We start from the raw sequence: 144179 nt of genomic DNA, 5'->3' as shown, positions 1-144179 counted from the left end.
GTCTGCCAAAGGGGAATCTATTCAATATTAGGTATGTGGACATAAAGTTAAGGCTGAAAGGGATATTTTATATTTAAATTACCAAACAACCCTGGCAACAATAAAGTGAAATACCAGTGATCCAGGCATACTGTTATGGTGCTAGATTTAATCTTTTGCATTGCATTTTTTTTAAATGGGCTCCACAATGGACTCAAATGAAATACATTTTACCACACATTGGGGGTTATTTACTAAAGGCAAATCCCCCTGCGCTACAAGTGCAAACTACAAGTGCAAAGTGCACTTGGAAGTGCAGTCGCTGTAAATATGAGGGATAGATCTGAAATGAGGGGAAGCTCTGCTGATTTATGATCCAATCATGTGCAAGCTAAAATGCTGTTTTTTATTTTCCTTGCATGTCCCCCTCAGATCTACAGCGACTGCACTTCTAAGTGCACTTTCATTGCAATTTCAAGTGCACTTTGCACTTGTAGTTTGCACTTGTAGTGCAAAGTGGATTTGCCTTTAGTAAATAACCCCCATTATCTCAATATAAAAATGTAAATCTGGTCTAAAACCGCTTGTAACTTAATTTGCTATTAGATGACCCAGGGGACTGTGCTGTAGGTTAGCATAAAATAACAGTAACGTTAACTATTATCTAATACTCAGAAGGGTTCATAAAGGGGTTCGTACCTGAACACAAACATAGAATGGTCAGAAATCTTTCCCAAAGGTTCCTATTTTTGCTCCTGTGCCTAATAACTGTTTCATTTAGACCCTAACACTCTTTGATGCTAAACTCCTGCAAAAGTATTAAAAAATGGGTAAACATCAGCTGTCGTGCTGTAAAAGAAAGAACAAATGGAAGAGACGGGTCTTGAATGCTGATAAATATTCCATTCAGGCTCTGGATGTTCAGGTGAATCAATGCTACAGCAGGATGTGACCCTTAACATTGAATTGACGGGTATGATGATCTGTTGCCGAGTCTATTAATGTGTGACAGTGTGTTGTCTCCCTGGTGCTTCGGTTGAACAGATTGGAAATGACTTACAGTAAAACAATGGGTGGGGCAGGGAAAGATAAGATATGCAACACGTCTGCTTCTTGGGCTCTGTTTACTACAGACACCGTCAATGTTAGTGGTAAAACAAATAGCTGGTTTGTGGAGAATAGAGATGGATGCACGGTTAATTAGTTTCAAATATTATTTTCACAGATCTAAACTAAAGCAGGCCACGGATGATAAGATTGTTGATGGCCTATGGAGCTATTGACAGGGGGTGTCCCTGCTGGGAGAACAGAATGATTATTGCTAGCGGCTCTAGTGGCTGGCAATAATAGCATGTAAAAATCTGACATGCTTGTTGTACCCAAGTATATTGATGGATTGACAATCAGCCTGCCCATAGGTAGTTCGAATCTCTGCTGAACCAGCCAAGATTCAAGCCATCTTGGCCGGCTTAACAGTTATCATAGAGACACATCTACATATATAGTACCTCTACCATTCAATTTTCTTTAATAAACTCACCTAACATCTTGTACAGCAGATATGTATCCTTTAATAACCTATATATAAGTCCTAATGTGAACTTTGAGCCAGTGGCGTCACTAGGGTTGGTGTCACCTGATGCGATAAAACATGGTGTTACCCCCCCATAATGTTTTTCTCCATATAAAACAACATATAATGGCAATAGTAGTGCCCAGTATAGACCCCTCAGTAGTATAAACCCCCTCCCCCAGTACAGACCCCTCAGTAGTAGAACCCTCCTTTCCCCAGTGCAGATCCATCAGTATTAGAGCCACCCCTTTCCCCCGGTACAGACCACGCAGTAATAGAACCCCTCTTTCCCTCTAGTACTGACCCCTCAGTAGTAGAATTCCCCCTTTACCCCAGTACAGACCCCTCAGTAGTATAAGCCCCCCTTTCCACCAGTACAGATGCAGTGCAAGTGAACTTGTGTGTGTCCCTCCAGCACTGTGGTGAGTAGGGTTTCCTAGACTCACTCATCTGTGATCCAATGTCATGCAGGTAGAAGACGGCGCAGAATGGAGGGGGAGGGGGGTAGAGGAGCAGTGAAACTCCCCCCTAGATTCTAACCAAGGGCATCCAAGCCCAGAAGCACCCAAGGCCCGGGCACAGTGTGCACCCAGCTATGAGAACCAGGTGGGCGTATACAGGGGCGCGGGATCTACTGTGGCCAGTATACTAGCGGATCTGAGAGAATTGACAGGAGGGGTGGACTCAGCAGCATGCATAATCTAGGCACAATCCGGGAAGAATGAGAAGAATATAAACCATGTACTGACAGAGTCAAGATGCGGGGACATATCGCAGGACACATGTCTGAAAATCGACCAATGGCAACTATGATAAAGGAACCAAGAGCCTCTCATGGGGCTCATTTGTTCACAGCGTCTCCCCGCAGGGATGTAGTCCCAAGGGAGGAGGCTAGCACGCTGACTAACCCCCAGCCAGAACGGCTCGGATGATGGGGGCAAGCTTACTGAGGAGGAACAGGAAGTGACAAAGAAAAAAAAACATTTAGAAGATAAATTGAAGGTAAGTGAACCAACAATGCACTAGCTTAAAGGAACCTATTTAGAAAATAAAAAAACAAACCTTTACAACCCCTTTAATATTACCTAAACCAAGATAGGACAAGTCTTAGTCATTTCTGCAGATCATGCCATGTTTTATAGTTTCTATAGAAACAAAGAAAAGTAGAGATTTTAAATGTGACATGCCTTTCCAAAAGATATTGAACATTGCCCTTTCTTTATGCACCTAAGATAACACAAAAGACAAAAGCTAAATGAGGGGCATTGATTTTTAAAGAATGTATAATCTCAGAAGACACTATCCCATATAATGATAAAAGCAAATCAATGCACTGTTACAGGAGGGCTATCACAAAACTAACTGTTCTTTTTTACTTATATGTATTCTTTCTGTGTTGTATTGAATTATATTAGGTTACTATTGTTCTTTAGTATGTAGTATGTTGACATCTAGTGGTCCCAATTTCTTCCATCTTCCCTCAGTAAGTGTTAAGCCTCGTACACACGCTCGGTTTACTCGGCAAGAACCAGCAAGAAAACTGCTGGCAGAGTATACCGTACGTGTGTACGAGGCTGAGGCCTCGTACACATGACCGAGTTTCTCGGCAAAAACCAGCAAGAAACTTGCTGTTTTTTTTTTGCCGAGGAAACCGGTCGTGTGTACATTTTTCGACGAGGAAACTGTCGAGGAACTCGTCGAGCCAAAAAGAGAGCATGTTCTCTTTTTCCTCGAAGGGAATGGAGAAAATTGGCACGTCGAGTTCCTCGACAGCCTAACAAGGAACTCAACAAGCAAAACGATGTGTTTCGCCCGTCGAGTTCCTCAGTCATGTGTACGAGGCCTTACAGGTTTCTCGTCAAGAAAACTGCTTAAAAACTCAACGAGAAAAATAGAGAACCTGCTCTCTATTTTCTCGTCGTGATTCTTGGAAGTGTTTTCCTGCCGAGAAACCAAAGAGTGTGTATACTTACCTGTCGCCGTGGAAACCCGTGCATGCTCGAAATGACTTTGATGCATGCGCGGTAGCTTCCTAGGCATAGGTAGGGTGCAGCAAGATGGCGTCGACGGCATCGCATGTGAAGAGCGCATGCTCGTTGTACGCGATGACGTCACCGCGTTCTTGCCTTCCAAAAGAACCACGGTTCTTTTGAAAGCAGTGTCTGTACACTCGGGCGGCAAGAGATTTTTGCCAAGAATCTCGTCAGAAAAAACAACGTTTTTTTCCTGACGAGATTCTGGCCTGTGTGTACAGGGCTTGAGTTCTTTGCAGAGACAAGGCTTAGGAAAGTAATTGTCTTCTTAAACTTCAAAGACTGGAAAAACATCTTCTGTACTGCAGTTAACTGAAGTAAAATTGCACTGTATTCAACTTCTGTGTCTCATTGAAGAATTAAGCTGATTGTGGATGGTGCCAAGTCAGCAGTCTGGACAGACTGGGTCTAAGGAGATATATTAATGCATAAAGTGGAATTTGAAAAAGAACACTACAACTGTATCATAATTAATTTGAAGTATATTCTCCTCAGACCCAGCAAATGCCAGTCCCAGGTATATAAAACTTCCCACAAGCTGAACCAGCATTGCTAGATCTTCCCCCTTTTTAAGCCTTTACTGAGGACAAAGTTAGGGGGATAAAATTCCAGGTCTTAGACATGAGGAGGTAAACAATCCTCATTACATGACTCTACTTGCTGCTGTACTGGAGATATTCATTTAGGGGCAAAAAATAAAGGCTGTACAGTAAGGTGACCAGATTTTTGAAAAAAAAATCTGGGGACTTTTTTTTTTTACTAGTAATGGCGACAATCAGTAACTCTATGCCCGTCGCCACCCGACTCACAGCCTGTCAAGTCTTACTCTCCATGCCCCCGGCTACTACTGGGTGGGGAGCAGAGGAAGATCACTTGCCAGGGAAGGCAAGGAGATAAGCAGGCGAGTGGCTGGTAGGAACTTGAGTCAAGGCAGAAGAACATGCGAGAGGAGCTGAATGGGCTTGCACCCGAAACTGAAGAAATATTCCCTCCGCTCTGACCAGCACATGATCATCAGAAAGGGGCACAGATAATGGAAAGAATACACCTCCCCTAAGCTAGGGGCTGGGGAAATTCTGCACTGTCTTTGAAATTGCCCCAGCCCTTGTTCAAATCCAATCTGGGGACAAAACCATGGACAGACTTGGTCCGGGGACAGTGTCCTCAATCCGGAGACTGTCCCCAGAAACTGCAGATGTCTGGTCACCCTATTGTGCAGTTGCACAAAATATTGGGAAGACAGGGGTTGCCTTGACTCCCTGCTCTCATCTCACACACGCATATAGACCTCAAGCACACAGAACTTAAAAAACATCACTTTTCCAGAATTTTTTTTCAGCCTGTAAAAGCACCTCTATGTAAGCCTACGTGCCCATGTACACATAGATGTTTACAGGAGTATTAGAAAAGGATTGTTTATAGACTGAAAAAAAAAATCCACCAAGGATGGGTTCTTGAGAGGAACGTTTCAACATAAAAAAACTCGGAACCCAACAGCATTGGTGAGTTCACAAGTTACTTCACCACCAGCCACACTGGGAGGATCTGAACAGTCACAAAGCAGTGCCCGAGGGCCCCATGCCACTAGGGGGCCCTATCAGGGTTGCCAGCCTCAGTAAAACCAGGGACAGTGTGTAAAAATTAGTTTTTTTTGAAATCCCAAGATTATAGCTGCCCCGCCTCTCCTGTACCTTTTCAGTGTATGTATGTGTATTCTGTGTGTATGTATACTGTGTGTGTATATTGTGTGTCTGTGTGTGTATACGGTGTATGTATACTGTATGTGTATACTGTTCTGTCTCTTAAGGGTGCTGCAGCAGAGGAGGACCATGTAACAACTGAGCATGGATGTGGACATGGTCAGCAGGAGAAGGAAACAGAGATGACCCCCAAGTAGAGGAAAGGATCCTTCAGCTGCTTGGTGAAGTGAATCCTTGAAAGGCTCAGACAACCTTCTACCCTAGCCTGTGGATAGTGCTGAAAGACCTGGGCTGGAAATGGGGGAAGCAGGCCATAGATAGCACTTTTGCATTTTTTAGTAGTACCCAATGTCTGTTTTGTAGGAGAAAGAACATTGGGTACCTTTTTATTGGCACTTGGTGGTGCTCATCAAGCTCCTTTTTAAACAAGGAACATGTAAAGTGGGGGGAAGAGAGAAAAGAAGAGAGAGGGGGGAACCCAAGCTCTGATCCGTGCCGCTTATCTCCAGTCAGATAACTGATCCATGATGTGCCCATTCTTATGGGGAATGGCAGGCTTACCTCGCACACATAAAAATTACAATTCTCTTTTTCATCTGTGTGGGGTAATGTGTTCATTTCCATATAGCATGACATTCTTACTCCACACAGGTGAAAAGTAAGCTTGTGCACACTGAAATATTTTGTTTTGGAATTTCGGTTTCACCCGAAAAATAAATGCATTTAGTTACTCCCTAAATTTGTTTTTATTTGTTTAGTTAAAAAATGCATTCATATGAAAATCCAAATTAATTAAGTTCGAATCTGTTGAAGGCTTATGGTGTCTGTCGGATGTTCTAAGAAGATTTGACGAAGCAATCATACATTTCTGGCCGAATGCTCCGCCCACAAACTATAGTAGAATGCTAATGTTGTTTGAATAGTAATAATTATAATTATTATTACTGGTCAAAAAACATTGGAGGGGGCGTGGTCTAGCCGTGATCGGGAATGGCTGCTTAACTGGAAAGCTCCCGCTGCTGCAGGCTGCAATTCTCGGCTAACGGAATCGGTAAGGGGTCCCACCGACTGGAATACGACTATTCTGATACCCGTTGTCACGGTGATCATCCCCATACTGCTTTCCATTCTGCCCGACGAATTTTCACCAACTTACGATCTTTTGGAAATTCCTGTCAGATCATATGATGGCCAAATTCCCGGGAGGCCAGTCAGATACATTGGCCACTTCTCAAGGGAACTTTGACACAAACCCCCTTACCGACAACCGGAATCCCCACCACGCTACGGACGCTCGACAGAGCCCTAGCCTAAATGATCTACACTCCGTGGCAGCTGATATTAAAGAGACACTGTCAGCTGCCATTGCGGATCTGAAATTGGACATACGCGCAGTTTCAGCGCGCGTCAGTGATGTGGAAAAAACTACTGCGCAACAGACAGCAGCTCTGCGCCATATTAACCACAAAACCAACGTACACATCACGCTTCTGAGAGACTTATACCGCCAAACAGAAGACCTCGAGAACAGAAGCAGGAGACATAATTTGAGGGTACGGGGACTGCCTGAGTCGATTGATTTTGATCGACTCTCCCCCGCAATTCTAACAATTTTTAACGATTTGCTGAGTCGCCCGCCCTTAACCAACATTAAAATGGAACGCCTGCACAGGGCCCTGCGACCCAAGGGCAGACCCTCTGATCCCCCTAGAGATGTCATATGCCATATAGATGACTTCTTACTGAAAGAGGATATCCTGAGGCAGGCAAGACTGCGCTCTTCTCTGAAATTTGAGGGCTCTACATTATCTATATTTCAAGATCTGTCGAAAATCACGCTCCAAAACAGACGTGATCTGAAACCTTTATTGGATGCACTGAGAAATAAAAGCATCATCTACAAATGGAAGTTTCCATTTGGCCTGCAAGCGACCAATCAGGGTCATACTGCCCTGCTGAGGGTACCCGAAGATCTACATGCCTTTTGCAAATCCATGAACATTCCATACATGGAACTACCAAATTGGTATGCAGACTTTCGTTTTAAAGACAACACCAGAGACTGCAGGAAGGATGACACTGTCGCTATGGAAACGGCCCCTTACAGAGCCAGGAGACGACGATCCCAATCACCTAGTAACCTAGATTCTCCAGGCATTCCAGATCCTGATCTTCAATCAACAAACGTGCCACATTCCAGGAAACCCAGAAGGGATAAATGAGTGTATTCTGTTATTTACACCTTTTTTCCAACATTGTCTAAAACACATATATTTTATTGATGTTTATTGATGTTTCTTCTATCTTACTCCTGATATATATAACCCTTGTGGTTTGACCTGAAACTTATTTGTTTTGATGATTTCAAAACACATACAAAATTGCTACCCTTCATGCTGCAACTTTTGTGGCATTCAATGTATTTTTTTTTTATTTTTCTTTGGAATTGTTTATGAAGGGTTGAGACAATGTTTCTTTCTACTATTATTAACACTATCATTTAACTATGCATTGATACTACTGTTTTCAGGTCTACCCACATGGGCAAGGGATCTGCAATTGTCTCTTTCTTACATTTTGTTACTGCAGTTCTCTTCCTATGATAATATTACTGATGGTTGAGACCTGTACCTAAGACCCGGACAGCGCTCCTGACACACTGACATGCTGTCCGGATGCTGAGCAATTTTACTACTTTCAATTGTTTATATCTTATATATTTGGAATGATATCAGATTCCGGTCTCTCATTACCCTTTATAATGGGAATTCCGTTAGCCTCATCGTTTCTACTATAGCATATTGCTTTCTTTCTTTAACAGTCTGTAGGCGGCGGGCAACCAGTCGCTCTGATTTATTGTTCTCTGACTCGGTTCACTCCAACCCCCACGGAGTAGCACTTGTTAGATCTCTTTATTTTTTCTAATAAGATACTACTTCACCTGGTACCGCATATTTTTCCCTGCGGGGAAATTTTACTCCTGTTAAATTTTATTTTTTATTTTTTTGATAGTCACCGGTACTATCTGTTTTGAGTATTTAATACTCTACACCTAAACCTTCCCTTAAACCCCTTCACCCTCGTCTTTCCTATTTTCTCAACTTGAGGATCCCCTCCTACCTTTGACTAATATGACTACCCCCAATAATCCTACAACAGACCCTCAAAAGAAAATCAAACTTTACTCTCTTAATGTAAAGGGCCTCAATATCCCAGAAAAACGGTCAAAGCTTTTATTATTGTTGAAGAAATCAAACGCAGACATAATATTCCTACAGGAGACCCACTTTAAGTCCAACAATTGCCCAACCTTTGCGGACAAGAGATTTACTCTGATACTCCACACTACAAACCCGAACTCCAAATCTAAGGGAGTTTCAATACTAATTTCTAAGTATTGCCCCTTTCAAGTTTTGGACACTAAAACTGATAATGAAGGCAGGTACCTGTTTGTTAAAGGGTCCTTGTATAATAAACCTGTGACTTTGGCCAACATATATGCCCCTAACAGGCTCCACGTTCAATTCTTTAAAAACACTATTGAAGTCCTTAAGTCATTCTCCGTCGGCTCATTGATACTCGGTGGAGACTTCAACATAGCCCTGAATCCCCTTCTAGACACCTCCACTGGCTCCTCTACAATATCATATAAAACACTGAGTAGTATTAAATCTTTGCTAAAAGACCTTTCCATTCACGACACCTGGCGAATACTAAATCCCTCTTCAAAAGACTTTACCTTTTACTCTCTCCCACATGACTCCTATTCTAGAATAGACTATTTTTTCTTGTCCCACAACGATCTAAACACTATTGAAAGCGCTACAGTAGAACCCATGCTCATATCGGACCACAACCCAATCACTCTGCATTTGACCTTCAAAAATAAACCAATCCTTCCTAGATATTGGAGACTAGATGATTCTCTCCTCACATATGCTGACAACATGCAAAAATTGGACGTTCAGATCTCCGAATTTTTCATTCATAACAACACTGGCGATGTACATCCTATAAATGTTTGGCTTGCGCACAAGTGTGTCATTAGAGGCGGTTTGATCTCGCTCGGTGCGAGAAGGAAGAAACTATATCAGGCTCATATAAACGATTTAACTAATAAAATCAATAGCCTGGAACTTATACATAAACATTCTTTGGCACTACAAACGCTTGAGGAGCTTTCGAGACTCAGGCTAGAACTGTCTGAAGTCCTAGACAAAAGGGTCAAACGCAGCTTTGATATGTCTCGAAAATTTTTCTATGAGCATGGAAATAAGACGGGGAAATTACTAGCTAACACCTTGCACTCAAAATCTAAAAAATTTGAGAACATATTTGCCATTACTGACCCTAAAGGTAAAAAATATTCCTCTCCTGAAGATATCGCAGACCAATTCCGAATCTTCTACTCCAAACTCTATAACTTTACTCCTGATTTAGGCCCTAAAAATACGCCTTCAAGAAAAGATCTAATTTCTGAGTTCTTGAAAAATTATTGCCCTACTACCTTATCCTCGGATGCAGCGAAAGGTATAGATAAGCCTCTGGAAGCAGGAGAAGCTTTAACTGCACTCGGTCAATTAAAGACTGGAAAAAGTCCTGGCCCAGACGGTTTTTCGGTTAACTACTACAGATCTTTCAAAGATGTCTTGATCCCACAATTTCTAAACGCGTTTAATTCTAGCCCTTTCCCGTCCCCACTTCCTAATGATCTCTTAGAAGCCCACATTGTCATGATTCCTAAGCCCAACAAGGATAAAACCATTGTTTCCAATTACAGACCCATTTCCCTCTTAAATAACGACATCAAATTATATGCCAAAATCATAGCTAATCGCTTACTTCCCTTATTACCTCGAATAATATCCCTCGACCAAACGGGCTTTACGCCGGGAAGAGAGGCTAAGGACAACACCATAAAGGCTATACATGTTCAACACTGGCTCATCAAATCAAAATCTCCGGGTTTTTTCTTATCCCTCGATGCGGAGAAGGCCTTCGACAGGATAGCCTGGGACTACATGTTGGATGCCCTTAAATCCCTGGGCATACAAGATCGAATGTTGGGTTTCATTAACCTCTTATATTCATACCCTACGGCTAGAATCAAAGTTAATGGTGTCCTGTCGGAGGCCTTCTCCCTGTCGAATGGCACTCGTCAGGGTTGCCCTCTGTCACCCATAATTTTTATACTTATCCTGGAGCCTTTCTTATGTAGACTACGAGAGAATGTGGATATTAGTGGAGTTAAGATTAATAACACGACTTATAAATTAGCGGCTTTCGCAGACGACATTCTACTATTTCTTACCAACCCAATAATTACAATTCCGAACCTACTTAAAGATTTCTCCATGTTTAGAACCATCTCAAATTTCAAAATAAACTTCTCCAAATCTAAGGCCTTGAATATTTCCCTTTCCTCTGACACGGTAAACCAATGCAAACTTAATTTTCCATTTACCTTGGAAAATGTATCTATACCTTATTTGGGAATCCACTTACCGTCCAACATGGATAATCTGTACACTATCAACTTTGTCCCCCTGCTGAACACCATAAAAAAAGATTTGCTTGAATGGAACAAAGGCATTTTCTCGTGGTTTGGGAGGGCTAACGTCATTAAAATGTGTATCTTGCCTAGAGTATTGTATCTCTTCCAGACCATTCCTATTACGATCCCTGCCACATTCTTCAAATCTCTAAAACGTGTCTGCTTGAAATTTATCTGGAATGATAGGCAACCCCGTATCAAATGGGACAAGCTTACTATCCCGAAATCTTTGGGTGGAATTGGTTTACCAGATTTTAAAAATTATTATCGGGCCTGTCATATGTCCAGGATTATTAATTGGCACCTACACAGTGGCTCCAAGGACTGGATCCAACTGGAGGAATCTTTAATCTCTACACCAATCCCTCTGAAAAACCTTCCATGGATTGATCCTAGGAAGGTTCCGCACCTTGCAAACACACATCCCATTACGGGAACTTCATTGAAAATTTTCAGGTCTCTCTGTAAAAAATTTAAAATCTCTTCAATGTATGGACCTATTACCCCAATATCCTTTAACCCTGAAATATCCCGGAAACACCATATCATTACCTCCCCCGACTTGGATTCAGACACGACTTGCAGGGCTGAAGCCTTCTTTGAAAAAGGGAATCTCATTTCTCTGGTTCATTTCTCCGCTAAATTCCCGAATCTTACTGTCTCTCCTCATAACTTTGAACTAATCACTCTTTTTTTGAAAAAATTCGGTTTCACTAACATTTGGCACAGGCCTAAGACAACCTTTGAATCCGTCTGCATGGGAAAAGCTCCCCAAGGCCATTTAATTTCCCTCATGTATTGTGTATTGAACTCAACATCAGACCCACAATCAGACAACACCAACAAGAAGTGGGAAAGGGATCTACGTATAACAATCTCTAATGACCAGTGGACTTCGGTCTTCCATCGCCTACACAAGGGCTCACTAAACGTCCTGATACAGGAAAACAGTTACAAAATATACTCAAGGTGGAATAAAACCCCTTACATTATTAATAAATTTAGTCCAAACGTCTCTCCCTTGTGCTGGCGATGCGGACTAGAGGCTGGCACTCTCCTCCATATATGGTGGGAATGTTCAGCTATTACGACTTTTTGGAAATCAGTCCATGATCTCATTGTGTCCATTACCACCTACACCCCAGACTTTACAGCTGGACAGTACCTATTACACCTCTCCTCTCTACCCAATTCAGTCTACAAGAAATCTATTATTGTGTTTCTTATCAACACGGCAAAGTTGTGTATTCCGGTTAAATGGTCGCAAGCAACCCCTCCAAAAATTTCAGAGTGGATACGCAAAGTGGATCACATTGCATATATGGAGGAATTGATATCCCATTCTAGAGATTCTTCTAGGGATTTCCGAGATAAATGGGCTTGCTGGCACCACTTTGCGGATTCTTCTGAATACCGTACTTTGTTGGATTCCTGATGAGTCCCGGAATCTGATTAATCTCCTCTGTTGTTCCTATTTTCAATAACTTTGTCAATTTGAATCACACTGCTTATAATAGGATGGTTTCCTCAACCCTCCCTCTACCTTGCCTTCCCCTACCCCTTCCTTTCCCCCCTAATTACTCTAATTTTATCTTGAATGCTTTGTTGTGACTATGATGGATCACTAACTTTAAATATTGATCCTTGTTTTATGTTCTTGAATGTAATGTCACTTATTCGACTTATTGCATACATTGTAACAAGATCGCTTTGTATACTCTTACATGTTTTAAAAACCCAATAAACATAGTTGAAAAAAAAAAAAAAAAAACATTGGAATTCTTCTATAGCCTATGGGCGGAGCATTTGACCATAAATGTCGGCTTGTGGCGATCGTATGTTTTTAGCTGCTTCTTTGAATCTTCGGCCTCGTACACACGACCGTTTTCCTCGACAGAATCCATCAAGAAACTTGGTGGCAGAGCTTTTTTGCCGAGGAAAACGGTTGTGTGTATGTTTTTTATCGAGAAAACTGTCGAGGAACTCGACGAGAAAAAAAGAGAACAAGTTCTCTTTTTCCTCGACGGGAGTCTCAATTTCCTCGTCGTGTTCCTCGTCGGGCTGGTTTTCGACGAGAAACACGTTCGTGTGTATGCTTAGAAACCCGCGCATGCTCAGAATAAAGTATGAGACGGGAGCGCACCTTCGGTAAAAGTAGGGTTTGTAATGGAGATAGCACATTCGTCACGCTGTAACAGACTGAAAAGTGCAAATCGTTTCTTACCAAACTTTTACTTAACACGCAGTAACATGAGATTAGTAAAAGCAGCCCCAAGGGTTGTGCCAGTGGAATCGAACTTCCCCTGCCGTCGTATGTGTTGTACGTCACCGCGTTTGAGAATGAGGAGATTTGGTCTTGACAGTGTGTCTACGCAAAGAAAGCTTGTCAAGTTTCTCCACAAGCCTGACAAGGAACTCGTTGAGGAAAACGATGTTTCATTTGCGACGAGTTCCTCGGTCGTGTGTACGAGGCCTTCATGTCGAACAGTATTACTGCAGGTTCGATAGACACTGATTGCTATTGTTACCGTCATGTTGAATCTTCTATCTATCTATATCGAACTGTTGTCGCAACGATACGAAAATAAAGCATTCATTTTTATTTTGGATCTTTCGGATTTCTGATTCTGCGCGTTTGTTTTGTTAAAACGAACATGAAAATCCCATAGATTTGGGGCGAAAATGCATGTCTAGTAAACTTCTCTTTTTTTAATCCATGTGGAGTAATGCAGCCAATCTCATGTAGAATTGCAGCCTTACCTCACATGGGTGAAAAGTACACTTCTCTTTTTCATCCATTTGGGACAATGCATCCATTCTCGTGGGGAATGGCAGCCTTAGCTCACACGGGTGAAAATTACGCTTCTTTTTTTCATCCATGTAGAGCAATGCATCCATTCTCATGGGGAATTGCAGCTTTACCTCACACTCATGAAAAGTACACTCATCTTCTTCATTTGTGTGGGGCAATGTGTCAGTTCCCATAGAGAATGGCAGCCTTACACCACACAGATGAAAAACATGCTTCTCTTTTTCATCTGTCTGGGGTAATGCAAACATTGTCATGTAGAATTGCAGCCTTACCTCACACGGGTGAAAAGTGCACTTTTCTTTTTCATCCATGAGGGGCTATCCACGAAAAAACAATCTCATATTTTAGTTTGTGTGGGGTAATGCATCCATTCTCATAGGGAATGGCAGTCTTACCTCACACACCTGAAAAGTACACTTTTCTTTTTCATCCATGTGGGGTAATGTGTGCTTTCCTATGGGGAATGGTGGCCTTACCTCACACAGAAGAAACACATCTCACATTTTCATCCATGTGGGGTAATGCATCCATTCTCATAGGGAAGGGCAGTCTTACCTCACACACCTGAAAAGTACACTTTTCTTTTTCATCCTTGTGGGGTAATGTGTGCTTTCCTATGGAAAATGGTGGCCTTACCTCACACAGAAGAAACACATCTCACATTTTCATCCATGTGGGGTAATGCATCCATTCTCATAGGGAATGGCAGTCTTACCTCACACACCTGAAAAGTACACTTTTCTTTTTCATCCTTGTGGGGTAATGTGTGCTTTCCTATGGAAAATGGTGGCCTTACCTCACACAGAAGAAACACATCTCACATTTTCATCCATGTGGGGTAATGCATCCATTCTAATAGGGAATGGCAGTCTTACCTCACATGCATGAAAAGTACCTTCTTTTTTTCATATGAGTAAATGGTTTTCACAAATTTTTTTACAAATAAATATCTGAAAAGTGTGGCGTGCATTTGTATCCAGCCCCTTTTACTCTGATACCCCTAACTAAAATCCAGTGGAACCAATTGCCTTCACGTATTTAGTAACTAGAGTAGACCCATGTGTAATTTAATCTCAGTATAAATACAGCTGTTCTGTGAAGCCCTCAGAGGATTGTTAGAGAACTTTCGTGACAAAACCGCATCATGAAGGCCAAGGAACACACCAGACAGGTCAGGGATAAAGTTGTGGAGAAGTTTAAAACAGGGTTAGGTTATAAAAAAATATCCCAAGCTTTGAACATCTCACGGAGCACTGTTCAATCCATTATCCGAAAATGGAAAGAGTATGGCACAACTGCAAACCTACTAAGACATGGCCATCCACCTAAAATGGCAGGCCGGGCAAGGAGAACGTTAATCAGAGAAGCAGCCAAGGGGCCCATGCAGGGGCGTAACTAGAAATCACAGGGCCCCATAGCAAAATGTTGTATGGGGCCCCCCCCTCCAAAAAAAAAATGAACTAATGCCATTGAACAACACATTACTACACTCATGTGGCACAGTACCCAAGCAACAGCTTATATTAATTTTGAACAGCAAAACAAAAATGTAAATAACCATATAATAAATAAAATGCAAAATTCAAAGTATTGTGTGCACTACTTTTACTCTTTTATACTCACGATTTGTAAAGGGCAAACAAGGCAAACAAGGCGGTTTAAGAGGAAGATTAACAAGATGACAACCTTGTAAGGGAAGGAATAAATTAGGTCTTACATTCTAATCTATGCACTTTAACTTGGCATTAAAATATTCATTCTTCCCACTGATCACCAATGTAAGGGACATTCTTCTCACTGATCACCTATGCAAGGAACATTCTTCTGACTGATCACCAATGTAAGGAGCATTCTTCTCACTGATCACCAATGTAAGGAACATTCTTCCCACTGATCACCAATGTAAGGGACATTCTTCTCACTGATCACCAATGTAAGGGACATTCTTCCCACTGATCACCAATGTAAGGGACATCCTTCCCACTGATCACCAATGTAAGGGACATCCTTCCCACTGATCACCAATGTAAGGGACATTCTTCCCACTGATCACCAATGTAAGGAACATTCTTCCCACTGATCACCAATGTAAGGAACATTCTTCCCACTGATCACCAATGTAAGGAACATTCTTCCCACTGATCACCAATGTAAGGGACATTCTTCTCACTGATCACCAATGTAAGGGACATTCTTCCCACTGATCACCAATGTAAGGAACATTCTTCTCACTGATCACCAATGTAAGGGACATTCTTCCCACTGATCACCAATGTAAGGAACATTCTTCTCACTGATCACCAATGTAAGGAGCATTCTTCCCACTGATCACCAATGTAAGGGACATTCTTCCCACTGATCACCAATGTAAGGAACATTCTTCCCACTGATCACCAATGTAAGGGACATTCTTCTCACTGATCACCAATGTAAGGGACATTCTTCTCACTGATCACCAATGTAAGGGACATTCTTCTCACTGATCACCAATGTAAGGGACATTCTTCCCACTGATCACCAATGTAAGGAACATTCTTCTCACTGATCACCAATGTAAGGAACATTCTTCTCACTGATCACCAATGTAAGGAACATTCTTCCCACTGATCACCAATGTAAGGGACATTATTCTCACTGATCACCAATGTAAGGGACATTCTTCTCACTGATCACCAATGTAAGGAACATTCTTCCCACTGATCACCAATGTAAGGGACATTATTCTCACTGATCACCAATGTAAGGGACATTCTTCTCACTGATCACCAATGTAAGGAACATTCTTCCCACTGATCACCAATGTAAGGGACATTCTTCTCACTGATCACCAATGTAAGGGACATTCTTCCCACTGATCACCAATGTAAGGGACATTCTTCTCACTGATCACCAATGTAAGGAACATTCTTCCCACTGATCACCAATGTAAGGGACATTCTTCTCACTGATCACCAATGTAAGGGACATTCTTCCCACTGATCACCAATGTAAGGGACATTCTTCTCACTGATCACCAATGTAAGGGACATTCTTCTCACTGATCACCAATGTAAGGGACATTCTTTCCACTGATCACCAATGTAAGGGACATTCTTCTCACTGATCACCAATGTAAGGGACATTCTTCTCACTGATCACCAATGTAAGGAACATTCTTCCCACTGATAACCAATGTAAGGGGCATTCTTCCCACTGATCACCAATGTAAGGAACATTCTTCCCACTGATAACCAATGTAAGGGGCATTCTTCCCACTGATCACCAATGTAAGGGACATTCTTCCCAATTTTGTTTATTAAAAGTCTTGCAAACAAAAAGCATAAAATCACTATAAGATATACATAAATATTCACATATTTACATAAAGGAAAATAAATATAGCAAATCTGCTCTCAAACAAAAGACTTTACAGCAAAGCAAAAATCATGTAATCACTGGGAAAATAAATCTTAATACAAACTCACACCACTACACCAGACAAACCTGCAAGGTCAAGAAACAAACCCGCACCCAATATGCATGCAGCCCTTCTAAGAAACGTCCAACACCATACATCTACCTATTTCTACCTCAATTACCCGCCGGCGCGTTACCATATCGGTTTCAAAAAGTACCGCAACTCCGCTGCAGGGCTCAGCCGCAAGAGACCAAAAGGAGGGACCGCATCTCCACTCCCTTTTTGCCAGATGGACATCGGCCAAAGTATGGAGCCAGGTCTCTTGCAAAAATAAAATCTCAGCATCAAACTCACTGAGCAAAAATAAGGCCATATCACGAGCTCTTGCAGATTTAATGCTGGCGACATTAATGGTCGCCACCTTTATCGGAGGGGGAACTGCCATCAGGATGATTGGGGTAGTCGTTTCTTGACCTTCACCACACTCTCATCACCAGAAACCGCTCTCTTCAAACTACGTGACTCCCCCTCATCCATAGATGATAAGGGAGAAGACAAAGACATCTCATCACCCGACAACACAGAAAAGGTGTTACCAAGGGGAACCCCTCTTGGATCCGACTCTGAGGAAGAGACGACCGGTTTTCTTGTCTTTCTCTTCATTTTTTTCCTCCTCCTAATCTTCTCCCACCCCTCCTCATCCGAATCCCCATCAACGGAATGTGAGACATGGGGTATGGACACCTTTCCATCAGCCCCACCCCCATCCAGCACCCCCACATTCCCCTGACCACGCTTGCGCTGCCGAGGGACAGGGACTGGAGGCTGAGTGGGAAGATCCGCTAAACCTGCCCCCCCAGCAGCCTCCGCCAGTCTGGAGGATCTACGAATAGATGGATTAGGGACAGGAGGGACAGATTTAGGGACCACATCACCAGGGGGAACAGAAACAGATGTCACAGACACAGAAGGGACAGACTCAGGGACCACATCACTAGGGGGGACAGAAACAGATGTCACAGACACAGAAGGAACAATCTCAGGGACCACATCACTAGGGGGAACAGAAACAGATGTCACAGACACAGGAGGGACAACAAGAGTTTCAGTGGCCTCATCCTCCTTATCCAGCCTCTGCAGCTCAGCCTCCAACCCTGGCAGGTTATGTAATGCCTCCGGGCATTGACTGTAGGGGTGACCAAGTTTTTGGCACAAATTGCACCGAATGTCAGTACAGTCTTTAGCCAAATGGCCAAGCTCCTGGCACAAAGAACATTTCTTGCGGGTGCAGGTGGAGGCAAAATGGCCCTTGTCACCACATTTATTGCACACCTTAGGCTGACCCTGGTAAAAAATGGTCAGCCTGTCCCTCCCCAGAAAGGCTGAACAGGGCAGATGTTGAACAACATTTCCCTGCACCCCCAATTTTAGTGACACTGTCCAGGCCCCTGTCCATATCCCATGCTGATCAAGGACCTTCCGCAGTGGAGCGAGGACCTCACCATATCGGCGTAACCATACTACCAAATCAGCCTCTGGGATGGATTCGTTACGCACAAGGATCGTCACTGATTTTATTAGAGGCTGCCTGGAAACCACCTTTGGCATCCAACCATTCCACTGCGGAAGGTCCCTGCGCCCCCTAAAACGTTCCCAAAATAAATCCAGACCCTCAGGTTTTACAAAGGATAAATCAAATTCCCAACTCCCAACGGGACAAATCAAAGCAAAAATGTCTGCGACTTTAAATCCCATTTCCAGGATCAACTCTGCCACCCTCCCCCTTACTGGTGGGGTCCCCTCCCCCTCCCACTTCAACTGGACCACATTTCTCCGCTTATACCCACCAACCATCCCCCCACTAAACCCCCCCAAATTGTGACCACCAACATTTGCACCATTCCCCCCACCCTCCTTGGTGCGACTCCCCAAAACTGACGCGTAGCTCCCAGCAGATAAAACATTGGTTTGTTTTGAACCAGATATCGATTGCACAGATTTGGTCTGAACAATCGGTGAGTCTTTCCTCTGCTGAGCAGGGGGAGGAATGTCATTTTTATTTTTCCCAGCAGTATTAACCCCTTCACCACCCACCACATCCATTGTATTATCATTACTGTCATTCTTAGTAATTGCTGGAATATTCACAGTTCCTGCAGTCTTCCCAGCAGTGTCAGTTCCCACTGCTGTGCTTGTAGAAGCTTCAGCTGGTCGGTTCTCTTCTGTCAGGACAGGGTTGTCGTCAGGGGATAGTGCAGGCTGGTCTGACACTGCAACAGGTGAAACCTCCATTGCTTCTTCCACTGCACATGGTGCAATATGCTGACCCCCTCCCCCACCACAGGGAGGCTCAGGTGAGGCAATCTCATTGCTGGTAACAGGCATACCTTGTACAGAGGAACTACAGGTCCCAGCAGAAACTCCAGGCAGCGCTTTGCACAAGGCCTTCCCTTTCTGCTCCTTAGTCAGGACACCGTCCACCACAGCAGGTTGGGCAGACATGTTGGAAGGCAGTGAGGTGTGCTGAGGTTTCTCCACCTGTACTGGCTTGGCTTCAGGGACTTCTGTAAAAGCAAGCTTGTTTGCTCTCAGGGGTGACTCCATCTCCTGGATACATTTCAGGGTGCCATGCTCACCCTCAACCCCCTGGCTGGTTGCCGTCGGCGATTCCAAGCCCTGACATGGAGGGAGAGGTGCAGAGGCAGATGGACCCGCGTCATCCATTATCTGAGGTGGCTGTTGACCCCTGGAATTTGCTTTCTGGCTGGCAAATCTCCTCTCATTATCAAACTTTTCTCCACTTTTATCTTTCAGCTTTTCCAATAATAAAGATTGTTCCTTTACCTTTTCCTCCAATTCCTGCAACTCAGGCTTCATGGCCAAACGATTTTGACTCCAGGCCTGGAAATATTTAAATTTGAAGGATTTGTGTTCAGCCTTCAAAATTTTAAGTTTTTCTTCAGCTCTTCCAATCGCCCTAAAACGATCAATGCTCTTCTGACTGAAGACATTTGCATCCACAGCAGGGCCTGGACCTACAGACAGATCCTCCACCTCCTCCTCACTAGGCCCCGTATCATCAGGGGGATCCGTCCCGGGGCCTCCCCCAGGATCAGGCATTATTCCTGGGCCAAGCTAGCAGGCAAGGCCCAGGCTTGAAAAAGGTTGGATCTCTCAGAGAGCTCCTTGGGTGTGTCCTCCTCCTTCTTCCCACTGATCACCAATGTAAGGGACATTCTTCTCACTGATCACCAATGTAAGGGACATTCTTCCCACTGATCACCAATGTAAGGGACATTCTTCTCACTGATCACCAATGTAAGGGACATTCTTCTCACTGATCGCCAATGTAAGGGACATTCTTCCCACTGATCACCAATGTAAGGCGCTTTACCGTAATTTTTGTGGAGGAATTCGGCCGATAGTGGGAAGCTTTTAACCCCCGCTAGTGTCCGAAAAAGTGATAAAACAACCCGCAAAGTGCCGCTACATTTCAATGGGCACCACTCCAAAGATGCTGCTTGCAGGAAATTTTTTAACGTCCTGCCAGCGCATCGCCTCAGTGTGAAAGTACTCGGGCTTTCACATTTAAACTACAGGGGAGACATTTTACAGGCGCTATTTTTATCCCAAAAGCGCATGAAAAACTTCCCAGTGTGAAAGGGGACTTGGGGAAAAGCACTCAGTGTATACATTTCCTATATATATATATATGTCAGTGCGAGTTTGGCGGGCGATTTCAGAGACATCTGTGGGGGTCGCTGCACACATGTCTATGGAAATTGCACCCAGAAGTCACTAAAAGTTGTACAGAAACTACTTTTGGGAATCGGTGCGGTGCCACAAATGGGGCATCGCACTGATTCAGGTAGTGCCATTGCCATGTGATTTGACATGTCAAATCGCATGGCAAATTGCTCCAATGTGAACCAGGGCTAAGTGCTATTCCCTATATAACACTGATATCTATACACTGTGTGCATTGAGTGGCATTCAGTGTACCAGATATCAGTGTGCACTAGTGAATAGCACCTGCCCTGACCTGCCACCTGGTAAATAGGCACACAGCACAGGGCACGAAGGAAGGAACCAGGCAGTAACACTCAGCATGGCCCTTATAACTAGGGTTGTCCCGATACCACTTTTTTGAGACCGAGTACAAGTACCGATACTTTTTTTCAAGTACTCGCCGATACCGAATACCGATACTTTTTTTTTAATGTCATGTGACAGTGGTAGTATTGATTTTTTTTTTATGGGGATTGTCAGTGTGTGTTTTTTTTTTATCATTACATATTTTTTTTTTTTTTATAATTATTGCAATTTTTTTTACATTTTTTTTTAATCAGCCCTGTTGGGGGTCTTTGGAGAGATATCAGGGGTCTTAACAGACCTCTGACATCTCCCCTTTAAGACAGAGAAAGGGACTAAGGTCACAGATCCCCAGTCCCTTTCTCATCTGCACTGGAAATGAATGGACAGGAGACAGAGGCTCCTATCCATTCATAAACTGAAGCATGGTAAACACAGGTTACGATGCTCAGTTATATGAATGGACAGAGTCAGTGATTCAGTGATCACTGACTCTGTTCATTCTGAAAAGGTAGGAGCCGGGTTTAGCGGCTCCTACCTCCGCTCTCCATCCTGACAGATTGAGGGGGGAAGAGAAGCCGGGCACGGAACACGGGGGAAGAGAAGCCGGGCACGGAACACGGGGGAAGAGAAGCCGGGCACGGAACACGGGGGAAGAGAAGCCGGGCACGGAGCGGGGGGAAGAGAAGCCGGGCACGGAACACGGGGGAAGAGAAGCCGGGCACGGAACACGGGGGAAGAGAAGCTGGGCACAGAGCGGGGGGAAGAGAAGCCGGGCACGGAACACGGGGGAAGAGAAGCCGGGCACGGAACACGGGGGAAGAGAAGCCGGGCACGGAACACGGGGGAAGAGAAGCCGGGCACGGAACACGGGGGAAGAGAAGCCGGGCACGGAACACGGGGGAAGAGAAGCCGGGCACGGAGCGGGGGGAAGAGAAGCCGGGCACGGAACACGGGGGAAGAGAAGCCGGGCACGGAACACGGGGGAAGAGAAGCTGGGCACAGAGCGGGGGGAAGAGAAGCCGGGCACGGAACACGGGGGAAGAGAAGCCGGTCACGGAACACGGGGGAAGAGAAGCCGCCGCATGGGTTAAACAGCGTACGGGGAATATCACAGCTTTCATTTGAATAGCTGTAGTATTCCCCGCTGTGCCGCGTATAGACACTCCTGGTCGCTTGGGACAAGTATTCTATTTAGGTAATGGGGGGTATTTGCGGGAGTACGAGTACTCCCACAAATACTCGGTATCGGTCCCGATACCGATACTGGTATCGGTATCGGGACAACCCTACTTATAACAGCACAGACACAGTAACTGCAGTGATTTCATTATCACACTGACCTGCTGCTGCACACAAGGCAGGTCAATGTGGATGCAGGGGTGGATCCAGAGTCTAGTCTCGGGAGGGGCACTGCCAGAAAATAAGGTGTACCTGTACGCCATATTGTGCAATAGCCAGCAAAGGCACACGTGCTGATTGGCCAGAGGGGGAGCCAATCAGCGGGTCCAGCAGACGTGATGTCCGCCGGCCACCTGCAATCTCTCCCCACAGAGATAGAACAGCGGTCTGCTGATGTAAACAAGCAGATCGCTGTTCTGTCAGAGATGAACAGAGTGATCTTGTGTTCCTGCTAACCAGGAACACGGATCACTCTGTTCATCTAGTGAGTCCATCCCCACCCAGTTAGCAAGCACACCCTAGGGACACAGTTAACTCTTTGATCACCCTTGATGTTAACTCTTCCCAGCCAGTTTCAGTGACAGTGCATATTTTTTAGCACTGATCACTGTATTAGTGTAACTGGACCCCAAAAAGTGTCAGTTAGGTGTCCGATCTGTCCGCCATCATGTTGTAGTCCCACTAAAAAATTACTGATGGCCGCCATTACTAGTAAAATATAAATAAAAATACCATAAATATATCCCCTATTTTGTAGATGCAATAAGTTTGGTGCAAACCAATCAATATGCATCATTTATTGGGATTTTTTTTTCCAAAAATATGTAGCAAAATATATATTGGCCTAAATTGAGGAAGACGTCTTTTTTTATAGCAAAAAGTAAAAAAAATTATCAGTTTGTTTATATTGCAAAAAATAAAATATCACGTAAAGTGCTATTAGTGGAAAAAAAGGACATACATTTTACTTGGGTACAGCGTTGCACGGCCATGCAATTGTCAGTCAGTTACAGTAACGCATCGCAGTATCGCAAAAAATGGCCTGTTCACGGGGGTAAAACTTCCCGGCGCTGAAGGGGTTTAGATTGAACAAAACTAAAAAGGCAGCATTTGTTTTTCATAAATAATGGCAGTATGGCACGCAATATTTCGCAATTTTACACAATCAATAATTCTTTTACTCACTTTTTTTTGGGGTGCTCTGGTGGGGGGGAGGGGGCTCCCATGCAGGAGTAATGGAGATCACTGTCTGCAGTGCAGCTGGCAGTATGATGACAGTGACACACAGTCACTGCTTCTTCCTGTCTTCAGGCCATGCTGTGGACAGTGGAGAAGATGGAGGCAGGAGGTGGGTGGAGTCAACATTCACACTCGGGGCGGAGAATGAAGAAGGCTCTGCAGCTGCTCTGCTGGGGCTCTCCTCCTCATCAGCAGTGGCTCCAGGCTCCAGCCTCCGACGTGATTGACGTCACTGGTTGCTACACGCCAAGCGGCACAGGCGTTAGCAACCAGCGGCGCAGCTCCACCCACCTCCTCCCTCCAGCGCGGCATAATGACAGAGTCTCTCTCTCACCACCGCTGATTATACCGTTGTGAGAGAGAGACTCTGTCGGGAGTCGGGACTGCAGTCAGAGCCGACCCGGGCCCCCCCTCGGGCAGTGACCGACGGACCGAATGGTCAGTCCGCCCCTGCGGCTTGTCGGGAATCCGGCCCTGCCGGGCCCCCCTCGGCTGCGGGCCCCATAGCGGCCGCGTGGGTCGCTATGGCGGTAGTTCCGCCACTGGGCCCATGGTAACTCTGGAGGAGCTGCAGAGATCCACAGCTCAGGTGGGAGAATTTGTCTACAGGACAACAATTGGTTGTGCACTCCACAAATCTGGCCTTTATGAAAGAGTGGCAAGAAAAAAGCCATTCACAGTTTGCGAGAAGCTATGTGGGGGACAAAGCAAAAATGTGGAAGAAGGTGCTCTGGTCAGATGAGACCAAAATTAAACTTTTCGGCTTAAAATAAAAATGCTACTGTATGTGTAGCGGAAAACTAACACTGCACATCACCCTGAACACATCATTGCGTTTTTTTTAGCAGGTACAGGGAAGCTGGTCAGAGTTAATGGGAAGATGTATACAGCCAAATACAGGGCAATCAGGGCAAAGAAAACATGTTAGAGTCTGCAAAAGACTTGAGACTGGAGCGGAGGTTTACCTTCCAGCGACAGCGACCCTAAACATACAGCCAGAGCTACAATGGAATGGTTTAGATCAAAGAATATTCATGTGTTAGAATGGCCTAGTCAAAGTACAGACTTAAATCCAATTGAGAATCTGTGGCAAGACTTGAAAATTGCTGTTCACAGACACTCTCCATTCAATCTGACAGAACTTGAGCTATTTAGCAAGGAAGAATGGGCAAAAATGTTACTCTCTAGATGTGCAAAGCTGGTAGAGACATCCCCAAAAAGACTTGCAGCTGTAATTGCAGCTAAAGGTGGTTCTAAAAAGTATTGCCTCAGGGGGGCTGAATACAAATGCACGCCACACTTTTCAGATATTTATTTGTAAAAAAAAAAAAAAAAATTAAAACCATTTATAATTTTCCTTCCACCTCACTTCTATGTGCCACCTTGTGGTGGTCTATCACATAAAATACATTTATGTTTTTGGTTGTAACAATACAAAATGTGTAAAATTTCAAGGGGTATGACTATGAATACCTTTTCAAGGCACTGTATGTTGTTGTTGTTTGGTTCAATAGACCGTTTTCAGCGGACATGTCCGCTCTGAGATTTCTGTCTGATGGTTGTACACACCATCAAACAGAAATCCGCGTGGACACGATACGCGGTGACGTGGCCGCGCCGTCGCCGCGACGTGCGCGGCCCTGGAAGTTCAATGCTTCCACGCATGCGTCGAATCACTTCGACGCATGCGAGGGCTTTCGGCCGATCGGACATGTCTGGTGAGTCTGTACAGACGACTGAACATGTCCGACGGACAGGCTTCCAGCGGACATGATTCTTAGCATGCTAAGAAACATTTGTCCGCTGGAAACCTGTCCGATCCGCCGGGAAATTGTCCGGTCAGACGTACAGACGACCGAACATGTCCGCTGAAACTGGTCTGCGGACCAGTTTCAGCGGACATGTTCGGTCGTGTGTATGGGGCCTAAGAGGGAATTAGAGTCAATATACTGTATTTCAGATGCACAGTCTGTACTGCCCTTAAAGGTGACTGTAAAAAACTGTACAAGTAAAATAGCCATAGTGCACGCTGTCCTGGGGGTATAACAGTGGGTAACCTTGGCTATGCCTGGTGTGACCATGCAGGTTTTTAGTGATAAACTACTATTCATACACTTTCTTCTTTGCTCAAACAGCAGGTATTTTTCATCTGCTGCTTTGCTGGTCACATTTGCATGTTGTCGAGGTAGAATATTGACATACACATTCCTTAGTGCTCAACAGATTTAGAGATATGTTCCCTAAGCATGCAAACTTGTGTACTTGGCAATTCTGTAGTACAAGCCTATCATATTAATTTGGTTTTGTTTTTTTCCCTTTAGTAAATAAGGTTAGATAAATGTCATTGCTGACCTCTACTTCTCAAAATATCAGATACCTGACTTTTATGCTGATCTAATGACTTTAATTTCTTCTGCATCACTGTCTTTACTGTCACCAAAACCCTAAACAAATAAGTATTGTCTCTATAGTAAATGTGCATTACATTGTGTGTTTATCTTCTTTTTTTTTTTTTAATACATTATGTTTTATTTTATTTTACATTGAATATATTTTTAAAATGTCTTGATTGTTGTGCATCCCCCTCCCCCAGCCTTACTGCAAGTCCCCCAGCCTTACTGCCAGTTGTAAACCTTCATGTTTTTTCACCTTAAGGCATCCTATGCCTTAAGGTGAAAAAACACCTTTGGTAAAAAACACCTTTGGTAAATCTAGAGGGAAGTTGTATAATGTATGGCCAGCCTTCCTCTAGCCCCAAAGCACTCAACATAAATTTGATCAAGGTTCAGCCTCACTCACAGGCCAAGGTTGTACCTTTAAGCTGGGACAAGCAGTGTACTTTAGCAATATGCATAGGCATATTTCTACTCTTAGGCCTCGTACACACGACCGTTTTCCTCAACAAAATCCATCAAGAAACTTGGTAGCAGAGCTTTTTTGCCGAGGAAAACGGTCGTGTGTATGTTTTTCGTCGAGAAAACTGTCGTGGATCTCGACGAGAAAAAAAGAGAACAAGTTCTCTTTTTTCTTGTCGGGAGTCTCAATTTCCTTGTCGTGTTTCTCGTCGGGCTGGTTTACGACGAGAAACACGTTCGTGTGTATGCTTAGAAAACCCGCGCATGCTCAGAATAAAGTATGAGACGGGAGCGCACCTTCGGTAAAAGTAGCGTTCGTAATGGAGATAGCACATTCGTCACGCTGTAACAGACTGACTTTTACATGCAGTAACGTGAGATTAGTAAAAGCAGCCCCAAGGGTGGCGCCAGTGGAATCAAACTTCCCCTTTATAGTGCCGACGTACGTGTTGTACATCACCGTGTTTGAGAACGACGAGATTTTGTCTTGACAGTGTGTACGCAAAGAAAGCTTGACAAGATTCTCGACAAGCCTGACAAGGAACTCATCGAGGAAATCGATGTTTCTTTTACGACGAGTTTCTCGGTCGTGTGTACGAGGCCTGAGGGACATAAAAACAAGGACCTACAAGTAAAGACCAATTTAGCAGCACATTGTCCTCAGAGCAAGCTTAGCTGTCCATGTATAGCTCAGTGTACATTTCCGCCATGCCTCTGTGTAGGGATGCATGAACTCCCCAGCACATGACTAAAGCACAATAGATGTCATCAGCAAGTAACCATATGAACTGCTATACCCCCAACACCCTTCTTGCCAACTTTATCTAAAATAATCAAACTGATGTCATTTTGGAATGGAATTTTGGCCATAGTGGCCATTTATTAACAAAACACTAAAAAATATAAACCATCCCTTAAAACAATAATGATAATAACAACGATAACAATAATGGTTGCCGGTTTTTGGAGGCACAAAAGAACTAACATTAGTTTTGTATCTGCCTAATCACTTAAAGGTCCCCAGCCACACCACACCAGCTCGGAGACAATCTCAACTCTCTGCAGATACCTCCTTATCCCAAATTCCCAGTTAACCCACCATTACCTGGGATTCAACAGAGGACGCCACACCATAGATGGGTCCCTAATATGAGATAACACTTAACATTTTGAATGCCTCAGAAAACACCAACCGCTTGGCCACTACATCCAGCAATGAGCACCAATCCAGAATGCAGGACGGGGGGGGGGGGGGGGGGACGGGGGTAGGAAGTTTTTTCTTCATCGGCTGCTTTCCAACTGCTTGAAGATTTCCAAATCAATCTTTAACACCCCCCCAGCCTTTCCTCTACCCTCAGTCTAGCCAGTAATGGAAAGTAACCTCATATATCCTGATGTATCTTGTTGTCCAAGTCATGCTGCTATTTCACACTTCATTGCATGGTGATTGTTTCCTGATAGGCTAGTGGCTGTTTTATACAGATTCTTTAATAATTGAATCATTTTTTTTTTTTAACTGTTTTGATATTGACAGTACATATGTTGCACATTTCAATGTATGTTAGACTTTACACAGGGCAAACTTTCTACTACCTCAGATTCTTTGTTGCTGTCTTTTTTAGATGTTAAAGTAGGAAGGCATTGGGGTGTGAAATGTAAACAGCTCAATGTTCAAGCTATACATTATCCAAGGCAGATTCCTCATATTGTATATATAGCTCCTTGGTTGATTAAAGGTCAAGGTATCCTTTTGTATTATTCTCAGTATGAGCAAAGAAAATATTGCTGCAGCAATTTAGCTAAACACTATGTATACAGATGATGTAACCAGGCCTTCAAAAGGAAGCTACAAATTTGCATTGTTTAAAAACATACATTGAAGTAATTTCTAATTCTGCAGGCTCAGTAAGAGCAGCCAAAAATCTGCTTGTTTGTGGCAAACATTACATTTGTCAATAATCCAGCCATACATGGATTGAAATTTGGCTGGTTCAGCAGGGACTGGCCAAATTTAGATTCATGTATGGTCAGGCTGGTTGTAGCAAAGTCGATCTATTGATTGACTTGTGTACATCCAGCCTGTCTGTTTTTTCCTCAATGATTAATGCTACTGGCTATAGTTAGCAACACTGATCAGTATATTCTGATGGTGGAGAAGGCTCCCTCCTGTCAGAATACAATAGCTCAGCGGGGAGAATTCCCTCATCCACCTTGAATGTGTGAATGGGGGAATCAGTTTTTTTTCAACCTGCTGTTTAACCACTTAAGGACCTTGCCTGTTTTTCAGATTTGGCGTTTACAAGATTAAACAGTTTTTTTTTGCTAAAAAATTACTTAAAACCCCCAAACATTATATATTTTTTCTAACACCCTAGAGAATAAAATTGCGGTCATTGCAATACTTTTTGTCACACCGTATTTGCGCAGCAATCTTACGAGCGCACTTTTTTTAATTAAAAAATAAGACAACAGTAAAGTTATCCCAATTTTTTTATATATTGTGAAAGATAATGTTATGCCGAGTAAAACGATACCCAACATGTCACGCTTCAAAATTGCGCCCGCTCGTGGAATGGCGTCAAACTTTTACCCTTTTACCCATAGGCAACGTTTAAAAAATTCTATAGGTTGCATCTTTTGAGTTACAGAGGAGGTCTAGGGCTAGAATTGTTTCTCTCGCTCTAACGATCGCGGTGATACCTCACTTGTGTGGTTTAAACACAGTTTTCATATGCGGGCACTACTCACGTATGCGTTCGCTTCTGCGCGCGAGCGCTTTAAAAAATATTTTTTTGTTTTCTTATTTATTTTTAAGAACGGGTGGGGGCCATCTTGCCCTCACTCGTATCCCTGTCGAGCAGGAGAGAGGACCCGATTGCCTCCGCCGGCGGCTGGGGTAAGCAGCAGAGGGCGCGGGAGAGCAGCGGGAGGGGGGGCCCTCTCCAGCCGCCGATAACGGTGATCTGGTGGCAAAACCGCCTGCGGAGACCACCGCTATCGTTTACAGGACCGCTCAAAGAAAAGATGGATATCTCGGTTGTGGCAGCAGCTGAGTGGTCCTTGAGTGGTTAAGCAAAAAAGAATGAATCATTTATAGCCAGCATTATAAACGTGAAGAGAAGCTTTCTTTGCATGTGTTACAACCTTAAAATATATCTAAAGCCACATTTTTATTTTTTATTTTGGATAGAGTTGGGGAAGGTTACAACCATAGTTAGATTTTTTGCTATCTGTGTCTCATTAGGAAGACTTCCCTTTACTTCCAACAGGAAGTGAGAGATTTTTAACATGAGGAAACCCCCCCTCTTAGTTTTCTGCACACTGCTGCACCTAAACTGTGAATTTAGGCATTTTTTGCTTAACGCGGAGGTTCACCCGCACATGACACTATTTCCCCCTAGATGGATGCTCGTTTTGTCTAGGGGAATCGGCTAGTTGTTTTAAAATATGATCCGTACTTACCGTTTACGAGATGCATCTTCTCCGCGGCTCCCGGGTATGGGCTGCGGGACTGGGCGTTCCTATTTTGATTGACAGTCTTCCGACGGTCGCATCCATCGCGTCACGATTTTCCGAAAGAAGCCGAACGTCGGTGCACAGGCGCAGTATAGAGCCGCACTGACGTTCGGCTTCTTTCGGCTACTAGTGACGCGATGGATGCGACCGTCGGAAGCCTCTCGGAAGACTGTCAATCAAGAAGGAACGCCCGCTCCCGAAGACCCATACCCGGAAGCGACGGAGAAGATGCATCTCGAAAACAGTAAGTACGGATCATATTTTAAAACAACTAGCCGATTCCCCTAGACAAAACGAGCATCCATCTAAGGGGAGAAGATACAAAAATATATAATTGGGTGAACTCCCGCTTTAAGACCCTGACCACACCACGATAAAAGCTTATGGGGTTGATTTACTAAAATTGGAGAGTGAAAAATCCGGTGCAGCTGTGCATGGTAGCCAATCATCTTCTAACTTCAGGTTTGTTCGATTAAGCTTTGACAAAAAAAATGGAAGCTGATTGGTTTGGATTTTGCACTCTTTGCGGCAAACCCCCGTAGCAGCGCGCATCTTCCCGCCGGGCGTGGCGTATCTAAGATACACTACGCCGCCGTAACTTCTTTTTTTCAAATCCTCAAAGAATGTGCGCCGTAAGTTACGGAGGCCTAGTGTATCTTTGGCGGCGTAAGGGCGCGCAATTCAAAACAATGTGATGGGGGCGTGTTTTATGTAAATACATCGTGACCCGACGTAAACAAAGTTTTTTTGGAACGGCCGTCCGTGGGGGCATGCGCCGTCCGTGGGGGTATCCCAGTGTGCATGCTCGAAATTAAACCGGAACAAGCCAATGCTTACGACGGTGACGTCATTCTACGCAAATCCCTATTCGCGAACGACTTACGCAAACGAAGTAAAAAATTCAAATTTGGACGCGGGAACGACGGCCATACTTAACATTGAGTACGCCACCATGTAGCAGCTTTAACTAAACGCTGGAAAAAGCTGAGCGCAAACAACGTAAAAAAATGCGCCGGACGTACGTTCGTGGATCGCCGTAACTAGCTAATTTGCATACTCAACGCGGAATTCAACGGAAACGCCACCTAGCGGCCGGCGGAAGATGCACCTAAGATCTGTTGCTGCTACCAAGTCCTGCATGGTGGACTAGGGCTAATCCAATGTGATGTGGATGTGTTGTGTGTGAGCTAGAGACCACAGTGGTGTGCATGCGTGCATTCTCCTTGTGCCATGATGAATGTGTTTGTTTAACGTGCAAACATGCCTACCACGAGGCATCTCCTGACTGCTGTTCCCTCAGCAGACTGGGTAGCCTCGGTTAGGGGGGGACTGTGTGGTTCGAGGGTCAGGTCCTCACGTATGTCAATCTCCAGGCCCTTTCTCATGGCGTAGTTGTGCAGCATGCAACACGCACCGATGATCTGGCACACAAAGTTTGGGGAATACAACAGGGTCCCCCCGGACTTATCCAGGCATCAGAAACGGGACTTCAGGAGGCCAAATGTGCGTACCAACACTGCACGGGTACGTATGTGTGCATCATTGTATTTTCTCTCTCCTCTGGTTTCTGGATCCCGGAATGGAGTCATGAGATGGGGCCCAAGTGCATATGCCGCGTCACTTGGAAGGGAAAAGACAGGAGGATGTTAGTCGTGCATGTGCCCCTCGTGATGTCTGCATCATGGGGTCGGACAGTCATGCTTGACACCCATGTCACTCACCAACCAGTCAGCTGTTCCCGTACACGTTCTGTTCGACTTCCATTGGGATGTTGCTTTGACGGTATATGTCGCTGTCGTTGCTGGCCCCTGGGTGTTTGGCACGGACGTGACATATGAGGCATTGGGCATCGGCTATCACCTGTATGTTGATGGAATGCCACTGCTTACGATTGCAGAATATGTGCTCTGTGTCACGGGGGGGCGGTAGTGCCACATGTGTGCAATCAATGGCCCCCACGGTGCGTGGGAATCCGGCAATTCTGAAAAAATCTGCCATTGCCTTCTGCCGCAGATGCTCATGGGTGGGTTTGATGATGTGGTGGGACATGCATGTGAGGATTGCGGGGACAACCTGGTGCACGCATCTGCTCATGGTGGATTGTGACATCCCAGACACTACTCCACTTGTACGCTGAAAAGATCCACTTGCAAGGAAATGGAGTGTTGCCAGTACCTTGACCAGTGGTTGCACTGCATATGAGCGATGTGTCTTGCTGGTGATGTCATCATGCAGGGTTGTGGCTAATTCCAGGATGGCATCAGGGCTGAAAGACGTTCATGCGCGTTCGGTATATCCTCTCCCGTGCCCTCCTACGTGGCGGTGGGCCCATTAGTAGTGCTAGGACCACGGCTGCCATGTGTTGTCCTGCAAGTGTGGTTGCTCAGCTCGTCCGTAACGGTGCTGCTGAAGCTACTCTCCAGCTGACTTGTGCAAGTCTGGTGCAAAGTTACCCCAGCTTTATGAGGGGTAAGTTTAGGCCGGGCGTACTACTTATGCGCACCGCGCGTAGCCTGCGCCAGACATGCGTATATTCGTGAATCAGCGTATCTCCCTCATTTGCATATTTGCATACAAAATCAATGGGTGCACCAGATACGTTTGGCGTAAATATGCGCCTACGTTACGCCGGCGGAGAAAAGTTACGTCGGTCGGGAGAAGCCTATTTTCAGGCGTATCGCATAGATACGACAGCGCACATTTACACTTACGCGGCGTATCTCGAGATACGTCGGCGTAGGTCCTACCTGAATCTGGCACATAGGGTTTAATGCCCTGTACAAACGATTGGAATTTCCGATGGGTTAAAATCCGATGGAATTTTCCGTCGGAATTCCATTCAAGCTGTCTTGCATACACACTGTCAGACCAAATTCCGACCGTCCAAAACGCGATGAGGTAAAACACTACGACGAGCTGAGAAAAATTAAGTTCAATGCTTCCGAGCATGCGTCGACTTGATTCTGAGCATGCATAGTTTTTTCTCCGCTGGAGTTCCACACAGACGATCAGAATTTCCGATAGGATTATTTCCATTGGAAAAAAATAAAACATGTTCTATTTCTAAACTCCGATAGAAAAAAAGTCAGATGGGACCCACACACGATCGGAATATCCGATTAAAAAATTCAGTCTGACTTTTTTCATCGGAAATTCCGATCGTGTGTACAAGGCATTCGAGGCATTTAGGAGCAGCAGTTTTTACAGGCAGTCAAAGGTCCTCTGCTGAAAGCAGAAGAATTGCATTCTGGAGAGAAGCTTTTTGACACAAAAAACACCAAACATGGCTAAACATGGCTAAACGTGTCTAAATGCGCCTAAGCTTGAGCATTTGAAATAACATGGCTTAGGTGAATTTTTAATGCTGATTTTCTCCAATCAGGAGAAACCGTTTTTACAATAAACCAATGTGTATGAGGCCTTGGACAGTTGTCTGTTCAGCTTTACTAGACTGTAAACTTTTTGAGGGCGGGCACTGATGTGAATGTATAATATATATTAGACATGTGCAATTCGTTTCATTCCGAATTAGTTTTTCATCACAATTCTGCATATTCGTTCATTTGGGAAGCACAGTGGTGTAGTGGTTAGAACTTTCACCTAGCAGCAAAAAGAGTCACTGGTTTGAATCCTGACCACGACACCATCTCTCTGGAGTTTGCATGTTTTCCCGGTGTCTTTGTGGGTTTCCTCCAAGTACTCCGCTTTCCTCCCACACTCCAAAGATGCTGGTAGGTTAATTGGATCTTGTCCAAATTGGCCCTAGTATTTGTATGAATGTGAGTTAGGGACCTTAGGTTGTAAGCTCCTTGAGTGTAGGGACTGATGTGAATGTACAATGTATATGTAAAGCGCTGTGTAAATTGACAGCGCTATATAATTACCTGGAATAAATAAATAAAATCAATTTGGAAGCATCTGAATGAATGAAAGACTATTTGACAAATTTTTTCGAAAACAAATTTTCGAAAGGAACCAAGGTTCGAAAGAAGGAAAATCTGAAAAATCTAAAATCTGAAAGAACGGAAATCAGAAAATACGAAAGAAGGAAAGCCATTTGGCTAATTTAGTTTTATTTTTAGTTTCTATTATAATTCAATTATTAACCATTATTATAGTTTTTTTAAATTATTATTTATTAACCACTTCAAAACCGGCCCATTGTAAAATGACGTCCACAAAGAACCTCTACCGTTCAGAGTGGACGTCATATGACGTCCTGGGCTTTGTGGGGGGGGATATCTGAATGATGCCTGCAGCTAGAGGCATCATTCAGATATCCTTCTCTTCTGCCGGCGATTCTGCACAACGTAAGAACAATCATAGCGGCGATTCCGCCGCTAGATCGTTCTTACAGGCGGCGGGAGGGGACACCCCCCCCTCCCGCCGCCATCCGGTGCTTCTCCGGGCTCTCCCGTGCCATCGGGGGCCCGGAGAACGAATCGTCCGGCGCTGGCAGGAAGCATAGAGATGACTGGTGACCAGATGGTCACCAGTCATCTCTATGACCATCGGAGGACCCGGGCGCGATGTGATGACGTCACGCCCGGGTCCCCGTAAGTAAACAAAGCCGCAATTGCGGCTGCTAAGCAACAGTACGCATGAGATCGGTGAATTTTTTTTCACCGATTTCATGCTTTCCAGCCTGGAGGAGAGATGTGGGGTCTTATTGACCCCGCATCTCTCCATAAAGAGTACCTGTCACACACATTCCTATTACAAGGGGTGTTTACATTCCTTGTAATAGGAATAAAAGTCATAATAAAAAAATAAAAATAAAAAAAAAGTGTAAAAAAATAAATAAATATGTAAAAAAAAAAAAAGAAATAAAAAAATGTTTTTTAACGCCCCTGTCCCCAGTAGCTTGCGCGCAGAAGTGAACGCACACGCAAGTCCTGCCGACATATGTAAACGCCGTTTAAACCACATATGTGAGGTATCGCCGCGTGCGTTAGAGTGCCAGCAACAATTCTAGCACTAGATCTCCTCTGTAAATCTAAACTGGTAACCTGTAAACATTTTCAAAGCATTGCCTATGGAGATTTTTAAGTACCGAAGTTTGGCGCCATTCCATGAGTGTGCGCAATTTTAAAGCGTGACATGTTGGGTATCTATTTACTCTGTGTAACATCATCTTTCATATTTTACAAAGAAATTGGGCTAACTTTACTGTTTTGTTATTTTTTTAATTCATGAAACAATTTTTTTCCCAAAAAAGGCGTTTGAAAAAGTATTGCGCAAATACAGTGCAAGATAAAACGTTTCAATGACCGTCGTTTTATTCCCTAGGGTGTCTGCTAAAAAAACATATATAATGTTGGGGGGTTCTGCGTAATTTTCTAGCAAAAAAATTATGATTTATACATGTAGGAGAGAAGTGCCAGAATAGGCCTGGTATGGAGGTGTGTATAACAGCCCTGTATGGAAGTGGTTAATAATAAATAATAATAATAAAAACTATAATAATAGTTATAAACTATTAAATTGTAGGTATTGGAATTTCCTTTCGAATTTGGCTAACTGTTGGTGAACTTAATGAATACGGAGTTATCCGAAGTTACGAATTATCCAAAATAACGAATGCGCATTTAATTGAATGAAACGTAACAAATATGAATGCATCCTGTAACAGAATGACCCGTGACAACCAGAGACTTTGGAAGGATGGGGGGTACTCCTGTGCCAGCGTCACTAATGACTCTTGGGTCTAGGGTCACCCTGTGCCCCTTTTGGGCATAGGGTGACTGAGAAATATTAATTATAAATTACATGAGATGGGACATTACTGTTAATTCATGTATTGCAGGAGATCTGGACATATTACAGTTTGATTTCATGCTGACCCACAACCGGTCAATAAGAGTCCATTCACACCTGAGCGACAGGCGCGTTCGGCGGTAGCGGTGTATTTTGCCGCGATTATGAAACTTTCATTTTTTTTTTCTTTCAGAAGTCTTCCCATTGCTGTCAATGGGAAAACGCCACTGTCGCCTGAAAAAAAGGGTCCGGGACTTTTTTTCAGGCGACAGGCGTTCGGCGTCTATGAGATGTGAACCATCTCCATAGACAGCAATGGGAATTCTCCCCTCTAGCGGCAGAAGCGTCCGGCGTCGGGCGTTTTGTCGCTCAGGTGTGAATGCAGCCTAAGAGTGTCTACTTCAATGCTTAACCTAGGCTGTTGAGATGCTAAGTCTGCTATTATGGGATGTTAAAGTATCTTGCTGTAATTACATTCTGTGTCCATTGTACTAATTAAGTCTGGAAGGTCAGATGTCTCCTTTCAGGGGTAGGGAATTAGCATGTCAATTATGTTTAGTAAAGGAATGTGTTTGTGTGAAAAGTCTATTGATGATACTATGTGATAGGAATAGCAGGTAAGAGTCTGACTTCTCAAGCTGTAGTAATTAGGTCATGTTAAATTGGTGCCAAAACGTCTGACATAGAAATGTGTATTATGCAGGTGAATCACTTAGTATCGGAGTCCGGACATCTGGGGAATAATTAACTCAACTGAATGTCATTGTCTAAGAGAAGGTGTATTGAAGCCCCCCATTGTGTGATGTGTGGGTGGAGAGTTTCATTGTCCCTGTAATTAACTGTAACTGCATAAAAAGCTGAGAGTGTACCATTAAAGTTCCTTCATACATTTGACTCAGAACACAGAGCGTATGTCTCGTCTCTCTGAGGGAATTCTTATGGAATGGATCGAGTCTGCTGGATGGTTGGACTGCCGGATAAGCTGTCGTGGTTGATGGAATGGGAATATCGTAAACGGTGGTGACCATTACAGATACCCAAGTAACAAATTATCGAAATGCTGATCATAACAAAAAAGGAAAAAAAAACAAAAAAACTAATAAATCAAAAACTAAAAAAAAATAAAATTATTTTCGTCAGTGAACATGTCTAATATATACAGGGGCAGATTCACAAAGATCTGCCCCGGCGCAGCGTATCTGAGATACGCTACGCCGTCGTAACTTACTTGTTTTGGTTTGAATCCTGGAAGAATTTGCGCCGTAAGTTACGGCGGCGTTCTGTATCTCTCGCGGTGTAACGGCGCCTAATTCAAATCGGCAAATAGGGGGGCGTGTTTCATTTAAATTAAGCGCATCCCCGCGCCGAACGAACTACGCATGCGCCGTCCCTAAATTTCCCCCGGTGCATTGCGCTAAATGACGTTGCAAGGACGTCATTGTTTTGACGTGGACGTAAATTACGTCCATCCCGATTCACGGACGACTTACGCAAACAAAATTTTTTTTTTCAAATTAAACGCGGGAACGACGGCCATACTTAACATAGCAGGTTTAACTATACGCTACAAAACAGCAGCTTTAACTATACGCCGGAAAATGCCGACTAGAGTCGACGTAAAAGAATGCGACGGCCGCTCGTAAGTTCGTGGATCGTCGGAAATAGCTAATTTGCATACTTGACACGGATTACGACGGGAACGCCACCCAGCGGACGCCGAAGAATTGCATCTTAGATCCGAAGGCATACGAAGACGTACGCCTGTCGGATCTAACCCAGATGCCGTCGTATCTTGTTTTGAGGATTCAAAACAAAGATACGACGTGGGAAATTTGAAAGTATGCCAGTGTATCAGTAGATACGCCGGCGTTCTCGCTTTGTGGATCTGCCCCACAGTATCTAAAGTGCTATGTAAATTGAAAGCATTATATTTTACCTGTAATAAATAAAATTAAAAAAAATTAAAAAAATAAATTATTAGTAACCAAGACCTTCTCTATCACTCCTACGCGGACACTCAGATAGACAACTGGATGACGGAGAATCCCCTCAAACTCAATGGAGCAAAAACAGAACTCCTTCAACTCCATGCAAACCGAAAGAGACTGACCAGGACTACCTGGACACCACCACCCATTCTGGGACAAACCATCACCCCAAGCACCAAAGTCAAAAGCTTTGGAGTCATTTTTGACTCTGACATGACAATGGATGCACAAATAAGATCAGTAGTTAGCGGTTCTCACCATCTTCTGCATCTCCTACGAAGAGTTATTCCTTTCATCCCGAAAGAAGACACAGCAGTAGTGGTAGGGACAATTATTAATTCCAGGTTAGATTATGCTGATTCCCTCCACCTCGGGCTCCCAAAATACCAGATTGCCCGTCTCCAAGTCGTTCAGAACACGGCGGCACGACTGGTAACAGGGAAAAAAACTTGGGAACCAATCACCCCGTCCCTGAGATCCCTCCATTGGCTGGCCGTAAAGGATCAAGTCACATTCAAGGCCCTTTCCCTGACGCACAAATGTGTACACAGAAGCGCCCCCCAATATTTAAGTGAGAAAATAAAATACCAAAACCCCAATCACGTTCTTCGATCAACTAGCCAAAAACTACTACAAATCCCCAAAGCCCACTACAAGACCAAAGGAGAACGACGATTTGCAGTCCAAGGACCTCGACTGTGGAACGCATTACCGACTAACATCCGAACGGAAATTGGTTACCTGGTCTTCAGAAAAAAACTCAAGACCCATCTATTCTGAAGGATAAACGGAAGGAAAATGGATGCCAAGCGCCTTGAGGCGATTCACTCACTCAGGCCTCGTACACACGACAAAAACCAGCAAGAAACTCGCTGGGAGATATTTTTTTGACGAGGAAACCGGTCGTGTGTACATTTTCGTCGAGGAAACTGTCAAGAAACTCGACGAGCCAAAAAGAGAGCAAGTTCTCTATTTCCTCGACGGGAGTCTCAAAGTGGCTCGTCGAGCTGGTTTCCGACGAGAAACTCGAGCGTGTGTATGCTAAGAAACCCGCGCTTGCTCAGAATAAAGTATGAGACGGGAGTAAAAGTAGCATTTGTAATGGAGATAACAAATTTTTCAAGCTGTAACAGACTAAAAAATGCAAATCGTCTCTTAACAAACTTTTACTTAACACGCAAACACATGAGATTAGCAAAACCAGCCCCAAGAGTTTAGCCAGTGGAATCGAACTTCCCCTGCCGTTGTAGGTGTTGTAGGTCACCGCGTTTGAGAACGAGGAAATTTTGTCTTGACAGTGTGTACGCAAAGCAAGCTTGTCGAGTTCCTTGACAAGCCTATAACAAGGAACTCGACAAGGAAAACTATGTGTTTCGCCCGTCGAGTTTCTCGGTCGTGTGTGCGAGGCCTCATAAACAAATGTCCCGAAATATCCACTCTATTTGTGTTCTGCTGGCAATTAAAAACTTTGGATTTGCCTTCACTTTTTTTCCCTTTTACATTAGTGATCGGGGCAATCAGAGAGAGTAAATCTTCCAAACAGAGATACAGACGGCAAAAAAAATCCTGACAGTGATTCTAACTTCTTACCATTTCTATCCGAATCTACAACAAAGTTTTGCCTTTAGTTATACTTCAGTCGCCATTCCAAAGTTGCAGAAAGTAGGGCCTGATGAATGAGGACCAAAAGGCTGCTTGAGGCCGATTAGTATCTAACACCACAGGTCAACAAGGGGAGAAGGGGAATTGGGACTTTCAAGGCACTGATAGGAGACTATATGATAAAAATAAAATGATATTTATTTGACAAAGTACAATATAAAAAACATTTGGGACAAACCCCACAAATCAGATAGGTAACAAGACCATCAATGTCTAATCGGTGGAGCCATTGACCTCGACCGGTTTCGTGGTATGTACCGCTTCTTCAGGAGGATTCTAGGAAATATGGGCAGAATATATAATAAAAAACAAGCAATATATACAATAATTTATACAAAGGAAAGAGATCAACAGTGCATTCTTAAAGGGAGTCAAGAAAACTTGCTCACCTATGCTGGTCAAGGCGATCAGGTCCAGGGTCTGGCAGTCCGTCAGACCAGCCAGGACGTTGGATGGAGGGCCGCGTCAGCGTCGCGATCATGTGACGTATGACGCGGCTCGGGATATCTCATTTAAACAGCTCTATGAGCTGTTAGTATGAGATGTACGGAGCTCTCCCTGGGGACACTTAGCGACATGATCGGATCCGGTAAGATGCCCGACCAGTGCACAACATGCACTGTGTTTCTTTAAACTTTATACAAATGTTTTGTGCGGCTGTGATTTTTAAATTAAGCCTATGGTTTGGTTTCCTCTCCAGCCCGGCATATTGCCTTGTTAGATCCATATTGGACACACTGTCTTAACCGGACCCTTTAAATCAACTCGCTTTCAATCTGCCCCAGTCTTTTTTATAAATTTATATAGTCCTTTTTCATAAGCATGTTTCAATTTTTATCCTGGGCACTGGTGTACTATTCCCTGTTCCTCATTACTGGTGAAACTTTTCATGCACACTCAGTATCTATTTGTCCCCTTCCTGTTCACACACCTTACAAGTGTACCACTATACCTACCTTTTTCCCTTCCTTTATCCCATTGACCAATTACCTTCCTTACCTGCTCATTCCAAATTGGGTCCCGCTTTCTTCCCAAAACTTTTCGTTTCCCCCTCCCCCCTCCTCTTCCCCCCCCTCCCTCTTTATTCCCTCCCTCAATCATTCCTGTCCTCTCCTTCTACCCCTCCCTATCTCCCCCTTTCTTCCTTTTTTATCCTTTTCTTCCCCCCTTTTCCTTCCCTTTCTTTTGCTCCCGGCCTGCCTTCCCGTTGCTTTTATTCATCCCTCTTCACATCCTTCCCCTCTTTTCCTTCTTTTCCTTCCCCTCTCTCATCCCTTTTCCTTCTTTTTCTCTCTTCTCTATCAAACCCCCCCCCTTTTCTGTCCTCCCCCCCCCTCTTTACCCGCTGTTCTTTTTCTTTATTCCACCTTCCTTCTCTTTTGTTCCCCCTTTTTTTTCCCCTTTCTCATTTCTCCCCTTATTTTATTTATTATTTTTTTCATCCCCTTCCTCCCCCTTTTTTACCCTTTCAATTCCTATCCCTTTTTCACCAACCTATCCGCACTTCCCCTCTTGTCCTTCCACTGCACGGTTTCTTTTCAGCACTGGGTGTCCCACCTTGATTTCAATCAAAATTAACTATCATTATTAAAAAATAACTTTTACTCTATTAGAGCCCATCTTTATTATCCCCCTTGTGCGCCACGGGGGGACTGCCAGACCCTGGACCAGCATAGGTGAGCAAGTTTTCTTGACTCCCTTTAAGAATGCACTGTTGATCTTTTTCCTTTGTATAAATTATTGTATATATTGCTTGTTTTTTATTATATATTCTGCCCATATTTCCTAGAATCCTCCTGAAGAAGCGGTACATACCGCGAAACCGGTCGAGGTCAATGGCTCCACCGATTAGACATTGATGGTCTTGTTACCTATCTGATTTGTGGGGTTTGTCCCAAATGTTTTTTATATTGTACTTTGTCAAATAAATGTCATTTTATTTTTATCATATAGTCTCCTATTAGTGCCTTGAAAGTCCCAATTCCCGTTCTCCCCTTGTTGACCTGTGGTGTTAGATACTAATCGGCCTCAAGCAGCCTTTTGGTCCTCATTCATCAGGACCTACTTTCTTCAAATTAAACGGGATGCGGGCACATCTGATTGATTTTACAATTAGTCTAATAGAGGCAATATTCTCTCTTCTTGGCCATTCCAAATTTGTTATAAGAGCGCAGTGTTAACTTTTTACTTGTACTTTCCCAGGCAAAGCCAAGATGTCAGGCTGAGTGTCAGGTCATAAGGCTGACTTGCCTTTACCTGAGCTTAGGGCTGACAGTAGACACCCACAGACTGTCATGTAACAAATGTGCTGTCAGGATTACATGAAAGAAAACGGAAGAATTTACTAAATTACAGTTTTACCCTCTGCCAACAGTACAGAACTAACATCTATTAACAGCCCTACATTTAGGCAGCAAAAAGATAAGCCTCCATGAAAACAACGGCCATGATGATCAGTTTGAAACTAGCAAAAAAGGGTGTAAGCTAGGGTTGCCACCTCATCCCTTTAAAACAGAACACATATGATTTACACAGGTTCTGTGGCTAATTTACTGTAGGTGGTAATTAAACTTACTTGGTGTCTTATCTGCATTTAATTTGACGCATAACCTGTGTATTGATTATGTGTTCAGGTTTAACCACTAGGGTACCGCACGCCGCAATTGCCCAGTAACTGGGCAGGGAGTGGATCTCTGTGTGTAAACACAGAGCTCCAAGTCCTGTCAAGGAGAGAGGAGACCGATCTGTGTCCCTTGTACATAGGGACACAGATCGGTCACCTCCCCCAGTAACCCCCTCCCCCTACAGTTAGAACACTCAATAGGGTACACATTTAACCCCTTCCCCGCCCCCTAGTGGTTAACCCCTTCCCTGACAGTCACATTTATACAGTAATCAATGCATATTTATAGCACTGTTCACTGTATAAATGTGAATGGTCCCAAAAATGTGTCAAAAGTGTCCGATGTGTCCGCTATAATGTTGCAGCCCCGAAAAAAAAAACCACAGATCGCCGCCATTCCTAGTAAAAAAAAATAAATCATTATGTCCCCTATTTTGTAGGCAATATAACTTTTGCGCAAACCAGGTTATTGCAATTTTTTTTTTACCAAAAATATGTAGAATAATACATATCGGCCTAAACTGAGAAAAAATATATATTTTTTTTTTAAAAAAATGGGATATTTATTATAGCAAAAAGTAAAAAATAGTGTTTTTTTTCAAAATTGACGCTCTATTTTTATTTATAGCCCACAAAATAAAAACCACACAGGCGATCAAATACCACCAAAAGAAAGCTATTTGTGGGCAAAAAAAGGACGTCAATTTTGTTTGGGAGCCACGTCGCACGACCGCGCAATTGTCAGTTAAAGCGACGCAGTGCCGGAAGCTAAAATCTCGTCTGGGCAGGAAGGGGGTGTATGTGCACAGTAGGCAAGTGGTTAAAGGGATGAAGTGGCAACCCTAGTGTAGGTGCTTAATATGGTGTTTTTTCTTGCCTGTGTTAAAGTGTTTGTTAACCTAAAAAAAAAAAAAAGATATCCTGTTCCCTTATAGCAAATTAAAAAGCACAGTGCTTGTGCTGTGAAACCTGACCCTTTTTAAACAGTAAAAAAACAGGCTGATCTTGCCACTTCCTGTGTCCCCCTCTCTGTGCTGACCATGATACCACGATAATCAGGGTCACTACCATGGCCAGCATACATCCCTCCTTCATCCGCTGCTCTCCTCTCTCCCCCTCACCCCCACCTCTCTGCCTGTCAGCTCTGTGTCTATGTCTCTGTCTCTGCCCCCCCTCGCCACTATTTTTAGAATTAAAATTTTAGAAATGGTTACTGCCAGCCCCTCTATTATAGCTAGGCATACCACACTGTATAGGTCTTTTATTAAAATGAGGCATGTAAATACTATTTTAGAGCAATCTTTAGGCCATTCACATGACTCTTGGCCAGTCTCCAGGGCTACTGCAGGAGAGGCTCCGCGGCCATGTGACCTCCCCCGCTGACGTCAGAAGGAGATCTCGGTCCCTCATGCAGTTGTCATATATCGGCGGCCGTGAGTCATGTGACCGGCCTAAAGATCGCTCTAAAAAGGTATTTACATGCTTCATTTTAATAAAAGACTACTACACTGTGGTATGCCTAGCTATATTATAGGGGCTGCCAGTGATTTACATATTTGGGTTAACAACCACTTTAGGGGCATTTTCTGCTGTCGTATCTGGACTAGTTAGTTAGTGTTGCCCAGCTGAAGTGATACTGCCTGAGTGGTAATGGTTAATAATGCTGTTAAGGTTTTCCCAGGTTTTTCTGAAAAGTATCAACCTCTGCTGGACAAAGCATATAAAAAGGGAAACTGTATCTAGTTAAAAGTTCTTTGCCCCCTGCAAGAGGAAGGGGAGAGTCCTGCTGAGGATATAATTGGCGCTTTGCCAATTTACCACATCTTGTGGAAGCCCAGTCGGGGTTCGAAGGGATATGAACTTTGCTGCTAAAAGGACTTTCTCATCTGTTTGACCAGGAATGTGTATTGAAGATGTCTCTGAGATCTGTTTGCTTGTCACCTTTTAAAATAACTTTGTTGTTACTTAACCTCCCTGGCGGTAATCCTGAGTTAGGCTCGGGGTGAATATTCATTATCAAAAGAGGTAACCCTGAGCCACATTCAGGATTGCATCGCAGTATGCTGGGAAAAAGTTACTTACCTTGTCCCCAGAATCCTGCGATGTCCTCCCGATGTGTCTGCAGGCCAGGGTTACCAACTTTCAGTAAATTTACAAACAGTTTGTAAAATTCATAATTGTTGCATCTGTCCAGGAATGTCCGTTAAGGACATGCAGCCTACATGTGCGTAATGGACATTCAAGGACAGTTGCAAAAAGTACAGATTTTGCAAACTATTCGTAAATTTACTGAAAGTTGGCAACCCTGCTGCAGGCTGTGTCCTCCACCTGATGTACTGTGTGCCGGACTCCATTCCCTGCGAGCATTGCAACAGCTATAGTGAATAAGAATCACTTTCAGAATTGAGCGATAGTGATTTGTGGGGAAATTCATTATTAAACACTGAAAGTAACGACAGCGACAATTCTGCAACTGAGCAAAGGTTAGTGTTTTTGATTTGATTAAATTATTGAATAAATATTATTATTATAATATAATTTTTTATAATTATTTATAGTTATTTATTATACTATAATTTATGATTTTGTTTTTTAAACTTTATCATACCCGGGATGTCTACTAGACTCTTGTTTGGACAGATTTAAGGGAGTTATTCCAAAGAACTACAGGCCTACAATATAAAATGATATAAACATATGTTGCGCGCGTAGCTGTGAAAAATCATAAAAATAAGTGACATATATAGTGAACTTACTTACTATAATTAAGTCCATATATCAAAAAAAGAAAAAATAATTGTGAAAAAATTAATTGTGAGAAAAAATGATGGTAAGTCCATTAAGATAATAAGTTCCGAGGGCGCATTGCGCGGCGCGACGCTGGACGGATGCAGCTAGTGTGAGCTCTGTCTATCCATGAGAGCCAGGCACGTATCCCAGGGCCATCCTGCAACTAATTCAGCCCAAACTTCACACAGCACCCCCGCGGGAGTGCGTGCATGCCCTCTGGCAATAAGGGGCGCAAACGCCGCTCCCCTCATAGACCTGGAGAGGAGAATGTCCCAAGATGGCGCCGGCCACCATGCGGCCTCCAACAGCTCCTCACAGGCTTCCACCCTGCACTCCACCAACTGTGAGTACCCTCCAAAACTCAGATATCACAAGCATGCACCCAAGCCGAAGGGCTCTGCTCAACACGACAGGGGGTCACCCCCTAAGGGTGGAACCCGCGATGGGTTGGACCAACAGAGGGGAGGGGGAGGGGAGATATGCATGAATAAAGGAAAATAGGCCTGCAAACAGAATAGTAAATGTTACAACTCTGAAGTTTTGTATGTATATGCATACCGAATAGGTGCCAGAAGGTGCTATAGGGTGTGAGCTTGGGCCCTGTCGTGTTGAGCAGAGCCCTTCGGCTTGGGTGCATGCTTGTGATATCTGAGTTTTGGACTACCCCTGGGAGAACTGTCGGATACCCCCATCCAGCATAGAGCCTTACACTGAGACATTCTTTACATCTTTACTAAGGTAAATAATAAATATTATCATCTCATTATTATTTTTTCACATATACATTATTGTGTCTTTTCTCCTTGTTTCACCCATATGTCCCTTATTTTCAAGGTCTTTCTATACGAATGTAATAGTGGGTGTTTTTAAAGGTGTAACTTTTTATCATTAAAAATCAATGTTATGAGATGTTTAATTTCTGTGTGTTCCTTTCCAGTCACAATAAATCCTCTGAAGAAGACCTGCAAGGTTGAAACGTTAGGAACAGTTTATACTGCAATACAACTTATTGGCCGTATTGATGTACTGTTTATACATTGCATGTATATCCTGTTTTTGTGCCATGCCACAACTTATGCTCTATCTTGTAATCAACAATTTGCCCCACCCTTGACCCATTTTTTATACATGTGAATAAATACATATTTTTTACTACATTGTAACTCATTTTTCCTATTTGAGCTGCCTAAAAACCTCAATGCTTTGCTTATAATTCATTTTTCTCCTTTTAAGTATGTACACAAGACATTACTCTCTCCCCTTGTATGCCTCTTCCACCATTACCACTTTCTCATTGATTCCATGGTGTTACATTCCTTGTGTCATTCCTAACCCAATGCATTGTATTGTACTGTATTATTACCTGTCTTCCAAATAAAACTTTTTTTGAAAACAAAAAAGATAATAAGTTCCAGATTCCATCCACCTTCACCAGGAAAAGAGAAGAAGAGGAGAAGGGAGGGACATTTCCAATCTGAAGAAAAATCCTACTCTGTATGTGGGAGCCCTTACAAGAACTGGTGGATCCCCTAAAGAGCAAGGTCGTAAAACGCCAGCTGATTTAGCCCTCCGCAGGGACTAGTAGATCTCCTGTGTCACCGGAATCCTCCTGGTATAGCCAGAAAACCTCTGCAATACTCGATGAGGAAACAAACAAAAACTTCAATCTGGGGATGCGCACTCTGACCAAAGACCACAAGTGCAAAAGGAACAAGGAACTCCAATAGCGTAGTATTGTTTAAAAAAATATAGCCTTTAATGCTTAAAAGGAACAAGCGGTAACAACCGCGTGTTACATATAAAACAGCCGGCAAGCTTAAAAATATCAAACACCTGTGTACCGGGGTCATGCGGGGTGTAATTATGTCAGCGCGTAGCACCGCCCAATATAAAATGACAAATTTCCATGCAAAACAATGTACTGCTTTGAGACGCAAAAATCTGACATAATCACACTGCCGAGGAGATTAAATTGCCTTGTCTGAAGTCACTAAAGGGGTGCACGCATGGTGTATCTGAAAAACACGGCTTGACAAGTAACAGCGATACAGTACAGAGGTCTAACGAGCACAGAAGCTATCCGGAAAAGGCTGTATTGCCATTTCTAAGGACTACCGTACTAGTTTCATGTGCATGAACAGCCAGTGACATGGCCAGGGTGATATCTCTGGTAGGGAAAGAACTTTATGCTTAGGCTTCTCCCCTAGTGTCTGCTTCCCCACATACAAGGACCAACCTCATGGCACAGGGCATTCTAGTGACCCAGCCTGTAGTCACGGAGGAAGATGTGGTGAGCAGGGCTAGTGCAAGGATTTTTGGCACCCTAGGCAAAATCTAATTTTGCCGCACCCCCCCATTGGCTTCACCCCTGACTCCACCCTCTTTGCCTTGCCCATGCATACCCCACCTTCTTAATGAAGCGCCCATCAAATGCAGCTTCACCAGCACCCATCAAATGCAGCCTCACCAGCGCCCATTAAATGCAGCCTCTGCAGCGCCCATCAAATCATGCCTCACCAGCGCCAATTAAATGCAGCCTCACCAGCGCCCATCAAATTCAGCATCACCAACGCCTATCAAATGCGGCCTACTGGCACCCATCAATGCTGCCTACCAGCACCCTTTAATGAATGTTTGCTTGCATCCATTCATTCGGGAATGGGACACAGACACAGTCCTCCGCCACCAATGCGCCTCTGACACTGTGTGTGAACGGAGTGGCGGCTGCCTGCTGATGCTGAGACTTAGTTGCTTGCTGCAGAGAGATGAGAGTAGGAACACCAGTGGGCGGGCACCCTAGGCAGCAGTGCGCCCTTGGCGGCTGCCTAGTTTGCCTAGTGGTAGCACCGACCCTGGTAGTGAGGCCCCTGGGAGAAGAATAAGCACAGTATATGTACAAGGGAGCTTCCTAGAATCAAAATAAAACATACAGAACCATGTCATTGGGAGGCAGTGCATGGTCCTGCCACTGTGAAGGTGTAAGAGAAAGTGCACATATGTAGAGTGTGGGGCTCCAGGGTGTCAATCCTGGGCAGAGAAATTTTGTTTTTAACTGTTCTCCTAGTTTTGTAATTTCTGAATCAGGGGTTGTATCTCGGAGACTCCAAGGTGCTTTGGGAACAAGGGGTTTCCAACCCAGTGTTTGGGTTTTGCCAGTTACCAGCAGGCTGATTGGGCAGGTGTTCACAGTCCTTATAATTTAGGACCTGAAAATAGTTCAGGACTCGCTCCACCTGAGAGACAGGAGAACAGGGCAGGGGTCAGGAGACCCCTAATACTTCCCCAGGAGTGAGAGAGGCTGCACGGGTCAGCCAAAGCATGTATGTCTGCACAGGGCAGGAGCAGATAGTGATAGAGCAGCTAGGAATTGGAAGAGAGCTGAGGTGCAGAGTATGTACAGGAGTAGAGGTGCTGTGTCCGATGGTCTTGAGGACCAAGGCAACAGGCCTGAGCAGGGGCACTGCTAGAGAGAGCCACAAGGTTGAAGTTGTTTGAGTTCATGTTGATGGTGGAAACCCCTCTATGGGAAACTGATTCTCTGTATAAACTTTTCTGTTTTATTAACAAAAGTGGGCCAGCAAACCCTTAAAGAGCAATTATTGATGGACTGAACTCACTGACATGCACTACTGTTGAGTGAAAACCCCCAAACCATCACAAAATGCACTAGAGCAGGCTTACCAAGTGGCAGAAAGATCTATTCATGGCATCAGGATATACTTTCTTAGTTACAGTAGCTGCCAGTAGGACAGATTTTCTTGATGGAAGATTTACCCTCACTTCCTGTATCTGTGTAAACCTAAACCTTTTGGATTTTCTGTACCAGAGGCAAAAGTCACCAAGACCAATACTTAAAGTCATAGTTCACCTTTACCAAAAGACTGCCAATGCAGGTAAGGAGTGTCTGTGGGATGTGCATTGTGGTGCAGCAGCAGTAAATACACAGTCCAGTTGCAGAGAACAGCACTTGTATTAATGTAGAATCCAATAATTTGCAACATACCCAGCAGAAAGTCATCTGATCGAGAACACTCACAGAATAAAACAGCAGTTCGTAGTGCAGCAGGCCTCAGATGTGCGACCTGGCCTGTCCATACCCAAATATGGAGGTTTCTAGGAAGGATGGCGTGTCCCTATCCTTTCCCTGCTCATCTGGTACCACTCCCTACTATTAATCACATAATTATTGACCTATCCGTACACTACCCACACACCAAATGTCTGCCAAGTCTGGGAGCCAGGGCCTTAAGTGGCTCTGCCTGACCCAACCCAAACCATAGAGTAACCACGTTTCTTTTGACTTCCTCTCCAACTACAATGTCGCTGCAGTCGAGCATCACCTGCACTGGAGAAAATAGACCGCACGTGCCTACTTGTCTGTAGATAAGCACAAACTATGCAGCTTGGACCAAAGATGAATAATGCCCTTGCTTAAGGTGTAGGCCATTTATTGAAGCCTGACAGAAAAATTCCCAAGGATGGCATCATCTCACCCCGCCTTGTAACTAAGATGTTGCAAAGAGACACCCAGGTAAGAGATACCCATCTGTTAATGGGAGTGAGGAAAGAGCTGTCAAGCTCTGAGCTCAGAGTTACTGCCTTAGGGGAGAGAGAGTGTATGTGAGAGGGTTTGAGTCAGAGAAAGGGCTTGTTCCTGTAATGATAAAGGTGAACAGTAACAGCTGGGAGTCTCTTAGCAATATCCTAGCAACAAGACAGGACAGGGTGATGCTATTTTTGGGAGTTTTTAACTCAGGCTTCAGGAGGTATGTAAATGGAATACACTTTTAGTCAAAGCTACACAGTTTTTTATCTACAGACGTTCCTTAGCTGCATGGACTGTTTTTTCATAAAGGTGAACTATGACTTGAAAGTGGAACTTAAAATGGTTGTAAACCCTTACTCACCACTTTTACCTACAGGTAAGCCTATAATAAGGCTTACCTGTAGGTACTGGAAATATCTGGAGATATTTACCATATATGTACGCTTGTGCCAACGGCATTGACACATGCGCACTAAAGAATGGGCACGATCGTACCATTTCTGTAGGGCCCATGCCGTGACCGTCGATTCCCGCGCGTATGCGTGGGAGTGACGTCATGTGACTCCGACCAGTCACAGAGCCGGAGTCACGACCCCATAAAGGAAGAGTGGTGAATACTTCCTCTTTAACTCCCAAAAGTGACTTAGTTTAAATTTTACACTCCTTTTCTCCAACAAGCAGGAGTGCAAGGAATTTAATTTTTTTTTTTTTTTTTAATGTTTAGCCCTACTATTCCTGTAGTCGACAGATGTGTTTTCTTATTTGGGACACTGCTATAGCCTGCATGTTTTCACATTTCCTGCAATTTTTGTATAGTAACTATGGCTTTGTCCCTTATATATGTGTGTTGTTGCATCACATGTTGACATGTTGTACCTTATCTAGGTCCCCTCTTCTTTGTGTTTTTTTTCTCTGTCTCTTTCCCATTATGCTCACGGTCACCTTACTTATTTGCATCTTAGGTTTTTACTTCTTTGAGTCCCTTGCTGTGTCCTGAACCTTTGCCTGCCCACCTATAAGCGCCTGGACAAAGTTTACCACTTCTGGATTCTTTCCCATTCTGTGGTAATCTGTGACCTATTCCCCTGGTAGGGACCTTTCTGTGCATTTGTTTTTTACACTTTTACTTATATGTAAGTACTATATGTCCAGTTTGCAGGTGAATCATATACTAATTATGTAATTTTACTGAAATTGGCAGGGGGCAGGCCTCCTACTTAAGCTCAGGTCCAGCCCACTGGAGGGGAGTTGTTGGCTGGGAGAAGTGAAGAATGAGTGTTAGACTGCAGCAGGAGGCCTATCCCCATCTGGGGGGGTGCGTGCCTCGTGGAGGAGCTTGGGAGCTGGGAGAGAGCCTCATCCTTACACGGTCATGGAGAAGGTGTCCTGGAACAGAGGAACTGGAGAAGCAGTCGGTACGCATGTCCGGGTAAATTCTTCACCATGGACTGAGGTCAGGAGAAGGTTGGTGAGTGAAGCACAGTGGATATCTGGAGGAGGCATGCCAGGGGAGCTGGGTGCAAGGCCAGAGGACAGACTGTGGGGTTTTGTATCAAGTCGATGTGGCCTGTGGGCACAGGATTTGCAAGTCGGGCTAGCTTGGATCAGTAATCCACCAACTAACTAAAACTGCTAAACTACTAGGCCGCCAAGAAAGGGTACTGCATGCCCCTTGCCTATCAGTGTTCAGCAAGTCAAATAACCACTTGGGATTATTCAGAGTGACCCCAAGTGCAGAGCAAAGATGATGGGGCAGAGATACTATGTTACAGTGAAGTTCGTGCAGGAGGAAAGGAGCCCTGGGAGTAATGGTCTGCAGGAGTTGGTGCAGAGGAGTGACTGTAAATGTTAGAGTCTATCACCTATTCAGTAATATTGATTATACAATTATTCAACCATGATGGCAAAGTGATCTGTTCTATGGGCATCCCATACCCTTTTCCCCAACCAAGTTATATCCCCCAAATAAACAAAAACAAAACAAAGCAAATGACTGTTCATTGTCTCTGAGAGTGATATATGGAGGGCTGGCAGCAGGGTGACACGGTGGATGATAGTAACTAGTAGCAACCATCCGCTACAAATATATTTCTGTTTATGACATGGTTTCTTCACAGATGCAAAAAAATACTATGGCTGCCTCCTGATGAAGTAGATGCTGTTCCACGAAACACGTATAAACTCCAGTTCAACAGTGCATCAACCCAAATGTATACTGCATATACTGTATGGTACTTTCAGTAATGCATGTATATTGTACTTGTTTTTATGGCACATGTAGTGTCTACTTGGTTTTTAAACTTCATATGGACAAATTGTATATTTTCTTACTACATTGTTAATTATTTCATTTTGGCACAACTCTTTAAAGTCCCAGAGGCAAAACTATTTTCTTTTTTGGTTCAGATTGATGTGTACTTTATCCTGTAGCCTTCTGGAATACTTACACCATATTTCTCTGGAGGCTGCAGGATCAGCACACAGAGCTGCTGGTGGGATGGCCGGAGGGAGGGCTGGGGGTAAGGTCTGGCATGTCATCGGAACTGGCTCCTTGCACCCAGAAGAGGCAGCCAGCTGAAAAAGACCAAAATGGTGGTGCAGGACCCGCTGTATGGACCTGAACAGCAGATCCTAGGAGCACAAATCTGGGATCACTGTGTGGGTGAGTGTGTGTCTTGAAGAGAATGGAGCACTACACTAAAGAAAAAAAACATGGGTGGGGATGGAAGTACCATTTTAACCTCCCAGGCAGTATTCCTGAGTGTGGCTCGGGGTGGCATTTCAGTACCATTAGCGGTAACCCTGAGCCACACTCAGGATTGCATTGCAGGATCCTGGAAGAGGTTACTTACCTTGTCCATACGGTCCTACAATGTACTCCAACTGTGTCCGTCGGCCAGATCTTCCGATGCTCTGTGTGTCCTGGTTCCGTTCCCTGCATGCGTCACGATGCAGGGGTGGAACTGGCAAAAAAATCTTAAAGAATAAAACACACACAAGGCATTGTAATCTTATTGAATTACATTACTGTATCAAATCATTTGACCTCAGTTTGTCCCCACTGCTTTGTCCAGTGCCTTGCCTGCAGTTTAAAGGCTCGTACACACGATAGGTTAAACCAATGAAAACGGTCTGATGGACCGTTTTCATCAGTCCAAACCGATCGTGTGTAGGCGCCATAGGTTATTTAACCTTCGGTTAAAAAAAAGCAAACTTGCTTTAAAATTTAACCGATGGATTGCTAACTGATAGGTCAAAACCGATCGTTTAGTATGCAAAACCATCAGTTAAAAATCCACGCATGCTCATAATCAAGTTGACGCATGCTTGGAAGCATTGAACTTCGTTTTTTTCAGCACGTCGTCGTGTTTTACATCACTGCGTTCTGACACGATTGGTTATTTAACCGATGGTGTGTAGGCGCGACGGACCATCAGTCAGCTTCATCCGTTAACCTAGGACAACCGTCCTTCTGACGGTTTTCATCGGATGGACTGATCGTGTATATGAGGCTTGACTGTTCTTTCTGCCTGGAAACTGCAGAACATTCATGGCATCCAAAAAATGTGCCTCTACATCAAAAGCGGTTTATGACCAGCTTGAAAACAAAGAAAGCGATTCAAAATCACTTTCAAAATTGAGTGATAGCGATTAGTGAGGAAATTCGTCATCAGACACAGAAAGTGATTTCAGCAACGATCCTGTGACTGAGCTCAGTGATGTGTGGACTTGGTGCTCTATTGACTGCAGTACGGATCACGAAGGGCCCCCAAGATTCTCATTTACTGGAGCACCTGTTATGAAAGTGGACATTGAAGATGACAACCCCTTGGCATACCTACAACTATTTCTGACCGATGAGGTTATTGAAAAAATAGTTACGGAGACAAACGGGTACCAAGAGCAACAAGCTACTACACATCGGAAGTTGTCAAGAAGTAGAAAGTGGGAACCAGCGACCAAAGATGACATTTGGAAATTTCTGGGCCTAATAATTCTTCTGGGAGTGGCGGGGAAAACCCTGCAGAACTGGTATTGAACTACTAACAAATTACTTGGCACTCCATTCTTTGGCACGGTCATGTCAGAGTACACATTTTTCCTGATAATGAAATATTTGCACTTTGAAAACAACAAAGAATTTGATGAAAGTACTCATCTAGCACCAAAACTGAAGAAAATTTGGGAAGTATATCAAATGATTCTGAATAATTTCCAACAGAGCTATGTGCCATATAGAGATATTAGCATAGATGAAAGTCAAATGGCCTGCAAGAGAAGGCTCAGCTGGATACAATACATGGTGTTGTAGAGGCGTAAAATCCTTTATGCTATGCGAATCGTCAACTGGCTACATTTGGAATTCTGTTATATACACTGGGAAAGGAACAAAATTATTATTATTTTTTTTGTTTACAAACGGTTTATTGAAAAATAAGTCTCAATACAGTTTAAGCGAACATTGGCAAGGAGTACAAAAATATATGAGCAGTGAACTTCTGTGAAAAATATGCATAGCAGTTATTCGAGAGGCAGAAAAATAGGTCACGTTTTGTATAAAAGGCTACTTGGTAACATAATACAGTGATGTGAGAACCTAATGAATTAGTTTAATGGCAGAGAAAAAAAAAGGGAGATAACAGACTCATATCTTAAATTCAACCCAAAATACAGCAACTATGGAATGGCAACATCTTCTGTTCTTTCACTGATGGAGCCATTGCTAATATCAGGGCTATTGCGTAACTACCGATAACTTTTACACATCTCCTGAACTTTATGAGTTTCTTCTGCAGAACAAAACGGATGCCTATGGAACCATTAGGGCTAACCGGCGTGACATGCCACCAATGTTTGGCAGTAAGAAGCTGAAGACTAGAGAAATGGTTGCCTAGCAGAAAGTCAAAATGATGGCAATGCGATGGCGTGACAAAAAAGATGCATGCCTACTGAGTACAGTCCATAATACCTGTTAGTAGTAGTGATAGAGTACAATAACACCATGGGAGGTGTCAATAGAGCCGACCAAGCAATGACATTCTATCCAGCAATGCGGAAACAGCAAAAAAAGTACTACAAGAAGATCTTCAGGCATCTTCTTGAGTAATGCTTGTGAAATGCCTACATTCTGCTAAAAAAAAAAGAGTGACAAGCCTATGCTTCGTTTTGACTTTATTTGGAAAGTTGCCAAACTGATCTTTATGAACCACCAAACACGAATGGCTGTGAATTGAGCTGGACGTCATGCTGCTGGCGTTGTCAACCTGGAACGTCTGACTGGTCGTTACTTCATGGACCACATCCCACCAATTGAGAAAAAGTCAGCACCTACAAGGATGTGTGTGGTTTGTTGCTCAAAGCTAGATGACAGTGGACAAAAAAAATGGAAAGAAAACCTGGTTTCTTTGTCCCGTTGATTTCAATTGGCTGCACTACATGTGGTAGGCGGTATGATTATTTCAGAAAAAAGGTGCTGAAAGCGGTACCATTATTTGCAAGGAAATTTGGCGTTTTATACTGTAGGCCTGTAATTCTTAGGAATAACTAACTTAAATCTGACCAAGCAAGAGACTAGTAGGCATCCAGGGTATGTTTTTTTTTTTAAAACAAAATTATAATATAATAAATAATTATAAATAATTATAACAAGTAATAATATCATTATAATAAAAATTATTCAATAATGTAATCAACTCAAAATCACTGAAATTTGCTCAGTTGCAGAATTGTTGCTGTCATTGCTTTTATTTTTTTATGACGAATTTCCCCACAAATCGCTATCGCACAATTCTGCAAGTGATTATAATTTATTATCGCTGTTTTCTAGCTGCTCTACAACCATTTTTGACATAAAGGGACACTTTTGGTTGCTATGGACAATCTAAAGTTTACAGGCAGAAAGAACAGTTTTTATTATATAAAAGTACACGTAGGGCACTGGGCAGACCACTAGGGACAAGGGGGGGGGTGTACTTTTTACATACAGTACTGTAATCTATAAGATTACAGTATACTGTATGTAATGTGTTTGTTTACGTTTTTGAATTTGGCGCCGTTCTCCGCTCCCGTGCGTCGTAACGTCGCAGGGAACGGAGATCGGCGGCACAGGAGGACACTGTGTGAATCGAGCGAGGTCCCGCTCGCTCACACAGCGCGGTGGCATCGCTGGATTCAGGGACAAGGTAAGTAACTTTGTCTGTGGCTGCAGCGAGGCAAGCCCGAGTCTGACTCGGGGTTACCGCTTTTGGTATAAAAATCTCACCCCGAGTCTGACTCGGGAATACCGCTAGGAGGGTTAAACTAGATTTCATTGTCCTGATTGTGACATCGGACTTTGTGCAGTCCCATGTTTCAAAAATTGTCATACCCGGGATGTTTACTGAACCAATATGCAGTGACTAGTAATATTTCGCCCTTGTTTGGACAAATTTCAGTGTTTTTGATTTGATTAAATTATTGAATAAAATGTATTATTATTATGTTATTAATAAATATTCAAAAAGGAAAAAACACTAACGCAGCTGATACCAACTTTTCCTATCTCAGCGCTATGGTGTTCAAATTTCCTCAGCAAACACAGATAAAAATATCAATAATAAACCAATTAATTTTCACATAAATAAATATGCATCAGCATCCACTTAAACATAAAAACAATTCTCTCATAAGATAAAATATTAATATTAATAATACTGTCACAGCATCAACATAATTTATCACAAGCAGCGCTCGTGTCATTATAAAAAAATGACTAGGCTACCAAATGTCAATTGATATAAGTTAATGAAAAAAGACACACAAAAGGGGTAGCAGATGGTGATGAGAGAGAGTCCGAAGTAGACACAGGTGGTAATCTTAGTGTTGTCTGTAAATTGTGCACCTTTCACCAGATTCCTTCAAGATCACTACTGACGCGTTTCGTCATCACGTCTTTGTCAAAGGGCGTGATGACGAAACGCGTCAGTTAGTGATTGTGCCACAAAGAACTGAGTGAGGAAACCGGAAGGGGTGCATAGTGGTGTGTTTAGCTGAAGCACACTACGGAACCATCTTTGATCTCCTCAGTAAGTGATTGATGATAACACTGACAACAAGTTATATAATCAATTGGGAACAAGGATTGTGGAAAGCTTTTAATGAGAACAAGTTTTTAAAGATCAGAGGAAATTCAATAAAAGGTTCAAAACGGGACTAGACTATGTGGAGTTTTTTCTTCTCATATTACGGTTCCTGAGAATTTTCGTTTGAAACCCCCGACTGAGGACACTACAAGGAAGCAGACATTATTATATTATTATTTGTTATTATTTATAGTTGTTATTATATTACAATTTATGATTTTGTGTTTCAAATTTGATCATACTCGGGATCTCTACTAGACTCTTGTTTAAGTGAGTTTGGGCCAGATTCACAGCCAGGCGGCGCAGCGCAACGTAACCGATTTAGGTTACACTGCCGTAAATTTTCTGGCTAAGTGCCCGATCCACAAAGCACTTACCTGGAAATTTGCGGCGGTGTATCCTAAATCCGTCCGAATGGGGCGAGTCCCATTTAAATTAGGCGCGCTCCCGCGTCGGACGTACTGCGCATGCTCCCGTCGCAAATTTCCCGACGTGCTTTGCGCAAAGTTATGACGCACCAACGTTTTGTGAATCGTGACGGGTAAAAAAAACTTGCACCGGGAAAAATAAAATTTTTAAAAAAAATCTAAAGCGACGGGGGAAAGACGGGTATACTTTTACATGGTGTACTAAGTTTACACTTTGTAAAAGGTACCCTATCTTTGCTACGGCAAACTAAGACTTGCGGCGACGTAACGACGGGAAAAAATTTAGTGGATCGCCCTAACTGCTAATTTGCATACCCGACGCTGGTTTACGACGCAAAATCCCCCCAGCGGCGGCCGCGGTACTGCATCCTAAGATCCGACAGTGTAAAACTATTACACATGTCGGATCTTAGGGCTATCTATGCGTAACTGGTTCTATGAATCAGTCGCATAGATAGAAACAGGGATACGATGGCGTATCAGCAGATACGCCGTCGTATCCCTTTTGTGAATCTGGCCCTTTATTCCTAAAACTTTAAGTGAGTTTATTCCTAAGAATCACAGGCCTACAATATAAAATGCCAAATTTCCATGCAAAACAATGTACCGCTTTCAGCATCAAAAATCTGATATAATCATACCGCCAGAGAAATGCTTTAAAGTAAAAACAAATACTATAAAAAGAATTCCCATTCTGCTAACTAAATAGGTTTGAATCAGAGAAAACCTTTGCTCCCCAAAATGCAACGAGAGCTTTCCCTAGTCTACCTTCTGCAAATAGTGCTGTCATCATTTAATGAAAGGGGTTGTTAGAATATAGGTTTACATTACAAGGAGAATGCTAATTTATTATTATTTCATGTTTTAACTATAGGATTTAAATTCCAAATGACCCTCTTTTGCTTCATTGTTACTCCTGTAAATGGTAAGTAAATGCTTGACATTTCTAAGTGTTCTTGGAATGGCTTAGACGTGTACCCTGAAGCACATACACAGCAGTACAGTAATATGATCTAGCCTCATTAAAATACTTTAACGTATTTTGCCTCTGATTCTGTTAGCATTCATTGCTGTAACTATGTTCAATAACAAACTTACTTTACAACCAGGATATTTTTACCCAAGTTTATTATGGAAATGTTTTTATGCATTCATTAGGTAAATGTGCTCATATAAGCTACATCATAAATGTGTATACAGTAGTTTATTTTATTTTCCTTTTTGCAGTTATATATAAAATATAAAAAAGAAACATCAAGCAAAAACATTTAAACATTTTGGAAGGCGGGACATTTAAGATTCTCTGTCAGGTTTGTATTGCTGTAGGTGTCCCTGATCCAGTTTGGTCAATTTTATAATTTTCCTAAGACTCAAAATAAAGCAGAATAGAGAAAAGTTAGTAATGCAGGGGGAGGGGTTCTCCTTCCTGTGGAGTCACTGACACAGGACATGAGTAGTATAAATCTCCTCAAAGGGGACATACATGGCAATAAAAGATAAATAAACATTCTTTCCCCACTGTAATTAAACGTAAAAAAATAAAAATAAAAAAAAGATTTTGCCTAAGGTTCCTCCTAGAAGAATGATGTAAAAAATGCATATTTTATATTTCTGTTGCTTTATACCTATACAATTTTACAGATTACTTGTTATCTTTGAATAGAGTCATTTAAAAGGGTTGTAAACACTTGTGTTTTTTCACCTTAATGCATCCTGCATTAAAGGGGTTGTAAAGTATTTTTTTTTTCCTAAATAGCTTCCTTTACTTTAGTGCAGTCCTCCTTCACTTACCTCATCCTTCGATTTTGCTTTTAAATGTCCTTTTTTTTCTGAGAAATCCTCACTTCCTGTTCTTCTGTCTGTAACTCCACACAGTAATGCGAGGCTGTCTCCCTGTTGTGAAGTGTCGCGCTCGCCCCCTCCCTTGGACTACAGGAGAGTCAGGATGCCCACTAAGGCCCCTTTCACACGGGGCGGATCAGTAATGATCCGCCCTGTGAACCTCCGCTTGCTCAGCGGGGATCGCTCTGTTGATCCCCGCTGAGCCGGTGCAGTGTGCGGGGACCGCCCTGTCTTTTCTCCGCTCTCCCCTATGGGGGGATCGGATGAACACGGAACGGCTGTCCGTGTTCATCCGATCCGACATGCCAAACGGATGGAAAAGTAGGTTTTTCCTGCGTCACACTTTGGCGGATCGGAGCGGGTCTGATGTCAGCGGGCATGTCACCGCTGACATCCGCGGCTCCATAGAGGAGCACGGAGCGCCCGTTCAGGTCTGCCAAAAAAACTGGCAGGTGGACCTGAACGGGCCGCCCATGTGAAAGAGCCCTAACACACAGCTCCTTTCTCCATCTGCAATGTAGAGAGCGTCCTGACTCTCCATGCATGTCCGCATGGGTGTCCACCTTGGTAGAGCTCCTTAGCTACCAGCGCCGCTGGGGGACCCCGGAAGAGGAGGACTCTGTGCAAAACGAAATGCACAGTGGAGGTAAGTATAATATGTTTTTTATTTGAAAAAACAAAAACAAAAAAAAACACGAGGGTTTACAACCCCTTCAAAGCGTAAGTTCACTTTTTGTATACTTTTATTTTTTTCTAAATTTCAGCTCCCCTATGCACCAATATAGTATTCAGGTACTTTTTTTGCAAAAATATCAAAGGTTTCCATTAAATCTTCAGTCACTTACTTTTCTTGTCTAAATCCATATTTTCCAGACATTTCCATTAGTAGCTTTGATATTTTTGCAAAAAAAAGTAGGGATGTCCTGATACCGATACTAGTATCGGTATCGGTACCGATACCGAGCATTTCCCCGAGTACTTGTACTCGGGGGAAATGCTCCGATGCCTCACCCGATACCTGGGCAGGCAGGGGAGTTGCAAGTCTTTTCTCCCCCGTGCTCAGTGATGTCTTCCCCCGTGCTGTTGTCTTCCCCCCCGTGCTGTTGTCTTTCCCCGTGCTGTTTTTCCCCCGTCTGTGCTGTTTTTCCCCCGTCCGTGCAGTTCTCTCACCTCCCCCTGTCCGTCTGTGCAGTTCTCTCTCCCCCCCCCAGTCCGTCCGTGCTGTTCTCTCTCCTCCCCTTTCCCCATCCGTCCGTGCCGTTCTCTCTCCTCCCCGTCCATCCGTGCAGTTCTCTCCCCCCCCTGTCCGTGCAGTTCTCTCTCCAACCCCGTCCGTCCGTGCAATTCTCTCCCCCCCCCCGTCCGTGCCGCTCTCCCCCCTCAATCTGTCAGGGGGGAGAGCGGAGGTAGGAGCCGCTAAGCCCGGCTCCTACCTTTTCCGAATGAACAGAGTCGGTGATCACCGACTCTGTCCATTCATATAACTGAGCATCGTAACCTCCTGTGTTTAAGATGCTTCAGTTTATGAATGCAGAGAAGCTTCTCTCCATTCATTTCAGCTGAGGCTGCTGAGAAAGGGACTGGGGAATCTGTGTCCTTAGTCCCTTTCTCTGTCTTAAAAGGGGGGGTGTCAGAGGTCTGTTAAGACCCCTGATATCTCACCAAAGACCCCCTACAGCGCTGATTAAAAAAAATAAAAAATTGCAATAAATATATATTTTTTAAATAAATACAAATAAAATGTAAATAAATAATAAATAAAACACACTGACAATCCACCCCCCTCCCTAAAAAAATAAAAAATCACTGTAAAAAAAAAATATAGTAAAAAAAAAAAAACTTTTTTTAATGTCATGTGACAGTGGCAGTATCGGTAATCAGTATCGGCGAGTACTTCAAAAAAAGTATCAGTACTTGTACTCGGTCTCAAAAAAGTGATATCGGGACAACCCTAAAAAAAGTATATGAATGCAATATTGGTGCATAGAGGAGCCGGAATTTAGAAGAAAAAAAAAAGTGTACAAAGGTGAAGTTACCCTTTAAGTACTGTTGTTGGACTTTCTAAGGTTTATTGAACCATACTGCAATGTGCTGTAACTGATGATTAGCAAGCAGCTCACATCATGTATTGCTCCGACCGAGCTTTATTTACTAAAGGTGAAATGTAATTAGTTTATAGTTGGTGCTCCACTATCAGTATTACTCTTTGCACTGCTTTATTAATAATCGTTGTTGTAATGCACATAAAAATTACCTTCCTATGTAGGTCACTAACAGCTTATAGTATACTTAATCAGCAGGTTGTACTGCCAAAACATAATTGTTCACAGGGAACGACAGGCAGGGCAGGTTGCAGCCAGTGAAAAAAATAATTAAAAAAAAAAAGTCTGTTTCTGTAAAGGAGGGCAGGGCAAGAATGTTCTCAGAGCTTCCTGGGTGTGGATCAGATTGTGTAACCTTAGCTGCCTCATCTCTTCATCATATCTCCTTTGCTGTCATTCATCATCAATAAGAATCTGGTTTCTTCACTGGAACAGGTCTGAGTCAGAGGTAGATTCTTAGAAAAACACCTTTCTTGCTAATTTTCAGTTTGTAAAGAATCTTAGTAGAGTGACCAGCACTTGAAATTCCACAGTGCTAAGGAGAAATGGAAGATCAAGATACGAAAGCTACCAACGGCTCCCTCTATGAAGAAAACGGCAGCCCTGTTAAACCGGATCTTGCAAACTCAAGTGTCAATGATGAGAACCAGAAGGTACTCATCAATAGTCCTGGCCCAGAACAAGGAGGCGTGAAGCCATCATTATTAAAAACCAGCCCTGCAATAGGGAGTGTTAAAATTAGCAGGCTGAGTCTTTTTAGTTCATCAGATTCGCAGACACCCAACAGTCCTGGTCCTGAGAATTCAGAAGCTCGAAGATCTATTCGTGGAAGTGTGGGATCTATGGATAACGATGATGTCCTCTGCGATTCTTGCATCGACGACAAGAAAAAAGCTGTCAAGTCCTGCTTGGTCTGCCAGACATCTTTCTGTGAACCTCACCTGAAGCCCCATCTGGAGGGGGCTGCATTTCGGGACCATAAGCTACTGGATCCCATCAGAGACTTTGAAGCTCGAAAATGCCCACTGCACAGCAAAACGATGGAGCTGTTTTGTCAAACAGACCAGACATGCATCTGTTATCTGTGCATGTTCCAAGAACACAAGAATCATAACACAGTGACAGTGGAGGCTGAAAAATATGTCAAGGAGGTAAGGACTGTTTTCAAATTCTCATTTGGGGCATTATTTTAGGCCCAATGACCTGGCAAAATCAAGTCATACTCAAGCCTTACTAGTGCAACTGGCACATAGTTCCTCATATAGCTAAACAAAGCATGAGTTTGCATTATGCTAAGGGAAATTATTATATACAATTATTTACACATAAACTTATGGATCATGTCCAGAGGGATAGAAGAATTGTAATATATATTTATGTATTTGTCGGTAACAGTCCAGACATCATATTGTGTATGGCTTAGTCCATTAGGTCTATTCTTTACAATAATTTTCTTACATTCATATTGTTCAACTTTAGGAAAACCCATTAATCAGATAAGGGGAGTAATGTGGAATCCCAGGCAACTTATCCACATGTTGCACCTAAATTGGAACTTCAGTGTTTGATATTGTATAAAGGCTATATACCGTATGACAACAATGACAATAATTCTTGGACCCCTTTTATTCAGTTAATGCTAAAGTACAAATGTTAATTTAAAAAATTTGAGTGTAGTATGGGACAGGGGTCAGTTCTTGAATCGGAACAAGGTTGGGTATTGTAGGAATGTCTATAATTTATAACTGGTCCTTGAAGTGTACAATGTTCAAGTCTATGGAAAGTTATAGAGCAGTGGCTGTCAACTTCTGAGCTAAAGGGGACTCAAATGAGGCCCCTGACATCACCAAAGGCCCACACATAATGTTCAATATATGTTATTCTTGAGAGGACTGTCATAAACTGCAGACCCAATAGAAGAAATGAGGGTCAGAGGGTGTGGGCATGCTACATTTTTGGCTGGGGATATGCTGCAGAAGGCAATATGAAACCGGAACATGTTACATGAGGCTAGTAGAGATCAATGCTATTACCCCAATCAGTGTTCCCACTACAAACTTCTGGGGTCAGAGGGTTGCAAATCATATAACAAAGGGCAGCATGCAGTCCTTGGACTTCAGGTTAAGCAACCAGGGGTGATAGAGGAACCAGCACCACATCTCTGTCAATTGGCACTTTATCCTTGGGGGCCCATGCACAGCTTTACACTCCTTTCATGATTTTCGTTGTAATCTTTATAATCCTGGTTTCTCAAAAATAGAAAAAAAATGTGAAATAGGTTTTCATAGGATCTTTGTATAGAACAAGATGGGAGGTCTAATTCCTCTTGTTTATGTGTTCTTTTAAAAAAAATATTATTTATAAAAAATTGAATGTGAGATATTGATCGTGTTTTTGTATTAAATAGAGCCATACAAAATGAAACCTAACTAGTTAAGCATGATATACCCTTAGTTAATTGATTACAACCATTTTATTGTTTTTACTTTTTGCTTACAATCTTACTGATAGCCACGCCAATCCAAAGTACATGCACAATGTTGTTTTGTATTGTAAAGGTAACCATGAAGACATTAGAGAACTATTAATCATGCATTCCCAATGTTACCACCTCAGAGGCTACATGAACGCTCAGGCCATCGTGTACAGATGAAGCTTGGTAGATCATGTCAATCTAATGTACAGATAAAACGTATCTAGTAAATAAAGATTTTTTTATAAGCAAAGCGAATTCCTAACAATATCTATAATCCATTTTCCAGGGAAAAACTATAAATAAAAAAAAAATATTTAATTCAGAGTTAACCAAGTTTTTCCAATTAATAAAACCTTCTACACTGGCCATATATGTGGAAATTTGACTGGTGGATCAAAATTCTTATTACAGTTTTTTTGTGTGGAGATCACAGAGCAATTAATCTAAGACATACAATGGTGGTTTTGATTGACAGCAAGGAGATGGAATTGAAATGACCTAGCTTGAAAATTGTGGAAAAAATCAAATCACTTTTAAAGTCATTGCTAAGTTTTTTTGTAAAAAAAAAAATATAAAAAAAAATGCATTTGATAGAAAAAACGTCTTGCTTCGATTTTATAATCTTTATAATTTTATAATCAAGCACATAGTTTGTTTAATTTCTGATAATTACTTTCAATCATATTTGAAATTCCGGTTGGATCGAAAGTGGTTGAGATTGCTTGAAAATTGTCACATGTATAGCGAGCTTAGGATCTTGTGACTTTAACCACTTGCTTACTGTGCACATATACCCCCTTCCTGCCCAGGCGAAATTTCAGCTTCCAGCACTGCGTCGCTTTAACTGACAATTGCGCGGTCGTGCGACGTGGCTCCCAAACAAAATTGACATCCTTTTTTTCCCACAAATAGAGCTTTTTTTTGGTGGTATTTGATCGCCTGTGCGGTTTTTATTTTTTGTGCTATAAACAAAAAAAGAGCTTCAATTTTGAAAACACAATATTTTTTACTTTTTGCTATTTAAATATCCCATTTAAAAAAAAAAAAATCAGTTTAGGCCAATACGTATTCTTCTACATATTTTTGGTAAAAAAATAAAATCGCAATAAGAGTATAGTGACTGGTTTGCGCAAAAGTTATAGCGCCTACAAATAGGGGACATAATTATGTTTTTATTTTATTTTTTAATTTTTTTACTAGTAATGTCGGCGATTTTTTATTGGGACTGCGACATTAGGCGGACACATCGGACACTTTGACACATTTTTGGGACCATTCACATTTATACAGTGAACAGTGCCATAAATATGCACTAATTACTGTATAAATGTGACTGGCAGGGAAGGGGTTAACACTAGGGGGCGAGGAAGAGGTTAAACGTGTAGCCTAGTAAGTGTTGTAACTGTAGGGGGAGGGGACTGACTGGGGGAGGTGACCGATCTGTGTCCCTATGTACAAAGGACACAGCATCGTATCCTCTCCCTAACAGGACTTGGAGCTCTGTGTTTACACACAGGGCTCCACGTCCCTGCTCAGTTACTGGGCAATCGCAGGTGCCCGGCTGCACGCGCATCGTATTCCCAGTAAAGCGGCGGGTGCGCGCGTGCGCCCCCTAGCGGCTTTAAAAGACGAGGACGTCATATGACGTTCTGTCAGACCAACTGAGCTACTATGCCGCCGATTGACGTTATGGGCCTCTATTATCGCCATCTACTAAGTCCTAATGGAGTGGGAACCTACACCCAAAACGTGTTGACTTTGTGTTCAGATTTTAAAACCACGATTGGTAAACTTTTCCTCGACCTAAACTAATCTGTAACCCTCATTCTTTTATACTTTGCTTCACTTTTTCTATGAACCCTCTGGGATACCCTGTATAACAGAGAGCTAATGCCCTTTAACTGGAGCTCAATATTATTTTTTTCATTTGAATCCAGAACTCCTAACCCAACGTTTGCAATACCTTTGCAGGAAAGCAAGGGAAGGGTTCCAATGGTAGAAACTTCTTCAGGTGACAACTGTCCAAGTGGTTATTCCCTCATTTTGTAGAGATTTCTTCTGACTTCTTAATGTGTCTAAAGGACAGGAAGTAAATGGCAATTGCCCAATGGCACACAGATGGAAAAATAGAACTTTTGGCCTAATATACATTAAGGGGAAAACTTTTGGTCACAATTTTTTTTTAATTGTTTTGAAAATGGTCAGCAGTTCTTAGCTTCTTGGTGGTCTATCTATCTATCTATCTATCTATCTATCTATCTATCTATCTATCTATCTATCTATCTATCTATCTATCTATCTATCTATCTATCTATCTATCTATCTATCTAGCTATCTCTTTCATTAACAACTTCGGAAACTCCAAAACGTAACTGGATTTAGAAGGTGACTGTGCTTTGCACTACTATGCTGTATAGTCCTTGCATAGCTACTCGACAGGCATTTTTAGGTAAGCTCGGGAAGAGCGCAGTTTGGAAGTGGTTAAATATATTGAGGCTTACATGCTGCTATGGTCCTGTCTCAACAGAACTCAGACTGAGGGCGTCTCCTTCATTACGACATTTCATAAATGCCTCTGTATAATAAGTAAAATCTATGGCTGTGTAGCAGCCCCACCTTGGGTGTGCCTGAGCATTATGCAGACAAGGTACTTGCCTGCAGCCAAATTCTGCGTGTTACGCAGACTGACATCACTTCAACCCCACCTGAGAAATTGATAAGTGACAGCTTGCAGCCGTGGTGTGTATTCAAAGGTAGTTTCTTAGGACTTCAGGCTTTAAAACTGGATGAATCCAGATTTACTTGCTAAATCCTTAGGCAGCCAATCACAGCAATATTTTTGCTATACAGCTCTCTTTTTGTGTGCCTTGGTCGGGATAGGGAGCAACGAATAAAAATGTAAAATTGATTCACTTCTACTTCATGTGTTCTATGTTTTTCCTCATATTAACCACTTGCTTACTGGGCACATATACCCCCCTCCTGCCCAGGTGAAATTTCAGCTTTCGGCACTGCATCGCTATAACTAACAATTGCGCGGTCGTGCGACGTGGCTCCCAAACAAAATTGACGTCCTTTTTTCCCCACAAGTAGAGCTTTCTTTTGGTGGTATTTGATCGCCTGTGCGGTTTTTATTTTTTGCGCTATAAACAAAAAAGTGAGACAATTTTGAAAAAAATACAATATTTTTTACTTCTTGCTATAATAAATATCCCAATTTAAAAAAAAAAAAACATTTTTTTTTCTCAGTTTAGGCCGATACGTATTCTTCTACATATTTTTGGTAAAAAATCAAAAAAAAATCGCAATAAGCGACTGGTTTGCGCAAAAGTTATAGCGCTTACAAAATAGGGGACAGAATTATTTTTTTTTAATTATTTTTTTTTAATAGAAATGGCGGCGATCTGCGATTTTTAATGGGACTGCGACGTTATGGCGGACACATCGGACACATTTTTGGCGCCATTCACATTTATACTGCGATCAGTGCTATAAATATGCACTAATTACAGTATAAATGTGACTGGCATTGAAGGGGTTAACACTAGGGGTGAGGAAGGGGTTAAATGTATCCCTGCTTAGTGTTCTAACTGTGGGGGAGGGGGGGTGACTGGGGGGGTGACCGATCTGTGTCCCTATGTACAAGAGACACAGATCCGTCTCCTCTCCAGAGACAGCACCGCTGTCTCTGTGTAAAACGGCAATGAGAGATGATCTCATATGTTTACATATGAGATCCTCTCTCATTGGCCGCACAGATCGCCTCGCGAACGGCCACTCTGATTGGCCGTTCGCGGCGATCTGTAATTGGCTGTGTCCGAGGGACACGGCCAACACAGATTTTCCCCGCAGCGCGCTCTGGAGCGCGCGCGGGGAACGCCCAAAGGGGCGGCCGTCAATTGACGGCAGTTTGGAAATTGGGATCCGCACTGTAGCCGTCAATTGACGGCAGGCGGATCCCAAGTGGTTAAAGGGGTTGTAAAGGTTTGTTTTTTATTTTATAAATAGGTTCCTTTAAGCTAGTGCATTGTTGGTTCACTTACCTTTTCCTTCGATTTCCCTTCTAAATGTTTTTTTTTCTTTGTCTGAATTTCTCACTTCCTGTTCCTCCTCAGTAAACTGTTCTGGCTGACTAATCCCCATGGATGATGGGGGCAAGCTTACTGAGGAGAAACAGGAAGTGAGAAATTCAGACAAAGAAAAAAAACATTTAGAAGGGAAATCAAAGGAAAAGGTAAGTGAACCAACAATATACTACTTATACCACTTAACCCCCGGACCATATTGCTGGTCAAAGACCATAGCACCTTTTGCGATTCGGCACTGCGTCGCTTTAACTGACAATTGCGCGGTCGTGCGACGTGGCTCCCAAACAGAATTGGCGTCCTTTTTTCCCCACAAATAGAGCTTTCTTTTGGTGGTATTTGATCACCTCTGTGGTTTTCAGTTTTTGCGCTATAAACAAAAATAGAGCGTCAATTTAAAAAAAAATTAATATTTTTAACTTTTTGCTATAATAAATATCCCCCAAAAATATATAAAAAAAAAATTTTTTTTCCTCAGTTTAGGCCGATACGTATTCTTCTACATATTTTTAGTAAAAAAAAAAACGCAATAAGCATTTATTGATTGGTTTGCGCAAAAGTTATAGCGTTTACAAAATAGGGGGTATTTTTATGGCATTTTTATTAATATTTTTTTTTTACTAGTAATGGCAGTGATCAGCGATTTTTGTTCGGTACTGCGAAATTATGGCGGACACTTCGGACACTTTTGACACATTTTTGGGACCATTGGCATTTTTATAGCGATCAGTGCTATAAAAATGCATTGGATTACTATAAAAATGCCACTGGCAGTGAAGGGGTTAACACTAGGGGGCGGGGAAGGGGTTAAGTATGTTCCTTGGGTGTGTTCTAACTCTAGGGGGGGTGGCCTCACTAGGGGAAATGACTGATCTTCTCTATAATGTGCGATCGCGTGTGCGCGGCAGCGATCCCGCCCGTGGGCACGCGCACGGGAGTCGGGGGCGAGCTAGTGGCCTGCGCGAGAGCCGACGTATAGCTATGTGCTCTCACTCAGGGGAGCCGACCTGCCGCCGTACAACGACAGCGGCTGGTCGGCAAGTTGTTAAAGGAACCTATTTAGAAAATAAAAAATGAATCTTTACAACCCCTATAAGTTATGCTATTGCAAGAAGCTGTTCACTTATCTTAGTTTTAGCACAACGCTGAACATTTTTTATATATAATATAGTTCACAATATATGCGGACAATAATTTTTTGATCTTTATATTTTTACTATTGGTTTCATAAAAGTTTCCTCCTGCCTGTTAGCAGTAATGCACACTGAGCTGCGCATGCACAGCTCATGGTACAATATGGCACCCGCTCTATGCCGTGGTGATGTGACTTCCGGGCGCATATGCAGGAGTGACATCAATGCTGCTTTGCTATTCAAGTGGCTGAACAGAGTGAAGCTGGAAAGAAGACTCAGGCCCCGTACACACGACCGAGTTTCTCGGCAGAATTCAGCCAGAAACTCGGTTCAGAGCTGAATTCTGCCGAGAAACCCGGCCGTGTGTACACTTTCGGCCGAGGAAGCCGACGAGGACCTCGGCGAGGAAATAGAGAACATGTTCTCTATTTCCTCGTTGTTCTATAGGAGAATTCGGCCCGCCGAGCTCCTCGGCGGCTCCAGGACTGAACACGCCAAGGAACTCGATGTGTTTGGCACGTCGAGTTCCTCGGCCGTGTGTACGGGGCCTGACAGTGCTAGTGTGTGGTGCATACTAGCACATTATGGCATAGAGCTGCAGAGGCCTAGATAAAAATAAAAATGGAGCTTACTACCTCTTTTAAGAGAAGGTATACCCAAAGCATGTTTCCATTTTTGGTGGCCTTTGGTGACTAGCCTCACTCTATGTTTTTTTCCATTTTTTATTGAGAGCTTTCTACCAGAGCTTCTGGTTTTACTTTTACTCTCTGGTCCTGCAGTCGTTACAATAATAAAGAGCTTCTTCTTCATCCTCTGTAATCCAAAGTAAATAAATATTGGAAAATCCAGCAGTAAGTAAAATGGTGGAGCTTAGAACTCAAATGCAAAACCTAGATTGTCAGAAACTCTGAAAACTATAACCTATCATCACCCACCCAGTGGATCCACCCAGAACGGGAATAAACGTGGACATACACCTATACGATAAACTGACATCTTCTTTCTCCATTTTAACTGCATGCGATTTGGAAATTCAGCATAGTCATTCCTGGTAGTTTGCATGCCAAATAAACATTTATGGTATGTTAACAGGTTTTAAAAGCTTAACCAGCAACACTACTGTTACCGTAGCAAAACAGGTTCTTCTACATTCGTCTAACTACAGTATGCATTATGGTGTCCTCTTTGTCCTGATATGGGGTTTTCATCTGGGGATTAACCATAAATGAACTTTGTGGATAGGTGCCAACATTTTTAAATCATTTTAGGGACACATTGTTATGGAAATGGTGTATATCAGCTTATCAAATACTATATAATCATACTACTACAAATAGTACAAATTCAATCATGACATGTTTGTTACACAAGGGCTGATTTACTAAAGCTGGAGAGTGCAAACTTGGGTGCAGCTCTGCATAGAAACCAATCAACTTTCAAGCCTCATACACACAACCGTTTTTCCCGGCAGGAAAACTGCCAGGAGAGCATTTGGCCGGGAATCCTGGCTGTGTGTATGCTCCCTATCAGTTTTCCCATCAGGAAAACAGCCGAGAATCCAGACGGGAAAATAGAGAACACTGCTCTCAATTTTCTCGTTGGGTTTCCCGGCAGAGTGTTTCCTGCCGAGAAAACCGGTCGTCTGTATGCTTACCTGTCCCTGGTAAACCCGCGTATGCTCGATAAGAGTTTGACGGTAGCATACAAATTTAGTGTGGGGCGTAGCAAGATGGCGGCAACGGCATCAAATGTGACGTGCGCCGGCTCGTCATAGTCAATGACGTCACCTCGTTCTTGCCATTCAAATAACGGCGGTTCTTTTGAATGGCCGTCTGTATGCACGGCTTTGCAAGACAAGCTTGCCAGGAATCCCGTCAGGAAAACCAATGTTTTTTCCTGATGGGATTCCCAGCCGTGTGTACATGGCCTCAGGTGTTTTTCTTGTCAAAGCTTAATTGAACAAGCTGAAGTTAGAAGCTGATTGGCTACCATACACAGCTGCACTAGATTTTGCACTCTCCAGGTTTTAGTAAATCAATCCCACTATACCTTAAATCATGGTTTTAAATAAATCAGAGTTGTAACTGGAACTTTCAGAGCCCCAGTCAAATGAAACCATGAAGGCCCCCCTGACCTAAGCTAGAGGCCCTTCCAACTGATCCCGGTGCCCTTTACAGAATTTACCCTTACATCATAGTCCCCAGAGTTCCCCCTTACATCATAGTCCACAGAGTTGCCCCTTACATTATTGTCCCCCCTTGCATCAGAGTTCTCAGCATTCCCAGAGCCCCCTTTACATCAGTGTTTCCCTTTACAGAACATCAGAGTTTGCAGGCTTCCCCTTTACAGATCAATGGGGAACCTTGATGTAAACGGGAATGCTGCAAACTGGTGTGAAGGGAAAATCTGATATATGATGTTCTTTGGTCTCCAGAGCCCCCTTACATCAGAGTTCGATGAGTTCCTTTTCACCTTGCACTGTAAGAGTGAACTCTTTAAGGGGATTTAAGGGGAGATGCTGGGAACTCTGATGTGGGAGGGGGGGGGGCGGGCTTGATGCTCTGGTTACCAAAGACCCCCTTATATCAGATTTCCCCTTTAAACCAGAATCTACAGGGTGAATACACTAAAGTGAAGGGGTTTACTGATTTAAGAGAGGGGTGAGGACACTGTTATATGGGGAGACCCTTATATCAGCCTCCTACCTTACCTAAGGGTCTCCATTCCTGCTTACATCAGTGACCCTCCACAGAGTGACCGACTTCCCCACAGACTCTGTTTGGCCTGGAGCTGTCACACACTGACCTTCTGTAAGTCTTTTGGTTCTCCTCTCCGCCCCCCCCCCCCCCCCCCCCCCCCACTTGCTGTTGCTTTCAAATTCACCTGACCAGTGGTCTGAGCCCAGCCCAGCCGAGACTGAGCTGATCTCGGCTTGGGTGGGGGAGACGGTCCACTGATCTGGTGCGTGGCGACAGAATGATGCTTGGCGCCTTTCATGTAAATTTAAAAAGCGACTGCAAGGAGGAGGAGGGGAAGGAGGCCTTGCCCCCCCCCCCACAGTGGCAAAACAACAGGGCCCAGTCACAGGTGCTTTCGTTGTAACTCTGGTAGTTCTGCCATTGCTTAAATTCATTTGTTCAGTTATTACACTGTATCTTAAATCATACAAAGCTCAAATAAAAAATAAGAAAAAGCGAATTTTTTTATTAATTTTGATTGATTTTATACTGCAGTTTCAGGGACAATAGTTCCCTTGTATCCATCTTTGAAACATGAGACTACTTTAAAAAGAAGTCCAGAAAAATATTCCAAATGCACATGTTTCTGGAAATGACTGTAAAGTACCGTAAGTGGGTGCTGCAGCAACCACCGGCTGGGGGCCGCAAACAGCACAGATTAAATGCTATATCTCCTTAATGTTTGTAGGCTCCAAATCACACAGTTTTATCCTGCCTACGTGTTAGATTTTAAATGTATTGATATTATGTTTTAAAGGTCTCTGAATCATTTTGGTTTAGACATGGTAGCTTTGAGGGCAAACAAGGTCAGTTACATCTGTTGTAGGCCAGATCTATTCTTAAAAGTCCTAAGTCAAGGATAGGGGAGGAGATGTTACTTAAATGTACATAGCGAGCGTTAAAGCTCATCGCGACCTTGTTTGGAAACGAGCCAATTGTGCTTAGTTAGCTGTTAAACCTGTATAAATGTACACGTGGTAAGCATAGCAAGCTAGGAAACCTCAGGGTCATCTGACCCACAGGGACCTCAGGGTCACCCCTGACCCGACGGGGGAAGGGACTCTGCTGATGAGATGGAAGTTTGGAAACCAACCTGCTTGGAGAGGCTCTATAGCCAGCATAGAAGATGTACCATCTATTTCCTCCTTCTGTAACTTTGTGATGCCTACCTGCCATGATGTTTGACTGAGCTGTAACAACGTAAGCATTAATCTGTTTGCTGTCATATCGTTGGAAGAATAAAACATCGTAATAATGAAGTAATCCAATGTCTGAATATTTTGGAAGCAACGCCTGGATAGGAAGAGGTTTTTGACAACACATCGCATGACACCTGTTAGAGGCATATGTCCACTATGTCCTCTGTTCTATCTCTGTCACCTCTTCCCCGTGCCTCCACGGCATTTAACATTTGGCGATTGCCAGCCAGACTGGTCATTTTTTTCCTAAAGCCTTGACAAGGGGGAAATGAAGAAATGAAGTCAAAAATGTTCTTTCAAGTCTTGAAGAAAAATACGACCACAGAACCTAGCAAAACAGGCGTTTGTTTTCCAACAGAAGATGAGAAGGCTCTAAAACACAGGGTGAGTTTTTATTTGTTTTCTCATCTGTCAGAATGCTTGTAGATTACGAGCAGAAGAAAAAAAACGTACAAGGCTTACACAGGGCTACTGAGCCAAAGCTATTTTGGACAGAAGGTTTCAAGATATCATGGAAAATCCATTGAGGACTTTCAGGTTATGGAGAAAAATCGTAGACGTTTACGTACGTGAAGAAAGCTGCCAAATAGAAGCTTCACGTTATTTTTTAAGGCCACCATTGTAGTCACACAGGCAGATGTACACTTTGAGTGAGCTATTATGGATTTTGATGTTTGAACTGTCCAAGAATACACTATACATTATACATTCCTTTCGCATACACAAAAAGGAGAAAGACATTATTTTTTACGCACGCATCTTTACATTTGTTTACTTGAGGCTACTTTACAGCTTAAATAAACATTTACACTAACACATGAGCCAGAAGGAACGGAAAAAGAACAAAAATAAGAAGGCGAGCCACGATCAAGAGAAAATTAATTCTTCAAAGAAAATAAGGACATTACTCTTCCAAGATAAAGCAACGTATGAAGATACAGCAACATGAAAATGCAACAAGAAAAATCACCAAAGATAGACAATGTAACAAACAAACGAAAGAAACTAAAGTTAAGAAGACAAAGTTAAAGGACATTGCATCTCTTGTTTTTTTAAGTGTACACAGGAAAATCATTCTAAACAAGGGGTAAATATGTTTTTTATATAAGTGGGTTAACATGGGATGGTTAAAAATCTCAAGGTTCAGAAGTATATCTCAGTAATATTCGGGAATTTATATATTCTATATATATATATAATATGCAGGCATGTAAACAGTAGTGGGGTAATTAATTAATTAATACCAGAGTGTAAGAAGTTCTTTAATAAGGAAATTAAGTTTAATGCTGCATATATATGTTCGGGAATATTTTAGCCTAAAACAACAGAAATGTGTTATTGCATGTCATTCAAAGCACATACAGGGGCAGAAGTTTAAAGGAAAAACTATTGATTAAGATTATGTAAGAACTGTATAAAATTCAGTTAATGGTAAACAACAAGGTATTTAGTATTTAACAAAAATCCTACAGATTTGGTTGTAGAAATAATAAGTTAAGGATTGAGTAATTTTACAAAAGTTTCCAAACTTGGGTTTGGTTATTTAATTAAAAGTGGTAAATTGTTCTAAATTACTAAAGTTTACCCAGGAAAAATATTAAAATATGAAAGTTTTGTTCAATCTAAAAATAGCAAAAATTGAAGAGAAAACTATTGTTAAAAGTTTTTGAGAAATTGAGTATTTCTGATAAAGAGTTGGTTGGAGTAATTTTCTCGGGGACACAGGTCGGTTCATGCGCAGAGGCCAATCTGGGTTTCATGAGATTGTTCCACTAATTTTTTGTCATTAATATAATCAAAAGTCATATTATAACATTATGTACATGATTTTTAGCAGATGTACAAACCAAATATGCTTTAAAATTTTGAAAAAAGGTTAAAAATTGTAAAAACGATAAAATGAGATTGGTTAGACAAATTGTATAGTGAATGGTAGCTAAGACTGACGGTGACAGATCTTTCTCTGAGAGTGTGTCATTAACAGAGAAATGGAGGTTGAGTTACGAAGCAGATGGTCAGTCATGACAAGAGTTTTTCAACTCTATGGATATAAACACATTTTAAGTGTTTAAACTTTTTTCAGAAATCTGAAATAAAGGTTCATGGATGGGAAAATATATTTAATAAGGTATTACTAACTAAAGTAATTGTTTTAAAGGTGTTATTTTTGAACATGAGGTGTCAACACAAGGCTTTGATTAAGCTTTTGTCTGAGTGACAACTGGGTGTTAAAAAGTAAGATCAGTTGAAGCTAAAATTATGCAGTGTAATAAGCCACAATTATGCAAGTAAGTCATGCAAAAGTTACTTTATCAATTTTTCAGTGGATATTTATTGGGAAGAATCCATTTAGATCTATATACAGTATATTTATATATATTTATATTGGCACAGATGAAACTTTCTGAATATCTGTCTACACTGAAAAAAATGATCTTAAGACTTGTTTGCTTAGCAGTCAGAGTGACAGGGCATGTGGTTAAATTAACCATACTGTATAAGTTGGTTAAAAAAAGAAAAATACTTAAACATGATTTAAGTTTCTTTCTGATATAAGATATTTAGGATAACCCAACCTAAATGTTCTTTTGCAAAATTAAAGCTAATATAAGTAAAGTATAGTAAAGAAAAATACAATAATCTGATAAAAATATTACTTTTACAAAAAATAATTAGTCACAGAATAAAAAGGGGGACGATGAAAATTTTGTCTCAGTACAGACTGATAATGAAGATAAAATTCATTGTAAAAATAATTGATTCCAACAATAATGGATAGAATTATTTTTAAATGAAAATATTTATTTTTGCATATCCAGGTACCTGACAGATTGACTGACAAATTGATTAATTGATTTTTTGTTTGAGCTAATGAAAGAAATTTTGAACTACTCATTATTAGAGCATTTTTGTCATCAAACTTCTTGAATATTGTTTTTGTTTATAGAGCAATCCAAAAGGCAAAGAGTGATCTGATACTATAAAGTATTGAGAAATTTGCAATCTGTGTAGATTGAGTATATTAGATTTTTTCACCTGCTGAAGGAGTATACAAGTATGATTTTTCCTTTTTAGTTAATTTTTGATAAAATTAATTGAGGTAATTCTAGGAAAAAATAATATATTTTTAATGAAAACTAAGTTATACATTTTGTCACATTCCATTGGGGTTTGTTTTCAAACCATGGAATCAGATAATGATTTTTCCATTTTTATAGGACAGATGATGAAGGACATGTATGCAATTTTAGTATTTGATAAAGTTATTGTTTCTTATCATCTTTAGTACCCAGATATTATAGAACGCTACAATAGTATTTTAAAGTCTAAATAGGGTAAGATGATTCAAGAAAAGGTAAATACTAAGTGACTTATTTACCTGTTATATTTTTGGTTTAAAACCTTTTCTAAAATAAGGGTTGGTTACATTTTTTTTGAGTTAATGACAGGATGAAGAATGTCTGTTCTTCTATGTTTTTTTTAAATTAGCATATGTAGTTATTTGCAATCTGTTACATAGGACAAAGTACAAGTATAGGAATTTCAGAAGTTTGTTCACAAAATATGGCTAGGCCTTTGCTAAATTTTAATAGAAATTATGTTTTGAATATAAGATTTCTACTTTTTATGAGTATGTTTCATAATTTATTCCAGTAGCTAAAGTTATGGTTAGGAATCATAGTTCTAAAGGTACCAGGGATGTCAATACGAATGCCAACTGAAATATCAGATTTCAATTGGGAAGGTTATTTTATTTTTTGTTTTCTTTCATGACCATGAAACAAGCACAACTAAAATTCTATTTTGGTTATTACTTCTATTTTTTTAAAATCATTTTTTGATTATGTTATCAAGGATCAACATTTTTGGATGAACTTCAATGATTTATTCATATGGACTTACATCAAAAGTGACATATTGATTGATTGATCATTATGTAAGGGGGAGTTGGAATGTAATTCTAATATAGGATTTTTTTGAATTTTTTGAAATATGGAAAAAATAGTTGTTATATTTTGGTTTCTAAATCTTTTATAAGAATACATATTGATACACATAGAATTATTATTTCACATAGAATAATTAATTTGTATTCATTTTTATAGAACACATAACTTGGGAAAATTGGATGGATAGTTTGTTATTACAAGAATGTATAACAAAGTATACATTTGAAGTATTAATATAGTTAAAAAACATACAAATTTGTGTGGAAGAAAAGGATTTTAAAGTATGTAAACAGAATTATAGTTGAATTATATAATATGGAACATTGAAAAATAAATGAAAGAAAGAGTTGCTTGCTGGTCATGGATAGATAAATAAATTATATAGTTATATAAATAAAATAAATAGAATAAAAAGATAGAAAAATAAATAGAAAGAAAGATAGAATATATAAAAATATGACAATCAAATAATGGGAAAGTTATGTTTTTATATATCCACAAACAAATAGATTATGTATTATGTTTATAATTGTTCAGTGTATAGGATAATGTATAAAAAACTTATACTGAAGAAATTTGGTTATTGAAATTTCAAAAGAAATGAAAACATTGTATTTATTAATTAATATTATAGAGTAATATAATTTGATACATCAAATATATTTATTTCTTCTTTATGATAAAATAGTTATATGATATGGTTGAAGTTATACAAAGTAAAATTTATGAAGGCAAAGGAAGAAAATTTTAATATTACTTAATTTAGATGAAGAATAAATTAAAATTAATTAATAATATAATAAATTATAATTTTTTAATGGAATCAAATATTTCACAGGAATATCTCCGAATTTTGGAAAAAGTTTATGTACAATATCTGAAATGTTAAATTGTATTGTTTGTATTGGAAAAAAGTGAATCAGAAACCTTTATTTAAGATGAATGCACTTATTTTATTTGTTAATTACAGTGCATTAAGGGGGAATTGTTAGATTTTAAATGTATTGATATTATGTTTTAAAGGTCTCTGAATCATTTTGGTTTAGACATGGTAGCTTTGAGGGCAAACAAGGTCAGTTACATCTGTTGTAGGCCAGATCTATTCTTAAAAGTCCTAAGTCAAGGATAGGGGAGGAGATGTTACTTAAATGTACATAGCGAGCGTTAAAGCTCATCGCGACCTTGTTTGGAAACGAGCCAATTGTGCTTAGTTAGCTGTTAAACCTGTATAAATGTACACGTGGTAAGCATAGCAAGCTAGGAAACCTCAGGGTCATCTGACCCACAGGGACCTCAGGGTCACCCCTGACCCGACGGGGGAAGGGACTCTGCTGATGAGATGGAAGTTTGGAAACCAACCTGCTTGGAGAGGCTCTATAGCCAGCATAGAAGATGTACCATCTATTTCCTCCTTCTGTAACTTTGTGATGCCTACCTGCCATGATGTTTGACTGAGCTGTAACAACGTAAGCATTAATCTGTTTGCTGTCATATCGTTGGAAGAATAAAACATCGTAATAATGAAGTAATCCAATGTCTGAATATTTTGGAAGCAACGCCTGGATAGGAAGAGGTTTTTGACAACACATCGCATGACACCTGTTAGAGGCATATGTCCACTATGTCCTCTGTTCTATCTCTGTCACCTCTTCCCCGTGCCTCCACGGCATTTAACACTACGTAATATTACGTTTTTTACTTTATTGCCTTTGCTGACGGACTACTCTTGCATCCACAAATCCTGTACTTTTACATGAAAATCGAATATATATATATATATATATATATATATATATATATATATATATATATATATATATATATATATATATATATATATATATATATATATATATATATATATATATATATATATATATAAAAAACAAGCTATGTGGCCAGCACACCTGAGATAGTGTCCAAAATGTTGTATGGAATTGATGTGTAAAGTAGCAACATTTTGAAGCCATGCAGGCAGGACCCCTTCTTCAGACATGTAACCATTAAAAATAAGATGAAAAAATAAGGACAACAACTAAAAAAATAAGTAGAATTACAGTGGTACATGTAAAACAACAACTACGAGAATAAACGACAGTTTGTTTGCAAACACTACCAAGGGGTATTTTTTCACACAGAAATTATTAAAAATAAAAGACTGACTTGCATTGCAAATAAGACAAAGTGGGATTAATTCAGATCTCTGAAGTATATAATTGTATTTATTAGTGCCAGCCTTTGGCCTTATGGAACATTTTAGTCAATTTTAGTATGCTGCAATCTCCATTCTATAAGGGACATTTGCTCTTTTCCTTGTAAGCATTGTAATCAAGTTACACAAAGAAAATGGTAAGTGCTTCTTTTGAATCCCAATATTCATGCTGTCTGCTCACTTTGCAAACTGAATGCTGTTTGAGATTAGTTAATAACTTATGGTTGTATCAACTTTAATCAACCAATCATGTGCTATAAAAATAAGATTTTCTGAATTTTTTGGCACGTGGTTGGGTAATCAAAGTGAACACATATTTACCTTATTTACTAAAATCCAGTTTGCAATTTGAACATTCAATAACTAACTCCAACAGTAAAGAAGTAATCTTTAGGTCTTGTTCACACAGGGTGTACTACAGCATATGCGATGGGCGTGTTTACCTAGTGCTTCATCCATCTCTGTGCAGGCAGTCCCATTGATGTCAATTGGTATGCAGCAGCTACAAGGACACAGCTGCTGCTCCCAGTTAGATATCTGTGTGGATGCACAGGCTCAACAGTGTACACTGCACCCACACTAACATCAAATTGGGAGCAGTGGCTGTGTCTGTATAGATACTGCATCCTTATTGACATCAATGAGACTGCCTATATGGGAATGAATGAATTACCTGTGCATCCCCATGCTGGCATACGCGTTCCTCACATATGCTGTGGTATGCCCTATGTGAATGAGACCTTAGTCCTTTAGTAAATCTGCACTTAAAGGGGTTGTAAAGGGTATTTCTTTTAATAACAAACATGTTATACTTACCTCCACTGTGCAGCTCGTTTTGCACAGAGTGGCCCCGAACCTGGTCTTCTGGGGTCCCTCGGCGGCTGTCTCGGCTCCTCCCTGCAAGAACGAACCCCCTTCACGTGGGCACTCTCCCATGGGGGTTAGTTCTTGCGGGTGCGTTCCCAAGATACAGCCTGCGGCTATAGCCGCTCACTGTATCACTTGGCTCTGCCCTGGCGCACCACGTCATTGGATGTGATTGACAGCAGCTCAAGCCAATGGCTGCGCTGCTATCAATCCATCCACTCTAGCCAATTAATGGCCAGACTAAGTGGAAAAGAGGACGTCGGGGGCGAGAGCAGCAGGTGAACAGGCTCAGGTAAGTAAAATGGGGGGCTTGGGGGCCGTAACTGTCAAATGTTTTTTCACCTTAATGCATAGGATGCATTAAGGTGAAAAAACATGAACCTTTACAACCCCTTTAAAGAAGAACCCCCATGCCTGCTAAACATTTTCTCCCCAGCTTCTTTTGGATGCGGGACTTTTGGCTGTCTCGATTGGTTGCATTCAATTATTTTGGCACCAAGAAGATTGTTAACAGACAGGTAAGTTTGTTTTCTTGCAGAAGAGGCATAGGGGTTGATTTACTAAAGGCAAAGAGACTGTGCACTTTGCAACGTGCATTTGCAATTGCTCACGATGTTAGTAAATGAGCAAAAACTCTGCAGACTTCCATCATCCAATCATGTGCATGCAAAAATGATGTACTTTTTTCCTTGAATGTGATTGGATATATTTTGAAAAGTAAAGCTTTACCTCAATTACTAATCTGTGGAGCAAATGCACTTTAGAAAGTGAGAGAGCCTTTAGAAAATGTACCCTATAGTGTGTCTTTTCTGCAATTGGTATTTTTCTAGTGAGGTCCCGCCTCCAGCGCTCACTCTCCTGTATTCCTTCTCCAGCACACACTTTCCAGTTTCTTCTCCAGAGACTCCTGGGTCTGCAATCACACTACCCCCCCCCCCCACACACACACAATTTGTAAACTGTTATGTCCATGTCCACATTTGGGAGGTTTTGCCCCTCCCACTCCTGAGTAGCACATACATAATACTCATATAGTAGATTACGCTGCACTTTATTTCTGAATTAGATCAGTCAATGTGGAAACACATATCAGTGTCACAGCTACAACATTGAATGGCACATATTTTCAATTTTTAACATTGCATGCACAGTTGGTAAGCGAGAAGACACTCTTGTAATAGTATCAATAGCCCCTCCCACCCCTGCAGGTGAAAATATGTATTACTTTTTAGTGTATAGTCTACAATTGCCACTGGCAAGCTTAGTGTGCTGCTGCTTCTCCGCCCCCAGCTTTTATACAGCTGAGAACAGAGGGTATGTAATCTCTTATAAAAAGAAAAAGAAGGTATTTAAAATTTTTTTAATATCTATACAAAAACGTTTACAATCACTTTTTTTTTTCAATTTCTTTATTTTCAAAATAAATGTTCCTCTTTATTTATACAAAACATGGAAAATAGCAATCGTCTTTAACAAATATAAGTAAATAAATCCAAATACATTAAAAAGAACTTATCACAGTGCAATCTCTCTATTCGTTCCTCTCCGAGGAGAGGAAGAGAAGAAAGAGAGAAAGGGAAGAAGAGAAAAAAAACAAAAACAAAAAGGAACCAAACAGTAACATTCCTACCATTGGGGTCTTTCCCTCTCCCCTGTTTAATTCCCATCCTCCCACGCTTCCGAGTCGAAGGCATGGCCAATTAACTCCCAATATTAATCCATAGCAGAGGGGGGGAGAGCCCTGTAGGGGGTAGCATTTGATAGACAAAAACTTCAAATTCCCTAATATTTGGGCATGGGTGGACGCTATCCCATGCCCTCCCCTTTTTTTATTTTTTTTATTTTAGCCCACTCCCAGTGCCTTCTCCCCCCAGAATGCTTATAATTCCTTCTCGTTCCTTATCAAGATATACATTCACAAGTTTCCCCTCCCCACCCCTATCTAATTCAAAAATCAATCATAATTAACCACAAAAAAAAAAAAGAGAAAAAAAAAAAGGGGGGGATTGTATCTCTCCCTCTCTCCCTCCCCCCAAACACCCTACTCCATCAGCCCTCCTTCTCCCTCAGACTGAATCCAATCATTCCATGGTGTCCAAATTTTCCTATATAACTCTCCTTGTTTCCTACTTGTCCATATCAGATCCTCCATTCTATTCACTTCTTCCACCTTCCTAATCCACATGCTCAAAGTAACAATCACTTTAAACAATCCTCAACAACAAAGTCCTGCTCCATATCCCATGTGCCCAGTACTGCTTCCATTGTTCCTGGATTCCATTACACAGTCTCATATAACAACTACATTTTGGTATTTACTTTTCAACATTCATGATTGTACTTAATTCTACTGACACACACTCCTGTTTCAGTGTCCTCCCCATTTTCTGGACACGGATTTCAACCTCTATTCTTCCTTTGTAAAACCTTCTAGAGGAGAGCTGAGATCTTATGCTGCTGCTCCATAGTTACTTGGTATTGTAATTGGGTACAAAATGCATTGTGGGGCATATTTCTCCACCCTTGATATTCACATTTGCTGTGATTTTGTTTCGGCGTGGAGATGTGAACCATCTCCATAGAGGGCAATGTAAAATCATCCCTCCAGCATATTAGGGGCTGCTGCGGCGTCGCGCTTCAGGCGTATATACGCCTAGGTGTTAACAGAGCCTTAAGAAGCAAGTTGACAGGTGGTGGGAAGAGATTATGGGGTTGATTTACTAAAGGCAAATAGACTGTGCACTTTGCAAGGACAGTTTCACCAGAGCATAGCAAATGAGGGGGAACTCTGCTGACTTCCATCATCCAATCATGTGCAAGCAAAATGTTTTTTTTGTTTTTTTTTCCTTGCACGTGATTGGGTACTTTTTGCAAAGTGAAGCTTTACCTCTTTTCTAAGCTCTGGAGCAACTGCAATTGCAGAGTACAACTGCACTTTGCAAGGTGCACAGTCCATTTGCATTATTAAATCAACCCCTATATCTCCTTACTACCACCTGTTTTAATCTCTAAAATCTTGCACCAGCACACTGCAACCGTGTGTATTGCTTGTGGTTGCAGGGCACTCCCATTCAGTTGAATTCTGCAGGTGGTACTGCCAACTTTTACCACCCCTTACCGCAAGTGTAAAGTAGGCCTTATGCCTTGTACACACAATCGGAATTTCCGATGGAAAAAGTCAGACGGAATTTTTTCATCGGATATTCCGACCGTGTGTGTGCCCCATCGGACTTTTTTCCGTCGGAATTTAGAAAGAAAACATTCCGTTCATCTGTAGGGAACTCCGACGGAGAAAAAAACACGCATGCTGAGAATCAAGTCGACGCATACTCGGAAGCATTGAACTTCATTTTTCTCAGCTCGTCGTAGTTTTGTACGTCACCGCGTTCTTGACAGGTGTGACAGTGTGTATGCAAGACAGCTTGAACGGAATTCCATTGGAAAAATCCGTCTGAGTTTATCCCGATGGAAAATCCGATCGCGCGTACAAGGCATTAGTCTGAGTTATAAGATTTACAAAGGAACTTGGCAGGCTGATAAAAAGAAAATAAAACAGAAAAAAAAAAGGTTTTGAGTGAACAATCTGGGCAGATCAAACACAAACTCAGCTCATATAGAGAAAAGTCAATCATATACAGTATGTAAACAACATTAACAAGCAGTAAAGGTATACAAGCTTTATGTTTTACCTTTTTATTGGTGTCCTGCTTGGCCTATTCATTCACAGATTTGTCATAGATTTCTCCATTCTTTCTGTGTGTCATCATACCTTGCTTTAAAAATATAGGGGCAGATCCGCAAAAGGATTACGCCGGCGTATCTACTGATACGCCGGCGTAATTTTAAATTTCCCACATCGTATCTTTGTTTTGAATCCTCAAACCAAGATACGACGGCATCTGGGATCAATCCGACAGGCGTACGTCTTAGTACGCAGTCGGATCTAAGCTGCAATTTTTCGGCGGACGCTAGGTGCCGTTCCCGTCGAAATCCGCGTTGAGTATGCAAATTAGCTAGTTACGGCGATCCACGAACGTACGTCGGCCCGGCGCATTTTTTAACGTCGTTTGCGTTCGGCTTTTTCCGGCGTAAAGTTAAAGCTGCTGTTCTGAGGTGTACTCAATGTTAAGTATGGCCGTCGTTCCCGCGTACAATTTTGAATTTTTTGCGTCGTTTGCGTAAGTCGTTCACGAATAGGAATTTGCGTAGAATGACGTCACCGTCGTAAACATTGGCTTGTTCCGGGTTAATTTCGAGCATGCGCACTGGGCTACCCCCACGGCCGGCGCATGCGCAGTTTAAAAAAAATGTTGTTTACGTTGGGTCACAACGTATTTACATAAAACACGCCCCCATCACTTCCATTTGAATTCCGCGCCCTTACGCCGCAACAGATACACTACGCCGCCGTAACTTACGGCGCAAATTCGTTGAGGATTCAAACCAAAAAAAAAGTAAGTTACAGCGGCGTAGTGTATCTTAGATACGCTACGCCCGGCGCAATAATGCGCCGTTGTATGTGGATCTACCCCATAATCTTTATTATTATTAATTTTTTTTTAAGAAAAATATAGTGATACTTTATAAAGTATGACATACAAGGAATGTGCTTTAGGATAGGCCGCTAAGTAAAGCAAGGTTGAAAATAAATCATTTTAAATTCCTTATACTGTATACATGTTTTCAGTACTGTGTTATTTTGTGTATTTCTGGTATTTTGAAAAGCATGTCACTATATGAAGAAAGTGATGGATCCTGTAATTAGCCCTTTCAAACATGTCAAAGAACTTAACGTTTGAGTTCTCTGTCAAACATGCTTACATGCTTTCAAGGAATGTGAATATCATTGTGTGTGGAGCTAACAAATAAATGTTTATATCTCCTGCATTTAGCCTAACTGGCTATTACAAAGGATGACCCTGGGTTTGATTGGACTGGTCACCGGAAGCCTGATTCCTGTTCCACCAGCTGCCTGTTCTCATGCCGTCTCCTGAATGTGCATAACTTTATCCAATCAGAAGGCTTGTAGATAAATTATCCCTTTCACCTCAAGAAAAAAACAATGTGAAAAAAAAACCCAATATTTTTTACTTTCTGCTTAAAAAAAAAACAGAATTTATTCATAAATTTAGGCTCTTATGTATTCTGCTACATATTTTTGGTAAAAAGATTCCCAATGAGCGTATATTGATTGGTTTACACAAAAGTTATTGCGTCTACAAACTATGGGCTATTTTTATTTATTTATTTTACTAGTAATGGTGGTGATCAGTGACTTTTAGCGGGACTGCGATATTGAGGTGGACATTCTGACACTAAATTACACTTTTTGGGGACCAGTAACACTAATATAGTGATCAGTGCTAAAACATATGCAATGTCACTGTACTAATTACACTGGCTGGGAAGGGGTTAACATCAGGGGGGATCGAAGGGTTAACTGTGTGCCTAGCCAGTGTTTTACTAAACTGTGGGAGGTGCTTTTACTAGGGAAAGACATGCATCTTAGTCTATGCTTTGCAGAGACACAGGAACCATGCCTGCCCTCCTATTGGAACAATGATCTGTCTTGTTTACAGACCACCATTCTGCCTCTCTGCTCGAACATTGTCAGGTGCCCATGGACATCGAGTCTGCGGTATCTGTCACTGGGCTTCGGCTGTGTGTGTAATCCCAGCATAAGCGAGCCACCGATGGCACACACGTGCGCCCCCTACCTGGAAGAGCCAGATAACATATATATACTGTATGTGATCCAGTACACAGGTGTCGCCCAGTAGGAGTAAAACTGCCATAGGGCGGACCTGAACGGACCTGAAGTAGTTATACAGTATCTAAAACCCAAACAATTTTTTAATGCTCATTTTGGCAAGAGTTGGGAACTTTTGCCAGCTGTGTCCAATTCAATAGATTTCCCTTCCTCTAGACCATGGATCTCCAAACTATGGCCCTCCAGCTGTTGCAGAACTACACGTCCCATGAGGCATTGTCAAACTCTGACATTCACAGACATGACTAGGCATGATGGGAATTGTAGTTCCTGAACAACTGGAGGGCCGTAGTTTCGAAACTTCTGCTCTAGACACAAGAAGAAGGAAGAAGATATCTCTCCAAAGTAAGTTAAATCTCATCCCCTAGGGTCACAGTTGAGCTTGAGATTCTTCTAGTGCTTTGGGGATTATTTTTTTATGCATGTTTGTACACACATTTTTTGGGCATTTTAGGTTTGAGTGTTTTTGTTTTAGACAATGGAAAGCTAGTTACTTGGAGAAGGAGAGGAAAGATATCTTATATTATTCAGGTGTTCCTATTGAAGTCTAGGGACCAAAAACATGTAACTCTGCCCCAAGGAAACTCATGTATTTGATTTCTTCGACTGACAAGCTTCAAGCAACATGGTACTCAAATGTATATGGACACATAGGATACAGTGGGAATCCCCATGTTGAGCGTTAAAGAGCTTCTAGAAAACCACTTCAAACTACTCAGGTATGAACTGAGCCTTAGAAAGTTGTCAACAGAACAAATGTTCCCGTTGGAAGTTTTCCCCTTAGTTCGTGTTTTGGTGACAAAGTTCAGATTTTACATCACTTTCAGTCCTGGCGTCATTGGTCACCAGGACCATTGGTCACCAGGGCAAATAGAATGAATGTATCCCATTGACAGCAAATAAACTTTCAAACCTCTCACTTCTATATTCAGAAACTAAAAAAGTTTTAGCTTTAGATACACTTTAAGCAGAATGTAAACAACTACGTGGTTATATGCTTGATATATTTATGGTAGCTGAACCACAATGTGTGTTATCGGAATTTATTCAGGTAATTGACAGAGCAGCAAATGTAAGTCCTTTTCTCACCACTGACTCCTAACCCCAAAAGTCAGAAAAATGAAATAAATAAGGGGAAAAATATAAATCTTTCACGGCTTGAGTTTTAGAAGGGTAATAAAATAAGACTAAAGTTTAATATTAACCTCCCTAGCGGTATGATTATTTCAGACTTATTTTGCAAGGAAATTTGGCGTTTTATACTGTAGGCCTGTAATCCTTAGGAATAACTCACTTAAATCTGTCCAAATAAGAGTCTAGTAGGCATCCCGGGTATGAAAAAGTTTGAAAAACAAAAATCATAAAATATAATATAATAAATAATTATAAATAATTATAACAAATAATAATATAATTATAATAAAAATTATTCAATAATGTAATCAACTCAAAATCACCGAAATTTGCTCAGTTGCAGAATTATCGCTGTCATTATTTTTATTTTTTTATGACGAATTTCCCCACAAATCGCTATATCTAAATTCTGCAAGTGATTATAATTTATTATCGCTGTTTTCTAGCTGCTCTAAAACCATTTTTGACATAAAAGGACACTTTTGGTTGCTATGGACAATCTACAGTTTGCAGGCAGAAAGAACAGTTTTTATTATACAAAAGTACATGCAGAACACTGGGCAGACCACTAGGGACTAGGGTGTGTATTTTTTACATACAGTACTGTAATCTATAAGATTACAGTATACTGTATGTAATGTGTTTATTTACTTTTTTGAATTTAGCGCCGATCTCCACCCCCGTGCGTCGTAACGTCGCAGGGAATGGAGATCAGTGGCACACAGGGACACTGTGTGAATCGAGCGAGGACGCTGCTCGCTCACACAGCGGGGAGGCATCGCAGGATCCAGGGACAAGGTAAGTAACTTTGTCTGTGTCTGCTGCAAGGCAATACCGAGTCTGGCTCGGGGATACCGCTTTTGGTACAAAAATCTTACCCCGAGCCAGACTCAGGAATACCGCCAGGGGGGTTAATGCATAAGACCAATACTTGCTGGTATCACTCTAGCTACTAGAATCTATCTACTAAACAGATAAAAAAAAATAATCAGTTTGTGATTTAACCACTTGCTGACCGACCTATAGCAGTTTTACTGCTGCAGGGTGGCAGCTGTGCATCGGATCATGTGTATATATACGTGATCCTGCATTTCCACCTGCAGAGGGCACATAGGTGCTGCCAGCGGGCCACTTCTGCTGTAATTATTCACAGCAGAAGCTGATTACTCGATGTCCGCTAGCAACCGCCGATCGTCGGGCAGGGACTCAGAACAGGGCTCTGCCTATGTAAGCTAGAGTTCCATTCTGACAGGGCGGAAGGGATGGATTTTGTTGTTCTGAAAAGCAGGAACAAAAATCCATCTCTTCCCATATTAAAAGCATCACATACAGTACACACAAACACTGACTAGGCACCCATTTAACTCTTTGATCACCCTAGATATTTAACCCCTTCCCAGCCAGTGTCATTAGTACAGTGACAGTGCATATTTTTTAGCATTGATCACTGTATTAGTGTCACTGGTTCCTGCAAAGTGTCAAAAGTGTCAGTTAGTGTTCGATAGTTTGCCACAAATTGCAGTCCCACTAGAAGTCGCTGATTGCCACCATTACTAGTATGTAAAAAAAATAAAAAATACCACCAAAAGACAGCTCTATTTATGGGAAAAAAAATGCACAAATTTTGTTTGGGTACAGCACCGTACGACCACACAATCATCAGTTAAAGTAAAAAGTGGCCTGGTCATGAAGGGGGGTAAAGCTTTCAGAGGGCAAGTGGTTAATCTGTCTGTATGTTCCCAGTTTCAGTGGCCTGGTCCTTTAAATGTATTTTTTAAGATGAATGCTTTAATTACATTACATTGCCCAGATAACAAGGAGACGTATCTATATCACTGGATGGTGGTGTATAACCTTTTCTGCAAGAAACAAAAAAAGAAACATCAGATTATGTTTTCAAAATCATCACATTTCACATGTTCTTACCAATGGACTTCAACACCATTAAAGATTTGCCGTCCAGAATATTTCAACACTTGTCTAATACATTGTATATTTTGTGCATCTATCAGAAACAGTCAATTGTATCATTTGCTCTGATGACACCACACAGAAAGGTTTCCATTGATTTTTTTCAAGGATGAATTCAATAAATGGCTTGTTTATGCAAAGCTATGCTTGGTGTAAGACACATAAGGAGAACTGAGAATAAATCATTTTAGAATCTGGACCCTTATGAAGCTTATTCTCGCAGAAACAATAGTCTGTGCTCCACTTACTGTCCTGACTGTAGTGTTATAAGTGGCTTTATATGCATTCTATTACAGTTTCAATCAGCATTGCTATTAAGAAGTAATAACTAACATTAAATAAATCCTTCACTGGATTTGCACTTGGCAGGAGAAATACTTATCCTTGTCATGTACTTCAGACCAATTAAACATGCAGATCGATACTTCAAGGCTAATATATGACAATAATTAGGAGTGCTGGAATGCCTAGGACAGTCTTGATAGACAGTAACTCATACTCTTTGCATTGTATGAAAGATGAAAAACCTTTGAAATATGTAGAATGCGAGTCAATGGTAGAGAAGGATCTAGGTGTTCTGGTATATCATAGACAAAGTGATTGTAAACGATCCCCTTGTAAAAAGAACCCATTCAGTTTAAAATAGAAATTAAAGGCAAAACATTTTCGTATAGATATAAAAATACATTATAAATACCTTTTTTCTGTTTTTTATAAGTGATCACATTCCCTCTTTTCTCAGCTGCATAAGAGCTGGGGGAGGCGAAGCCGCAATACACTGACTTCCCAGTAAATGTCTGTGCAGCGGGGGAGTGCCAAGACAAGTCTGATCATTGGAGGAGAGTACACTGACTTCCCAGTAAATGTCTGTGCAGCAGGGGGAGTGTCAGGACAAAAGGGGTCTATACTGCGGTAGGGAGGTCTGTAATTAGTGGGGGGGGCTCTATACTGAGAGAGGGGGTCTGTACTTAGTGGAAGGGGTCTGTGCTAAGGGGGGACTACAATTGGTGGAGGGGGGTGACACCATGTTTTTTTCGCACCGGGTGACACCAACCCTAGTGACACCACTGGCAAAGGGATGCTTTAAAGCAAGGCAGAGGACACCACTGTGGGGGGTGACGTGAATGGGGGCAGAGGATACTGATGTGAGAAGGGAATTGTGATATAAAAAAAGGGGGGCTGTAATGTGAAGGAACTGAGTCATCGCACAAACTTGCAATTCGGACCTCTGCTAGCAGAATTTTTTTCTGATGGGACCTCCATGAATTTTAATTCAATCAATACCCCTGGTTTAGGAGATCGTGTTTACCATTTCCATGGCACCTGGAACTCAAGTTAAAGGGAAAATAGCTTATTTAAAAGTTTGAAAATATACAGATTCATTGATATCTCTCGTGCCCACAAGTCCTCAGTATAATAAGCTAAGTTATTTTAGCCATTGTTTCTAATTATTTTAATATAATCTTTGATGGTTGGCTAGGGGGATAGTGTAAAACTAATTTAGTAACTATATGTAAAATAAATAAATAAATAAAAAGATCAAGGTCTTCACCAACAAACTATTGACCTGTAACTTTATCTTTATTGTAGGGTTGTTATCTAAGGGTTAAGTAACCGTAAAATATAAAATAACGTGAGAGCCAGACTGGGATTTATTGAAGACAGATGTAATAAAATAAAGGATGAGGACAATATTTCACTGTTTCATATGTTCTACATTAACTTGACTTTGATAGTGTTCAGAATTAATTAGACAAAATAAATGTGAATAAAGCACCTGGGGCAGATGGCTTACACCCATGAATTCTTAATGAGATAAGCTCAGTTATTTCTAAGCCATTGTTTCCAATTATTTTTAACATACAGTAATCTTTAATGGTTGGATAGTTACCAATTGAGCAATGTAGTAGCAATATTCAAAAAACATCAAGGTCTTTACCAACAAACATTTATCTTTATTTTGGGGCTTTAACTAGGGGGGTTTGATAAGTAACTATACAAACAAATATATGATAGAATTGAGAAGCAGTTATGAAAGGAATACGTACTAAAGTAAATCTAGAAAGTCTGCCGTGGAAAGACAGTGGAAAGTGAAGAGGGTGTGATCAGAGAATATGTGTACTTTGTTAGTTAGCATTTATGTTGGTGTCAAACATTAGCAAAGTCCAAAAATATTACCTTTACTCCTCTGTCCAAGTTTCTGCATTCTTGGACTTGTTTGAAGACCTCTGTATGTGTAAATTAGAATCTGCCTTTAAAGTAAATTCAATATGCAAATTGCCTTAAACTGGTTTAAAAAATACATTAAAAGAGTGATCAATGATTAATACTCTGCATCTAAAGTTGCAAGTGGCATTCCCTAAGTTTTAGTATTGAGACCTTTACTTGTTAATAACCTCTATAGATTTTTTAATTAAATGTATTGTTTTCATGTTGCAGGTGTTGCAAAACCTTGCAGTGGAATACATAACATTCTTATTTTAAGGGATTTTTATAAGGGCAGAAATGTAAAAAAGAACATTGATACATTTTAAAGGTGCAAGCTGCAGGCTATCATCCTCATCCTGTCTTCACTACCCTGTGAGTCACTGATCTAAAACAATTATGCAGACTTAAGCCTCGTACACACGACCGAGGAACTCGTCGAGTTCCTTGTTAGGCTGTCGAGGAACTCGACAAGGCAAGTTTCTCCATTCCCGTCGAGGAAATAGAGAACTTGCTCTCTTTTTGGCTCGTCGAGTTTCTCGACAGTTTCCTCGACGAAAATGTACACACGACCAGTTTCCTCGGCAAAAAAATATCTCCCAGCAAGTTTCTGGCTGTTTTTTGCAGAGAAACTCGGTTGTGTGTCCGAGGCCTGAGAATTCAGACTTTTCAGCCAATACTGGCTGCATGAGTGTTCCGGGTCAATGACTTGCAACTTTGAAAAACTATTTATCAGTGGTTGCTGCCATATTTATATCTCTGCAGGTTCCATTTATGCCCCATGCATGCATGTGTATTTACAGTATGTGCATATCCCATATAATCACATAACTATCGTTCAATATGTGTTTATAACAGAGACATACCCTGTATCTTTAGATGAGTATAGCACATAATACGATCTTAGCTCCCCCCACACTACATATAATGCCAACTTCCTTTAAAGTAAAGCTTTACTGGTAATGAAGTTTTATTTACATCTCCACCCATACTCCGGAGTGACAGTGACCTACCTAAATACCTTTGGCCCCACTCTCAAGATCTTCACACTGTGGCCCTGCCTTGTGCCTCAAAGGCATTGTAAAAAAAAAGTCCAAGCCATATCCTATTGGACATGAGCACCACTTGCCCCAATCATTTCTAATGCTGGATCTGTACTCTTCTGAATGGTTGGGGGCTGCCCAGAGGAATGAGCAGAGTGAGTGGTGCCCATGATCATTGCTCAGTAGGGTGCAAACAAGGCCACACAGTGAAGATCTTGGGAGAAGGGATGAAGGTTAATATTTAGGTAGGTGGCTTCCACTCAGGAAGGTGGGGAGGGGGCATTTAATGGACAACTGCACTAAAAGTGAACATTTCCTTTAAGCAGGGTCATATTCATTAGATACAAAGAAAGAGGATGGATAGCCGCACTCCAATGACCAAACGGTTGTCTTTTATTCAAAAAAGCACAGCAAGTACATCACTTCACAGGTGCAAAAAGGAACAGGCAGATAGCCGACGCGTTTCGCACTGAGCTAGTGCTTAATCATGGCCGATGATGTTAGTGTCCTGCTAAAACCATGTTCCGCTGCAACTGGTGTGACTGTGCTGTTATCCATGAAAAGACAGAATCCTGAGTGGAAGTGAGATCAAAGAGAGGCTCACAAAGTGAACAACGTCTGTAGATAGGACCCCCGAGCTGGTGACGATAAGTGCAGGATCCAAAACCAATAGAGAAGAGAAGGGATCACCGGTCCAGGTGGGTCACTATGTAGAGATGGACTGACTCAGGATACCGTGGGTGCTGGCAATGCACTGACCATGCATAAGATACGAAGAAAGAGGATGGATAGCCGCACTCCAATGACCAAACGGTTGTCTTTTATTCAAAAAAGCACAGCAAGTACATCACTTCACAGGTGCAACAAAGGAACAGGTAGATAGCCGACGCGTTTCGCACTGAGCTAGTGCTTAATCATGGCTCATATCAGGGTCATATTCATTATTTAAATGCTTAGGGCAGCTGGGTAAAAGAAGGCAGACAGAAAAAGCTATTTTTTTCTCCTTTGGTTGACTCTGGAAATTTGTGAGCAAAACCAACATTAGAAAACAATTGTAGGGACAACAGGGACTGCTAGGGACAATTTCTTTGCTAATGAAGCACCTAAATCCATTGCATTACCACAGCAATGCATACATATTAAATACATCATAATGCTTAAATAATATCTATAACTCATTTTGTTCTTTGTTTCACTGAATAATTGGTGGATACCATGAAATAAATAACAAATTACTTTGAGTGCAGCGACAAGTCATACACGCAGTAGATTGGGTTTATGGTGATGAGTTAAAAGTTAATATCTCCTTTGTTTTCTTTTTTAAAGACAGAACTATCTGAGATACAGGAGCAGCTCCATCTCCAGTTGCTTGATGTGGATGATGAAGTGGAGAGATGGCAGAAGGAGAAAGATCGCATTAGGGTAAGAAACTCATATTCTTCATTATTATTAGAAAAGCAAATCTTTGGGGTTGATTTAGTAGCACATGTTCACTTCGCAAAGTGAATTTCACTTTGAAAGGGAATTTTTACTTAGCTTAGAAAGTGCTGGAAATTCATTTTGCAAAGAATACCCAATCACATGCAAGGAAAAGTAAAATGAAAAAATGTTTTTGCTTACACGTGATTGGATGATGGACGTCAGAAGTCATAGAAGTCACCTACTTCCCTAAGCTAATGAAAACTGTAAAGCTTATTTACCTTTAGTAAATCAACCCCTATGTCTCAGGGCATATATTTTGCAAGTTTACTTTAGTATTTGCTTGGGTTCTCTGTTACTGCGGAAGTAGAAGAAGAATCACAATTTTTTTCTATGGATTGTCAAGTCAGCACTGTTTGTTGAGAAAATCATATTACTATGTCACCATTAAAGCAATCATACATGATGTTTTAACTAAAATGTGAATGGTTGCTATTAGTTACTGTGCCTTAGCCATCACCTTTATACTTTATGCTGCTTTAATAAATTATCATAGGTCCACACTATGCAGGTTTCCTGCTGGATGCGTTTTCATTTGAGTTGGCTGCTATACCTACAGAAAACGCAGGGTAAAGGTCCCTAGACCATTTCCAAAATCATAGCCTCAGGAAAAAGGCATTGTGCAATGCAGTTCCTGGCACGGAAAACCAGGCTGTGGTTTCCAGTGCTTGGGGGTCCATCAAAAATTCATGGCACCTCCTGCCTCTGCTAACAGCAGCATGGTTTAGGTGCGGGCATATAGTATGAACCTAGGGTAAGCCTGTGGAAATCAGAAAAAATCTGAACAAAAAAATATAACAATATTGTGATTTACAGTAACTGTTTAGCCCATGTAATAATGGATTTAGAATAACTGTAAAATTATTTTTTATTTAGAATTTTACAGCCAATCAAAAATCGGCTGTGGACCACAGCTTCAAGGATCTTATAAAAGAATTGCAGAGACAGCAAGAGGAAGTAAAAACCAGTTTAGAGCATAAAGAACGTGCAGCTGTTGACCTCATTGAGCAAGTTGTAAATGACTTAAAAGTGAAAAAAGAGCAACTTCAAGACAAGCAACATGATGGAGATAAACTGTTACATACTACTGATGCAGTGCTCTTCTTACAGGTAAGTTCATTGTTGCAATGTTAGCAAATCTTTCCCTGAATATGTAAACATAGTAGTCCCTTCATTGTCATTGCTGTTAATGATATGCAAATTTTGACTTTTATTAAAAGTCAGCAGCCTAGCTAGCAATCTTTCCCGTCACTGACAGCAGGAATATATGGCTATCACAGGAAGAGCAAAGGTGATACAGCCTAGCTTTACTTTCTCTGTGCTGGACATAGGCAACATGGCTGCCTTCAATGGAATAATAAATAGGTCACTTGGGAAAGACTGGTGCAGAGTTTTTTGGTGACTAATTATGTGTCAAAGAGTTGTTTATAACCAGAGTAGTTCATATTTGGCAGCATTTCCTGCAAACATTGGCAAAGAAAATAATTGCTTTAATATAGTTCAAAAAGCACTTGTGTCTATCACATTCAACCTTGCACCACTCCTTTAGCTTTGTTCTAAAAGAAAGCAAAACAAAAGTCTATGGATATATGTTGCCAAACAGAAGCAACAATAATTTCTGTTTGGCACCCCCTCTCCCAAGGGCAAGTCAGATGAATTTCCTGGTTGAGCTTTTAGTGATTAAATCGTGTATGATATTTGTTGCAAGAAATTCAGCATTGCTTTTCTAAATGATAGCATTGTTGTGCCATGTGGTAAACCATGCCACAACCCAACCACTGTTACAGTAAAGACTTCCTTTTAAAACACATGGCAATATTTTTCTTTCCAGCATTTGCAAATGATGCCCCCTGTCCTCATGATATGATATCAAGTTTAAACATATCTAAACACAAAAATATTAAATGGTAACTGATCCCCCTTATTGGGTTTACTTCCTCTTTGTTTCCCTGCAAAGGTAAAGCATAATGGGCTATTATGCACCACATAGTAGCCCATTATGTGTCACTTACCTGAAACCGAAGCCTGCAATGTCCCCGATTTCATCGCCTCCACGAAGCGTTCATCTTTCACCCTCTTCCTTCCGGGTATCACTGCTCCGGCGCTGTGACTGGCCGGAGCAGCGATGTTGTCGCTCCTGCGCATGATGCCATTCAGCAACGGCGCGCTCAGTGCGCCTGCGCCGTTGTCTATGGCGCGCATTGGTGCATTATTTATTGCAAATATCTCCAAAACTGTGTAGGTCTAGGAGATATTGCAAGCACCTACAGGTAAGCCTTAATCTAGGCTTACCTGTAGGTGAAAATTCTCAGAGAGGGTTTACAACCACATTAAAACATGCACCTGCGACACAGGTGGGGATGCACAAACCAGGAACAGGCCCAGAGCTGTCCTCAATGCAGTGATCTACAAATTACTAAAGATTTGAAAAATAATAAAAAAGGGAGGGGGGATCAAGTATTACTTAGTTTGAATTTGCTAACAGGGAGGTTCTTCATAAAAGGTTTATTTACAGCTTTTTTTGCTAATTCTATACAAGCGTTGGACATATTAAAACATGTTGATTAAAGTAGTTGTATAGGCTTAAGGTTTTTTTACTTTCTGTGTGCAGCAGCCCCCCAGCTTCCCCTTAAACTTACTTGTGCCCAATGTCAATCCAGCAATGTGCACAAAAGCTTTAGCTATCCTGGTCTCTCCCTCTTCATTGGCTGAGGGAGCAGCAGTAGTCATTGGCTCTCGCTACTGTCAATCACAGCCAGTGAGCCAATGAGGAGAGAGTGTGGGGGGGGGGCATCCTCCATGTGTGAATGGACACACAAAGCAGTGGCTCAGGAGCAAGCCTGTTCGGGTGCACTAGGCAGGAGGGAGGGACCAGCGGGGGACCTGAGAAGAGAAGGATCCGGGTGCTCTGTGCAAAACCATTACATAGAGTAGGTTAGTATAACATAAAAAAAACACAACCCTTAATACCACTTTAATTCACCCATAGGATTACTGTATTTCTTGTAAATAAGAATTTCTATTTCTTTAATATAATAATTGCCTGCCTTTGCACCCTCTATAAAATGCACATATCCTTTTTATAATGTGTCCAAAGCCTATTCTACATGAGGCCTTAACATCCAGTTATTGCTTATTGCAGTCATCTTGCATTCACAGTATTAGCTATGCATCTTTTTTATTTGCTTAGTGCTGCAGCAAAGGTTATGGACTATGTGCTGGCAGCACTAAGAAAGAGATGTAAAGCAGCCTTGTTCTCCGACATGCCCCCTTGAACGATCACCCTATTAACTGCTCTGCTCAGGGAGTGAGAATCATGCTAACCAGACCAGGACTTAGTGGAGACCACAAGAGAGCTTGTGTGTGAGTGCTGAGGTCCGACTCTGCTTTGTGCTGACAGTAACGTTTTTTTTTTCAAACCATTGCTGCAGCATTTGGCAGATAATTAATGTAAAAAAAAGAGATATATTCATATTTGGACAGAAATGCCACTTAGACGGGCAATAGAGTTTATAGTGACTGAATCATAAGCAGAAATATTGTTATTCGAAATTAAACGGGAATGAGAAAAAGACTGCACAAGAGAGATAAAAGATATAAAGTATATGTACTATGCAAATGTATTCAACCTGACTCAAATACAGTACAGGGTAAAGCTGACAATAGTGACAGACTAAACAGTAACCAAGGCCAAGAGAATGCATACTCTCAAAGATGATAGACAGGTTCTCACAAGACTCCCCAGAAGATAAAACCTCCTTAAAAAACGTAGGAGGTTAGTTTCTTCTACAGACACACAGATCCAAACCCAGTGTGTCTTGCGACCTGGTCTACATAGTATGCCACTCAAAACTGGACATGCTAGAGAGCAGGCAGTGTTAGAAAACATGAGGCAGGTGTCTAGGCACACTTGGCTACAGGTAGCATTTGGGCATATTTGCAGAGTAGACATGGTCTGGGCATGTCTCAACAGATTTTGCCCACCTTTGGGCAGGAATGTCACTGAAATGGGCTGTAGAGTTTACAGTAACTGAATAAACAGCAGGAACTTTTGTTATAAGAAGGAAATAGAAATGAGAAAAGATGGTGCATAAGTCATAAAAGTAAGTAACTGGACTATTCTTTCAGTGTCACTGCAGGATTAACAGTTAAGAGACATCACAACAAACAGGGAATGAGGAGACACCTAGACAGGGAAAAAGAAAATAGAAAGCTGTGATTCCAGTATGCGGTGAAAGCTGTGCTGCATTGGGGAGCACCTGGTGGTGCCTGGTCTTCATCAGAACCTCCAGTGGAGAGGATGGAACTGAGTTTTCTCCCACTGCGAGAATGAAACCACTGGGTTTGATTTTTTTTACAAAAATGCAACACCAGGCAGTGCACAAATTACAAGAATGTCAAGTAGTGACCTTGTAAAGTGACTTAACTAAATAAGCAGCATACAGAAGGGAAGCAGTAAAACAATCAGACTCAATAGAACAAACACATTACAGAGACTAAGCTCTAGCAAAACAAGAGAACAAGGTGACCCAACACAGCATACAAGACAAAAGGCTGAAGGCAAAATAATAGCAAGATGAAAGTGTAAAGGCCCCTTTCACACTAGGCGGACTCTGTCTCAGCGGAGTCCGCCAGCTCAGCGGGAGATCTTTCCGCAGATCTCTGCTGAGCCGGCAGATGACAAGTCCCTCTCTGCTCACTGAGCGGGGAGGGGCTTGTGCAGCACCGCTGATTCCTATGGAGAGATCTGATGAAAACGGACAGCATGTCAGTTTTCATCAGATTTCACCCGATCCGATCCACCATGGACAGATGGTGTCGTGTCGCCATCCATCTGATTTTGGCGGATCGGATGGGGTCGGATGTCAGCGGACATGTCTATGCTGACATCCGACGCTCCATAGGATTGTATGGAGCGGCCGTTCAGGTCCGCCGACAAAACTGACAGGGGCCTTAGGTAGGCGGTAAAAGGATACAAGCTAACTAGGGCCGAAACAACTAATCGATTAATCAACAACTAATCGATTATTTTACCATTTTCATAATCGATTAATCGGCCAGTAACATAATGGGGTTAAAAAAAACTAAAATTGGCCCTATATAGTACAAAAAAAGCAAACCGCTACTGTAAATATTACTTTCACTGTCCAACAGTAAAAAAAAAAAACCTTACAGTAGCGATTATTTGCTCTTTTTGTACTAATTTTAGTTTTTTTAACCCCATTATGTTACTAAACATCTTAGTCGTGGGTCACACCTGTGTTTTTTGGTGCTTTTTGCAGAAACACACTACAGTTAATTTACATAGGTTCCTATGGGACACGTTCACATCGATGATTTTTTTCAGCTGCTGCCTATTTGGAAAGGGCAAGGACTTTTTTTAACGCAAAATGGTGCAATTTTGTTTTTTTGGTTCGATTTACTTCAATGGAGAAGCTGCAGAAAAGCATGTAATGTGTTTTTGCGGCAATTTGTGTTTTTTAATCTGCCCAACAACAAAATGGGCCAAATTTTTTAACGTTATTAACCGATTAATCGAAACATTAATCGGCCAACTAATCGATTATGAAAATGATCGTTAGTTGCAGCCCTAAAGATGACCATAACAAGGTAAGTAGGGAGAAGAGACAAGGCAGAGCGGGTCAGAGAGGCAGGAGACATAAAAATAATGTGAACCTAAAGGAAGAGCGCGCCTCAAGGGAAGAGAACTATAGCACAGTAATCTATCACCAGGTGCTATTAATTAGATCTGTGCACTATTATATATACCACTTCCTAAAGATGTTCATTAACTTTTATATTCTGTATGAATATTTTTGCAGGAATTCCAAATAGTAATAAGAAATGCTCCTCCAATACCACCACTGCCTACTTATACAGTGACACTGGAAGCAGAAAAGCTGACTCAAGCTATGGGAACTTTAAGAGAAGAACTGTTGGGACACTGCAAGAAGAGTGTGGAGAAATACTGCAAAATGGAGGCTCAAAAAAATCTTGTTGAAAGGAATGGTAAGTCACTTTTTATGTTGCCAGTTTTACAATACTTATTTATTTATTAGAGGTATTTATATAGCGCCAACAAGTTTACTCAGCACTTTAAATATATATTGTACATTCACATCAGTCTCTGCCCTCAAGGAGCTTACAATCTAATGTTCCTAACTCACATTTATACATACACATACTAGGGACAATTTAGACAGGAGCCACTTAATGTACCAGCATGTCTTTGGAATCTGGGAGGAAACTAGAGTACCTGGAAGAAACCCATGTAGGCACAGGGAGAACATGTAAATTCCAGGGAGGTAGTGCCGTGGTTGGGGTTAAAACTGACAACCTTAGAGCTTCCAGAGGAAGTGCTAACCACTTAGCCACTGTGTCATTTACCACTTCTACTCAGTAGGTATTGCAATTGAATTACTTGATTCCCACCTATACTAAGCTATTTTTCTACTTTGCTGTGAATGTACTGTCTAAGAAAGAACACACCCCCTCCCTCCCCAACTCATATAGTTCTGCATGAAGTTAGAGTTATTCAGTTGGAGCAGGGGTCTCCAAACTTTCTAAACAAAGGGCCGGTTTACTGTCCATATGACTTTAGGAGGGTTGGGCTGTGGCCAGTTGGAGTAGAAGATTTTCTAAACAAAAGGCCTGTTTACTGTCCATATGACTTTAGGAGGGCTAGGCTGTGGCCAGTTGAAGTAGAAAATGTTCTAAACAATGGGCCGGTTTACTGTCCATATGACTTTAGGAGGGCTGTGGCCAGTTGGAGTAGAACATTTTCTAAACAAAGGGCCGGTTTACTGTCCATATGACTTTAGGAGGGCTAGGCTGTGGCCAGTTGGAGTAGAACATTTTCTAAACAAAGGGCAGGTTTACTGTCCATATGACTTTAGGAGGGCTAGGCTGTGGCCAGTGGGTGTAGACAATGTCACAGGCTTGGTGATCAGTGGGAGTAAAAAAATGATATTGCGCCTGGCAGTAGGAGGATCAGGGCCCCATCATTCATGTCGGGGGAGGAATGTGCCCCATCATTAAAGTCAGTGGGAGAAATGGTGCCCCATCATTGGTTTCAGTGGGAAGCCTAGTGCCCTATCTTTAGTGTCAGTGGGAAGTTCAGTGCTCCATCATTGGTGTCAGTGTGGGGGGGGGACTAGTGACCCATTATTGTGGTAGTAGATGGATAAATGCCCCATTGTTATTGTCAGTGGAAAGAAAAAAATGCCCCATTAATGGTGTTAGTGGAAGGAAAAGTGCCCCATCATTGATGTCAGTGGAAGGAATAGCACCTCATATCAGTCTGTGTAACAATTCCCCAAGCAAAAGGCAAGCAAAGGGCCACAGTTTGGAGACCACTGAATTAGAGTGTCAGAAAGCAAGTTGCCGATGCTGGGCTTTCTTACTAGATCAGGGGTGTCCAAACTTTTTTCAAAGAGGGCCAGATTTGATGAAGTGAACATGCGTGAGGGCCGACCATTTTTCCTGACATTCTTTGAACCATAAAAATTCAGTATAAAGTGTGTTCGTCCGAGCACTAATACACGGCCCAACAAGAATTCTCTTGCCTTTGTGGCTGTGTGAGTAAAGAAATGAGCTTGGGCGTATTATTTGGATATACCGTATTTATTGGCGTATAACACACACCTTCACTTTAAGAGCGAAGTTTCAGGATTTTTTATTTTATTTTAAATAAAGAACTGTGAAGCAAAATAAGGGTCAGTGTCCATCTGCAGCCTCACAGGTGCCCATCTGCAGACCCACCATTGCCATGAATGCAGCACCCAACATTGCCAGGAATGCACCCACCATCGTCAGGAATGCAGCACCAATGCCAGGAATGCCGCACCATTGCCAGAAATACACCCACGAGCGCCAAACTTTACCTACAGGAGAATCTCCTGTTTACAAGGCAGCCTCTTTAATAGAAAGTGCCGCCTCGTTTGATGGACAGAACAGTCATCCAATTGCAGCGCCGGAGACGGGACTTCCTATTACAGAGGCCGCCCATTAACAGGAAATTCTCCTGTGTATGTACAGTGCTCGTCCCGTCTACTCCCTGTCCTCCAAGGCATATACATCTTTGTGGCCCCGGCGCTGGGCGATCGTGGGGGGCCACAAAAGATATATATACCCAAACAACCAGGCGGGCCGTTCAAAACCAGAACGCGGGACACGATTGGCCCGCGGGCCGGACTTTTGACATGCCTGTACTAGATGGTTCTCTGTTCTCTGAACTGTACAACCAGCCCATAGTCAATGTGAAATAAAATGCATATTTTATACATGATATAAATGATCAGTCTGTAAACTTGTTACAAAAATGTTTGCTTTTTTGCTTGAGGTTACTGTTATTTTTTTCATCTTGGATACACAAGTATCCAAACAAGGACACCAGGCATCAGTGGAAGTGGACTCCTTTTGCTGACAAAGAAATGCTAGTCTCTTGGATTTAATGCTGGTCCTCTGGATTCGAGAGTTTTGTCTTTTCTTGCTGCATGTTTGTCCTAAGTCAGTGACTAAAAGGAGACAGCCAGGCAACTGCTATATCCAAACTGATGTCAGTCCATGTATTATACTGATGACAGGTGTCTTCTGTATCAGTGGCGTAACTAGAGACTTCAGGGCCCTGGTGCAAGATATCGTGAAGGGCCCCCCCCCCCCCCCCCCCGAAAAGCCTGATTTTGATACTTAATTTTTCTACACTGTACAACAAAGTAAAAGAGGGGGGGGGCTGCAGCGGAAGTGGTGGTGCCATCCGCTCCAACCACCACCTGTGCCTCTTACTGATCCCATCCCCCCACCACTGATCTCATCCCTATCCCCCCCATCACCTCTGTTGTAAAAGTAATGGGGTGATAGGGATGATGACATCAGTGGTGGGGGAATGGGATTAGTAAGAGGCACAGGTGGTGGAGGTTGGCATCAATTGCTGAGCAGCTCTGTCACTTGATTGACTTACCGTCGATCTGCTGTTGTTCTGTGGGTCACTCACTCTGACTGAGTCACCTTCACTGTGCCAGACCTTCTCCCGCCAGGATGCTTTGCCTCATGTGCCCTGGGACTCGGTAGACGCAGGATAGGTACTCCAGTCCACGCTTCACTGTGCGCCTTCTCCCGCAGCCTGGAGTGCCCCTCCCCGTCCTTCGCTCATTTGGTGAGCCTGAGTCCTCCCCGCCTCCCTACATGTCTGCGTCTCTGGATAGGCGGAGAGCCGGGGCAGTCCACAATCTCAGTCAGTCAGTGAGTGCTGTCTCAGCTGCCCTGCCCTCTGCAATGTCTATGTATGTGTGTCCCACGGCCAAACGAAAAGCACGCCAGGCAGTGCGCACTGCACACAGTAGTAACGACAAGTATCAGGTTGGCCATTCACAGCTCCTCATACACGGACAGGTGACGGGCAGGGCCGGTGCAAGGATTTTTGCCAACTCAGGCGAAGGTGCATTTTGGCGCCCCCCAGCACGCACAGCGCCGCAAAAACGACAGTAAAGTGCTGCTAAAATAGCGGCGCTTTACTGCCGCCGGCGCAACGCCTCAATATGGATTAAATAAATTAGAATCATGCATAGCCATAGATATAAATAAAGTGGTTTGTGCAACAGCAGGTACTACTTGCACAAATCACTTTATTTATGATATCTATGGCTATGCATAATTATCATTTATTTAATCCATATTGAGCAAGCACTATACATTTGGCTGCTTGGCACTGGCAGTTGGAACCTGGCACACATCTCATACAACAACATACACATGATGATAGGTTAGGTACGTTGTGACTTCACTATAGTACAGTACGGACGGTACCTGGCCTCACCTGCTGCAGTGTGCTACTGCGCTGCCTGGTTTGGGGTTCCTCTAATTGCAAATCTCCTCTTTGTCTTGTCCTCCACAGAAACCTGACCTCATTTTACATTACACAGCACCCTGCACCCCTTTTACATTACACAGCACCCTGCACCTCTGGACCCCTTTTACATTACACAGCACCGTGCACCTCTGGACCCCTTTTACATTACACAGCACCCTGCACCTCTGGACCTCTTTACATTACACAGCACCCTGCACCTCTGGACCCCTTTTACATTACACAGCACCCTGCACCTCTGGACCCCTTTACATTACACAGCACCCTGCACCTCTGGACCCCTTTTACATTACACAGCACCCTGCACCTCTGGACCCCTTTACATTACACAGCACCCTGCACCTCTGGACCCCTTTACATTACACAGCACCCTGCACCTCTGGACCCCTTTTACATTACACAGCACTGAACATCTGGACCCCTTTTACATTAAACAGCACTGTGCCTCTGGACCCCTTTACATTACACAGCACCGTGCCTCTGGACCCCTTTTACATTACACAGCACTGAACATCAGGACCCCTTTTACATTACACAGCACTGAACATCTGGACCCCTTTTACATTACACAGCACTGAACATCTGGACCCCTTTTACATTACACAGCACCGCACCTCTGGACCCCTTTTACATTACACAGCACCGCACCTCTGGACCCCTTTTACATTACACAGCACTGAACATCTGGACCCCTTTTACATTACACAGCACTGAACATCTGGACCCCTTTTACATTACACAGCACTGAACATCTGGACCCCTTTTACATTACACAGCACCGCACCTCTGGACCCCTTTTACATTACACAGCACCGCACCTTTGGACCCCTTTTACATTACACAGCACTGAACATCTGGACCCCTTTTACATTACACAGCACCGCACCTTTGGACCCCTTTTACATTACACAGCATTGAACGTCTGGACCCTTTTTACATTACACAGCACTGCACCTCTGGACCCCTTTTACATTACACAGCACCGCATCTCTGGACACCTTTTACATTACACAGCACTCTGGACCCCTTTTACATTACACAGCACTCTGGACCCCTTTTACATTACACAGCACTCTGGACCCCTTTTACATTACACAGCACTCTGGACCCCTTTTACATTACACAGACAGCACCGCACCTCTGGACCCCTTTTACATTACACAGCACCGCATCTCTGGACCCCTTTTACATTACACAGCACCGCATCTCTGGACACCTTTTACATTACACAGCACCCTGGACCCCTTTTACATTACACAGACAGTACCGCACCTCTGGACCCCTTTTACATTACACAGACAGCACCGCACCTCTGGACCCCTTTTACATTACACAGACAGCACTGCACCTCTGGACCCCTTTTACATTACACAGACAGCACCGCACCTCTGGACCCCTTTTACATTACACAGACAGCACCGCACCTCTGGACCCCTTTTACATTACACAGACAGCACCGCACCTCTGGACCCCTTTTACATTACACAGACAGCACTGCACCTCTGGACACCTTTTACATTACACAGACAGCACCGCACCTCTGGACACCTTTTACATTACACAGACAGCACCGCACCTCTGGACACCTTTTACATTACACAGACAGCACCGCACCTCTGGACCCCTTTTACATTACACAGACAGCACTGCACCTCTGGACCCCTTTTACATTACACAGACAGCACCGCACCTCTGGACCCCTTTTACATTACACAGACAGCACCGCACCTCTGGACCCCTTTTACATTACACAGACAGCACCGCACCTCTGGACCCCTTTTACATTACACAGCACCGCATCTCTGGACCCCTTTTACATTACACAGCACCGCATCTCTGGACACCTTTTACATTACACAGCACCCTGGACCCCTTTTACATTACACAGACAGCACCGCACCTCTGGACACCTTTTACATTAGACAGCAACACTCTGCACCACTAGACCCCTTTAGATTTACACAGACACCCACCAGTTCTGTCCCTTCCTACATTAATCATGCAGATGGAGAGACAGTGAGCAGCGCTGAACAGAGGGCAATCACCTGCTGGTTTTCTTATGTCAGCTTCAGCAGCTCTCTACTCGGCACTGCTCACTGTCTCTCGCTCCCCTGCGGTACAGTGTTTTGCTTACCCTGCTGGATGCTGGATGCTCCAGATGGCGAAAATCAAACTTGGCGCCGACCGCGCTGTAAACAGAGTACACGTACACGTTCCAACCAGGCGGAAGGGCTGAAAAAAACAGATAACGCCGCAGGAGCCGAAGTGAAGTGCCGTGCCGCCGCCGGGACAATGGTACGGGAGGCGGGCGCAGCCGTAGGAGGACCGGTTGGATTTTTTTTTTGCGCCCCCCCCCCACCTGGTGACAGGCCCCTCGGACTGACAGGGCCCAGTCGCAACTGCGACTGTTGCGACCATGAAAATTCCGCCACTGTTCTGTATGCTAAATAAGAATATCTGTTGGTTTGAGGAACTTCTATCTGTGTAAAACGTATTTTAGCTGTTTGATAGCTTTCTTGCTATTCCATAGAAAAATACACATTTGCATACAGCCACAGAATACCGGCCAGGTGCCAAGATAAAAGATTCTTATATTTTAAAAGCTGCCTTTTTACCTATAAATAAATCCGCTCTGCCAGTTCCAAAATATTCCATTATTCTGTGCTGTACGGATATTTCCTGTTAGGAGTCATCATATTAATTTGTCTTTCTTTTAGATCTCAGGATGTAGCGCAGACTTAGGTGCTACACAGAGGAGCCTAATTGCTTTTCTAAATGTGTGTTGATTTCTGCGGTTTTGTGCAATACATTTTTTATTAACTGATCTACCTTCCAACCCCAGGCACAATATGAATAAAAGAACTTTACTGAAGTTCCTATAATCTTTAGAAAGCCATTATCACTATATCTAAAATTTAAATTGAATGGGGATTTGGGATAAAATGCACTTAGTGCTATTACAGCTCATTTGTATCGAGTGCTGTTCTTGGTTATACCATAGAGCATACAAAGGAGATGATACCATAAATCAGGCAAATGTCATAAATATCCAAGTGGGTCACACAGGGGTTGATTTACTAAAACTGGAGAGTGCAAAATCTGGTGCAGCTCTGCATAGAAACCAATTGATCCAGGTTTTTTGTTGTCAAAGTTTAATCCAACAACTGAAGTTAGGCCGGGTTCACAATGGTACGACAAACGCTCCGACATTGGGGGCTCATGTCACGTGACGTGTGAAAATCAATGTTTCCCTATCAGAGGCGTCTTAACTGGTCTGACAAAAGTCGGTCCGACTTTGAAAATGCTCCCTGTACTACTTTGGTCCGACTTTGGTCCTACTTCAGCCCATTGAATATCAATGAAGTCGGATCAAAGTAGGATCCTTGTCCTAACCATCCGACTTTTGACATCCGACATGTGATTACAGCAGCAGTAAAAGGAATTTATCTCACACTGGGATTGTTTTGATTGGTCAAAGAACAAGTCAGACTGTCACAAAGTCGGATCAAAGTAGTATCCTGTTCATTCAAGTCGGATGGATGTAGGATCAATGTAGGATAAATGTAGGACTGATGTCGGATGCCACAAGTTGGATGGTTAGGACAAGGATCCTACTTTGATCCGACTTCAATGATATTCAATAGTCTGAAGTAGGATCAAAGTCGGACCAAAGTAGTGCAGGAACTTTTTTAAAAGTCGGACCGACTTGTGTCGGACCAGTTAAGACGGCTCTGACACTTTTCACACTTTGTGGGAACCAGTGACACTAATACAGTGATCGGTGTTAAAAAAATATGCACTGTCACTGTACTAATGACACTGACTCGGAAGGGGTTAAACATCTAGGGTGATTAAAGGGTTTTGGTGTACACGGTGTGCTGCTTTCACTAGGGGAAGAGATTGATTCTAGTTTTTGCTTTGCAGAGACATAGGATCATCCCTTCCCCTTTCTCAGAACTGAATTACATTTTGTTAACATAGGCATATCTCAGTTCTCTTGTGTTTTACTAATGATCTGCAGGTGCCAGAGATTATTATACATGATTTATACAGTGCCAACAGTTTGCACAGCGCTTTACAATATAAAGGGAGACAATACAACAACAATACAATTAAATACAATAGGGTTAGGAAGGCAGATCAGCTTCTGCTGCGAATTATCACAGCAGAAGCGCCCCCTACAGATGGAGGTGCAGAATCACGTATATATAAATGATCCTGCGCACAGCTGTTGCCCTGTAGCAGTAAATCTGTTAAAAGTGGTTAAAAAGCTGAAATCTTATTAAATAGGTATACTGGCTTAGTACTCTTAGTAGAAATATAAATACTATGTTACATTCTACAGAGAACTAGAGATTTTACAAAAGCATGCAAAACATCTACTGCTAAGTTGAGTGAAAGCAGGAGACTGCATTCCTGTTACAAAGGTATTTCCCTCTACTGTTGGTGAATCCCAATTGCTCATAGTCCACCTGAGACATATGCCTGCATTACTAATGGCACCCCTGTACCTTCTCCATAGGCGTGCGCACAGGGTGTACACCCTGTGCAGCACAGATTCCCCCTACTGCCCTGGCTCCCTCCCCCCCCCCCCCCTCGCAGCGCTGCCAGCTTCCCTCCTCTTCTATCGGCTGTTGCTGCTGGGATGTTTTAGGAGTGGGGAAGGGGCCAGTAAACATGTAATTTACTGGCCCCTTCCCTTTCTGAATGAACACTGTGAGTGATCAGTAGTGTGTGTTTTGGCTTTGGGGTGCACACCCTAATGCAATAGGCTGCGCACACCTATGACCTTCTCCATTCATGTAAACTAGCAGCTGGCAAAACTGACAATAAAAATGTATAAAGTGCTTTTCAGCTTTAATTAAATTACTGCGCTTAGTGCAGATGGTGCTTCTTTGTCTGTCTTCATTACACAACCAGGAATTGTCACATCACTTACTGATATCAAACCTTGTATCAGCTCCCTTTCTATATGTTCCAGTTCTCTGACTGAACTGACAGGTTTCCTGTAATCCAACATCAATCTGGTATTATACTGTCTGCAATCAATGGCAATTATTTTATTTATTTACTACAGGTATTTATATATCCCCAACAATTTATAATATATATTGTACATGTTGGTACACCAACACGTTCTCTATAGGAAGTAGGCAACGAGAGGATGGATATCATAATTTTGCTATGGGGGCCAATGATTTTCAGTTATACCTCTGATCTTGCAAGATAAAAAGTGTCATTAGAGCTTGCCTCTCTGTTTTTTAAAAAAAATAAGATGGCAAGATGTCTACAACTCTTGCAAAGAGAAATGACTAAGTAGAAATCCAGGTCAGAGGTCTGTCGCTAAAAAGCATCATCACAAGAGAGAAATTCTCCGAGACAGTCCTGAAGGAGTGTTCGCTGTTATGTTATTTGTCAAAGCTGTTAATAACACGTCTAAACACAAATGATTATTGTCATTTGTAAAATACGTGAAAACAAGTGCATTTCTTGCCTAAAGAAATACAGGCGGTCCCCGGGTTACAAACAAGACACTGGGCCGGATTCAGATACATTGCAGTATCTGTCGGCGCGGCGTAACGTATCTCAGATACGGTACACCGCCGTAACTTAGGGCTCAAGTTCCGTATGCAGAAACAACTTGCGCCCTTAGTTACGGCGACGTAACGTATGTGTGTCGGTGTAAGCCCGCCTAATTCAAATGGGGATGATGTGGGCGTGTTTTATGTGAATTCACTGTGACCCCACATATCTGACGTATTTTACGAATGGCGCATGCGCCGTTCGTGAAAAGATCCCAGTGCGCATGCTCAAAATTACGCCGCAAGTCGTGATTGCTTTAGACGTGAACGTAACTTACGTACAGCCCTATTCGCGAACGACTTACGCAAACGACGTAAAATTTTCAAAACTCGACGCGGTAACGACGTCCATACTTAACATTAGCTACGCCTCATATAGCAGGGGTAACTTTACGCCGGACAAAGCCTAACGTAAACGACGTAAAAAAATGCGCCAGACGTCCGTTTCTGAATCGTTGTATCTACCTAATTAGCATATTAATCGCGTAACTATACGGAAGCGCCACCTAGCGGCCATCGTAAATATGCAGCCTAAGATACGACGGTGTAAGACACTTACACCGGTCGGATCTTAGGGAAATCTATGCGTAACTGATTCTATGAATCAGTCGCATAGATACGACAACCGCACTCAGAGATACAACGGCGTATCCAGAGATATCTCCTTTCTGAATCCGGGCCAGGGACTGTAGGCTTGTTCTTAAGTTTAATCTGTTTGTAGTTGGAACAGGTACATTTTTTAAGTGTAGCTTCAGCAAACAAAATACATTTTTAAGCTTTTTGGATAACATAGAGAAGGATTATCACCCCTGTAACATTTGTTTTGCTGTCTGTGCCCCTGTTCAGAAGATTTCACCTCACTTTCTGTCCCAATGACAATTGGATTTTGAACATTTTGGGTTATTAGGGAAACAAGGATTGGTTATAAAGCATCAGTGGAGACACCTTTTTCCCATATTAAAGCCGGCCATACATTGTTCGAATTTCGAATACATTTTCTTTTTCGAAAATCGTATCAAAGAATTTTCATACACATTTTGCACCGTTAGTGGGCTGCAGCAACAACTGATTTTCGTGCGGCAATCAAATCTGAGAAATCGGACATGTTGGATTTTTTTAAAAAACACAAACGATTTTCTAATCAATGATGAGAGAATCGTGCGGGAAATGGTGTCCCGGAGTGAGTTCCGGGTCTCGTGGCTCCGACGCTGTGATTGGCCCGGATCGACGATGATGTCACTCACAAGCATGCACGCGATAATGGCACAGTACAGAACATAGTGCCGTTGCTTCAGTTGGCTTAAGTGCGCATGTTCCGCATGACGTCAGCACATGCAAATACAGGGATATCTCTTAAACCGTGCAGGTTTAGGAGATATCCTTGTTAGCTACAGGTAAACCTTAATATAGGCTTACCTGTAACATTAAGTTGTAAACAAGGGTTTACAACCACTTTAAAGTGGTTGTAAACCCCATTAATGAAATTTGAACTAAGCACATATATCTGTAGTGTTTACTTGTCTCTCTCCAAAGCTCTAAAGCCTCGTACACACGACCGAGGAACTCGACGGGCGAAACACATTGTTTTCCTCGTCGAGTTCCTTGATAGGCTGTCGAGGAACTCGACAAGCCAATTTTCTCCATTCCCCTCAAGGAAATAGAGAACATGCTCTCTTTTTGGCTCGTCGATGTTTCTCGACAGTTTCCTCTACCAAAATGTACACACGACCGGTTTCCTCCCAGCAAGTTTCTTGCTGTTTTTTGCCGAGAAACTCGGTTGTGTGTACGAGGCTTAAGTGTTGTTTCTTTCTGGTGCTTCGTTCCTCTGTTATCAACATGAGTCACTTCTGACATGTTCTCCGTCACATGAGATAACACAAGCTAAAAATTGGCGTTGGGGTGGGTGCTTAGAGGGAGATAAGCACTGAGCTGATCTATTCAGAATACAGCTCTGCTGATATATAAGTAAAACTTATGTAGGAGGATTTGTTTTATCGTTGTGTGTCATCTGCGGCTGTTCACTTCACTGGTTATATGTAAGGGTTTACATCCACTTTAGGCCCTAGTAAAGCCTGAGGCTGGGTTCACACTGGAGATCCCAGCGGCTCACAGCAGGAGTCCAGTGCATCTCCATTCACCGTTTCAGGTACGACTTCAGTCCACATTTTGTGCAGAAATTGACCTGAAACTGACCAAAAGACACAATAGTGTGAACCCAGCCTGGAGGATTCACAAAGCTTGTGTGTGGTTTTAACACTCATATGTTAGTACTTGAAAAAATCATTTACTCTCCCCTATAAAATATAGTGAATTATGGCTAAAATAATACATTTTTATAAAATAAGAAGTCCAGTGGAAAAAAATAGTAGCCTTACAGGCTGTTGCTTTGTCATCACATTAGTTATGAGCTTGGTGAAACATTTAGTAACATTATATAATTACATTTTATAAACCTTCCATTGGAAATGTTATGATATACATTATTCAGTAATTTCCAAATTAGTATTCACATAAAAAGACAGAATTGTAATAATGCAACCACTAGACTTTTTCTTTGTTAGCAGTACACTAAGAGTAATAAACGTGTAACAGAATAATTCAGAATAACAACAAAAACATGATTCTCTTACATTACTGGGAGCAATATTATTTTCCCATTGTTAATATATTTCCAGTCACAATTCTGTAATTTTGCATTTCTTCCAGGAACGTCATTCTTTAACAATTAATAAACAGCATATTTACACCACTATATGGATTTCATACATGCCAGTGAACCTGTATTGTTAATGGGGAAAACAAAAAAACAAATATTTGATAATAAATGCCATGTGGCCATATTAGGTCAATGATGTCACACGCATTAACCCCTTCCTGACCAGCCGCCGCAGCCGCCAAGCAGTCGTAGCTGTACGTCGGCTCTTTAAGACGCCTGCAGCGTGTCCCCGGAGCCGATGCACGTGCCCAGAGGGCGCGATGGCCACCGAACTCCCGCGATCGCTCCTGAAAGAGCAAAAACCCGGGATCTGTGTGTGTCAACACACAAATCCCAGTTCTGTCAGGGGAGAGGAGAGAGAACGTGTGTTCCTACCAGGAACAACGATCTCTCTCCTCCTCTAGTCAGCCACACTCCCCCCACAGTTAGAACACATGTGGAGAACACATTTAACCCCTTGATCGCCCCTGGTGTTAACCCCTTCCCTGCCAGTGACATTTATACAGTAATCAGTGGCTATTTATAGCACTCATCCCTGTATAAATGTCAATGGTCCAAAAAAAGTGTCAAAAGTGTCCAATTTGTCCACCGCAATGTTTCAGTCCCAATAAAAATCACAGGTCACTGCCATTACTAGTAAAAAAAGAATAAAAATGCCATAAATCTATCCCCTATTTTGTAGATATTATAACTTTTGCGCAAACCAAATCAATATGTGCTTATTGCGTTTTTTTTGTTTTTTTTACCCTACCAAAAGCATGTAGAAGAATACATATCGGCCTAAACTGATGAAGAAATAATTTATTTAAATTTTTTTGGGGGATATTTATTATAGCAAAAAGTACAAAATATTGTGTTTTTTTTTTTAAATTGTTGCTTATTTTGTTTATAGAGCAAAAAAATTAAACCGCAGAGGTGATCAAATACCACCAAGAGAGAGCTCTATTTGTTGGGGGAAAAGAAAATACACTTTGTTTGGGTATAACATCTCAGGACCGCACAATTGTCAGTTAAAGCAGCCCAGGGCCGCATCGCCAAAAATGGCCTGGTCAGGCCAAGTGGTTAACATGGATTTTGACCAAACCCAATTTCATCCCTACTGGATATGCAATGAGAAGGGTTAGGAAATCCCTCCAAAATGAAGGAAGACAGTTGCATTGAAAAAGTCCAGATGAAAGATTTTGCCTCCTTTTTTGTTCTAGTGACAACTGTAAAATTTGGAATTCCTATCAGAGATGTTTGAACACTAACAAGTATGTTAACAAGTTTTGGATTATAACTGACTGACTAATTCAGACCACATATTTAAGAAAGGAATGACTGGGTAGAGTTCGAAGTTAGGGAACAACTAATTTGTTTTGCTTTCTGCAGTTATTTTGTCATTGTAAAGCCTATGTCCTGTGACATTGCTTAATGGCATTTCAGCAAAACAATTTATAGCTGTACAGAAGGGCATTTTGAAAAACTGCAAAACTGCAAGTTTTTAATGCAAATATATTCAAGCATTTAAATGAATATGCGTGTAATGGCTTGTGCCAAAGCTATATAACGTAGAATGCATGTTGATACAATAATGTGTGTTAGTCAGGTGTATTTTCATACCAATTATAAATCGTTCTTTAACCACTTCAATACCGGGCATTTTCACCCCCTTCCTGCCAAAGCCAAGTTTCTGCGTTCAGCACTGTCAAGCTTTGAATTACAATTGGGCGGTCAAGCGACGTTGCTCCCAAACAAAATTGACGTCCCTTTTTCCCCACAAATACAGATTTTTTTGTGGTATTTAATCATCTCTGCGGATTTAATTTTTTGCGCTATAAACAAAAAAATACTGACAATTTTGAAAAAAAAAAAACAATATAAGCGTATATTGATTGGTTTGCGCAAAAGTTATAGTGCCTACAAAATAGAGGGTTAGATTTATGAGATTTTTTTTTACTAGTAATGGCGGTTATCTGCAATTTTTGTCAGGACTGCGATATTACGGCGGACAGTTCGGACACTTTTGACACTATTTTGGGACCATTCACATTTAGACAGCAAACAGTGCTATAAATATGCACTGATTACTGTATAAATGTGACTGGCAGGGAAGGAGTTAACACTAGGGGGTGATCAACTAGGGAGTGATTCTAACTGTGGGAGGAGGGGACTGACTGGGGGAGGTGACTGATCAGTGTCCCTATGTACAAGGACATGGATCTCTGTGTGTGGCTCTGTAACTGCCGATCGTGGGTACCTAGCGGACATCGCATAGTCCTCAACGAGTAATGGTACAAAAACACATCAGTAGGACATCAATGTCTTGGGTATCAGTGTTAGTTAGGAGATCACATATATATAAAACATTATAATCTCCTAAATGTCATCAAAAAAATTGCCAAACTTGGTCTTTCTTTGAGGACTTGCACGTAAAATTTTTATATATTTAAAAAGAAGAAACAAATACATAAGTGATAATGTAGATAATAGATCCAGCACTTACCGTATTTATCTTTGTATAACACGCACAGGCGTATAGCAAACACCCTAACTAAGGGAAGTTTCAGGGAAAAAACTTTCCAAAGCCCCCTGCGTATAACACGCAGGCACAGTTTACCCTCTATTTTCAGGGTAAAAAAAGTGAGCGTTATACGCCAATAAGTACAGTATATAATAAATGGTAGTCGTAACTAGATGTGAAGTGTATACACACTTAGCTGGAACTATGAATTCCATACCATATTTCTAGCGTGTACCATTAATGGTACTCTGCATATGTACCATATCTTTAGATTTTGTGGAACAGAGATAAAACTTAAGATGAGCAAATACAACATGTACCCTTGATATTTTCCGTTGCATACCCAGCTATGTGAAAAAAGAAAACACAAAAAAAGATTTTGCTACAGTAAATTTTGAACATGTGTTAAAGAATGGTCTTAAAAATGAGTTTAGAAGAGGAGCCTATGTGAATATGCAGGTCTTAAAGGTAAGGCTGGAGTTCAGCTTTTCCTGCAGTGTAGTCTGGGCTGGGTGCTTGGATTTGGGTTGGAACATTTGGCATTTTAAAATGGACATTTCATGAAAACTCAAGGCCTGCTTGGATTACCCCCTCCTCCCCTCCCCCACCATTATAATACAATAACTAAAAGCTAAAAAAAAGTCCCAAAATATTAGAAGAAAATAAGACCTTGGATCACAGCTTTTGGCCACTTCCTCTAGGCCAGGGGTCTCAAACTGTATGAGACATCCTGCTCTAGGCACTGTTGGTGTCTCACTGCTGCCTCCTGCTAATGCTAAATTCTCCAATCCCATGAGATTGTGTGCCAGCACTGTGCAGGAGTGTATTTTAGCTGGATGGGAAGTACTCAGCTTTCACAAGAAATAGCAGTATTTTCTTTTTTTCTAAACTTTAAACTACTGTACTTTATTTTGGGGGTGGGGCCTCACAGACAAGCAGACCTGACATGTTAAGTAATAGGTACAAATTATCCATTAATAAATATTTAATTCCGATTAGCAATGTTTTATTTTGAAACTTTATCTTTGGCGTATAATGATATGTTTTTCTAGCATTATTAAAGGATAATATATAAACATGAACATGACCGCAGAAGACACATGACAAAAAAACAATAACATTCTAGATTCTGTTAGAATGTAATTAAATGGATAGCCTTTTTGTCATAACTGTGGTTCTTTCGCTTGAACATGTTTATTCTTGTGTTTTAGTGGAGAACAGATACATGATGAAGGATCATTCAACTAACTGGACACCACCAAATGAAGCATACGGAAGGTTCAGCTCTCTCTTTAATGCGAAAGGTAACAATTAGCATTGTTTAGACTACTTTGTTTTTCTTCTTCTTCTTCTAAGGCCTCGTACACATGACCGAGGAACTCGGCGGGCGAAACACATCGTTTTCCTCGTCGAGTCCTTGTTAGGCTTGTCGAGGAACTCGACGAACCAATTTTCTCCATTCCCGTCGAGGAAAAAGAGAACATGCTCTCTTTTTGGCTCGTCGAGTTCCTCGACAGTTTCCTCGCTGAAAAATGTACACACGACCGGTTTCCGCTGCAAAAAAAAATCTCCCACCAAGTTTCTTGATGGATTCTGCCGAGGAAACCGATCGTGTGTATGAGGCCTTGGTAGTACTATACTAAGTACATAGAACGAGAATTCCAACGGAATTCCATTGGAAAAAATAGAACATGTTCTATATCTAAGCTCCGATGGAATTCATCAGAATTTCTGATGAAAAAACTCAGATGGGGCTACACACGATCGGAAAATCCGATGGAAAAAGTCCATCTGACTTTTTCCATCGGAAATTCCGATCGTGTCTACGGGGCATTATACTTTAATTCCTGATAGCTGTGGCAAGATTATACAAATATATATATATCAATTTTAAGAGAGCCAGTTAGAAAGATGGGAGGGAGGTGGAGAAAAAAACTGAACATAAATGCAAAGGATTAATCAAAATGTATATTGAGCATAAACTATGATGCATACATTCAAGTTTTGGCTTTCCTATTCCTATACTTAAAGGGGTTGTAAAGGAAAAAAACTTTTTTATAATAAGCATCCTTTACCTGCAGACATTCCTCTTTTCACTTCCTCATTGTTTGTTTTTGCTCAGAAGTTGCTCTATTTTTTCTCTGTTCTGTTCACTTCCTGCTTGTCTGATTTTACTGACCACCGTGATGGGAGGCTTTACTGCGGTGGTCAGTGACGTGCTCGCCCCCTCCTGGGAACTACATCTGTGCGGCAGGACACTCTCTACGTGTTAGAGACTTCAAGGATGTGTAAATTACCGGGCGTGCCACAATGCATACTGGGAAATGTAGTTCTTACATGAACGAGCGATGCAAACCAGGAAGTGAATGAGAGAACAGAAACTAGAATGCCGGAGGTGATATAGATGAAGGAATTTAATAGGTATTTACTCGTTTTTTAACAGAATCATTACACTATTCTGTCTGTCTACCTTGCAGACATTAATTTTAGGCAAACAAATGTTTTCCTTTACAACTCCTTTAAGCAAAATATTGACACTTAATAACCCTGCAGTGGAGGAAGTGATCATTAGAATACATTTAAGATTACATATTAAAAAACTAGTGGAAGCATATGTCATAAGAGGACTGTGCTGTGCACTTTTATTCAGTATACATAATTGTTAAAAAAATAATATAAAAAGGATTTAATGGGGTTGAAATCTTATACAAAAAGCATGGGAACGGGCAGTGGCGTATCTAGGGTATGGCAGCCATGGCAAGTGCCATGAGCGCCATATGAAGGGGGTGCTGTTGAGTGGATGGGCAGCAAGGCACTTACCAGGGTCTGAGGGTCTCTTCTTCCCTCCTCCCGAGCATAGGCAGGTTCTCCTTTTCAGCAGCTTTGCTAATGGACAATGGCAGCGCTATCCCTGCTGCGTTCAGCCACAGCCCTCCCCTGTTCTTCCAGGCTCTCCCATTCCATCTGGTCGGATTGGCAGCGCACAAAGGAGAAGGAGGAACATCAGTTTCTCCCTCTCCTCTGTGAAAACTGAGGCCTTAAGTGATGACGATTTCACCACTTCCAGTATTGGTTCTGCATTTACCTGGCCTTGGAGGGCAGAGGAGGTATCAGGGGTCTAATAAACTCCAGATTTCTCCATAAAGAGGATATGTCACTACCCAAGGCATCACAAGGGATGATAATTATCACTAATTTTGTTAGCTGTTTTTTTTGTTAAGGTTATCTGAAAGATGGGTTTCAAATGTTTCGACAGGGGCACAGTTTCAGTGCTTGCCATAGCCGCCATTTTCACTAGATACGCCTGAGGATGGGTTAAGGGGATCACTTGTCCAATTAAACATTAGAAAACTGAACAAGTGGAATTCTTGTGGGGAACAGGTGTGATGGTTGGAACATCTTAAAAACTGTTGATTCCCTTGGATTTTTGTGTTCTATAGTCTCTAAATTTACCTAAATAGCCATACATAGAAGTTCTGTGGACAAAAACACCAAATTAATGAAAAAGGTCAGAGAAGAATGGCTATAAACCTATTGCTCAATTGTTTTAAGAATACCTGGTAGGGAATAGGAGAGAATTTAAATAATACGCATTTTATTTACACAAATTTCTCTATTTCTGAAGACATTTACTCTTAGGTAGGTCACATGTTTATGTGATGTATAGTAAAGATTATTATTTGTATGATTATTATTTTTAATGCACATACTTACCTTGCTTTATACCCTGCAGCTGGGGGACGACAATCCTATCAGCCCTCTTCATTAGCTGACAGCCCTTCTGCAAGCATGAACAGTCTCTATGGGGCCAAAGGTATAAAACCCATGTGCCATGTTTCTGGTGTCATTTTGTACTTTTAGCAAGCATGACGTAGAGCTAGATGCTACTTTCATATACTGTATATGACATCCACTACTAAAGGTACACTGCATATAGTTAGTAGTGCACATACCATATGTTTTAAAACAATTCCCAGCAAGAGAATATGAATAGACACAATGGGGGTTATTTACAAAAGGCAAATCCACTTTGCACTACAAGTGCAAAGTGCACTTAAAATTGCACTGAAAGTGCACTTGGAAGTGCAGTTGCTGTAAATCTGAGGGGGAATGCAAGGAAAATAAAAAACAGCATTTTAACTTGCACATGATTGGATGATAAAATCAGCAGAGCTTCCCCTCCTTTCAGATCTACCCCTCAGATTTACAGCGACTGCACTTCCAAATGCACTTTGTACTTGTAGTTTGCACTTGTAGTGCACAGTGGATTTGCCTTTCGTAAATAACCCACAGTGGGTGGGATTTATTAAACCTGGAGCACACAAATAGGGGTGCAGCTGTGCATGGTAACCAATCAGCGTCTAACTTCAGCTTGTTCAATTAAGCTTTACCAAAACAATCTGGAAGCTGATTGGTTTCTATGCACAGCTGCACCTGATTTTACACACAGGTTTTAGTAAATCCCCCCAGTAAACTCTACACTGTATATTGAAATACCATAAGACCCCTTTCAGACTGGGGTATTTTTCAGGTGCTTTAGCGTTTAACAAAGCGCCTGTAAAGCGCCTGAAAGAAGCTGCATCTGCAATCCCAATGTGAAACCCCGAGTGCTTTTACACTAAAGCGCCTGAAAAATGCCCCAGTGTGAAAGGGGTCTTAGCGTTAAAAAAAGCGCCTGTAAAACGCCTGAAAGAAGCTGCATCTGCAATCCCAATGTGGAAGCCTAAGTGCTTTCACACTAAGGCGCTGTGCTGGCAGGGCGTCAAAAAAAGTCCTGCAAGCAGCTTCTTTGCAGTTCTTTAGGAGCATTGAATACACCGCTCCTAGCGCCCCCTTCCCATTGAGGGAGCTTTTTTAACACCAAAGCGCCTGAAAAACGCCCCATTGTGAAAGGGGTCTTAGCAGCGCTTTACCAGCGTTTTCGGGTGCTGGCAGTGTGAAAGGGCTCTGAATGCGCTTTCAGGCGCTTTACAGGCTTTTTTTTAACGCCAAAGCGCCTGAAAAACGCCAGAAAAAATTTCCAGTGTAAAAGGGGCCTAACTGAAGATATAATATAATATAATTTTACTGATATCATTGCTTTCAGTCTTTCTCAAATTTCACATTCAAATGATTTGGCTACATGAATATACATGTAGCCAATCATTCAGATTTTGCACATTTAAAGGTTTTAACAGGCTTACTAAGTGACATAGAAATTTGGAAAAGTTAATACCCCAGGTATTAGGCTTTATTATCACTATTACCTTCACACCCTATTTTTTTACTGACACACACTAGGCAGATTTTACAAGATGATACCTAAAAGCTACTTGTAGAAATTCATCTAATGCATATTAAATATCTTTGTGAGAATTGAGGGATGGTCCTACTTAAACTGCCTTTATAGTACAGCCCTGATTATACTTTCTCCAGATTCTTGCCAGAGCCATAACACATGATGGAAAGTGAAGTATAAACACTTCATGAAGTTCTCCAACTCACTGGAATATTTGTAATTTCTCTCAACCAAACTAAAGTTGTATCTTGTCCATAGAGGAGACAGTGGTTAGGATTAAAGTAGATTAGGTATAATCACAAAGTTTGCAAATTAAAGGTCCGAAAAATACATCAGTCACTATAAAAGTGATGGACAAATATTTTTTTAGGAACAGGTGTACAGTTACAATCGGCTGAAAATTGTTTGAAATTCTATTTTTTTTTAATCAAACGTATTAGCTATCTTTAAAGTTTTCATAAGCATGCCCAGAGTGCAGTGGAGAGAAAATATATAACTTTGCAAACTGCAAAATATATAGAACATTATTAGTCTAATATAACTGTGTAAATGGTATAAACAAAATAATAAAGATTTTAGAAAAAAGTTAAATAAATATTTTACAGTTGCTTATCACTGTCAAGCATGCGCCTAACAACCTAACATTGCTGATAAGCAGGGGCGGACTGACAACTCATGGGGCCCCAGGGCAATAGAAGATTATGGGGCCCCCGGGCTTACAGATGGCCACCACGCCAGGAGGCAGTGCAGAGGCAGCTAAAATCTCAGGATTTTCACATCAAAAGCATGTCAGTATCAGACATATCAGGGACAAATGTAAAAAAAACACAGATTTTTACATACTGTCCCTGGTTTTACTGAACCTGGCAACCCCTAATGGGGCCCCCTAGTGGCATGGGGCCCTCGGGCAGTGTCCGAGTGCCCAAATGGTCAGTCCGCCCCTGCTGATAGGCAATGTGTTACAGCTGTACATAGTTCCCTGTTATGCCCTTTAAATGTGTTATGATTGCATGCTTTCTGCTAATAGCTGCATGATTTGCACAGGTGATATGCTCGCTTGCTGTATGCGCTAACCCAGTACCTCTCATGCAATAAATCTACGCATATATTGCATGCAGTTACAGTATGCCCTGACTCTGAGTGGATTTGCATCATGATCTCAGGTTAGCTTTACATCAGAGTTAGTTACTAAAGTAAAAAGGTAAGGTCAACTGAAACAGACCTGTTTTTATGTCAAACGTTCAATCATGTGAAAGTAAAACGATTGAAATAGGAATTGCTGCACATAATTGCATGTTTGAGGTGAACACTTTAGGCGGCCCTTTCCTTTGCCCATGAAGGACAAAGTTAAAAGGCCACTTATTGCTCCTCCTTACCCAGCTGTAAACACTCACCTTACCTTGCTCTCCACCTCTCCATTTAGCTGTCTGGATTGGAGAAAAAGATCAATGTGTAGGCTCCAAACTGACTAATCAGCACATACAATAGGGGTTGATTTACTAAAAGCAAAAAGACTGTGCGCTTTGCAAAGTGCGGTTGCACTCTACAAATGCAGCTTGGTAAATGAGTGGAAGCTCTGCAGACTTCCATCTTCCATCTTGTGTGCAAGCAAAATGCATTTTTTTTTTTATCTTTCTTGCACGTGATTGTGTACTCTTTGCAAAGTGAAGCTTTACCTTATTTACTAAGCTCTGGAGCAACTGCAAAATGCACGGTCTGTAGTAAATCAACCCCACAGTGCCTCCCCAGACCCATGTGACAGTGTTGGGCCTATCACCAAGCAACTAGCTCTGTCACATAGGAGGTGAAGGATTACAGTCGGTCACGTGATCATCCATACCTGGAAAAGACAGGTAATAGACACTTCACTCTTGATGGTCAAAGGGAGAGGTGTGGGATTGTGGAACGATGTGTTTATACTGTTAATGGTATGGTGGGGGGTTAAAGTGACTTTTACTTAGCCCTTTATGTATGTATGTATTTACTTCACATCTGGTAATTCTTAAATAGTCTTTTCCCGTTGGTCAAGTTACATTTGCAGATTCATTTTAATGTGTATAGTCTCTGAAGTTTTTTTATGAATGCAAATCAGACTAGAGTCAATCTACTAAATGAGTGGAAATTTTAATTACCAGTAACATCAAATAATCAGACATGTACATGGGACTTAAACATGGGAATTTCCCCTGCACATGATAATTGAGGTGAATACAATATCATTTGGCAAAGTGAGCACTGCACTCCTTTAGTAAACTGCAATCTTAAATTAGAACTGGAGGCAAATATATACATTTTCTGCATATAAGGTCTGGATCCAATGCAAATCCTGATTTCTTAGATCTGTCTTTGTTTAATGTATTAAGGATATCCCTCACACCATAGTAATCTGTAGTACTAAATAGCACAAAACTCATGTTGTGATTTTCCACATCAGATATGTTTTGCCATTTAAATTAGGTTTATGTTTACAAATTATTACAAAAAAATCTTTGTAAACTAAGACTCCTTTATAGAAATGTATCAAATAAAGACTTTGTTCTTTAGTGTAATACTTAAGAGAAAGCACCTCTTGTTATAGGATCACACAGGATGTACGACAATTCCTTTACGAGCCAAGAGGATACTCCCAGTTTCTCATCTTCAAACTATTCTCAGAAAGGTATTATTACAGATTCTGGTGCTAATTAAACTGAACACCAAGGGGTCTATTTAAAAAGCAGTGAATGTGACTTGCACTAAACATTCTCTAGTGAAGAAATTAATATTTAAACACATGGACCTGGAAGATTCACCTGGAGATAATGTTTGCTGAATGTCAGGTCCTCTGCTTTATCAATATGCCTCTTAGTGTTATATTTACAGTAGAAATCAGAGTATGAATCCTGTAAAGGAAAATTCCATCTTTTGTTCATTGATCATGCTATGTGTCTGCAATTAACTCAATAATCTTATTGTAATTGCTGTAATTTCTTCCTTGTCTGTAGTCTAAAGAACTAACATATACAAAGAAGACATTTTTTAAAATTATTATATTTTTTTATTTACAATTATATTTATAAAAATGCATTATTCAATTTGTGGAAAGAGAGAAATACAAATACAGTTGAACCTCGGATTACGAGCATAATCCGTTAAAGGAGTATGCTTGTAATTCAAAGTACTCGAATATCAAAGTGAGTTTTCCCATTGAAGTCAATGGAAACGAAAATAATTAGTTCCGCATTGACTTAAATGGGGTGCAATACCGAATGCGGCCAGAGGTGGGGGGCGCCAGAGAGCGCCGAAAATGGCCGAAAAGGCCCGAGGACACTTTGGGTCATTTCCTGCGCCCCCGTACCTCAGGCCAAATGAGATACTGCAGGCCAATGTTTGGCTTTTCTCGTCTCCTGTGCCCACATACCTCAGGTCAAATGAGGTACTACAGGCCTATTTTCGTCTCTGCTCGCTTCTGCTCCCCCATACCTCAGGCCAAATGAGGTACTGCAGGCTTAGTTAGCTTGAATTCTGCTTGTCTTGCGAGTCAACACTCATAAAACCGATTCAGAATTTAATTAAAAAAGTTGCTCGCAAATCAAAACTCTCTCAAACCAAGTTACTCTTAAAACGAGTTTCCACTGTAGCTTGTTCTATGTTGGGTCCAAGGATAGCAGAGTAGGGTTTAAAAAGTTTTAGGAGACCTTATAGTTTTGAGTAAAGGAAACCTGAAATCTAGTAAAGTGTTGGAAGTGGTTTATGACACATTTCTGTACAGTGGTTGATAACCCATTAAAAGTGATCTGCTTAAACGCAATGCACATTAACTCACAAAATTCTTCACGTTAATGCATCTGCGGTAACTTCCTAGCTTCTAACAAAGATCTGAAAGAGGCTGAACGAGGCTTCAGATTGTAATTTGACCATCCTTTACTAAATCTGTCCCTCATATATTTAAATTGAGTAAAAGAAGGTGCTCCCAGAAAATTAAAAGCAGGATTACCAACCGCCAAAATACTTTTTTTGGCAGGACTTTATAAAATACAATATTTTACAGAAAAATCCAAATGTCACAGAAATTGATTTTCAAGTATAACATGCAAAATCCACTTGCACATTGTCCTCACCTGCTACTGTATGCAGTCATTATATAACCAGTTCTATTTTCGCCCACATGAACTTGAAGTTTGGCTTAGGCCCAGAATATCTAGTGCTGTCAGACTTGGTCAAATCTGTTAAAAATTGCTTCCTCTAAGTCCTATCTTACAGTGAATAAACAACGTTAGGCAGTAATACTCTTATTTTAACTCTGCTTGGTTCTAAGAATGGAAATGCACAGATCTATTGGAAAATGACCAAGGTAGTCATCACTACTACCTTGATGTGGCAAAAAAAAAAACATTTTAAATCTTGACTTAGCAGTCTAAAGAGAAGTAAAAAAAAAATGCAATGTTCTTTGATCTTTAAATTTCATTGTTGTTAACTTTTGCAGCTGTGGATTGAGGGTGTGTATTAACAGAATTACCACAACACACTCCAATGAGCAAGTATACAGTTTTTGTGGTTCAGATTTCTGGCCTTTATTATGAATAAGTAGAGATAAAGCTATAATTAAGAGCAACAAATGTCTATCAGAAAGTGGGAGCAAATCAGCTAGATTGCTTTACACGTTAGTGCATTGCTATAAAACAAGTGTAATAAGTGAGCAGAAGTGAAATTTAAGACAACACAATGAATGCTTAAAGTATAACTAAAAGCAAAACTTTTTATTTCAGTTTTGGATAGAGTGGCGAGGTATTAGAACGCCTCTCAATTTTTCCTGCTATCTGTGCCCCCGTTAGGCATATTCAAAGGAAAGAGGGATCACCGCTCCAGGTGGATCTCTGCAGACAATTAGAGGAGCCTCTTAGGAGTCCAAGGTGCTGGCAATGCACAAGGCAGACACAAAAAATGGAGATGAATGGACAGCCGCACTCCAGGGAAACTTGAAGAAGTAGTCTTTATTAATAAAAGCTGGACATGCAAATCCAAAAAGTACAGTCACAAGAAGGGACAGCCGACGCGTTTCGCACACTGTTAGTGCTTAGTCATGACTAAGCACTAACAGTGTGCGAAACGCGTCGGCTGTCCCTTCTTGTGACTGTACTTTTTGGATTTGCATGTCCAGCTTTTATTAATAAAGACTACTTCTTCAAGTTTCCCTGGAGTGCGGCTGTCCATTCATCTCCATTTTTTGTTAGGGATATTCACCCTTTCTCTTTGTCCTGTTTACCATTATCATTGAAAGTAAATGTAAAAGAAAATGCCAAATTTTGGGTTGTCCCCAGAAAAGTAATAGTGGTGACATTTTCCAACGGGGACACTAGTTCTGGTGACCTGGGGGTCCCCAAGGGATTCCCTTAATTTGAAAAGATTTCCTCTCACTTTCTGTTTGGCTATGGGACAGGAAGTGAAGGGAAATCCCCAAGATGGGACACAGATAGTGAAAAAAATTTGACAAGGGTTATAACCTTCTGTTGTTCTATCCAAAATGAGAAAAAGTTTTGCCTATAGTTCTATTTTACCTACATTTTTAGGGCACACCAAAATGACAAAAGGAAGGCAGATCAAGCTAGATCACAGATATGTTTATTGTTTTGTAGAGGTGTAAATCCAATGCGTTTCATTACAATTACAGTCTCGCCTTTATCAGGGCTCTTTGTTTAGAACCTTTATTTTTGAAGTTTAAAGCATGTCTACACCCAAAAGCAAAAGTTTAATATATTGCATTTGACCAAGTCTTAAATATGGTGACAGCATTTTTTTTCTGGTTTAATCATTTATTTCTGTATTTTGATCTAGTTATTTAGCCAAATAACATTAACATAATATTCCTTTCTTAGGGTGGCTCTGCACTATGGAGCATTGATGATACCATGATAGCAGTATGATAGCAGCATTGCCAACCTGTACAGAGGGTAGTATTTGGCATACTAGAAAATTAATGTGGACTTGACTAATAAATTAAGGCCATACTCCAGGTAACACTGTTTAAGTAGTTACAGCCACAGTTTTTTTTTCTTTTGGGATGGAGATTTTATATACATGAATAAAATCTAACTATTACAAGCATATCTGATGGTATTAAATAGTTTGTCTCAATAATCTAACTGCCAATCTTGTTGGACAGCTTGGTCTATTAAAGGAAGTTGAAAAATAACGTACTGGTTAGATCATTTAGTGAGAATAAGGGGAAAAAAAGCAAAAAAAAAAAAAAAAACCCTAAGGCAGCCACCACATTTAAGAAATAGTAAGCTGCAATAAATTAAGATTTTTCTTTTTGGTTTTAATTTGAAACCCTATCTTTTTTTAAAGTTAGTTTTCCTCTGTACTAGATTACAGTACACAATACAAAAGTTTGCCAAATTGATTGCCAAGATAAACTTCTCCTTGGAAAAATGTCTTCTTTGGACTACTCTGTTCTCATTCATTACACTCTTATTTTAATATTTCTTATTAGACATAACGGCTTATGCAATTGCTGTTCTCTGTAAGTTTGGTAATACTTATGGTATACATCAGTTTTTGCATCCCTGCTATTGAATTATGGTTATAAAAACTGTATGTTAAATACACTGTATTTTTCTAGTCACCAGCCAAGTTCCATCCTTCCAATATGCATCTACTGTGACAACCACAGAGTCTGCTAATCAGCAAGAAAACAGTCCCTATAACATGAATGGTAAATGTATTACTTAAAGTACTTAGAATGTGTCATTAGGTCATTAGGTCACATAAAATACATTCAATATGTTTCACAATAAGTGTTTGCATCATCACTTGTACAAGGGGTTGCCAGATTGTGTAGAAAGTGTTCAAAGCGGAATTCCACCCAAAAGGGTAAGTTCCGCTTTAAGGCCTATCCCCCAGTCCTCTTTTACATTTGACATATTTTCTTTTGTTGGGGGGAATAGGTACCTGGTTTTGACAGGCACCCACTCTTAGGCCTCGTACAGACGAGAGGATTTCCGCTGGAAACGGTCCGACGGACCGTTTCCAGCGGATAAATCCTCTGGCGGATTTTGATCTGATGGCTGTACACACCATCAGATCAAAATCCCTGCGGAATACATCCGAGGTGACGTGGCCGCGCCGTCGCTGCGATGATGACACTGCGACATGCGCGACCCTCGAAGGTAAATACTTCCATGCATGCGTCGAATCAATACGACGCATGCGAGGGATGGGATCGGACGGACTTATCCGGTGAGTCTGTACAGGCGACCGGATAAGTCCGGCGGACAGGATTCCAGCGGATAGATTTCTTAGCATGCTAAGAAATTTTTATCCGCTGAAAATCCGTCGGCTGGATTTTTATCCGCTGGGAAATGTCCGCTAGGCCGTACACACGACCGAATCTATCTGCTGGAACTGATCCGTGGATAAATCCCAGTGGACAGATCCGGTCGTGTGTACGGGGCCTGACTTCTGTTGGGATTGCCTAGGCCACAGGTGTCAAACACAAGTCCCGCGGGCCGAATCCGGCCCTCCAGGCCATTTAATGTGGCCCTCACACCTCTCCTGCAGCTGCAGGAGAGCTCCAGCACTGGTGAGTGTATGTTTATAAAATATTCAGCAGCTACAGTTTTTGTAGCTGCTGACTTTTAATGAACACAAATATGTCTGGAGATCCTCTTTAACAATTATTGACATTACCCAGCCTCATTCACATAAGAGGTTGGAGTTCCCCTCTAATTCATACCCGATCCTTTGAGTTTGGTGTGGATTTTAGGAGGGAATCCCAGGAAAAAAATAAGAAAACATTGAGTTAAGGAATTTTGAGACCACCACTCATAACAGACTTGAAGTTCCTGATATGAATTATGTGGAAACCCTCACATCTTTTTTTGTGTGCAGGTGTCCCCTTTAATATCAATAGCAGACTCTCATCTAGGAGCAGGTGCTGGTATAGATGAATGGAATCATCTAGAGCAGGGGTCTCAAACTCAAATTACCTGAGGGCCACAAGACAAGTTTTCATATGCCATGAGGGGCCGCATGCAAACTTTCAAACTTCAAAAACAACAGTACTGGTGTCAGCGAACACATTATTAACCCCCCAGCACTGGTGTCAGCGAGCGCATTATTACCACCAGCACTGGTGTAAGTCAGGGTTTGACAAATTTGCTTGGAATCTCCGAGCCAGCTAAAAAAGTTAGCAGCCAGAAAACGCGCCCCGTCCCGACGAGCTTGCGCGCAGAAGCGAACACATACGTGAGCAGCGCCCGCATATGTAAACGGTGTTCAAACCACACATGTGAGGTATCGCCGCGATTGGTAGAGTGAGAGAAATAATTCTAGCTCCTCTGTAACTTAAAACATGCAACCTGTAGATTTTTTAAAACGTCGCCTATGAAGATTTTACAGGGTAAAAAAGTTTGTCGGCATTCCACAAGCGGACACAATTTTGAAGCGTGACATGTTGGGTATGAATTTACTCTGCGTAACATTATCTTTCATAATATTTTATAAAAATGGGGATAACTTTACTGTTGTCTTGTTTTTTAATTAAAAAAAGTGTAATTTTTTCCCAAAAAAGTGCGCTTGTAAGACCGCTGCGCAAATACGGCGAAACAGAAAGTATTGCAACGATCGCTATTTTATTCTCTAGGGTGTTAGGATAAAAAATATATATAATGTTTGGGGGTTCTAATTAGAGGGAAGAAGATGGCAGTGAAAATAGTGTAAAATGACATTAGAATTGCTGTTTAACTTGTAATGCTTAACTTGTAATACCAACGGCCACCACCAGATGGCGCCAGCTCACATCTGGTGGTAATAACTTGTAATACCAACGGCTCACCACCAGATGGGGCCAGCTCAAAAAAAAAAAAAAAAAAAAAAAAAATTTTTTTTTTTTTTTTGCTCCCCTCACTTCCACCCTGCCTGGGGGCCATTTATAACTGGTCCGCGGGCCGCAAATGGCCCGCGGGCCGGTACTTTGAGACCACTGATCTAGAGAGAGAGAGAGAGAGAAAGAGAAAGAGAGTATAGCTTCCCTTTTAGCCGTGCATACAATAGATGCTTTATCTCTCTATTTAGAATGATATATTATGATCAAAGAACAAGTATGTTATTTTACATCATCCCTCTGTTCCTACAGTGTATCCAATGATGACAAGGCACCAGCCAGCAAAAGCTTTGCCACAAACTTGGAAATCCTCAAAGCAGAGTCTGTTGGTGAGTTCCAAACTTCTTATTTATGTTCTGATCACCTGTTTCTGTGGAGTCATCCCCAACCTCTTTTAGCTTGATAACCAGGGGTCAAGTCCTGGAGAAAAAAGTGTGGGAACTCCCAACCAAGATCCACTCCCCCACCAAAAAAAAAAAAAAATGATACGCTCATATGCATAATTACTAAAAGCAAGTTCTTTCTAAATCCTGCAATAACTCGCGGCAGACCTCCGCAATGTCTCCTGGGAACAATGACAAAAGCTCCAAGGAGACATTGCGGCATCGAGGAAGTGACGGAATACCCGCACACTACCCGATGAATCCATATCCAGGAAGCGGCCAGTAACATAAAGGATTACTAAGGTTCGCCTGCCCCTGACAGTGACTCGAGCTGGGCATCGCCGCTTAGTAAAGGATTGGCTCGGGCGGCTCGGCTGCTCTCGGCTGCTCTAGTCCTGCAAAGGGAACTGCGTTCCTGCTGTGAAAAAAGTGCAGGAACTCCGTTCCCACGCGTTCCCGCAGGACTTGAGCCCTGTTGATAACTATAGTACCTATAACTCACGGACTATGCTGTTTTTGTTATTCCTACTACTAATAATATTGTTAACCATTATTAAGTCTAGGACTCAGATATAGGGATGAGCTGAACACCCCCTGGTTCGGTTCGCAGCAGAACATGCAAACAGGCAAAAAATTTGTTCGAACACGCAAACACTGTTAAAGTTTTTGGGACACGAACATGAAAAAACAAAAGTGCTTATTTTAAAGGTTAATATGCAAGTTATTGTCATAAAAAGTGCAGACCCCCATAACCACTGGGCAAGGGTTGTGGGGATGAGGCCCTTGCCCCATCAACATGAGGGCATGTGGCTTGGCACGCTTCAGGAGGGGGGCGCTCTCTCATTCCTTCTCTTTTCCTGCAGCCTACCAGGTTGCATGCTCGGATAAGGGTCTGGTATGGATTTTTGGGGGGAACCTCATGACATTTTTTTTACATTTTGTCACGGGGACCCCTACACCATTTAAAAAAAATGGCGCAGGGTTCCCCTTAATATAAATAAAGTGCCTGATATGGAATTTGGGGGATCCCCACACATTTTTTTTTAAATTTTGGTTCAGTGTTCCCCTTAATATTCATAGCACACCCAAAGGGCCTGGTAATGGACTGGGGGGGAACCCATGCAGTTTTTTTAAATGACTTGTATCTGTATTGCTGGGAACCGACAATTGATTATAGCCGCGAGTAGTTTTAAATGACTTTTTCTCCTTTAGAAATTTCATTTTGTGCAGGGACTGTTATAAACATGGGAAACATGCGCTACTTTACAGGCATACTATAGACAGCCCTCAAAATTTCCACTCGCCTACTAGCATTTGGCGAGTGGATTTAAGCTGGGGGCGAGTGATGACAGGGCTGCATGACCAATCTCCCTCCAATCTGTGCCTACACTTAGAGTCCAATGCATGCTCGGGAAAAGTAGTGTGGTAAACCGCGCACAGGCAGAGCAGTACACAGGTGCTCTCCTTACAATTCTCATTAAGCCATGGGACCTAACAGTATGACCTCTCTGAGCCTGCCCCCCCTCCCCCGGGCCCCGACCAATGTAGCTGGAGAGCAGAAAGTAATGAGTGAGGTGGAGGATTGCAAAAATTACCACTCCGGTTCAGCGCTCACTGAAAGTTGCCCTGACATGAGAGCGGCAGCCTTCTAGTTTGTGCAGTGTTCTTCTCCTTGTGCTCTATGTAAGTGTCCAACAGTTTAGCCTGAGCACTGTGAACAGACTGGTCTCAATGTGTGCTGTGCGCTGTCAGTGTGCGCTGTGCTATGGTGTCAATGGCTGTGCAGTTGTGTGGATCTTAGCGCTGGATTGTACTCCCTCCCGCTGTGCTGCAGCTCCTCTCCTCTCTGCCAGCCTGAATAAAAGGGGGAAGTAGGGACATGCAAGCGTGGAGCCGCACACACAGGCTCCTGATGATGAGATGAATGGGAGAGAGAGAGAGGATGGATGGGAGTTGCAGAGGACACAGCAAGAGAATGGGGAAGAGACCCAGTTCTAGTGCCTTGTCCCTCTGGTCTGCCCCCAGTGCCCTGTCCCTCTGGTCTGCCCCCAGTGCCCTGTCTATTTTGGTAAAGTTGTTGTTGGTAATATTTAATTTTGTAACTTGATTCTGCATAAAACATTGCCATTCCATGAGATAATTTACAAGGGCGTGTTTACGGGTGCAATTAGGCGCAGGGCAGTGTATGAATTAGGTGGGGCAACTGGTGGCGAGTAACTCTTGAGGCCTGGCTAGTAGCTCAGGACTTGAAATTTTGAGCCCTGCTATAGACACCCCCAGGTAAAAAATTAAAAGGAATATTTCACTTTTTTGTTTCACTTTAAGCATTGTTAAAATCACTGCTCCCGAAAAAACGTCAGTTTTTAAAACCTTTTTTTGCATTGGTACATGTCCCCTGGGGCAGGACCCAGGTCCCCAACACTTTTTATGACAATAACTTGCATATTAACCTTTAAAATTAGCACTTTTGATTTCTCCCAAAGACTTTTAAAGGGTGTTTCGCAGCTTTCGAATTTGCTGCAAAACCCCCAAATTGTTCGCTATTCGGGGAACGGGCAAACAGCCAATGTTCAAGTAGAACTCATGTTCGACCCGAACATAAAGCTCATCCCTACTCAGATATCAAGTCTATCTATGTTTATCACCAAATCTCTGTATAGTCAGGATGCTTCTGATAATTTTTGTATAGATATTTGTATGTAAGTTAGCTGTACATAGACAAAAGGCAAAAGACAAATTGAGAGAGTGAATCTCTCCAATGGGCACGTAGACAGCAACAAAAACTGAAAGAGGCTCTAAGCTTTAAATTATTTCTCCACCCAAGACTATAGGAGAAAAAAAAACAGCTTTGAATTCCAAGTACTAACAGAGAAAACTCAGGAGGTGGAGGAAATGTTTGTTACTGCTCAGATATGTCCAAACATGTTAGAAAATCTCTGTAAATGTTTTGTGACCTCTTACCTTTCTTACAAGTAAAAGAGACAAGCCTTCATAGAACATGTACCACAACAGAGTATAATCCAAAGCTGTAAAAAAAATGGGTACTAGCAATGTAGCAATGCAAGCAAGCCTAGTCTGGGCTCTCACCTTCACCATTATCTTGTATGAGATCTGCCTGTGTATTCTAAACCTATGGCTCAACAGCATACACGCGCTCCATGCTATAACTAGACTTCCGTACTGAAATACTTTACCTATAGCCTGTCTATGTAGTCATGCTTTATAAAGATCCCTTCAAGTTTAATTGAAATGCTTAATGTTACTTTATTCAAGAAACAATAAAAGTTACTAACATCTATGCTTGTTTCTCACAGACTCAGCAACGCCCTTTCTATGTGAACAAGGGAAATACCACTAACACCGAATCCCCATGAATCCCTGGGACCAAGCTCTAAGATTACGTACCAAAGCTATAGATATGTGGGCAGAAAGAGGGTGGGGATCTGTGCTTAATTCCTTCACTGCTGTTGTAGTGAATGTGTTGTGACTAGATTTGGCTGGGAGGAAGAAAACTGGTTTTAGTCTAGCCAAGGGCAACAACTGCTAACTGGAATTCCAGGGTGGGTCTAGCAAGAATGAACCTTTATCTATGTTTCTCAAGTTAACCCTTTTTTGATGTAGAAAGTTTTATGCTATTACTGACTAAATGTTACTATTATAATAACTAAAGTCTAGAATATTGAGGAAAAGAGAACTGCAGGGATATGTTCATCAATAAATACATTTGAAAAGCTATGTTCATTGTTTTTGAGTGTACTGTTTGTCAAAATATTGTTGTTATATTCTTTTTATTGGGTTAAAGAGGAAGTAAACCCTCTGAAAGTTTTCCTAAACAAAAACCCTGCAAGAGAAAGGCATAATGAGCTAGTATGCATAGCATGCTAGCTCATTATGAATTACTTACCTGAGATCGAAGCTCCTGCAGCGACCCTCGTTCCTCTCCTCCGCCACCCCGCTATGATACCCGGAGTGACTTCTGGGTATCGCTGCTCTGGCGCTGTGACGCGCTGTGTCCACAAAGCTTTCCAGCTTCGTTTTTTCGCCGTAAGTGTTATTTTGCAAGTGTAAAACTAGGGCTGATGTTACAAAGTGTAAACTAGTCACACCATGTAAAAGCCCATTCCAGCGACGGCATTTGGTATGCATTCCCGAGGGAGAACTCCACGGCAATTTGTAAAAACAAAACCGGCATGGGTTCCCCCCCAGGAGCATACCAGGCCCTTAGGTCTGGTATGGGTTGTAAGGGGACCCCCCTACGCCGAAAAATCGACGTAGGGGGTCCCCCTACAATCCATACCAGACCCGTATCCAAAGCACGCTACCCGGCCGGTCAGGAAGGGAGTGGGGACGAGCGAGCGCCCCCCCCTCCTGAGCCGTGCCAGGCCGCATGCCCTCAACATGGGGGGGTTGGGTGCTCTGGGGCAGGGGGGCGCACTGCGGGCCCCCCCACCTCAGAGCACCCTGTCCCCATGTTGATGAGGACAGGACCTCTTCCCGACAACCCTTGCCATTGGTTGTCGGGGTCTGCGGGCGGGGGCTTATCGGAATCTGGGAGTCCCCTCAAATAAGGGGGCCCCCAGATACCGGCCCCCCACCCTAAGTGAATGGATATGGGGTACATCGTACCCCTATCCATTCACCTGTAGGCAAAAAGTTAGTTAGTAAACACACAACACAAGGCTTTTTAAAATAATTTATTATTCTGCTCCGGATGCCCCCCCTGTCTTCTTTATTAGCTCTATTAGCAGGGGGGGCTTCTTCTTCCGCTCTCTGGGGGTCTTCCACTCTCCGTTGGTCTTCTCCGCTCTCCGGGGGGGGCTTCTCCGGACTCCGGGGGGCTTCTTCCATCTTCTCCCCTCTTCCGCTGTTGACTCGGCGAACCCCGGTTCTTCTGCAGATGTCCGGTGCCTTCTTCTTCAGCGCTGGCTGCCTGCTATCTTTGTGTGTTAGCTCAATTTCAAACAGGCAGCCGGTGCGGTCTTCTGTGACGTCAGGGTCTTCTGTTCTTCTCCCCTCTTCCGATGTTGCCTCGTCGCCTGTTGTCGCTGTAATGATGGAAGCGCGCCTTGCATCCCATTTATATAGGCATCACCGTCCCATCATGCTCCGGCAGGTACCCACGTGGTGGGTGCACGTGGGTAGGCACCCACCACGTGGGTACCTACCGGAGCATGATGGGACGGTGATGCCTATATAAATGGGATGCAAGGCGCGCTTCCATCATTACAGCGACAACAGGCGACGAGGCAACATCGGAAGAAGGGAAGAGAAGACCCTGACGTCACAGAAGACCGCGCCGGCTGCCTGTTAGAAATTGAGCTAACACACACAGATAGCAGGCAGCCAGCGCTGAAGAAGAAGGCACCGGACATCTGCAGAAGAACCGGGGTTCGCCGAGTCAACAGCGGAAGAGGGGAGAAGATGGAAGAACACCCCCGGAGTCCGGAGAAGCCCCCCCCCCCCGGAGAGCGGAAGAAGAAACCCCCCCCGGAGAGCGGAGAAGACCCCCGGAGAGTGGAAGAAGAAGCCCCCCTGCTAATAGAGCTAATAAAGAAGACAGGGGGGGCATCCGGAGCAGAATAATAAATTATTTTAAAAACCCTTGTGTTGTGTGTTTACTAACTTTAACTTTTTGCCTACAGGTGAATGGATAGGGGTACGATGTACCCCATATCCATTCACTTAGGGTGGGGGGCCGGTATCTGGGGGCCCCCTTATTTGAGGGGACTCCCAGATTCCGATAAGCCCCCGCCCGCAGACCCCGACAACCAATGGCAAGGGTTGTCGGGAAGAGGTCCTGTTCTCATCAACATGGGGACAGGGTGCTCTGGGGTGGGGGGGCCCGCAGTGCGCCCCCCTGCCCCAGAGCACCCAACCCCCCCATGTTGAGGGCATGCGGCCTGGCACGGCTCAGGAGGGGGGGGGCGCTCGCTCGTCCCCACTCCCTTCCTGACCGGCCGGGTAGCGTGCTTTGGATACGGGTCTGGTATGGATTGTAGGGGGACCCCCTACGTCGATTTTTCGGCGTAGGGGGGTCTCCTTACAACCCATACCAGACCTAAGGGCCTGGTATGCTCCTGGGGGGTGAACCCATGCCGTTTTTTTCTTTGAAAATTGGCATGGAGTTCTCCCTCAGGAATGCATGCCGAGCGACGCTGTAATTTTTTTTTTTTTTTTCCCGACGCAACTTTTTTAAGCCGTCGCGATCCTCAAAACTCGGCGTAACGTAACTTCGCGCATGCGCAGTACGGCCGGCGCGGGAGCGCGCCTCATTTAAATGGGACTCGCCCCATTTGAATAGGAACGCCTTGCGCCGGCGGAATTTTAGTTACACAGCCTGAAATTTCTAGATAAGTGCTTTGTGGATCGGGCACTTAGGTAGAAACTTTAAGGCAGTGTAACTTAAATGGGATTTTTTAAGTTACGCCAGGTTTTTGTGGATCTGGCCCCTAGATCTTTGACTAGCACCAGTTCTGATGTAAGTTATTGGGCCAACTAAGCCACACAGACAGCATATTTTTTCATGCTATTTTTTATTTCAAGAAAGATTTTTGATATTAACAGGAAATGGTGGCAAATATATTTTGAAGATATCTTGTATACAATATACGGATCATTGTCAAGCTTCAGTAGGCACAATACAAATATAAGAACAAATAATTAAGTAGCAGGAAAGATTTGAAATCACAATTTCGCATATCTTCCATTCAACAACACATTTATTTTTTTAAATTGGGGTGTAAGAAGAACTAGAGTGTTCACTATTTGGTATTACAAAGAAAACTGGAGTTACTATAAATATTACTTTAATCCACGGCCCTAAAGGTTTCTTTCTTGCCAGTACCACCATTAACCCATTAAGGCATTTTGTTCCAATATTGGCACAGTAGTGATGCAGGAGTTATTTATATCCTACTGCTCTAGGTAACATATGAATTTTATGCGCAAATTAAAAAAAAATTGCAACTTTAGGCATATATAGGTTAATGACTGATCCAACAAAGGCGCTTCTCTTCTCGGGTCATACCGCTTTCCCACTGACTTATGTCATTGCTTACATTGCAGGATCAGTGGCCAGTAAGTTGGCATGGAGCTTATAATTTCTTTTTGGTGATTGAAAGGATTTGTTGAAGATAATAATAATTATTCAGTTTCCACAATTTCTTTAGAGTTTGTCTTAACTTTGAATACATTTTGTCAATTGTCTTGTAGTTTTGAGCATGTACTGTATATACTATGTGAGTATAGAAGTCCTATATTTGGTTACAGCTTCATTAAACAATTATAATCATTGAGCATTTTAGATATCACAATTCAACCTGTGAACATTATTATTAAAGCAGAACCAAACCCATTAATTTAAATATTTCCAAAATCTGTTACATTTAAGTCATGCCGTAAACTGCCAAGCCATCAAATGGCTGTTATCATAGTTAATCACATGTGCAGCACCATGGCAATTGCAAATCAGACAGAGACTAAGATGACAGTTTCCTGTCACCCTACGTTTTTCAGTTTGCAGAAACACACTACAGTCCATTTAACATGGTTTCCTATGGTATTAGTTGACATCTATGAGTTATGCAGCCGGTGCATTTTTGGAAAGGGTTGGGGACTTTTTTCCCCCACGATTTGTGGCTAATAGACTTCAGTGGTGCATTTTTTTATGTGATTTTTGATGTGTTTTGCACTTTGCAGTTCTTATTTTATCACTGTATATAGATGGTTGCTAAGCAGGGGGCCGGGAAGCTGGCTACCGCATCCTTAACAACTGATGAGTCATCAGCTGTCAGCGGGCTTTCCCGTGGAAAGCTGAATGTAAAACAAACGGCGTGGGGCTCCCCCCCCCAGATCCATACCAGGCCCTTCATGTCTAGTATAGATTTGGAGGGAACCCCCATGCCAAATTGTAAATAAAATGGTGTGTGGTCCCCCCAAAATCCATACCAGACCCTGAAGAGCCTGGTATGGACCTGGGGGGAACCCCACACCGTTTTTTGCACAATTTTTTTTGCCTGCAAATAGTTTTTTTTTACATGCAGCTTTCAGCATGGAAGCCTGCTGACAGCTGTTGACTCATCGGTTGCTAAGGACACGGCGTACGGCTTCACGGCCCCCTCCTTAGCAATCAGCTATATACAGTGTTTTTTTTTACAGTGCGCTTAAGGAGAAAAAAAAGTGCAAAATGCACTAAAAAACTTGCCTGAAAAACACATCAAGAGCAACCGCATTGATGTGAACCTAGACTTAAGGACAAGAGGGTTTAGTTCTGCTTTAAAACTAATAGCTGTTGTTTTCGCTAACCTTCAAAACACGTTATGCTGACATTTTTTGAAAAAAATATATGCCTTAATAGTTCTTTTTTTTCTTTTTTTTTCAGTAACTTTGTAATAATGGCTGCTTTTTAGACACAGTAGTTATCTGGAACAGATTTTCTGCATGGTGCAGTTAAACAATTTCAGTAAAAACTTCTGTTTGTTTGAAAATTGCCCTGCTTGACCAGAAACACGTTTAATTCAAAAATAATACAGCTTTACTTATTGCTTTTACAAAACAAACCAAGCTTCAAGCTTTTTCACAGCACCTTTTCAATTCTTCTGGTGCAGACATTAAACTCCAGTGTTAACTCTGCAGGTAGCACAAGCAGCACTTTCACAGTTTTTCTTCTAGTGTAATCTTCACAGCATTTCCTTTTGCTCTCCTGACTCCAGGTGCTTTTTGAAATTCTAAAATCGGTTAAAGCTAATGCAAGACCTTATCTTTTAGGTCTTTGAATGAAATCAGCTTTGTTTTTGCCTTTCTATATTTTCTGTTAGTTTCGGCTAGTATACTGTAGCTCAAAAACAGCCTATTTTGGTTATCACAAGCTTCATAGTGTCTGAGTGCCAACTGTGGAATTACAGTATACACAGGGCCGGACTTACCATTGGGCTTGACTGGGCTCAAGCCCATGGGCCCCGCCCAATAGGGGGCCCCTGTGCTCAAGCGCGGCAGCCCCCCGTTCGCAGCAATCGCGGCAACCCCCTCCCGCAATCAATTTTGCCGCAATCCCCTCCAGCAATTTCGTGGCAATCCCCCATTCGCGGCAATCCACGCTCAACAACTTCGGCGGATGGATGTAATCCTCGGCACCCCCGCTCAACAACTTCGGTGGATGGATCCCCCCCCCCCGCTCAACAAGTATAATTGGTCGGCGCACTCACCAACAACTCATCAACAACTTCGATAGATCGGTCAGCGGATCGAGTCCCCCCCACCCCCCCTCAACAACTATGATTGGTCGACGATAACAACCCAACCCCCCCGCTTCTCTGCTCCAGGGGGCCCCTTTGATTATTAAGCCCAGAAGCCCCCACCACCCTAAGTCCTGCCCTGAATATACAATAACAACTACTTATTAAAATATATATACAGTGACAGTATTCAGAATTGTCTTATCCAAAATATCTCCCATGGGTGGCATCTGATGTTGACACTGATAATTATAAACCCCTACTGGGCAATTCCAGGCATATGTCCTGAGCCCTGTAGGATTTATCCTCGATATTTTTATCCTGGTTACCATTGTCACCAAGATAGAATGTTAGGGAAATCCAACATTTTACAGTGGTCACCATAACAAATAGTAAGGGTAAAGCTTTCTATGGGGACACCTGTTCAACTGTCTAAGAGGGAAATTCTCTTTACTTTGAATACATTTGCTCGCACATCCTGTTGAGTCACAGAGTGACACAGAGACAGCAAAAAATAAACTGATATGGGTTTTGACATGTAACCATTCCCCCGCTATATCCAAAATGAAAAAAGATATGGAACAAATACACAGCAAACCTAAACTCCCCCTAAAAGCTCTGCCTCAAAAGAAAGAGCAAATACTCAATCATCCTTCTACACATGCCACTGAATTAATAATAGATAAAAATAAAACAAACAGACCCAAGGCACTCAACCATTGAATAGGCTAGCAGTTATATGTGGTAGTATCATGTATCCTATTGACCCAGTCCCGTGCTGCACGCAATCCACTGGAGGAATGGAGGTATCCAAAACAGAAACATAAAAGTTATATGCTGCACATATGTAAAGGCAGGGTATCCGTGAGAAAGAGGTAGATACATTGGAGGAGGATGAATTAACAAATATTACTTGCTTTCATATAAACCATGAAGTAACATTTATTATGTGGCCATAGATAAAGCACACAGTCTAGATAAAAACACAGTCATGTCTAAACGACACAGTCTAAAGCCCTGCGCACATGGGCCAAATGCAGGCCAGCATCGGCCAGTTCAATAAAGACTGATTGACATTCAGCCCATGTGTATGGTACCCTGTCCAATAGAAGCCGGCTATTTGGCTGGCTTCTGTTGAACGAGCATGCTGGAAAACCAGCAGCCGATCCACTCCTGATTAGCCCTCTCAGCCAATATCGGGGGGGGGGGACCCCTTGTCAGAACACAAGAGTTCAGAGGAGGAGATCTCTATACTAACGTCAGAGCGTAAGTAAAATGCCTCCGACCAGAGCTGACAGTTTTTTTTCAACCTGCTTGGGTTGAATGGAAAAAAACAATAGTGTGTACCAGGCTTAATTTAAAACAGGGGTCCTCAAACTACGACCCTCCAGTTGTTCAGGAACTACAATTCCCATCATGCCTAGTCATTAGGGTTGTCCCGATACCACTTTTTTAGGACTGAGTACAAGTACCGATACTTTTTTTCAAGTAGTCACCGATACCGAATACCGATACTTTTTTTTAAATGTGTCCCCAAATGCAGCCATGTCCCCCCACAAATGCAGCCATGTCCCCCCCCCAGATGCAGCCATGTCCCCCCCCATATCCAGCCATGTCCCCCCCCATATCCAGCCATGTCCCCCCCCATATCCAGCCATGTCCCCCCCCCATATCCAGCCATGTCCCCCCCCATATCCAGCCATGTCTCCCCCCATATCCAGCCATGTCTCCCCCCATGCAGCATGTCTCCCCCCATGTAGCCATGTCTCCCCCCATGTAGCCATGTCTCCCCCCATGCAGCCATGTCTCCCCCCATGTAGCCATGTCTCCCCCCATGCAGCCATGTTTCCCCCCCATGGAGCATGTCTCCCCCCATGCAGCATGTCTCCCCCCCCCATGCAGCATGTCTCCCCCCCATGCAGCATGTCTCCCCCCATGCAGCATGTCTCCCCCCCATGTAGCATGTCTCCCCCCCATGCAGCATGTCTCCCCCCATGCAGCATGTCTCCCCCCATGTAGCATGTCTCCCCCCCCATGCAGCATGTCTCCCCCCATGTAGCATGTCTCCCCCCCCATGCAGCATGTCTCCCCCCCATGCAGCATGTCTCCCCCCATGTAGCATGTCTCCCCCCCATGCAGCATGTCTCCCCCCATGTAGCATGTCTCCCCCCCATGTAGCATGTCTCCCCCCCATGTAGCATGTCTCCCCCCCATGTAGCATGTTTCCCCCACCCATGCAGCATGTCTCCCCCCATGTAGCATGTCTCCCCCCCATGCAGCATGTCTCCCCCCATGTAGCATGTCTCCCCCCATGCAGCATGTCTCCCCCCATGTAGCCAGCCATGTCCCGCTTACCAGTCCTGCATCCCCGCTACCGCCGACTGACTGTGTAATACGGGCGCCGGGAACATTACAGCTTTGAACAGCTGTAATGATTGGCGCCGCGCTGCGTATAGACACTCCCCCTCGCTCGGGATTGGACAGTTCACCCGAGCAAGGGGGAGTGTCTATACACGGCGCGAATCATTACAGCTATTCAAAGCTGTAATGTTCCCGGCGTGTATTACACAGTCGGCGGTAGCGGGGATGCGGCGTGACGGCGGCGGCGGAGTTGGCGGCTGTGGTGGCGGCGGCGGCGGCGGGGGGGGGGGGGGGATGGCGGAAGTATTCTATTCCGGTATCGGGGGTATTTGCGGGAGTACGAGTACTCCCGCAAATACTCGGAATCGATCCTGATACCGATACTAGTATCGGTATCGGGACAACCCTACTAGTCATGTCTGTGAATGTTAGAGTTTTACAATGCTTCATGGATCCCTGATTTAAAAGGTAAAAGCCTAAATCTCCTCCAGCCTCAAACATTAATGCCGCGTACACACGATCATTTTTTGGGTTGTAAAAAACGATGTTTTTTAAAAATGTCATTTAAAACGATCGTGTGTGGGCTTCAGAGCATTTTTCAGGTTCTGAAAAACGGCCCAATTTTTTTTCGAACATGCCATATTTTTTCACAACTTTTTCGGGTTGCAAAAAATTATCGTGTGTGGGCTTTAACGAAGTGAAAAACCAGCGCATGCTCAGAAGCAAGTTATGAGACGGGAGCGCTCGTTCTGGTAAAACTACCATTCATAATGGAGTAAGCACATTCATCACTCTGTCAGGCCCCATACACACCATAGAATCTATCCGCAGATAAATCCGTGCAAACGGGTTTCAGCGGATAGATTCTATGGTGTGTACACTCCGTGGGATATTTATCCGCAGATAAATCTCCCCTGGGATGGATTTCCAGCAGATGGATATTTGCTGACATGCTCAACAAATCCATCTGCTGGAATCCATTCCAACGGATGGATCCGCTCGTCTGTACAGACTTACCGGATCCATCCGTCTAAAGGGATTCCCCGCACGCGTCGTAATGACTTGACGCATGCGTGGAATTCCTTATATGACAGCGTCGCGCCCGTCGCCGCGTCATAATAGCGGCGACGGCGCGACACGTCATCGGCAGAGGATTTCAGCGCGGATTTCAATGCGATGGTGTGTACACGCCATCGCATAGAAATCCTCTGAAATCTTTGAGAGGATTTATCCGCGGATACGGTCCGCTGGACCGTATCTGCGGATAAATCCTCTCGTGTGTATGGGGCCTCACAGACAGAAAAGCGCAAATCGTCTTTTACTAACACAAAATCAGCAAAAGCAGCCCCAAGGGTGGCGTCATACGAATGGAACTTCCCCTTTATAGTGCCGTCGTACATGTTGTACGTCACCGCGCTTTGCTAGAGCATTATTTTTTTCATGATCGTGTGTAGGCAACGCCGTTTTAATGATGAAGTTGAAAAAACATAGTTTTTTCTAGAGCCTGAAAACGTTAGTTTTTTACAACCCGAAAAATGATTGTGTGTATGCAGCATAAGGGCCTACCACTTGTGATGGAAACAGGCTCAAAGTTCACATATCAGATGGAAAGCTTGCTGGGACCAGCTGTTGGTGTCCCGTGGGGAAGACACACCTCAAGGTGATGTGTATTAAAGCTGAAGCCCACCAGGAAGATGGCCTTTAGCAGGATGGAGACAATAAGGGAGATGACGCAGCCACTCAGGCGGCCTGTGTCAGAGTTAGGGGAGAGATCAGGGGGGCTCTTTCTCCAATCAGATTAAATTACTTCATGGTTTAAATTGAAACAAGTTTTATTTGTTTATTCATCACGTCACTGAATGCCATTTCATTTTAAAGGAATTGCTGTCTGAAACTGATCTCCTATGCCTCTCACAACTCATATGGTTCTTCTAGCTGCCCCCTACATTAACCACTTCAGCCCCGGAAGGATTTGCCCCCTTCCTGACCAGGCCATTTTTTGCAATACGGCACTGAGTCGATTTAACTAACAATTGCGCAGTTGTACGATGTTGTACCCCAAAAAAATATGTTCTTTTTTCCCCACAAATATAGCTTTCTTTGTGGTGGTATTTGATCACCTCTGCGGTTTTTATTTTTTGCGCTATAAACAAAAAAAAGAAAAACTATTTTGAAAAAAAACACAATATTTTGTACTTTTTGGTAATAAAAAATCGCAATTAGCGTATATTGATTGGTTTGAGAAAAAGTTTTGGTAATAAAATACTTTTTGGTAATAAAAAATCACAATTAGCGTATATTGATTGGTTTGAGAAAAAGTTATAGCGTCTATTAAATAGGGGATGGATTTATGGCATTTTTTTTTTAATAGCAATAGCGGTGATCTGCGGGACTGCAACATTGCGCCGGACACATCAGACACTTTTGACACTTTTTTTGGATCAGTGACATTTATACAGCGATCAGAGCTAAAAATAGCCACTGATTACTGTATAAATGTCACTGGCAGGGAAGGGTTTAATACTAGGGGGCGATCAAGGGGTTAATTGTGTACCCTATGTGTATTTCTAACTGTAGGGGGAATATGACTGACTAGAGGAGGAGAGAGATCGTTGTTCCTACTTGGTAGGAAAGCACAATCTCTCTCCTCTCCCCTGGCAGAACCAGGATTTGTGTGTTTACACACACAGCGGAACACAGACCATTGTACCGGGCTGGCCCTGCAACCACATATCAGTTGTACACAATGGCTTTCACTCACAGCCATTCATTATTAGAAATGTATAGAACGGTTCGCCGGCGAATAGTTTGCAGCGATTTTCGCTTGTTCGCGTTCGCCGTCGCCGGCGAACATATGCGATGTTCGACCCGCCTCCTATTAATTAACATTGAGCAAACTTTGACCGTCTACCTCACAGTCAGCAGACACATTCCAGCCAATCAGCAGCATACCCTCCCTCCCTGACCCTCCCACCTCTAGGGCAGCATCCATTTTAGATTCATTCTGAACCTGCATTCTTAGTGAGAGGAGGGACAGTGTTGCTGCTGCTGATTTTATAGGGAAAGCGATAGTTAGGCCAGTGTACTCCAGTGCTGAAAGACTCATCTGATCTCTGCTGTTAGAACAGCACCCCAAACAGCCCTTGTTAGGGCTAATCAATCAGTCTGCTTTTTTGTTCTCTGTAATCTGTGCTGCATGGTTTACAGAGAGAGAGACAGAGAGAGCGAGAGAGAGAGTGTGTAATTTTTTGGAGTTAGGCAGGCTAGTCAGTTAATGTTACAGTGTGCAGAGGATATACATACATCCCAGGACGGAGTTGTACATATATTTATACACTGTATAGTTTAGTTAGATTAGAGGTGCAGGGTGCTGTGTAATATAAAGGGGTCCAGTGGTGCAGGGTGCTATGTAAAGGGGCCCAGAGCTGTGGGGTGCTGTGTAATGTAAGGGGCCCAGTGGTGCAAGCTGCTGTGTAATATAAAGGGGTCCAGTGGTGCAGGGTGCTATGTAAAGGGGCCCAGAGCTGTGGGGTGCTGTGTAATGTAAGGGGCCCAGTGGTGCAAGCTGCTGTGTAATATAAAGGGGTCCAGTGGTGCTGGGTGCTATGTAGAGGGGCCCAGAGCTGTGGGGTGCTGTGTAATGTAAGGGGCCCAGTGGTGCAGGCTGCTGTGTAATATAAAGGGGTCCAGTGGTGCTGGGTGCTATGTAGAGGGGCCCAGAGCTGTGGGGAGCTGTGTAATGTAAGGGGCCCAGTGGTGCAAGCTGCTGTGTAATTTAAAGGGGACCAGTGGTGCAAGCTGCTGTGTAATATAAAGGGGTCCAGTGGTTCTGGGTGCTATGTAGAGGGGCCCAGAGCTGTGGGGTGCTGTGTAATGTAAGGGGCCCAGGCTCAGGCCTCGTACACACGACCGAGAAACTCGATGGGCGAAACACATCATTTTCCTCGTCGAGTTCCTTGTTAGGCTTGTCGAGGAACTCGACAAGCTTGCTTTGCGTACACACAGTCAAGCCAAAATCTCCTCGTTCTCAAACGCGGTGACATACAACACATACAACGGCAGGGGAAGTTTGATTCCACTGGCTAAACTCTTGGGGCTGCTTTTGCTAATTTCATGTGTTTGCGTGTTGAATAAAAGTTTGGTAAGAGACGATTTGCACTTTTCAGTCTCTTACAGCTTTAAAAATGTGTTATCTCCATTACAAATGCTACTTTTACTCCCGTCTCATACTTTATTCTGAGCATGCGCGGGTTTCTTAGCATACAGACATCCAAGTTTCTCGTCGAAAAACCAGCCCGTCGAGGATCTCGACGAGCCAAATCAGACTCCCGTCGAGGAAATA

General features: G+C 42.3%; 1 protein-coding gene across 4 annotated transcripts; it reads left to right on the top strand.

The window, feature by feature from the left end:
* The first annotated feature begins 61159 nt into the window (after positions 1-61159).
* Positions 61160-131978, top strand: TRIM29 (tripartite motif containing 29). 4 transcript variants are annotated; one of them, XM_040325531.1, is made up of 10 exons: positions 61165-61942; positions 92901-92996; positions 93930-94163; positions 98876-99062; positions 114931-115023; positions 117453-117533; positions 121576-121656; positions 125599-125691; positions 128113-128189; positions 131558-131978. In XM_040325531.1, exons 1-10 carry the CDS (start codon positions 61337-61339, stop codon positions 131615-131617), a joined length of 1608 nt encoding a protein of 535 aa, XP_040181465.1. In that variant the 5' UTR covers positions 61165-61336; the 3' UTR covers positions 131618-131978. The 4 variants fall into 4 exon arrangements, with proteins under 4 accessions (XP_040181466.1, XP_040181464.1, XP_040181467.1 ...); XM_040325530.1 differs by lacking the exon at positions 131558-131978 and having other exon boundaries at positions 61162-61942; positions 128113-128259; XM_040325533.1 differs by lacking the exon at positions 121576-121656 and having other exon boundaries at positions 61163-61942.
* Positions 131979-144179: the final 12201 nt, after the last annotated feature.

The sequence above is a fragment of the Rana temporaria genome, chromosome 10, assembly GCF_905171775.1.
Source record: "Rana temporaria chromosome 10, aRanTem1.1, whole genome shotgun sequence".
Taxonomy (NCBI): domain Eukaryota; kingdom Metazoa; phylum Chordata; class Amphibia; order Anura; family Ranidae; genus Rana; species Rana temporaria.
Note: the sequence above shows the minus strand (reverse complement) of the source record. Positions and strands in the feature narration are given on the sequence as shown.

Bases quoted from the DNA above. Each gene is read 5' to 3' on its own strand.
- TRIM29 (XM_040325530.1), top strand. From the start codon at position 61,337: ATGGAAGATCAAGATACGAAAGCTACCAACGGCTCCCTCTATGAAGAA. The intron at 92,997-93,929 runs GTAAGAAACTCA...TTTTTTATTTAG, and splicing joins AGGAGAAAGATCGCATTAGG to AATTTTACAGCCAATCAAAA. The intron at 121,657-125,598 runs GTATTATTACAG...GTATTTTTCTAG, and splicing joins TTCAAACTATTCTCAGAAAG to TCACCAGCCAAGTTCCATCC.